The sequence below is a fragment of the Corvus cornix genome, chromosome 13 (genome assembly GCF_000738735.6).
Source record: "Corvus cornix cornix isolate S_Up_H32 chromosome 13, ASM73873v5, whole genome shotgun sequence".
NCBI lineage: Eukaryota > Metazoa > Chordata > Aves > Passeriformes > Corvidae > Corvus > Corvus cornix.
The window spans coordinates 5,653,170-5,790,336 of NC_046343.1; the positions used below are offsets into that span (position 1 = coordinate 5,653,170).

The following is a 137,167-nucleotide window of genomic DNA, read 5'->3' on the forward strand; positions in this document are numbered from 1 at the left end:
CTCCTGCTGCATGTTCTCCTGTCGTTTTTACTTTTCACAGACACCTGGCAAAAGAAAAACAACCCTGCACCTCACAGATATTTTAATAATTCATATTCAACTTCAGTCACTGCAAGTTTAATAAACAAGTACTTATTGGAATACAATCACTTCTTCTTAAAGCGGGCAGTTTTTAGGAATGAAATCACAATAATTACCTGTAAGAATATGTATGAATAACAAACATTCAGTCCTCCTGTTTTCATTGTTTCGCTCATTTGCATGAAAGGCTTCCCCACTGTTCCCCTTGCCTCTGTTTTAGCAAAGACTTTGCTTTTAATTGGACTGAATATTCAGCTGGGTTCAAACCCAAATTTGTATGTAAAAAAGCTACACGTAGCAACCAGCTCATTCTGGAATCCATTAAAAATAACAAGAGGGGTTGGAAAGAGATTATTTCAAGAGCTCTCTTTCATTCACAGGAAAACAGATTAATTGCACTTGCAGAGAAGCTCTCCCAGGCAAGGGAGATGCAGGTGATAATACTGAGTCCTCCTGGTTTTTCCTCTTGTCCACAAGGCAAAACCATGAGGATTTCTGAGCTAATTTCATCCCCGAAAACCAGCTTGCCATGCACTGAGAGCCTGCAATCAACACCACCTCTCTCTGCAGCCTCCTTCCTTCAGCCCTCCCTTGGGATGCATTGCAGGTCCCTGTGAAATTCAACCTGGCACTAAATGGAAGAAATGGAGAATACTGTACAAAACCAAAATAAACCAGATGTTGTTAAGTGGCAACTACAATAAAAACACCTGCAAGAGCCAGGAAAGCAGGTTGAAAAACTGACTGACATCCTCAGAGAAGGTAAGCTCAGCAGCCTCAGCTTTGTGCTGCAGCAGGGGGGTGACCACATCCTGACAACCCACCCTTGACCCAGTCACCCTCTCACAGGGCTCCAGTGAAATTTGGGCTCACCAAATAAAAATCAGCATGTTGCCCTAAGAGCAGAGCACAGTGCCAAACTGCAGTCTGCCACCTCAGCTGCCACCCCTCTGGGAGGACTCAGGCTCTGTTTTCATTCCAGAGGAGGTTTTTATTTCTTTCACTTAAAAAAATAGCTATTTTCATAAAAAGCATCTTTCCCGCACTCCTGCTCACAGCAAGAAAATGGAAAGTGATCCAGATTCTCCTTCTAGCACTTGACAGGGGAAATTTTCAGGATGAAAAAGAAACACTGCTTTAACAAGACAATTAATTGTTTTGGGGGACGTGTTGTGGAACACTTGAATGGAAGAGAACATGGGAGTAGGAAAATTTTGACTTTCTCAACAGGGAAAAATAATACCTTTGTAAATCAGAGGCACACACACCCTGAGGCTGTAGCTGAATTTTTGAAGGGCAAGTCCTCTACTAAGACTTTCCTCACTGGCTGCCCTGCAGTGACCTCATGCAGCAGCGCCTGTAGAAGCCTTGAAGTCTCCATCTCCAAAGGCACAGGCTCGGATGTGCCTCCTGAGGAGAATCCACATTTAACTCCAGGGCTACAAACAGAGGCCAGGTGAAGGAGCAGCATGTTCTCCTGTGTCAGGTAACACACAGCCTTTCAAGCTGCTCCTCAAAGCAGAACATCTTCCTTTGGACCACAGAGCCACAGGCAGCTCCAGCTTAGGGTACTGGAGAAAGGTTTGTGATCAGAAGGGCTCTGATTAGAAGCCAAATTAAACAGGGTAAATCTGTAGAGGTTTTGAGAATAAGTTTTATTGACTGCCACACACCCTTAAGTGCTGAAAGTCTGCTGATCCCAAAGGTCTGGGCTGCTAAATAAAAGTCACAGGAACCAAGGAGGTTTTCTTTGAAGTCTTGCTTCTAGTTGCTTATAACTCGCAGTTCTCAAACCAAATGAGCTGCCTTTTAGCTCTCTGTAGACAAAGATTTGCACTCACCCTCAGATTTGCACTACACCCAAGGAGCGCCCAGAGCTCAGGCACTCTCTGCACCATGCAGGTTCCTGTAGGAGTTCATCCCTGGAAAGAACAGTGGGGTCTTCTGGTGAAAGGCACTAAGTCCCACTTTTTCCTACAGATCGCACATCTCAAGTTTGTTGGTTTTTTTTAAGAGCAAACTAAAAGGAACTGAACATTAGTGTGGCTTAGTTCTGTGGCAGATAGCTGATAGAAATTAACAGAGCTCTGACCCATATTCCTAATTCACACCTCTTGCCAAGCCAGGAATGGGGGCTGAAACACAACCAGGAAGAATATAGTTAATATGAGCCTTGGCTTCAACAAGGTCAAGTACTCATCTTTCACCTTCATTTTGATAACCCTCACGCCAAAACCAGAAGAGGAAAGAGGCATTTATTTCATTGTCCCGGAGTTCATTCACTCTGTTTTATAAGAGCCTGTAACTTTGTGTCTTCTGCCAGCTCATTTTCCCTGGTGCACTGGCAGAGAAGCATGCTGGGCAAACACAAAAATCCCAACAAAAACACTGACCGTGTTTGGATCTAACCTACTTTGGGAATCTCTGGGATGCAGAGGAAGTTGAACTGGCTACCCAGTTCCAGCCGTGTAAGAGCGCCCTGGCTTCTTTTTAAGCTTTTTTTATGTACAGATCAAACAAACAGACTTCCAAGCGCTTTCATTTAATTTTGATGCCAAACTTTGATGTCTTCACCATTTACAGTAATCATTTTTATGTGCATTTAATATTATTTTTTTTATTTCAAAACGCTATACATAAAAAGACCAACTTCATTTAAAATATGCAGCATTTTTGCTATTTGAAAACTCTGCATTTTTAATTTGTTTCTTATCAGCAGAGTACTTCTGGGGCAAGGAGAACATCAAGTTTTTAATGCCTTACAGTTGATTTAAATTAATATTTTATGTTTTTATTCAAAAGAGCTGGCTAATAGAAGGGTGGTGACATTTTTTTCACACTCTTTCTCTGGCATGTGTTATATGCAAAGTAATGGTTATTTCTTAAATGTTTGGTGTTTTATTCCATGATGAGTACCCAAAAGATGACATTTCCACACAGCTTAATGCACTTGGATCACTGCTCAAATGCCCAAGCTGGGGAGGAGAGGGACCACAGCCTCTCAAGATTTATAATATATCAAACCATTGTTTTAGAGGCAAACACCTACCTTTGTTGCTTGAAAGCCCCATCCCCTCAAAATAACAAAGCAGGGAAGTGTTTCCCTCCCTGATTCTGTGTCACTGCTGAGCTCTTTTCGAAAAACATAAAAAGCCAGAGAGGTAAGAGTGAAACTTTTAATCAAAAGGGCCCTGAATGATTTCTATTGCATTTAATAACTGCTTCATCACAGTCTCTAGATGAAAGTGCTGTATTGGATTCCATAGCTGACAGGAGTGGTGAGGCAGAGGACAGTCTTCAATTGGGAAGCTGCACCCCTCTCCTTTTAAAATCGATGGAGGAGGAGAGTATCTGAAGTCACCTTTTCACTGCTGAATGCCTCCCCTCCCTTTACCCCATGTAAGAGGCTGATAGAAATCTGGTACCAACAGGATGGAGCTCAGAGAGGAGTCACTGGGGATGCAAACTCTCAGACTATCCCTGCTACAGCTACCACAGTCACAGACAGGATCTAGAAATGTCTGGAAAATGGGGGAACTTAGAGGAGGACTGTAATCACTCAGCCAAGTCCCACACAGCACAGGTTACTGCAGCGTTAGCACATTTTTACAGAAAAGAAAAAACAAAACATTATTGCCATTACCCATGAGGGCAAAGTACAGGGGAGAAAGTTTTCCTCTGTAGGGCAGATGAAGGAGGAGGAGAGCAGTGAGAAGAAATCATTAGTAAAATAATTGGCTGCCTGTTTTGCGCAGTTGCCACAAAATGTTTATGCTGTCAGTGCCATGAGGGTGTTGACTTGCCAAAGTCACAGCTGTGCCAAGGAACTGTCAACCACAGGGGCTGCTGTTGCTTTTTACCTTGTGGGTATATGAAGCACCCCTGGGTCATCACCCCTATTGCCCTGCTTTCCCAGGAACCGTATCAGAAAGATTTATTATCAGCCTCCTTCTGAAACCTAGGATTTTGGCCCCCATGATTGCTATCAGGAACAAATACAACATCTGAAAATATCACTGAAAAAATGAAGATAGGATGCTGTGTGATAAAGGATCTGAATTAAGTTTGTGGAGGTTTTTTTTAAGTGAGTAATAACTTGGAAGCTTCTGTGTCAGAGAACAAAAGACCTGTTGTTTTTTCTCCGCTGCAGATAGAAAGAAATGTTAACATCTTATGTTCAGGCAAAATGATACTGAGTTTATTCCAGGACTGTGCTGGAGTGGGGCAGAAACGTCACTTCATTAAAGCAGTTCTGTTTGCTTTTCCACCTCATTTTCCAACTAACTTTAACAAAACACAACTCGAAGAAGGAAGGATACCTTTGTTCTGTATCAAAGCAGACAGATGTAAAAAAGGACTCCTAAGATACCCAAAAGTGGTTAACTGAGCACATGCAGTCATTGCAAAAATTCCATCAAGAAGCCTCACTTATCAGCAAGAAATCATATTAAAGCAGGGCATGGTCTGGGAAGGAAAGAGATGTACCACACAGTAATTTATTCATATACTACAGGTGTAAAGAAAGCTTCTAAGAGCACAATCCTGAAAGCAGCTGCAGCTCCCTGCAAGTCTCTGCTGCTCTGGGGGTGGTGAGCACACAGCACAAGGCAGGATTTACCTCTCATGGCTATCTCAGCCCAAAGCCAAACTGTTAAATGAATAAAATCCCTGCCTACTAGATCAGGACATGAGAAGATTGCCTGCATTGCTGAGAGATTATCAAGTGACTAAATCTAGCATGTGATAGATAAAACAAATACCCATTAAAAATACAAATCTCTCAATACTAGGAAGAGAAATGCATTCCCAGCACAGACTCTGAAAGCCTTCAAAAAGACAGGCATATCCAGCATCAGAACAGATGGAGAAGATGAACAGTAATTTCTTTCCAAGCATCCATCCCCACAAAAGCAGTGAGTGCAGGCCCCCTAAAGAGACAGATAATAAGAGCAAAAGAAAAATGAAGAATATCTTTGAAACACCTCAGACTTGATGAGAACAGCTGGGAAATTCTGCTTTGAAGTGTGACATGCTAGAGACAAATGCAGACATTTCTGGCTACTCAGCCAATACTTTGGTTGGCATTGCCTTGACCTCAGAAATTTTCACTGACTTTTGTAGGTAAGAGGTGTAACTGCACCAGACTTCTGATTCTTGCTCTTGACTCCACTCAGCCCAAAGTAAATCCAAGCTTCAAATAATTTTGCCCATTCCCTTTCCTGACTTTGGAATCCACCTTCCCCTCCTAAGGGCACCTCAGTTCTGGTTGTTTCACACTAAAATTTCTCTAGATACAACTTGATCTAGAAGATGAAAATTGTCTTCCCTCATTCACCTGTCAAGAGAGAGGGTAGCAGCACGAGGCTTATTATTAATTATTTAATCAGCCATTCGTGGGGGTTTCTGGGCTTGTGCCAGCTCTACCTTCTGAGTTTTCAGACACACACAGTGTGAGGGGAAGGACTCCTGTGCACTCTCCCAAGCTGTTCCATTACACCTGATTTATAGCATGACACCTCTTGTTCTAGCCCATAACCTTGAGCTTTTAAACTACACAGGGGAAAATTTACTAACTACTGAGTTCATCTTAATGCACTATGGGGAATCTTAAGTGGGGAAAAAAGAAGGCAAGGAATTGGGCATCCAGAGGAGCTGGTTTTGAACAACAATCATGTACTGGCCTAGTGCAGTGCATCTCACTCTGCTTTCATTTAAATGAAGTTTTAATTTACATGGCCAGCATACAGTAAGGACCCATGTTTGTATTGCTCTGAAGGTGATAATCAATAGGAGAGTTGAACACACATTTCCCAGCTTATTAGCTGCACACATGGATGGAGTTTCCCACAACAGCATGTACAAATGCATTTACTCCACTCTTGGCTGGCATCAGAGTTTGATTAATAACAGAAGCCAGAAGACTAGTTTGTAACTTTTCTATTAGGATAGAAAATTGTCACCCACATAAACAATTTCCTAGCAGTAAAGGAGTCCTCATTAGCGTAAACAGAAAAGCACTGACAGCTGGAACATGGGTGCCACAAGTCCTCTACCACACAAAGCTTGATGGCTGCACTGCTGTGCAATACACAAAAGCAGCACCCACAGATGCAGCAGTTACTCAGATGCTCTGCCCCACGTTTTGTCTTTGTTTTCAAGTGTATTACACAGACTTTCAGGTTAATTTCCTCAGCTAATACTCTGGAGGTGAATGCCTAATTTGCCCAAGGTAAAGTTAGGCTCTCCTTGGCTCGTTCCGCTCAATGGCAGCCTGCCCTCCGTCCTAATGTACAACTTCCTTGAAACAAGCAGAGAGTGTTGATGCTACAGAGTAAACACAAAACAAGCTCTGCATTCACTGACTATTCCCAAGATGCTCCTTACTTCAGTCTAACTACTCAAAAGTCAGTTCCTGAAACTTTCCCCTTATTTTTGCCATGTAAGGCTCCAGCAAACAGCAACTTCTGTGATTATTTCTGCCATTACAATCTCTTACTTTGGTCAATTTTTAATTATTTTAAATTACATGGCTGAAGTGCTGCTGGATAGATGTCATTCAGCAATAAAGGCTTGTTCTTTGAAGAGCCTGAACTAGGAGGCTTTGTAGCTCATATGCTGGGGAATGTCACACTGTTTCTGTGGTTCATTGAGGACATTAGGAGTAACCTTATTTCTATTCAAAGCAGAATTCTGTTTGCAAATTACTTTCCAGCATCCCAGCAGTGGATTTTCATAGGGACTGGCAGAAAGCAGTGATTCCTATTGTTCCTTCACTCCAGTGACTGAAGGATTTCCCAAGCGACAGTGCAGTGCAAAGGAGACAGGACTGTCACACTGCTCCTGCTTGTGCCAACACAGAATGACAGGACTTGCACTGCACCACCTTGGTTGAGCCAAGTTCACAGGTACAGCAACACAGCTGAAGCACTGGGCAGAACACATCTGGCAGTGCCCAGGTACCAGCTGAGCCCTAATGCAACCCACCTCACCACAGCAATTCCCAGCACAGACCTGGCCAGAACCAGCGGCACCCAACTGTCCAGACACTGACTCACGCTCTCATTTATCTTCCATGTTTTAGAAGAGGCTGCTGATCATTTTATAACTACAGTCATGAGCCTTTCTTGCTCTACCTTTGATGAACCACCTCATAATAACTGCCCAGGAGTCTCAAAAAGGAAAAAAAAAACCAAACCACACAGGTCCATAAAAATATCAGGCTGCCTGACAAAAGTACTTCTACTTTCTCATTGGATACTTCAAAACATTTATGAACAAGCCCAACAGCAGGTTTGCAAGTTTTTCCTCAGTTAAATCTCACATTGCTGAGCAGAGCTCACAGTTCTGCTCTCTTCAGATTTCCCTTCACATGTACTTGCTCCTTTTCCCATTTCTGTACCACCAGCACAAACACACATCAGTGGTGAGTTTACAGTGCCCCCACATGTTACTCATGAAATCAGCACCAAGTAGAGGCCTCACTGCCTCTCCCTCCTGGTGACAGTTCATTTAAAGACATTCTTTTACAATAAATTATCTTCTGCTAAAAGCTTGTTGCAGTTAGCATGGAATTTTGTGTCTGAATCTGTATCAAATACCTGAGGTGCCAATGTACTAATTAACAAGAAAGCACAGTAGAATCAAACCTCTAAAATTTATATATATACAATTATATATAGAACTTGCCAGTATAAAGTTGTATATCACTAGGTCTTACTGAATTGGAAAAGGTTCAGGCTCCCAACACGCTGATGCACCTACCACAGAAACCACTCCAGACATCCTTACCATCCTACCAGGGAAAGGCAGGGACCAAGCCAGTTCCTCACCTCACCCAATCCCCCATCACTCCTGTTACAGCTGTGGAGCTTCCTCAGCCACCTCTTTAAAGATCAGCTCTGGGTTATGCACGTTTAAGACAGCAGAAAAGGCTATTAAGGAACAGAAGAATACTAAAACCATGCCAAAAAGGAATTTTCCCACTTACGGTCTTGAGGAAGAAAACAAGCATGACAAGCAACAACCTTGCTTTTTAACTGAGAAATTCTTAAAGCCCAGGTCTGTTTGTTTAAAGGAGTTTCAGGGCCACCTGCTACATCATAAAGAAGCTGGAAAATACATCAGTCACATTCTCACTTCCCTCCCTGTCTGCAGATTCATAACCAGAGTAATGATATCTCTAAGGACACAGCCTTCTCTGGAGGTCCAGAAAAGACCTGAAGCAAAATCTACAGCATGCAGGAGAAATAGGTACTGGAATAAAATTCCTAGAAACCAGGTTTTAGATATTTAGATGTTTCTAAGCATAATATATGTGAGTGCTTATTAAACTTGGATTATTTTGCAATTCTTTAGTCTTCTCCCAGATCACTGATCCCCAAAAAGATTATGAGCAATTCAAGTTTGCTACAATTTGTAAGAGATTCACTCTGACAGAGAGGAGTTTAAGGGCAGCTGGCAGAGCCCAGCACAGCTGTTTATCACAGTACAACAGAAACAGTTCTTCAAACACACATCAGGGACTACAGAGATAGAGAGTTTTATCAGAACACACCTTTCAGGCAAGTTACTAAATCGTGGCTTTACAGCAAGAAATGTGTTTGAAAGTGCACTGCAGAAAACCAGACTGCAAATACACCCCCATTAATGGTACTGAGCTCTCATCATGCTTGTTGTGTAACTTCACCATCCCCTCATAATCTTTAACATCATAAGACCCTTTCTTTGGTAGCCAAAAAGAAATCACTCTGTACCAACATTTTTTAAGACAATAAAAATAATTTGTTTCCTTATAGGAACTGTCCCTTTGCCATCATCCAAGTACTGATCAAAGTAAACACGTAAGAAAAGCTACCATGAGTTGGCGTGGCAGAAAGACCCAAATGAGGTAAACAATCTATCTCCCACTCTAATGTTCCCAGAATGGAAAAGAAAGGTCTAAATATCAGACATTTGCATTGACAAGCAGTTGCCCATTCACTTTTTATGCTGATGTTCATCAACTCTGGCCATCTGGATTTGAAAATTTGACTGGGTGAAATGAGATTCCCCCTATCAACCTCAGTCTTTTTCTCTTCAAAGAAGTAATGATAAAAATGTTTTCAGAGAACAGAAAGCCTGATTTGTATATGCAACAAGCAATTCCATATTCAATCCATGGAGTGTTTTACTTTCCTCAATGCTAAAAAAGCAATTTGTTTCCAGACAATGCAGAATTAGTTCACTCTTCACCAAAACAAGCTTTTCTCCATAATTTGCCTGTTACCCACACTGAGTTTCCAGAGAGAACAGCCTGAACTCCATGCCCATATCAGATTATTAATGCCAAGGGCAAAATCCAAAACAGTTTGACCATGCTGGAAGTTTTCACTGCCACTTCCTCTCTGACAAACTAAACATTGCCACCTACTGACTCCCAAAGCCTGAACTTCCACGGATTTCTTTTATTTTCCACTCCCAGACACAATGTCCAAGATGCACAACAAAGGCTGTTACAGCCCCGATAAACCAAAAATTGATGTCTAAAATTCTGAAATATTATTACTTGTTTTTGCCCACTGTTACTTGTTTTTTTCCAAATGCTGTAAACTACTTTAAGACGTCAAATTTTAGTTTGAGGCTTGATCTTGCAACATGACTGTCAAGCACACAGTTTTACAATAAAAGACCCACCATACATAACAGAGACACCAAGCTTTATCACAGTACCATATTTTCTAGATTTGGCAGTCCAGGGTCGAGCTTGAATAATGTGGTCCAAGTACCTCAGAAAAAGTAACAGCTGCAGCTCCAAGATTTTTCCATACCCACGACTTCACAAATAAGAAAAAACCCTATGATTGTTCTCACATCATCCAGCTCCAGCAGCACCAAAGATATAACTAAACCATGATTTTAATCATTCTTTTACACAATTACATTGCCCAACCAGAGATACCTATACAGCCACAAGAGTGTGTCACAGTGTATGAACAAGAGTTCTGTTTCGCAGCTGCTGCACATATTCCTTTGCTTGGTCAAAGCCAGTCCTTGGTGGCTCTGGGGGAGGAGGAGGACCTTCCACCAGCTTCACAAAGTAGTGGCACCTGTTGATTTTCATGATGCCAAACATGCCCTTGCCGTGGCACCGCACCCGCTTCACGTAGCGGCCTCTGCCCGTCAGCGACTCCGCTGAAGTGAAAAGGAGAGGGGAGAGAAGATTATTCAGTCAAGAACAAACTGCCACAGCTGCAATAAAACACCTGTCTTGCCAGTGTATTTTTCATGGCTGCTTCTAGAAAGTTAATTCTACTCAGGATTCTCCCCTCCATCTTTCTTCTGTTACATTGAGCAGATCACTGCTACAGAGAAACCCGTGAGCTGCACTTAACGCTCTTCAGGAGCACCAAAAAGGTGAATTTAGAAAGCAAGCACACCAAGATAAATATGTGGGGAAGGACAAATCACACTGAGCATTTACTAGATTATACAGCTCTTCTGAAGGTCGTATTCATTTCACTGCCTTTCAGTAGTTTGTCTCATGAATTCCTGTGAAGTCTTACAGACTTCATTTTCCCTCCTTTCTCCCTTTATTGCATTTATCACAGGTATTTTCATTATCTGCACATCCAGTCCTGCACTAGCAGCTCAGTCTTCTTGTGGCAGAGGCCTGGAAGGCTCCAAAAAATTCTAATCAAATCTGCTTTACCGTCCAGGTGACTTCTAGCTTATGAGGTCAGTTTGGTAAAATTTATACCATATTAGACAAAATGAGTATGTTTTTCTCAGTCCTAAAAACACCTATGAGGAAACACTTCTATAATATTTTTCTAGATTAAAAAGTGCTTTAGTTACAAGCTTAGCCTGCAAATCATCTATAGCAAAGTCTTTTTATTAATAAGTTTACAGTCAATACCCATTTACTTTTATACTGTTTCTGATGGAAGTTTAACTTTGATCCTGCAAATCTAATTGTACCAGCCACAGACAAAGCTCCCAGCATCTCTGACTGGCAACATTAAAAACTAGAAACAGTTTGCTTCTCGTTGGTCTTTCATACTCATGGCAAGCATCTTCCTCTTCAGGACCTTATGTTTGATAGGGAGCAGAAATTCTGCTCTCCATCTTAAAAATGCTGCAAACATGTGCCTTTCACATTTTGGTAAAGTTTAGCAGAAACTGTCCTCTATTCACTTCTGGTGATTTGAAGCATCAAAACTTTATTAAATATAAAACATTTTCATAGGGTAGGATAGAGTAGGATGACATTTTTCTAATGTACTAAATTTTAAAAATGTACCTATATGTAAATTTGATTTGAATTCCACATTGTGCTTTCTTACAGCCATTTCCTGTGCTTCTAGTAGAACCTGTAACAAAAAGAAAAGAAATGGAAATACTGAGGAGGAATTTAAGCAATGGTATTTCTTATCTCTAGATAACATGGAAGCAATTGAAAGTTTAAGTAAGTGATAGAAAAAGTATTTCATAGAGATAAAAAGACAAACATCTTTTAGGTAAGATGTTCCTTGCATAGAATGAAAAAGCCTCAGGACAATTCTATTACATTTTTGGGGAGATGGTTTCCACCAGCATTAGTCAGCCTTCCATCCATGGACCTTTGTGTAATTAGACATCAGACTAGAAATAAATTCCAAGGTGGGCAAAATGAACTTGGTCCATTCAATATTTTCAGCTAATACAGGACACCTCTTTGCCATGACTGTCAGAAATCAATGCTTCAGCCAAGAAAATGAGTAATTTGAGAATCCAAACTACGGTATTCAAAGCTTTTGTGCCTTTAGAGAACTCAGCAGCCTGCTTAAGAATATCCTTCATCTCACACAGTTTAAGAACCAAAGCACACAGATGTAGCAGCCATTAGTGACCAGGATTCTGCACCATTTACCATGAACTTAACACCAAGCACTGCTAGACAGGACACCCACATGGAACTTCTCATCATGACAAATTAAAACAGCCAGCACAAGTGAGCCCAACATATTCATAAGCCACAACAGTACATGATTGCAATGAAAATATGTTGCTAGAATGTGCTCCCAACAGGCTTACTTGAAACATAAAACCCCACAGAAGTAGAAACACCTCCAAACTTCTGGTGACAGGTATTGATTTTAAAGTTTTCTGGAAACCAGGAGTGTTAAAAAATACTTCTACTTACCTCTTTGATCACCTTTGCTCCCTTTTTGTCACTGAATTCCAACTGAGCGAGAGCCTGATCAATGGACATTCCTTTTATCTGCAATCAAAGTGTTAAAATTAACTTCTGCAATTACAAATATTTCCTTTCTCTTATTCAGAAGACATTCCTTATATTATACTGCTATTATAAAAGCAAAAATACTGTAGTTTCCTTAACTACCATTTCTTCAGTGTAATATCTTACAGCTAAACCAAACCACAGCCATTCCCTGCCCAGATCCATGCTCATCCCCAGGACTCTGTTATAAAGACATTGATTAAACTGTGATTGAATGAGGCTGTTAAGACAAATACAGTAATTAAATTTTGCATTCTAACAAGCCCAGTACAAAGTACTCTTGGCTTACCAGTTTTGCCAGATACCACATCTTATCTTTGCTGTATTTTATTTCCCTCCGACAGTGATATATTTCCTAGGGGCAAAAAAATAAAAAGTGAAAGGATGAATAATTTTGCTGTGAAAACAGAATGGAGCATCCATGTCTGATCCACAATCTATGTTCTTACTAGGAATAAAAAGGCATGGCTCTGCCTACTATGAGAACAGCATATCAAGCATAGCTTTGACATTTGAAACTAAAAGCACTAAAAAAAGGTGCTGGCACACAGGAGATTTTAATACAATCTTATGACACTTCGTTTATAAGCAGAAGTCCCTGAAAAGGATAATCAGAAGGTTTTTCACCATCTTTTCCTCTCATCCTCTCCACCTTTAGAAGCAAAGACTGACATGCCCATTCAGCCTTAAAAATATTACCCTGCTGTCAACTCAACCTACTGGCAGAGCAAATAAACAATATTACCAGAATGAACTTAATTAGCTCTTCAGAAGTGAAGAGGGTTTCAAGTTTGATTGGCACAAAAAGCTGCCTCCACAGACCCATTTAACATTATTACTAACAGGGACCAACACCAGCTAGTAGAATCTAACATCAATACAAGTTTGAAAGAGATGGCACTCTATGAACAGGTAAAATACTGATTTAATAAACGAGTCTGTCAATAGCTGCATTTTCACACACACTGCATCAGTCAGCACAGTCCACAGCAGGGATTTTTATGTCCTAGGCCATAATGTTCACAGGAAAAATCACTAAATGCCCATGGCCCACAAAATACATGCCTTAAAAAACCCTTTCCTTTTGAGATGTAAATACTTTTACTTTGCTGAGCAGTGTGTCTAACAGAAGCCACAACACATTAATTCCCAATGAAGAAAAATTATAACAATGGAATTTCAAAATATCAGTTGTTTGACAGTACAAATTCTACCCCCTTGTAGTTCAGAGACTTCTACAGAGGATGGGCCCCTTACAGCTTGAACCACACAAGGCTCCAATATAATTTAGAGATGGAAAACATTCGAAGTGATATTAACGTCTACAATACAGCCAAACTGAATAAAATCCTGAATAATGAGCAAATAAGCTTTCAAACTAGTGCCTTGTGCAGTCACCCTGTGCAGACAGTGACAGTCTGTTCAGAAATTGCCAAACATTCACAGGTAAGGCCATTCACAGGTGGATCCTTACAGCTGGTCTGCGAGGCTCTCCAGGCAGCTGTGGGGGGTAAACAATCCTGTTCTTTTTCTCCCATTTCCCAATTTTCTGCAGAGATGTGCTTGTGTGGATGCATGACAGAGGAAAAAGGCTACCAGATGCCAGCCACCTGCAAGACAAGACCACAGCCTCAGCTGCTGAACACAAGAGTTCTTTGTCCCTGCCCAGCCTATCTGGAAAATTGTGAATTTGCTGTCTTGATAAAGAACTGACACATTTGCCTACTCACAAAATGAAATTGTTAAAGTCCTTTATAGTTTATGCTGAAAGGCCTTTTTAATTCAACAAAAAGCCTCAGGCTTCCTAAAGCAAGCTATGAACACTGGCACATCATGAGATTCTACATTAAGTGTCCTCAGATTGCCACACAAAGTCACAGCCATCTCTGTTCTGATGTTCTCATGGGGCTCAGGACTGACACAAACCATTTATAACTTTTCCAAGGTACTTTCCATACTTAACTTTTACCAACAACATCTTTAGCAGTCAAAACTTCTAGCTTTTCAAGGGGCTGAGTATCTCAGAGCATCAGAGGTCAATAAACATTGTGAAATTTGAAAGGAGAGGTGTTCTAAAGTACTTCCAAAACACAATCAACTCAATACAAAAACCAGACAGCTGATAGCAAAAATTAGTTTTCAGGCATTTTGCTCACCTCAGATTCTGAAAAACCAAGCTACATTTTGCCCCCTGCTGCCTGGATAAAGCAGCACTGGGCAGCCACTCCTGACTACAACAAACAGATGAGTTCAAGACCAAATACTGTGGGTTTTACTAAGCCTTGAACGTCTTTGTGTGTGTGGCCAACCCGTGCAAAGCATCTTAAAAATGACAGGCAAACAGAGCATGCTGATTTCAAAAGGGCATTGTACGCCATTGTTCACATCCTAAAAGCAGAGATTAGCATAACACACATATTTCAATGTCATGGAATACTTTTTTCAGATATTTGCAGGGATACAGCTGGCAGTACCAGTGCACCTACAGCACAACTATGTGATTCCTCCAGAAAGAGGGGAAACTTCAGCAACTAAGAAAAGCAGTGACTGGGGACAGCACAGGTACCACATCACTGTGACCCGAACCATAAAGTCAGAGAAAATATGGATGTCCAACAGAAAGAAGTGAGGAGAGAGACGCTTCCATCATGGCACAAGCTCTAAATACACAGAAGGACACCACAGGGACAGAGGGTTACCTGTTCCCAGCTCCAGGGCTGGGTGAGAAGGCCAAACCAGGCAACACCAGGCACCCAGCCCCAGGTACCCCTGAGCAGGGCAGTGCCTGTCCCACTGCCCAGGGCAGCGAGGGATGGGTGACAAAGCCAGACTCACCTCTCTGGTCGTGCCCAGCTGAGGAGACCCCGCGCCCAGGCAGCTCCTGAAGAGAAGGAACAGTGAGCGAGGCATGAACAGAACCATAAAATCACTGAATGGTTTGGGCCGGAAGGGACCTTGAAGAACATCTAGTCCCACGCCCTGCCATGGACAGGGACACCTTCCTCTATCCCAGGTTGCTCCAAGCCCCATCCAGCCTGGCCTTGGACACTTCCAGGGATGGGGCAGCCACAGATGCTCTGGGCACCCTATGCCAGGGCCTCACCTCCGTCACAGGGAACAATTTTTTCGTAATATCTAATCCAAACCTACTCTCTGTCAGTTTGAAGCCATCCCCCCTTGTCCTGTCACTCCAGACCCTTGTAAATAGTCTCCTCCCGTCTTTCCTGTAGGCTCCCTTCAGGCATTGGAAGGCTACAACTTGGTCGTTGAAGCTTCTCTTCTCCAGGCTGAACAATCCCAATTCTCCCAGCCTTTCCTCATAAGTGAGCTGCTCCCTCCCTCCGATCAATTCGGTGGCCTCCTCTCAAGCGAGACCCCCCAAACCAGAGCCGCGTCCCCTCAGCCTCACCCGCGCCCAGCGCCCAGCGCGCCGCCATCTTCCCGGCCTCGCTTTGCGGCAGAGCCCCGGGCGGGAGCACGGACCGGGGCGCGGTTTGCGACAGTTTGCGGCGGCGTGCGCGGCGCTCGGCGGCAACGCCCGGGGCACGTGGGGCGGCGCGGGGGGACCCGGGGCGATGGCGGCGGGGAGCGGGACGGGAACGGGGACGGGAACGGGGATGGGCATGGGGGTGCGGGCACTGCCCGCCTCCCCCAACTGGTACAGCAGCCGCTGCAGCGACGCCAGCAGCGACGGCCGCCTCTTCGGCTTCGCGGCGAGGCACCGCGTCTGCCTTCTGGATGTCGCCGCCGCCGCGCCCGCGTTTTACGGTACCGTCACAACCTTCCCTCGCGTCCCTGTCCCCCGCGCTGTACAGCGGGGACGTGGGGCCTCCCCGCCACGGGGAGCCCAGGGAGGGCACATGGGAGGCGGCGGCGGGAGCCCCGGGATTTTGGGATCCGGGAGGTGTGGGAAGGCTCCGGGTGTCCCGTGACGATTTCTCGCTGTCGCGGCAGGGGAGCTCATCGGGCACACGGACAGGATCTCCGGGTTCGCCTTTTGCCCCTGCCCCGGGCAGAGCAGCCTCTGCGCCAGCAGCTCCGACGACGGAAGCGTCAAAATCTGGGACACCGGGACGCTGTCGCCGGTGCTGGAGTACAGCCTGCACCAGGTACAGCCGGGCACGGCGAGGCAGAGGCAGAGCGGGGCACTCGCGGGCGGGGGTGCGGTGTTTTAGAGCTCGCACTCAAAGCACGGTGAGGCTGCTTTGCCCGAAAGTGAATTTCAAGCCCGGTGGAATTAAATCCGTTGGATTTTGCTGGCCGGCTCTTTGTTCTTAGCCTGCAGCGCTGTTGTATCACCTTAATGAGCTGCTGGTTACCATCAAAGCCGCAGTGAACCAGCGTGCTCGTGGTTTGGACTCATTGCCGCCTAAGCCAGCTCGCTTAAAATGATCTCAGCAAGTTACTGTTGCCCACAGGACAGACTGAATGTATATTTGAAGAAGTTACTGTGGCTCAGGATTCCCCATCAGCAGCTACATCCGTCCTAAAAGAACTCAGGAACAAACAGAACTGGTGCTGGGGAGTGCTCACAGATTATTTTCTGCCTGTTATCCTAGGCTAGATAGTAGTAAGCCAGCTTTAAACGTTTTCAATCCTTTTTTTCAGAATGCAATCTCGGCGCTGCATTGGTCACCTCTTGTGAAAGATCTGATTGTGTCTGGTGATGAGAAAGGAGTCATTGTTTGTTACTGGCACAACAGAAATGACAGCCAGCAGTTCTTCCCAGAGCCTCGGACAGTTTTCTGCCTCACCTGTTCTCCTCATCATGAAAACCTGGTGGCCATTGGGTAAATGCTCATTAGTAAATATTCGTTATGTTTTGTTTTCCACTCTTCTTCTGCAAGAATTTATTGGGACGTTTTGCTACATGGTTGAAAGACTAACTTTAAGAGGTCTTGGTGGCTGTTCTTTTACTTTAGGAGTAAAACAAATTAGAAATAACATCTAGATGTGGTAAACCTGCAAAGGCAAAGAAATCTGTAACAGAGTAATGGTACAGGTTGTCTTCTCTGTGATAGGGTGATAGTGACCTGGAAAGAGTTTGTAAATCACCTCAGATAGTATTCCACAAGCATCCAAGAATCTCTTCATTTGTTTAAATCTCTGCTTTCAGCTACAAGGATGGCATGGTGGTTGTAATTGATATCAGCAGGAAGAGAGAAGTTGTGCACCGGCTGAGAGGCCACGAGGATGAAATACATTGCCTGGCCTGGTGCCCTGTGCCTGGGGAAGAAAGGTTACCTGCTTGGCAGGATGAGCTCCAGGGTATGTAGACATGATTAGCAGTTTGTGGAGTAGTTTTTAGTTCATGTAAATGTCCTTCCAGAGGACTGAATTCCTTACAGAAGGCTAGTAAGTAGCTAAGCAACTGATAAGTTCAATATCAGAAAATATGTTCCGATACAAATCAAGGTAATATTCAGCTCATTTTTATAAAGCTTTGAATTTGAAAGCATAATAACATGATTTCAATGGTATTCAGCAGCTCCTTCAGAGGAAGGCAAGGTTCCAAATGGGGAGCTGACACAGGACACAGCCACGAAGAAAGGTTGTTACCTGGCCTCTGGAAGCAAGGATCAAACCATACGAATATGGAGCTGTACCAGAGGCAGGAGTAAGTAAGATATAAACAGTAACAAGGTGTGGAACAGCTCTTGAACTGCAGCCTTGGTGTGCTTAAAGCATGGGGAATGTACTTCAAGCTGCAGATTCACAGAACTCCTCTGTCTGTCTGAGATTTTTGATGTGTCAGGTCCAGTGATCCCTCTTGGTTCTGCAGGTATGATGACTCTGAAGCTGCCACCCACCAAGAGGAGAGGTGGAGCCGTGGATCCGGCGGTCAAGGAGCGCATTTGGCTGACTGTGCACTGGCCTGCTGGCCATCCCACTGAGATTGTGTCCAGTGGCTTTGGGTAAGTGGGCCACTCAGCAGCCTGGGGACCAGCAGCAGCTGCATTCGTTTGTTGATACTGAAGGAAGTACTGAATAGAAGACAGCTCCTTCCTTTCCAGTGTAACAGCAGAAAACAGGCCAAGAGTTCAGACTTCGAGAAAGTTACTGTTTGTCCCATAATTTGTCCAAGAATCTGACTGAGTATTGACTGCTAATAGCACTAATTGTGGTTTATGCCCATCTACTGGGAAAAAATGTCAGTTTTCAGGTGGTGTTTGTGTGTGTAGCTTTGTACAGGCATTGGATGTCTGCAGAGCTCTGTTACTCCTGACTTGTAGGGTATTTGTGATATAGTCTGTAAAGAGCCTGTGTTGTTCTTCTGAAGTGAAGAATTTAAATAAATTTCAATTTTGCAGAGGAGAACTGCTCCTTTGGAATTTGACCCAGCCTGGCAAACGCAAATGGACTCTTCTGGGATCTTCAGAAGGACAAAACCACTCCCGAATTGTGTTCAATCTCAGTTCTGTGAAGCACCAAGACAAAGAGCTCCTTTTTTCTATTTCAATGGACAGAGATGTAAGAACCATTTAAAAATTAACATAGAAATGCCTGTACTATGCAGTTTGAGGGAGTGAGAGTAACCCTTTTAGGGCCACAGTTTTTCTCTTGAAGTGGGTTAATTGCAGCAATTTATAACATTTGTTCTGAGCACAGGTTGTGTATGTTTCTGTCAGTTTATAAGCTCAACCTCTTACCATGGTGGAGTGAATGTTTATGATGCTCTGGACTTGCATAGTACGGTTTAATGAAAGGTGTTTTCCACTTCATTTCCTCTATGTTTCCCTTTTAAAAGGCCTGGTTTTCCTTCTTAAAATCATTTAATTGTACAAAGTAATGCATCTATTTTTTTATGGGGTTTTTTTGCAATCTTTGGGGTTTTACAGGCAGCAGAGTGTCTCCTGTTCTGAAATTGGAAGAGCAACTTAGTAAAATGTATTCATTGTGTCCATTCCAGTCTTGCAGCTACTGCAGCCCTGTCTGTGACGTGGAATCCTCTGGGATCACATCCTGTCAAGCCTTGCATTCGACCTTTTGATTCTTCATTGCACTTCTGCTTTGTTCTTTCTTGTCCTATCAGTCACTGTATTTGACCACTCCTTGCTCCTTAAATATTCTTCAGGTGAAATGCTGGGATCTGTCAACTCTGGATTGCAGCTGGACCATGCCTTCCCTTGGAGGATTTGTCTACAGCCTTGCCTTCTCCCCTGTGGACACAGGCTGTCTTGCCATCGGGGTTGGAGACAGCATGATCCGCGTGTGGAATACTTTGTCCATGAACAATATTTATGATGTCAAAACCTTCTGGCAAAGCATAAAGTCTAAGGTTACAGCAGTAAGTGTGCTTTGGATTCCTGTTTTTTCCCCCTTATCTCTTCTTTTCACTGAATTTTTTTCAAGTATGTTTTTCTCACTCTGAAGGTTTTTCCCAACTAAAATGAGATAAAGCCAAGTTGTTCATTTTATACTCAATTCTTTCTGTATACAATACATTTTAGAATCTGGCAACAAATTTTTAGACCTATTTACAATCCTAGAAGCTTGCATTTACATCTAGTGGAAATAAGCTGAAGTCCAGCTGGCTGTTATGTTACTTTTTCACTTTTATCCTCCATGATTCTTCCTTGCTTCATCCGTGGTTACCCTTGCTGTGCTAGGAAGTTTGACAGATACAAAAACCAGTACAACCAACACAGGTCTCTTCAGCTGGGGTTTAACCAGTGGTTGGTCAAAAGTTACTGCCTGGTAAAAGAGCTGGTAGCTATTTCTGTTTTGTAATGTAGGTATTAAATAGCATTTTAATGATTTTAGTCCCTTTCATCTTATCCTATCAAAAATGGAAGGGGGAGAGCCTTTGATACTCAGAGCAGAGTGATCAAATCAAGTGGCTGTGGTTGGAAGGGTGCGTATAGGGCATGGTCCTTCTTCATCAGTTTCTGCATTTTCCTTTTGTTTATTGTTTAGCAATAAAGTGTAACTTAGGCCATTATGTGTCTCTTTCTATTTTTCTCACAGTTATCCTGGCATCCAACTAAGGAAGGCTCCTTGGCTTTTGGAACAGATGATGGAAAAGTTGGCATATTTGACACCTTGTCCAGCAGGTAAAAAAGCAGCTTTCAAATTCATTAGTGTCAGATCCTGCTGGTGTGTTACCATACAGGGGTGTGGTGTGGTCTTTCCTGAGAGATACCTTTGCTGTTAGATGAGTAGGATTTAATTAAAATTAGTCGAGCAGTTGGATTTTTTCATCTGCATTATATCTGAGCTTCTGTGGTAAACTTGCCATAAGTTAAAATTGCATGACCCGAGATCACCTGTGGGGGGACATCAGTTCAGGAAGACTTTATCCAGAAAGACATTTTCAGGGAAGGAGGAGCAGCAAGGAGGAGAAGGTCACCAGCACAATTGGGTTACAATTTTAGTAGTGTCCTACAGCAGATGTTAAAGAAAGCTTGGTTGAGCCATGGCTTTAGAATATTAAAGCACCTGGTGTCTCAAGTATGTTGCTTTGATTCTATCTTTTTTTAATTTCTGTTTGGTGAAATGTGACTGCCCCTGCTTCCTTATCTTCCTGCCCAGTGCTAAGAATAAGCCACCTCAGATCTCCAGTACTTACCACAAGAAGACTGTGTACACATTAGCCTGGGGGCCTCCAACTCCTCCTCTGACTTCTGGTGAGTCTTCCAACACCTTGTGGCAAAATAAAACACCCATGCAGAGCACAGGGATGCCATGAAGCTGCTATTCCCTCCCTTCTTTGGAGCCCCATTTGCTTGGTGGCAATCCTTTAGAGCAGCTAAGAATGTGTTCTGCTTGAGGAACTCGTAACAGTTTTGCAAGGGTACAAACTCCTGTAGTTTGTGAATTCTGGTACCTTCAGGAAATAGGTGAGAGTAGTGCTCCACACCTCTGGGCTTGCTTCAGGGTGGTACAGACCAGGAACTTCACAGGCTTCCTGCAGCAATTGTATCAAATCAAATACGCCTTCCAGAGTTTCTGTCGTTTGAACTTCAGCTCTTCTCACACAACTTGGATTTTTTTTCTTTTAAGGACCAACATTTAAAGGAAATTTTAGTGTTTGCAGTGATTGTGCTATGAGGGATCTGTTGGTAGAAATGAGAGCTCCTTTCAGAGGGTTGTACTGTGAGAATTTCCTGCTGCTGGACTGCAGGCCAGTTGGATACTGCTTTTTAAAGCTGTGAATTGTGTATATGTATATATATACATACACACACACACACACAGAAGGATGTATATTGCTTTTTGAAATAATGTTTTGATTTATAGTGGGAGGGATTAGTTCTGTGAAGACTGATGAAGAACAGAGTATAATTAGCTCTTTTTCTCTGTTGGATAGGAGAAGAAAGTGAACAGCCCTCTGTAACTTTGTACAGTTGTGCTGGAGAAGGAATTGTTTTTCAACACAATCCCTGGAAGCTTAATGGAGAAGCAAATGACATCAACAAAGTCATCCGAGACACCAATTCAATCAAAGTGAGTATGAATTTGAGGGGGTTTTACGGATTCATAGTAACCATGCCAGAGTTTCCATGGCCTTGTAGTTGTAAGTTTCTGATTTTGCCTTTGTGATGTCTATAACAAAAAACTTGAACCCCTCAGTCTCCACAGATGAACTTCAGAGACACTAGCTGACTCAAACTATTTAAACAGTTCATATATTTGTGTCTGAAGAGGGTGGTTGGTATTTTTTTTCTCTCAGTGTCAACATGGCACATCTTTTTCTGGCATCAGTTGCTTAATTTTCTACACTATAATTTGCTTAACTGGGAAAGGTAAATTGGAGGATAGAGTTTGGTTTTAAAGCTGTGTGTGGCTGCTTAAAGTAGTAGGTTCATACAGAGCTTTCCAGCTCCAAAGCACTTGAAGTGATAACCTGAATCATGTCCTAGCTTTCACCACGTGGTGGGCATGCATAAGTTATTTACCTCAATTCCTTTAGTTCCCTTGCTTCAACCATGAACCTTTTAAGACAAATTTTTCATTAAAAACAATCATGATTTTGCAGGAGGCTGTTTCCATTTATACTGCAGCCAGTGCAGAGTGGTTGGTGATCACTGAGTATCTTCTCAAGTGTGATCAGTCATTTCCTAGTTGAAAGTATAAAATAAGTGGAGTGGGTTGGATCTTCAGTTCTTTTAAGTCAGTTGAAGTTAGTCAAAGGGTATTGATTTGTATCAGCTGGGTTTTGGCTTCTTTCTTGAGTGAAGACTCGTTGGGAGTTAAGAGAGTAATGTTACAGGCATTGAAATGATCATATTTAGGCATCTAAATTGTAAATTGTAAGTACTTTTTGTCTGAATTAGAATGAATAGGGATAATTACAAGTAAACTTTGGTTTCTTTTGAAATGCGATAGAATTTGGTTGCAATGTCTGGTGCTTTCCAAGGAGTGTAAGGAGATGAAACATCCAGGTCCTACTGGAATCCAGACAAAACTTCAAAATATTTCCCAGAACTGATAGAAACAATCATTGGTTCTTGCATCAGTTCTTTCAGTCTTAATTGCTCAGGTTTATGTCACTGTTACAAAAGCAATGGACACTTCTATGATTTCCATTTTGCAGACTAATTGCAGCTCTGTCCAGTTGCCAGCCTTGTTCTGTTGAATGTATATGAGAGAGATTTAAGAGGTTTTGGCAATAATTGTGTCTTCTTTCTGCAGCACAAGCTGCCTGCACGTACAGAGATCAGCTGGAAACCAGATGGCAAACTCCTGGCTCTTGGCAATGAGGATGGGTATGTTCCATTTGTAGGTTAAGGTGGTGTCTGTGCTGATCTTGACTGGAGTCACTGTGGTGAAGCAAAAGCACTTTTTGTTGCCCTGGTTTGTATCTGTTATTCCACTGCTGATGTATTTGAATCATCATAATTCAGCATTCCCTGCTGTTATTTGTTGTACCTGCTCTTGGCATGGAGGATCCTCATTATCACATTAAATTCTTTTTCAAGGATCCACTCATGGTTGAAATGCACTTTTGCTGGGTTTGAGTTGAATCCAGAAAGCACAAACTCAGTGACTCTTAATTCACGTGCTCCAATTCTGCTCATGCAAGATAACAAAAAAGTTTTCCCATTTTCTCCAACTACTGGAATTCTTACACTGTTGTTCTTATATTTCAGCTCAATTGAAATATTTCAGGCACCAAACTTGAAGCTGCTCTGCACTATCCAGCAGCATCACAAGCTGATCAATGCCATTCGTTGGCACCATGAGCACGGGACCCAGCCAGAGCTGAGTTACCTGATAGCTTCAGGCTCCATCAATGCCACCATTTATGTGCATAATCTGAAGAATGTTGTAGGTAACAGTTTGCAGATTATAGTCCAAGTCTTGGCATCTTTTTTTTTTTTTATTTCTGTTTTGTCTTTCTGGCCATACTTAATAATTTTCTTTTTTCTTTCAGAGAACTCTTCAGAAAGTCCTTTGACAATAACAGAGCCTTTTCGAACTCTGGCTGGGCACACAGCTAAAATCACAAGTCTTTCTTGGAGCCCCCACCATGAGGGAAGATTGGTGTCTGCTTGCTATGATGGCACTGCACAGGTATTGTCCAAAGCATCTCAGAATTGTATTTCAAATCATCCATTCCACAGCTGACTAAAGAGCAAAACTTGTTTTTGTGACATAAACTTTTGAAGTACTGCAAATTTACCTTTGGTAACCATCTGCTGGTTCTGGATACCTGATATCCAGATTATTTTGTGATTTGTGAATTGATTTTTAAGTCCAGTCATTAAGGTTTTCGTATTAGCACTTTCGGATCCTTAGAAAAGGAAGACATTGTGCAGCTGTATCAGTGCAAGCAAAGGAAGCCCTACATTTTCTCCATTTGCATGTTGGTATTTGAAATACCCCTGCAAAATCCCAATAGAGAAGTTCCTGCATGTGCACATCATGAGAAAATGCAGAGTATTAGGTGAAGAAGAGACTTTCTGAGTAAGTGGATTTCTGTCTTGTTGCCAAGGTGTGGGATGTGATGAAGGAGGAGCCACTCTGCAACTACCGAGGGCACCAGGGCCGCCTGCTGAGTGTCCAGTGGTCACCACTGGATTCAGATTGTGTTTATACAGGAGCAGATGATTTTTCTGTTCACAAGTGGCACATCTCCAAGCAGGAACATACACGGCCTCCTCAGGGTGAGTGTATTGAAACAGAAGACCTTTCCTGAAGGTGATGTTGGAGCTAAGAAATGGAGGGTTGCCTTGTTGAAATTATGCAAGTTCTTGTGCTGAATTCCAAATCTGCTTCCTCTTCAGGAATAAACTGTGTCTAGGTTTACATTGAGTTTTATCCTTACTTGGAAAGTGTTGATCTTGAGATACAGGCAGCTAATTCACTAAAATTGCCACCTTTTACAGGCAAAAAGAGTGTAGAATTAGAGAAGAAAAGAAGTATGCAGCCAAAAGTCAAAGCCAAGAAGAAGAAAAAGCCAACAGGCAAGAGTCCAGGCAAGCAGGATGCAAATGATGCCATGAATGGAGATGACAGCATGAAGGAAATGTTGCTGGAGGAAAATGGAGTGTCAGACCATGAAGGAGAAAAAGAAGCTCAGGAGGCAGAGTTGGCTGATAAAGTCTCTGTGACTGGTAATAATCAAATCATCTTAGTTCAATGTTTCCAGACTGTTCAGCCCTCAGAGCATCACCAAGTTTAATTTTCATGCAGATTTTCTCATTGTATGGTTTTATTGAAATTGTCCACTTGAAGGAAAAAGGCTCTGGAATGCCTTTTGTAATTTCCCAAACTAGTTTGGGGCTAGTTGTCTTTAGATAACAAGATTCTGGCCTCATGAACAGTTACCATGTTTGGCTTGAAACAGTGTCATTTTTGATCAGCAGTGATAAATCTTATAATATTGGTGCATCTTCATTGGTGTCTTTTGACATCTCATTTAGCCTTCTGACAGTTCTCTGTTTTCTTGATGTTTCCTTTCCCTAAAAAGCTGTTAAGTTCTATGGCAAAGCAAAGCTTGGTTTCTGTGTGTTTCAAAATTAGTGTACCAGAATGTGAATATGTGAATTATTCTGTGTGCATTTCCATTCATTGCTTTTCCTTTTTTAAATCACTTGGCTCCACAGTGTCCAGGGATACATCTTCATCTGCATGTGATTATTCTTCATTCAGCTCACCAAAGCCTTTTGTGACCCAGAAAGCTGCTCCCGTGAAAAAGGATCCACCTAAAGAGAAGCCAGGTTAGTATGTTTCAGGGATTTTTTACAGTCCTGTATCAAGGCAGAGTTCCCCATTCTGGACTTGTTTGGCTGGAGCTTCTCTTCGTAATGTGACACCAAATAAATGCCAGAGAAAGAAGAGGGTGCTTTTAAAATATGTTGAGGAGCTCTGCTGTAACTGCAGCAGCAGTGACTAAAATGTGTCTGATCTTTCAGCTCCTGATGCCTCTCTAAAGAAGAAGAAGCCTCGTTCTATTCTGCCCTTCAGCACATTAATGGATCACAGATCAAAAGATGACTTGCATCAGGACTGCTTGAAGCTGGCTGCATGTCTGAAAACTAAAGGTATCAGTATAAAACTTAAAATACCGAGAGGGTAGGTGCTCTCAAGTACTCAGAATAAGTGTCCAGGGACTTGACTTCAACCACAGGACATTATTTTTCTTAAATCCTCACCTTTATCAAAGAGTGTGACTAGTTGTGGTATCAAACTTACATCTAAGTACTGAGTGTTGACCAGCAAATTGTTAAATCTGCTATACAGGAAAGAAAGTAGAAAACAGAAGTACTTGCCAACAGTTGAGTGGTACGGTGACTTGGCACATTCCAGTTCCCAGTTTTGTATTAAATCCTAAATATTCATTCTTCTTATCTGGTTTAGATAATAATGAAGATGTGTCCCCTGACCTCAAGGATTGCATCCACTTGGGGCTGTTCACAGACAGGGATTCTCTGCACAAGATGATTGATATGGAAGGTAAGTGGCATAAAGAGTGTGTCCACTCTAACTTGTATTCAAGTAGAAAATAAATTGGGAAAAATGCTTGAGTTTTCTTTACTGTGGATTACAGTCTAGGATTAAGAATGCAGCTCTGTGTGAGAAGAAGATACATCTTTTTCCCAGATAGTTTTTACATCTTTCAGTTGCAAACCTGCCATACCTTAAGCTTGAGTTATTTCACTTCTCCCAAGCTATTTTACTGTGACAAACGATGCTGTTGCACTCATGCTGATGGGAAGTGTGTTTGCTTCCAACAGGAAAGCACCACTTGGAGAATGGGCACGCAGAGCTCTTCCAGCAGCTCATGCTATGGAAAGGAGACTTGAAGGGTGTTCTCCAGGCAGCTGCTGAGAGGGGGGAGCTGACAGACCAGCTCGTAGCCATGTCACCCATGGGTATGTTTGCTCTTGCATCACATAAGCTGGTGGAATTGGCTGCCAAAGGTCCCCTCATTCTGGTGGTTCTGGACAGAAGCTCAAGAATTGGTTCTTTGTAATATGATTAGCATTCCTTACAGCTTGCTGCTGGTTTAAATATCCTTGTAAGTTATTTTACTGGCAGTGAAGTCCTGCAGTCATGTTCAAGGCCTAATTTTGCCCCACTTCATTGACTTGTGTTAGGATGGTTAAGAAATAAGAAACTACTCTGGGGCAGAGAAGAGGTACATATTGAAGAAACAACTGATGGTATCCCACAGGAATTCTTCCACTTATAAAACTGTCTCCAATGGTGTTGCCTTCTCTTTTACAGCTGGATACCAGGCCTGGGTTTGGACAGTGGAAGCCTTTGCCAAGCAGCTGTGTTTCCAGGAGCAATACGTGAAGGCTGCCTCCCATCTCCTGTCCATCCATAAAGTCTATGAGGCTATTGAGCTCCTGAAAGTGAACAATTTTTACAGGTTGCTGTATATTTATGTTTATCTTGGTTTTCTTGTGGGGTGGATTTGTCATTTTGGTTCACTCTTTGCACACAGATTAACTTTTCTGTCTGGTTTCCCTTATGTGCATTAGGGAAGCGATTGTAATGGCTAAGGCCAGGCTGCGTCCAGAAGATCCAATTCTGAAGGATCTCTACACCAGCTGGGCAGCTCTGCTAGAGAAAGATGGTCATTATTCCATGGCTGCCAAGTGGTGAGTGTTACTGGGGAGAAGACAGAGTTGGTTCTATGCCTACAACAAAGAAAGTTCTTGGGTTTGTAGCAGTTGAAATCTGTTAACTGGTCCGGTCATTGGTTGTATAAGGTGCTTTCTGAGCCTGATCTCACTAAATTTCCTCTAATATAGGTAGGAAAAGAAGCTCCAGAGAGCAGTTCAGAGCAAAAGATCCAAATGTCATATTACAGTAGAGCCATCTCTTTCCACAGACATTACTGGAAGTTTTTGAAAACTAGTCTAGCAAGACTAAGATTAGGTTGTCTACAAAAAGACTATGTGAGATTTCCAACCTTTCCACTGGAAACATGCAGTGCAGCAGTTCATCTTGAGTTTCTTGAAGCCTCATCTAATATCCTGGTCATTGGGTTATCCTGCTCCAACTGGAGTGTTTATCCTTTGTGACTACCAAAATTACTAATACCACTTGAAATATTTTGGCTGGAGTAGTGTCCTCTGCTTGATGCTGATTTCAGTTCTGGCATTTTTGTGGATAATCACAGTTGTGAAAGGATTTGCATGAAACCCAGACAAATGCAGTAGGGACAAACAGCTGCATATAACCTTTGTCTATTGAATCTGTTTTGTTTTATTGCTCATCCAAGCCATGTGTGGTATGCAGACCACCAGAAATTTCAGTCCCTGACTTTAAGGCTGTGTGACTTCCCCTTGGTAGCTTTGCATCAGATTGTTCACCATATGTCTATAGTAAACTTTGATAAGAAAAAGTGGTGAGAGCTCTGAGAACCTGTGGAAAATCCACAATCATCTTCATTTGCATATTTGTGATACTGTGTTGCAACACAATTTAAAAACTATTTTAGTACCAATCAATTTGTTTTGCTTTTATCTTTTTCAGTTATCTGGGGGCTTCCTCACCCTATGATGCGGTTAAAGTGTTGTCAAAGAAGGGGGATGTGACATCCCTTAAAACTGCTGCTGAGCTTGCTCTGATATCTGGGGAGGAGGAGTTGTCAGCAACTTTGTCTTTGAGATGTGCCCAAGACCTGCTGTTATCCAGGAACTGGGTGGGAGCTCAGGAAGTCCTTCAGCAACATAAAACTTTATTTGTGAGTCTGGTCCTTGCCACTTTCTTCAGTGTTGTCTCTCTCTAGATTAACTTAACTTGGCACCACTTCCCATACCTGAAGAGTCCACAAGTGGTCCTTTGAGCTGGTTTTGCCTCAAAATATTTTTCTGGGAGTATATTGCAATGACCCTGTGGAAAAGCGTGCACCTTTGCAGAGGGCCATGGTGGGGTGGTATGTAGGCTCTGCTTCTTAGTTACATGAGAGGTGGTTGAGAAAGTGGGATTCATTTTTAAGTGTAATACTGATCATGAGAAGAAAGAGGTAAAGCATTTGCTGTTTACATTAAAGGAACAAATGAGCCAACTCTAAGTCCAGCTGCTGGAGGTTTGAATTTGAAATCTCTTGTGGACTCAGAAGCAGGTGGCTACCTTGGCTTGCTCTGACGTTCCCGTCTGACTTCCCTTAGGCTCTGTCACCAAGAAGCTGCTACCAGCCATGATGTTCTTAAGTCACTCTACCTGCTGTGGTCAGCAAGGGATTGTTTTTCTTGTTGCAACAGCTCAGTGGTTTGTTTTTTTTCCTCCTTGTCAAAGGGACAAAGCCTTGTTTTCTGCCTGAACGAACTGCTCTGCAGGTGCCTCAGTGAAAGGAATCCCTGTGAGCGAAAGAGCCCCGTGCCCCCCTGTTACCACAACTGGGAGCTGAACAGACAGGCCTCGTTTTTTGACATGGTGACAGAAGTGTGGCAGAATGTGCTGGGCATGGACACCACTGAACGAGCCACATGTGCACAGGAGCAGCTGCACAGGATTGAGCATCCTCCTTCAACCAGCAACACACACCCAAAACAGGTAAATGGATTTCAGTCTGTGCAGGCATGAAGCCTTACTGTGGCATAGGCAGTAAACCCAGCCACTTTGTGGTGTTGCACCAGCCATTCCCAGGGAACTGATGTCTGCACCCTGCTGCAGCATGGGGTTACAGTCTGGGAGAGATGATCAGCAGCTGGGACAGCTTTGTGTAGCCACCAGTTAGTTTCTGCATTTGTTTGTGTGCAGGGTAGGAACTGACATAGGGTGTTGGGAGTCAGCCTGAGGTCACTGAGATGTGCTGGCTGGGAATTACTGACAGAGCTGAGGAGTCTCAGCACTGATTCGGGGGTTGTAGTGGACTGTTAGGGAGGCAGGGCTGCTTGTTGTCAAAAATCCTGGTGTTCACAAGGTCTGTCCATAGACCAGTGCTCCTGCAGCTCCTCTGTGTGACCACAGTGAATCACCGCTCCTGCTTCTCATCTGCTTAGCAGGACACAGGCAAGCACAGTGGCTGATTTTGCAGCTCAAAGTGATGTAGAAATGCTCTATCTCCTGCATGAAGGAGACTGTGTAAATTGCATTGTCATTAAAATTGCTTTTGGTCAAGTCATGTGCTCCTGGGCTCTTCCATGATGGTCATAAGCTCACACTTTGCAGTATAACTTTTAACTGTGCTCTCTGATGCTTCCTGTAGGTGCTTTTCCATATCTCCCATGACCTGGCCCTTGCAGCCCTGAGCTGTCACTTGGGTACGTGGGATGAGGCAGTGAAAAATATTCTTGGAGCTGTGACCCGCAGTTTTGATGCTGGGAATTTCACTCTGATGCAGGAGATTTGCAGTATCATCCTTCCTGAGGGTAAGTGTCCTTGTGTCTCTTCTGCTGGCACTGACAGGGCTCTTCCTTGCCAACACAGCTGTGTCCATTAATGTTCCTAAGCTAAATAATGTTTGGAAGCAGCAAGACATACACATATGTGTGGAATTTGGCTAGTGAAAAGGCCACTGGGCGATGAAAATTCCTGACTGTGGAAGGAAGCTCAGCTATGTCCACCTGGTGTGAGTGATGTAGGAAACTTGAGTGAATTCTCTTCTGTGAGGGAGATGGGGAACATTAGAATGCTGTGTTCATTTCGTAGCTACACATACTCCAACCTGTCCTCCATTCTCTTTAGAGTATGCAGTGCATTTAGTTTGTGGCTCTTGATTATGTGAGTCTTGTGTTTTGCAGCTTGGGACCAAGGAAATTTGCTGTAGCTGATGAGAACATTTTAGCTAGAACAGAGTATTGTGTTCACAAAGATGCCAAAGATGTTTTTGCTTTCATACTTAGTGTACTGCTCTGCCAGTATCTGAGTAAATCCCTGATTGGGGTTTCCAGGGTTTCCTGGTTCATTTACCAGATCTGCTCTTTGTCTTTGGAAAGTTCTATGAACTATTTGTAATCCTTTTCTCATTATTAGGCTGTGATGACCTGAGACACAAACTGGACAGCACAAAGTCTCAGAGCATGGATGCCTGCAGGAGTTTGGAGGGCTTCGTGGCTTACAGACTGCTCTATGACCTGTGGTGGAACCCACCCAAAGACTGCCTTGGCCTGCAGAAGGCTGTGTTGGGTCCTGTGCTGTGTCCCAGTGAGCAGACAGCTCCTGAGAAGAGTTGTGTTTCAGGTGACCCATCCCCTGAGGAAACGGTTCGAACTGCAGCTGAGATGGGTGAAAACCTCTGCAGTACAACTGACGTTCACAAGTGTGAGACACAAAGTGACTCAGGAACTGACTCGACTGATCTGGTAGACAGACAGTCAAAACTGAAGGGTTGCCAAGTGCTCCTTTCAGAAGAGATGGCTGCCTTGCAGAACACCCAGAGAGACATAGCTGAGGTCCAGGAGACTTTAGCAGAAATGATCCGGCAGCATCAGCAGCAGAGGAACAATCTCCAGGAAAACACAAATGGAAACACGCAGGGAAGCAACCTGGAACAGAGTTCAGAGACTGAATCAGACAAACGATGCTCTGACAGCAACCAGATGAATTGGTAAGATTCAGCACATAAATGAGTGGATTAAAAAGTGCTGCTTGTTTGTGTGTTTGTGCAGGAAATTTCTTGTTTAGCCTAGACTAGCTCTAACCTCAATCTCATCCCCCAGGGGCACTTGAATATACAGCTCAGAAATCTTGCATTTCCCTTGGGGTGAACCACCATGTGCATAAACTCAGCTGAACAGTTTTGTGATGCATGAGGTGTTGTTACAGTGAATAAACAAGGCAGCTTGAAAGAGGGAGGATAATGAAAAGGCCAAGCATGACCTAAGAGTTCTGTTTCTTTGTTGAACATTGATTTGGGACTTTGGCAAGAACAAGCTCGAGCATAAAACACTTGGCCAGTTCTCTCCTGTGCTCCTTGTCCAGGAGGGAGGCTACACAGGCAACTAACAAAACAGTTACTCATGACACCTGCTCTTCTCTTGACAGCAAAGATGAAGTAAAGCAACCGATTACGCTCCCTGAGCTCACAAAGCAGCTTCTGAAAGCAAAGCAGAAATTAGCTGAATTCCCAGACAATTTAAAGGTAAGTTTTCAGAAGAGCCACTGCAGTTCTGAAAAAAGACAGTCATTCTGTAAGGGCAGCATCATCACAGAATCCTTTTTGTACAGAAAGGAACAGTGATGTTCCTTGTGATCCTGTGGCAGTTTTGAGAGAGAACTGACACATGGCATCAGGGTGGTATTTTTCTTTCAAGCATAATTTTCCCCATGCAGTCGGAAAGCATAGCTAAAGTTCCTGTGTGGGAGAACTCAATGAGACATCCTGTATGGATCATCCCATGCATTTTAAGAGTAATCCCTTGCTACTTATGTATGAAAAAATTTATAAACAATGAAATCAAAACTTTAAGCTATAAAATGGCCTTTATAGATTAGGAGCTGTAGACAGTACACACCACATGCTTGAAAATATGTCACCGTGGTGACTGGGCAAGAGGAGGCAAACCTGGATAAATGTGAGGAGAAAATGCATCTCACTCCTGACTGTTCTGAGGATGCTACAAAGCAGTGTCTTTAGAGAGCTGGCTGATTATGTGGAACAACTGTAATATAAACTCTAGACATCGCCTCATGTTCCTTTTTTTGCAGGTCTTCCCCTTCCCTGACGTGCTGGAGTGCTGCCTTGTACTCCTTCACCTTGGATCCCAGTGTCCTTCTGAGCTGCAGGAAGAGGCTCTCGCTCTCCTTAGGAAACACGGTAGTGCTGGGATTTACAAAAAGGCTGGCAGGAGCTTCTTGACATGACATGGAGACCAAACTGTCTCCCTTGAGCTGCCTCCAGCTGCTTAACACCAAGGCTGTTCTTTCTTCAAGTGAAGGCTTCTTTTGATGGCTGTGGCTGTTACTGATACAAAACGTCAGGTTTATACACATCCACTTGTGCTCATCCACTGATACTATTTAAGGAGACTGTTAGAAAATTGAAAAGCAGTAGAGTGTGGGCTTGAACTGTTATAATGGATTTTTGTATAGTTTTTTATTTGTTGGACATTATGCTAATGAAAGCTCTTGCTCTTTACGTGCAAGAGAAAGTTTTGAGCAGCTGTATAGTCTTTCAGCAGAGGAGGAAGAGTGAGCTGCCCTCAGGAAAATCAATGGTTTCTGTAAGCAAACTGACCCTTAGGCCAGTATTGTTCTTTAAGCATTGTGAGTTTATTTTCTCTCCTTTAAATAAAGTCTTCTACCACCATGAATTGGTATTAAATTTGATGTACAGAAATTAGTTCTCTAGACCAGTGCTATTCTAGACAGTGCCAAAACCAATCCTGGATTTTGCAGTCTTGAACATGCAGTATTTTGACCAGTCTTGCAGCTTACTTAAATGCTTTGTGTGGCTTGTTAGAAAAAGTAACTTTTCCCATTAAAAACACAAGGCTGCATAAGTGTCAGTGAACACAGCATCTGTCTTAGTCATTTTTAAAGGCAAGGTTTTAAATGCAGCAAAGAAAGTTGATGGGAGAGCATGCATCATGAATTTAGAAAGTTTCAAGTAAAGATTATTGCTTAAGAGTGTTTAAAAGGAGGAGTGATGGATTTTTTAGATCAAAAACTATTCCAGATTCTTCCAGCCAAAATGCAGACTTAATCCTGACAGAATTCCTGCTTCAAGCTGAGTAAAGCCTGAGAACAACTTCAAGAGCAGCAGGTGAAAGCCAGGGGTTAGACTGAAACAATCCTGCTGTAGATGTGTTAATCAGTAAAGTGTTGCCACCAATTTGAATTTGCTAAATTCTGTACGAAGCACCCGAAAACCAGGCGGGGGAGCCAGTGCTTAACCAAACTGCCTTCCTGCACTTACAGCAGGAGCCACTGGAGTTTAGGTGGAGCAGGAAAACTTCACACACAAGTTTGTCCCTTTAAGTGGCCACTCTGCACTGCAGGAATACTGCACCATACTGTGAGCTGTGCTGAGAGACCAGCAGGGAGAGAATACAACTCTCCAGAGCTCTTCAGCTCAGCTTTCCTCAGCTACTGTACAATAAGCTCAAAAGACATTTTACTAAGAACTACCCCAGTAGCACATCATAAACAGTAAAAGAAACAAACTTGAGCATCTTTACGCATGTATCTCCCAAATTCAGACTCCAAAGCCTCAACTGTGGAAATTTTAGTGCTTGATGGAAAATCCGAAACAAAGCCTGGTTTAAAAAAATTTATTTTACAAAAAATAAAAACTAGTCTTTACAAACATTTCAAATACCAGCTCTAAACCTCAACTTTTAATAGTGGATTAAGTTTGTTCAAAATGCCAGTCTTAAAAATTTTTGACATGTCCAAAAGGGTTTGTTCTTTTAAGAAATGTCATTACAGAGCTGTTGAAAAAAAAAATACTATAGAATGTTTTTCAAAGTCAGAATCCCAAGTTCTTCATCCTCTTAACTACTTTTCAGGTGATTATAATGAAAAGAAACAGCTGTTTTATCTGTTAAGCATGCCATAAAATTAGGGGCTGGAGAGGCAGGGGGGAACAAATATTTTTCCATCTGCTGACCTAGTTGTGTTGCAGGAGAAGAATAAAATTTGTAGGTTTAAGTTGAAGAAAACTGAAGTCAGAGTATTGGTCCAATCCCCTGTCAAAGGTGAACTTGTGGGCCTCTGAATGTATTTCCAGAACAGCTCCTTAATACCCGCAAGAACAAAGCTGAGGCTTAGTATGGGTCAAACCTGTAACATAGAGAATTAGAAACTAAGGAGTGCTGATCAAATCAGCTCCATTACTCTCCATTCCCTCTGTTGTTAAAGCAAATCTCTGAGTATTTTTAGCTGCAAGGATCATTTTTAATGTCATCTGTTCCCAAACTTCTGCAGTGATCAAAGGGAGCAATTTCCACAGAGAGAGATAAAATAAGCAACACATGAGGTGAAGCTGTCACCCTCACAACATGCAGAAGTTTTAAAATAAGCTTTATAAAACACAAATTACAAATTTGTGTGTATGTCTGTGTCCATTTTCACTGCATTTCCCAACCCATAGCTCTACCCAGTATTCTACCGGTAAATCTTCCTTGCAGATTCTGTACAGTATAAAGAGGAAAAAACAGAGGTATACACAGTAGATTCTGTCCTTTGCCCTTGGTATTAAAAATATGGCAAACCACAAATGCTGGCATTAGGAATTCAGTCAACTCTTCTGGGTTTCAAAGGAAAATGCAGCTCTTCAGCAAAACTGCAGGCTTGGTGCAACCTGTGCACTGAAGATGCTTTTTGTTTGAGATACTGTTTAGGGAAAATGGCTGAGGACAGCAGCTGCCAATATGGTAAACATGTTCTGCTGAGGGGCACCGCTCATCACGGGTGCATGTTGTTGATAATGGCCAAAATGCTCATTTTCTCTTGGGCTGAGTCCACATCTTCATTTTGTTTCTGAGCCACTCCTGTGCCAAGGCCATACAGTCGTCCACAATACTTTGCATCATCAATTGTATCCTCAAAAAATAACTGCAGATTTAAAAAAAAAGAAGAGAAACAGGTATTGTTTAATTGTGCCTCTAAATCAGAAAACATCCAGTGTTAATTAACAGCTCATTTAAATCAGCCACCTCCAAGATGGAGTGTGTAAATTAAAGTAAGCACATGAAAGGTAAGTAAACAGAACAAGTCTGTGCCAGTATCAGCAATTCCTATTCCTGACAGTTTGAAGTGTAACGGCCACAAGGCTCAAAAATCCCAAACCAAAACAAACACCACATTGTACATGTTGACATTTATGGATAGGAAGTGGAGAAGGAGGAACACTGCAGTACCTCTTTCATTCTGAAGAACGCCATTCCTGTGAGAAGAGAGTCTGATCCTGCCTGGTGCTGTCGTCCAATTCGCTGCAAATCCAGCTGATCTGCCACTTCCTGAAGGCCACCCTGCAAAGAGAACAGAAGAGATTTTATTTTGGCAGATCCATCTCTTGCCAAAATTGCCACGTTTCTCCAAAACATGAGGGCAAACAGGCTGTGATGAACCAGTGCAGATCCCAGCAGTACACATACTCCAGCTGTGAGCAAAACACAGTGGGAAATGGTGTTCAAGAGTCCATAAATAACTCTTTGGAAATTTAGGTGCCTTCCTTTCCTGTTGCAGATACTTGAGATAACTGTGGGTACATTCATAGGTTACACATGCTGGGCCTTTCCCTCCCTTTACTCAAGGCTGTGATTCAGTAGATAAATTACCTTCAACCCTCTTACCAGTTAATCAAGTCAGAGTATTTCATGTAAAAGAAATAGCCTTGCATAGGAAGCATAAATACGCTGAATTATAATTAGCCTCTGATACACAAACCAGAAGGCTGTGGCAATGTCCCCTTTATAATAAACACTTGGTAAGTCTGAAACTGGGGAGGGCAGCATCCATTAGACACAAACTGTGTCTCAGGTGCTTCTGTGTCAGTACTGGCTTTTATACAAATTCCAGTTCTAAGACAACATCTGCAGGAGTTCTGCCACTTGTATTCCTGTACATTTACAGTGTTGATGCCCATCACCTGCATGCTGGGGAGATACCTTAAGGTTTTTGCAGCTCTTCATTAAGTACTTCACATCATAGATAGATGGGAAGAAAAGATTTAAGATATGGAAAAATTCATGTTCCTCTTCTGGTAACCTGGAATCTGTCAACAACTTCACCATGTAGCCAAAGTCATAACCACTGAAAACAAAACCATAGAGAAACCAGGTAAGCAGGCAGCACCTATAACCCAATCAGTCCTGTATCTCCTTTTCCAATATCATTTTACTTGCTGTGCCTTTCAAGCCTTAACATTTTCTGACAATCATAAAATTCTAGATCCCAGCCAGAACACATCCTGATTTTCTATGTCAATGTAGGATTTTGGGATGCTCCCCAAGTGCCTTCACTGGCCTTTTGTGGAACAGCTAAGCCATTGGGAAGGATACACGTTTCTTCCCAACTCTGTACATTTCTGCAGCTAAGGGCAATACAGAAAAGCAGGAAACCCTGCAAGTATCTGTTGAGGGAGAAGGAGGTGGTGCCAAGTCCTTTCATTTGTGATAGTATCAAGGACCAGAGGCTTCCTAATCAAGTTGGTTGAAATGCTACAAGAAAGATGTCTTAACCACACAGATGGAAGTTCAGAGCACCACCAACACTGGAAGGAAAAAGAAACAAAATCCTTACTTTACAATGCATTTACTAAGTGTAGAAATCACATTTCAACTTGTTAGTAGCTTCTTCAAGAGAGGGAGACTGTAACAGCAAAAGGATTCGCAAGCAGTCAGAAAGTCAGACTATGAAGTGTCCTTACTTCTTAAACTTGGCCTTTGTATCTTGGTGTTTATTTTAAGAACTACAGGACTGCTAATTTTTCTCCTTAAAATCTGTCAATTTCCATGGAAAATGCAGAGAATTAAGAAGAGATTTAACAGGGTCAGTGACCATCCTGGACCCACCTGTGGAAGGACAGCCATTTCACACTGTCACTGAGAACAACCCCAGATGTCATCAGCAACTCAGCAAAATGCAGGGTATCGATCCCTTCTTCTTCATGCTTCTGGAACTGCAGCCCAGAGCTGGCAAGGAGGTCTATGGAATCCTGAGAGTACATGTCTTCCCTGAAGGGAAAAAAAGCAGGTTTGCACTCAGGGTGCTGCCAAGACAAGCTCATTTTAGAAAAATTCTCCCCACACTGTATGTCAAGAATTGGACTAACCAGTAGGATACCTGTGGGTTCCACTCTGTCTCTCTAGAATTCAAACTGACTCAGTTTTAATACCACTACAGCAGCCTCCTACATCCGTAACAAGCTGTGATCACAACTAGTTAACAATTCCATTGCTAGTGCAAATTCCAAAGATTCCACCTCCATAGGACTGAAACTGAGAGTTTTGAACAATGTCGCTTCTGCAAGGCGAAGGGAAGCACCACAGATGAGGGCCCAGAGAAAAGGGGAGTTTTCCCAAACGGGAAGATGTGCAACTCTGAAGCACTGACCATCATTCCTGTCTACATTTTTCCATTTCACTCCACAGCAGGTACCACCTCATCAGCACCTCCACTTCCATCTCTGGGAGTAAACAGAATTGCATCATCCTTGACTAAGGAAGGAGGACAAGAATGATGCGCTCGGTGGAGAGCTGAGCAGGAACCTGACTTCTTTACTGGTTTGTGTCATTTGAGGGGGAGGAAACACACAGAGCAAAGTTCTATCAATATGATAACTCATTTAATGAAATGATTACACAGCAAAAACCACCTCACTCTGATTTCTATACTTTTAAGAAGCTCACAAATTTGTGGAGTAAATAGTGAAATTTTTGGGTTCAAGAACTGGATGATCTGCACATAGTAGCTACAAATTTTTGTAATGCTTTCCAATGAGAGTTTCATAAAAATAGATTGATTTCCTCTACATGTGTGGTTTTGCCAGATAAACCCTTTCTTTATTTCCAGACAGCTCTAGTGGTAATTATGCTGAGTTTATCTTTATAATTACAGGGGAAGGGATAATGAAACTTGGTTCAGCTGCAACCCAGAATATTACAGTATGGAGGAGACAAGAATGGCCACACTCCATTTAATGGTCACACTCATTCTCCTGAACAGATGTGATGATTACACCAACTTAAGCATGCATCTGTAAAGAGGTCTTTTTCTTTTTGATGAGACCAGCACATCCATTTATTTTTAGCAGAAAGAGATGGAGTGTGCATATATATATATATATATATATGAAGTTTCAAACATTGTTCCAGAAAAAAAAGGCACATAAAATTATCAAGAGAAAGGGTAATAAGGATAGAATTTTAGCACGGCTTTGAACTCCAGGACCATTGTTAACTCCTGGCACTCCAAAATAGGTTCCCATATAATCTGTATTAGAATCTAAATTCTTATTACTCAGAACCAGCCAGCAATGAGGAGCACATGGACACTGGTATTCACCAAAGGAAAGCATCACTCCAGCAGAAGGGAACAGGAAATCATTCCCTAGCTCAAAGACTCACGTAAGGTTGAATTTGAAGTTGAACTGCCAGGTATTGATGCCAGAAGGATATTCCCCTTTCTCGTTTGTGAAAGTCAGGCCCAGCTGGATAATTTTCAGCAGGTCAACGTTACAGCGAAGGAGCTGGTACTGATAATCTATGGAGCTGCGGAATTCACCGATCGGCCTGACAACAACTCCGGGAAACTCCGTGTCCTAGGAGAGAAGGGAAAATTGATTTCACCGTGGATTCTATTAGGAGTCATTACTAGCACTCTGTTAGGAGGATAGTCCAGACAGTGAAAACCTTCACTGCTTCTGAGGAACAGTCAATGCCTACATTAACAAAAACTACTGCCAGTCAAAACACATGTTAATAACAGCAGCCATCTATTAGATGAAAAGCCTCCTACTTAGCCAGTGATTGTCTGCTGTCTTTGCTGAAAACTAACCTGCCACGCTATTTTTACCCTCAGATTAGGTCACTTAATTTCTACTGACTATACACAAAATCTTTCACAACGAACCCAGTGTTGTGCACCTGACACAATCTCTTCCTTGCCCAAGAGGTATTTCTGTCCACTCCTACTGCACAGCCACTAAAGCTGGTCCTAAGCACACTTTCAGTGAGATTATAAAGAAGCAAGAAGTTAATTTCCCATTGACAAATGTTAACAAAAAAATCATATTCACTTCCAAAGCTGAAATTGACACCAAAATCCTACACACTCTGCAGAGGCATCTGTCTTTATGCCACACTTTTAATAAGGACTTTTCCTAGCTTGAGTTTCAGTGTTCCTAAGCAAAACTGACAGAACTTACAGTATCACAGCTAAAACCAGTTCTTTATCTAACACACTGGGTGCTGCCAAGCAGATACAGACTTGTAAGAGCAGGAGGAGATTCCTCCCACCTGGGGGAGATTATGCTCTTCTTAAACAAAGCTTTCTGAACACTGTCTTATCTATAGCCAGAATACTTTTCTTCCCTAAGAATCAACATAAGCACTCATTAAAAGGGAGGCAGCCCAGCTGGCTGGCAGTCACTTGCAGGCCTTTTGACCTCCAGTCCCATGGCATCTTCCATAGCCAAATGGAGAAACATGTACACAGGACAAACACACCAGTGGAAAAATAGGGATTTAAACCCAATTGTGACTTGTTTCATTTTCCTGTTGCACAAAGTAATACACAATGAATAGGTAAATATTAAATAAATTCATGTTTTTAAGTTGGTCTCCCACTTCCCCATCTTTCAATCAACCCATACTCAGCATTGTATGTTTGTATTAAATTCTGGAAAGCTACTGAACAGCTTTTTATTTTTTCACCTCTTCTAGTTCAGTTTGACTGGGGGTAGGGAGAAATACTTTCACCTTCTCACTCAATAATCACCTTTGTCTGCAACCCAAAAAAATCCCTTGACTAAGGCAATTAGGTCAAGTATAAAACATTTACCATGGCAATGTAGCTGTAACTCAGAACAATCTCCCGAATTTTCCTCATTTCTTCCTCCAGGTTGTTGGCCCATACTTCACAGATAACCTGGCTGTTCTCTGCAAGGGCTGCTGGCATCTTGCAGGGACCAGAAGAAAGGCAGCTGATGCTGACCTCAAATGATAGCGTAGAATCACGAGCTGTGCAATCTTATCAGTGTGCTGCTGTAAAGAGATAAATAAATAATGCTTTAAGTGAAGGAAGTGACATGTGAATAAATGCTCTGTAGGAGTCAGCCACACATCCACCTTCAAATAACCCATTTAAAGCTTACACCAAGTTCTTTCTTGATCACTTTCTGTAAACATGCTGAATGAAATCTAGAGCATTTGTTCACAATATAAGAGCAGATGCACAGTTAACAGTCCAGTTATTTATGCAAAGAATCATTATCCCTATCTTCCTTTTCCTGGCATAAGCTTTGAAACTTCGGGCACAAGATGCACAGGCAACGAATGCCCATCTTTAATCCTCAGCTACTGCTCCATCCCTGGAAGTGTTGAGGGCCAGGCTGGATGGAGCTCTGAGCAACCTGGTCTAGTGGAAGGTGTCCCTGCCCACAGCAGGGGGGGTGGAATAAGATGATCTTGAAGGCCTCCTTCAATCCAAACCACTCTCTGATTCTATGATGAAGACAATTGTTTAAACACAGTAACAGAACGCATTAGAGAGAACCCTCAGTGGCACGAGTTTCAATGTGTATGAATACCTAAAGGGCGGGTGCCAGGCTCATCTTGGTGATGCCAAACAATAGGACAAGAGATAATGGGCAGAAACTGATGCACAGAAAGTTTCAGGGGAAACCCTGAACACGAGGAAGAACATGACCAAAAACCGTGCAGTGACCGGGAACGGACTGCCCAGAAAGGTTTAGGAGTCTGCCTCAATGAAGACATTCCAGAACTGTCTGGACACAATCTTGTGCTATACGCTCCGGGATGACCCTGCTCGAGCAGGGAGGTTGGACCAGGTGACCCACTGTGGTCCCGTCTAACCTGCCCCATGCCGGGATTTTATGGTTCTCTGACGTAACTCGAGACACTCCGCACCGGGGTGTTTCAGCTGAAACCACCGGCAGTGTCCGAAGTGCTACAGCCCGGCTGAGCCCCCGGCTGGTGCCCACTTCCCGCAGTAACACCGGCGAACCGCCCCCAGGCGCCTGCAAGGGAGCTCCAGCCCAGCCCACGGCCGGGCCCTGCGCCACCAGTTACCCGGAGGGACCGAACGCACCGCCACAGCCCGGCGCGGCCCGGGGTCACCTCAGGGTCCCCTCACAGCCTGGGGGCGGCCGGACACGGTTCATCGCGGCCGGGAAGCGGAAAGGCCGCTGTCCCCGCCGCCGCCCCAGCCCCTCACTGCCTGCCCCGGTGGCTGTCCCGGTGCCTGCCCGCCCGCCCGCCCGCCCGTCCCAGTCCCCGGTACCTCCCGGCAGCCTCGGCCGGGACGCGCCGCTCTCGCCCCGCGCAGCCGCGATGGCTCCGAGTCCCCCCCGCCGCGAGGGGCGGCGCTTCCGGGTCTCGCGCCGCTTTGGCTCTCGCGAGAGACAGCGAGAGACGGCGGAGCCGGCGGCGCGCGCGACGGGACGGGGGAGGGGGAGGGTCCGTTACTGCGCGTGGCCGTGGTGCCCGTACTGCGCATGTGTCCGGCTCCGGCTGACTCGTGATTCTCCTCCTCCCTCCCCCCCGCAGTGCCGCTAATGGGCTCGCCCGGGCCCCCTGCGCTGCAAACGGCGGGCGAGTCCAAAGTCCGCGGGCGGGGGGTAGGGATGAGGGAGCTGGATGCCTCCGCTCCGTGAGGGAACCGGCGCCATAACGCCCACCGGGGCTGGGCTAGGCTCCCAGCATGGGGAGCCCCCAGCAACCCGATCCCTTGGGACACGGGCGGCCCCGGGCCCTGGCTGAGCGTCCCCGAAAGAAGCAGAGGCCACCCCTCCCTCACCAAGGGGAGGTGAGGGGGTCCCCGGGTCGGGGTTAGGCCCGAGCCCCCCCGGGCTCCCAGGCCACGGGCGCGCAGGGTGGGAGTGGGATGAGGGTTTGTTTCCCAACGGGGATTTTCTAAAGCCCAGAGAGCAAACCATTGCTGTCCTAGCACGCGTTGCTCCTATGGTGTAGTGGGTATGAAGCTCATTAATTGAGCAAGTTCTGCTTCTTCCTGCAGGAGCTTAGAAGTCATTTAAGTTCCTACTACACCTGCAGACTTTTAGTCTGGCTTCTCCTGTTCCAGGAATGGAATTTAAATTACGTTAGCAACAGAAGGTTGTAGCTGGTAAAGCAGCTACTGCTTGTGGAACACGGCTGCCAACACTTGCTTTGCTGGCTGATGCTGATGGCAGATAGGCAGTTCATTTGGAAGCTTGTCTACTAATTAAGCTTAGATAGTATTTCCTTTGTTTTAGACTGCCTTCCTTCTGGACAGGGTTGCATCTGTTGTAAAATACGTGTGTGCCTATATCTATATATGTTCTGGCACTGGGTTATCTGCCCACCATATGGGAGTCTTTCCTCTCCCTGAATCTCAGCTACTTGCCCAGCGTTTTGATCAAAGTATCTGGAAAACCAGATATTGGTATCTTTCACATGTCAGACATCGTTCAGTGTCTCAGGTTTAATGTTCATGCCTCAGCAGAAATGTTACCTTTCGAAAAGAAGAGCGTTTTTCACGTGCTGCTCTGTCAAGTGACCTTGCTGCTGTCAGCATCTTAGTATGTCCCATTATTGAGCATTATTTTGATTCAGAGTTTATCTTCAGAGATGATGGAGAGTTACCGTTTTGCCTTAGCTCTGCAGTCTCTAGGGTTGCATTATTTATGCAGCATGCAGTATGCTACACTGCCAGAAAGTAATCACCTTTCTTCCTGTGGTCAGTTGAGTCTGGGATTCTCTACAAGGAAATCTATATTGTTAGCAGGTAAATTTATCAGGCTGGATTACAGCACCCTGTAAATATAAGGTCAAGTTTTTATTTCCCGAAAGAGTTCAGAGTAATTTTTCTTACTCGTAAACCCAGTGCTTGAAGGGATGTTGAATCTAGGGAAAAAGGGAGGATGCATCTCTTCAGGCCATTGTAAATATCTGTGCCTTGGTACTGTAATAAAAATGTGTTGCAGGCAATAACCACCTGTGCTAAATTACATTTGTAGTGTTTAAAAATTCGTGTGTGAAAAAAAAAAAGCTGTTCAAGGATGTTTGCAAGCACTGGTGGGAAGAGCTGGAGATGCATTTTCCTTGATGAGATCAGAATTCGTTTTTTTCAAACACGACATGGCTAATAAAGATTCAGAATAGCTGGAAAAGGCACCCTGCTCCTTAAAAAGTCCCATCATTTCTGTATGTGGAAGTTACCAATTTTGCCTCCAACTCCAGCACTCCAAAGCAGGTCTTGAAGAGTCCTCACATCTACACATGAATGTAGAGCTGCATTATAAAGTGGAGTAAAGGCCTTTAGCTCAACACTTTCACACTGGGCAGCTTGAGCTGCATGTCCTGTTGTGCCTTTCCTTTAGAGTTTAGTCACACCACCACAGGAAAACTTAACTTGTGGGAATCCTGAAACGTGAACTTTTGTTGTCCTCACCCTTCCATTGTTCCGTAAAAGTAACCACTGCAGTGCTAGGTCGTGGCACACATGCCCTGGCAGGTGGTGAGAAATCTGATTCAGAATGCAGGGAATTAGGCAATGGGTGATGTGTGCCAAGTTCAGATGCCTCTTCAGCCTTAGAGGAACTGTCAGTATGGGCTTGTACAACACTCTGAAAGATTCTTCATAGATTTTCCCCTGATGTTCCTTTTGAATAGTGAAACAACTAGTGGCTATTACAAAAACTGTGGGGAGTGAACAAAGTTATTTTATGAAGTGTCTGATCAAAAAGCTTTTTTGCTGAGAAGAAATCAGACTTTTTGCATGGCTCAGTAAAGATTGCACCAGCATTGGAGTGTCTGTGGTGGAGACATCAGCAGAGGGCACAGAGCAGCCAGAAGCAGCTGTTAGATGAGTGATAACCTGTGCTAGGCACAAAACTGCAGCAGAAGACAAATGGCATTTACAACCCTATGACTAATGTGCTGAGCTGTCCCTATGGGTATGAATATTTCAGAGATTACCCATGTTGGAATTGAACCGTGGTTAAAAAGGAACACTGAGGTCCAAAATTCACTGTCTTACCACCTACTTTTGGCTGTTGGATGAACAGCCCTCCCCCTGCAAGCTTAAATCCAAAGATGAGCTGAGGACATTATCCTTATGGCACCCCTCTCTTGAGATGCTCATTTCCACTTCCTCCTCTGCACGTGAGTAAATAGTTTGAAGGAATCACATTCCTCCCTGTTGAGTCTGCTCTGTGTGATAAATACCAATTGGTAGCAACTGCTAAGAATGACAACTTCTGTCCCTACCAGGGAATAGTTGGAATTAGGTAAGAGAAAGTGTCGATGGAAACAGTAACAGAGGGTTAAATCCTGTTCACTCTTGCAGAGCTCTCTGCAGTTGCAGCTCTCCTGGCATGAGGTGTTACTGAGAAGGAGCTTGTGTTACTTCACCTGTGAAGGGCAAACAAGGCTAACTGTGAGGCAGAGGTGATATTCCCTGTCTTTCCTCTTGTGGAAAAATAAATCTGGGGAGTTATGATAGTAACACCCTCAGTTCTCAGAGCTTAGTTCGTAATAGGGAACTATTTATGGGGTAAGTAACAGATTGGGGCCACATTTGCATAATAAAGACTAATGTTACTGTAAATTACATCTTGCTCTCTGCAATACTATAATTACACTCTTTATGGTCTGTAAACATTATGTTTAAAGACAGCTGAGCCCAAGCACATGCTAACCTGTATGTATCTTCAGCTTACCCATGGAAGCAAAGTCTGTAACTGGTTGAGAGCACTGTGTAGCAACAGAGTTGGTGTAATTTTTAGACTTACTACAACAGCATGAAAGCTGGACTGCTGTTTTTTTGCCAAATTCCACAGTGACCCCTAATTGCTTTTAACAAATACACCTTTGACCCATTCAGTTGCACTGGCAGTAGCTATTTTGTGCTCCAGCCATGAGTTAGTGAATTATAAAAAATGCTTATCTTTAGGGGCATTGGTGGCTTTTCTGTTATCAGGTATAACGATGAAAAATTTACCTGCAGAGATTTATTCCACGTGCTTAACTGAGTAACAGTGTGCACATACCCACGGGGAACACTGCCAGCACTAACAGTGACATGGCACTGGCTTCACATGACTTGTCTGGGAGGGGACAGGCAGCACCGGCTTGGAAGCACACCCCCGTCACCCTTCCCTAAACCCTCATAAAGTTTCGAGAGCAGTAGTGAAAAGTGAGGAGTTGAGCTCTGGGCTCTGAATAGACACAAAGGACCTCTCCTAGGCTACCATCAGCAGGAGGTGAGCAAAGAACAGGCAGCCAGAGTTCAAGGGTATAGCAGCTTGAAAAGATATGATAGAAACTTTGAGGAAGTCATTTAAAGGCAATGTCATGTGTCTGTGTGAAGTCCTTTGTCAGCTTTTCTAGGAGCAGTGGTTGCCCTAAGATCCGTGCAGTGCTTGGTAGGACATCAAACACCACGTCTGGTCCTGTGTCTGTCCACATAGAGTGGCTGATATGCAGCTGTTCAGGTGACCAGGTAAGTGGTCCTGTGTTTTTTGTTCACTATGTTCTGTACTTTCATGGATAGTCACAGCCTTTTTTCTCCCAGGAGCAGTTTTCCACTGTCTGTGCCCTATAAAGGTTGATTTCAGTGAAGTAAGATCTACAACAGAAGCTTCAGGCAGGAAGGCAAAAGGAATCCCAAGGAGCTGTCGTGGGCAGCCAGTCCATCACAGCAGATGGAGCTGCTACTGAGCTGCACCTGCCATGCAGGTCTGTGGCTGGTGGCAGAAGGAGGTGGTGCAATGGGTACAGTACAGGGAAAGGGCACCCGTGCTGCCTCAGCTTGGGGCTGTCTGGGCACCAGAAATATAAGAGAACATCAGGCATGGGGCATAAATAATAATTCACATGTTATAAAAAATGTAAAAAATGCATCAGGGATTTTTTCAGATTATACTCAGATTATGTTGAGCATTTTGAAACATGACGTAGACAAGCTAGCTTTTTTTGGTACCTGAAGTGGAAAATTCAGTGAAAACAAGATCTGTGACTTAATGAACAGTTTTTGGGCAAATGAAGTTATACATGGAAATAATAATATAAGAAAATGCATTATAATCCTTGTTTGACTAGTGTATGTTCCCCCTTTAATGTCAAGAGACTGATTGGAAAAGCAATTATTTTACTTTATGGTTGAGAATTTGCTTTGGAGCAAATTTCAATTAACTAATTGGAAATAACTGGAAAGGAACTTCTTTTTTTTTAAGCAGCACTAGTTCTAGCTGATATTTGGAAATAGCTACAGGCAGCTAAGAGCTTCAGTGGTTGATTCGGGGCTGTAAAACATGCCAACATGAGAGCAGTGCCAAGCAGCTGAATGGCTTTTTTGTTTGCTGAAACAGCCATGGTTACATGAATGGTTTTTTAATGTATTTGCTGTATTCTGAATCAGGAGAGACATTATGCAATAAAAAAAGAGTAGGTAATGAGATGTTGGGGAAAACCTACTCTATCCAAATTTATCTGGGTTTAATGTAAGTAATGTAAAATCTTATCCTGAAAAGTGGCTTAATAAAGGCAGTGTTCTGAAACAGAGGGTAAGCAGATGTGGAAGCTCTGTTTTGAACGGGAAATCTTTGCCCAAGCCAGCCTTCTGTCATAAATTGATTATTTAAAAAAGAGTACTAGAAATGTGATCGTGATTTTAACTCTTTCCTAAATGCACAGAATATGTGACTCAATCAAGTAATAGCTCCTTCTCCTTCTAAAAACTCAAAGCAGAGTCACATTTTCTACAGTGCTCTGCTCTCTAGCTCTTCACATGCAAAGTTTCAGCAGGTTTGAGTCAGCACTGCTGGATACAGGAACCTCTGGAGCATCAGCCTTCCAGCTCAGTGAGTTTCCCCTTTTACACCTGCCTCACCTAGATCTAATGTTGTCTGCTACAAAGTCATCAGAGCAGAATTGGGGTCTCCTCTCCTAATCTCTTTAACCACGGAAAACTATGGCCAGCACTATTTACTCTACTATCTGAGCAGAATAATTGGATATTGCTCTTTTCAGCTCCCTGCTGAGTGGTTGTAAAGATAGGGATGTGCACAGGGAAAATAATAGGAGTTATAACCAAAAAAATTCCAAGTGGAAAAAAATTACAGTGAAGGTTGTCAAATACTGGAACAGATTTCCCAGAGAAGCTGTGAAGTCTCCCTCTGTGCAGACAGTCAACTGTTCAAGGCTCTGAACAACCTGTTAAGGAAGCTGGAATGGAGCAAAGCCTCAAAGGAATGGATTGTTTGAGCCTGACATATTTCAAGCATTAGTAGTGTTTTCTTGGAGACAGTGGGCACACCTGCCCCAAGGGGACTTGTGTGACAAGATGGGCATGTAGTGGATGTTACGTAACGGACGTGATTAGAAGGTCTTTTAAAAATTAATATAAGATCCATTTAAATTTGACCTGTGGCATGTTATTTATGCTGTTCTGTTTAGGCTAGAGGCTATTTTTAGTTGTTTCTTATGGGTATTCTTCATCAGATATGTTGGAGTTCAACTGTATTTTATCAATAAAGATGTGGTTGGCAAACAATATAAGAGGAAAAGAAAATCCCGCAGACTGGCTCTGGTAGCTGACAAAGTCCAGTAGTGAGGAGCTCCATATCTGGGGAAGGACAAGAAGCCCTGGGACACTGCAGGTTCCCTAGCACATCCTCATTTTAAGCAATAGCACCTTAGGGCACCTCTCACGCTACTTTTTTTTGCCAAGGGAGACAAACTAAACTTGGATTTGGTTTCTAAGACGGCTACCGAAAGTTAGCATTTCCCATAGGAGTACTTCCAACCATAGTGTTGAAATTCGGGGTTGGGAGTTGGCCTCAGGGTTTCAAGTTTCAAATCCCTTTCCTCCTTATTTTTCTTTTTTCCTCCTCAGAACTGTCTAACATCAGTTTCTTCCACTAAAGTGTGTGGTGTGGTGGGCTGGCCTTGCTCTTTTGTGTCTGTGAGTAAGCAGGAAGAAGGTGTCTAATTCATCTGTCTCGTGCCCTTTAACTTGCATACTAATATATAACGTAACAGAGCTGGAAACACTTGTAAATAAACACAGTTGTATTTGTAAGAACATACCCAGAAGGCTGTAATTTCAAATCTAAACTATAACCTCCTGACTAATACAGGACTTCTTCTTGGCAGTTTATTCCTCCTCTCTGAAACACTGCAAGAAGAGTACTCCCAAGAGGCTTCCCTCCATCATCAAGGTAATAGAATATCATCTTCCTAATGAGTAATTTTCCAACTATTTGTACCCTACACAGGGACCTTTGAACCTTCTCTGTGCTTGCCTTTGTACTTTAGGTAACAGTTTGCCTGTGCTTGAATGTTCGGCTGATTAGGAAAAGCAAAATGGATTAAATTCTGCAATCCTCAGTAATCTGGCCGTCATATTATTAGAAGTTGTGTGTTTGTTCTTAAAGACCATGTGAAACCAAGAAAACATTAAGGAATGTTTCGTTAACTTTTGCTAATTATATTTGACGATAAGAGTGCAGAAATATAAAAACAGCTACGCAATAATCCCTAGGACAGCCAGAACATGGCCTGAAATACAGAACCCTTCATGGCCATGGCCAGCAGTGAAGCCTCAGCAGCTACTTAAATCTTGGGTTTGGTTTATTTTTTTAATTTTTTTATAACAAAATCATCAACAATGGTCAAGCCAGAGCCAAATGCAGGGAGATTTATTATGAGATGGCCACGTGCCCATTTAGGACCTTAACCCTCTAAGTGACCGTAGCAGGACTTGAAGCAAAGATGATTTTGTTACTTACCATATTCTTAAACTGTAACTTAGAGTTTGAGCAAAGGCTGTGGGGCTCTACTGTGTTAATTCTCTGTGGCACAAACTCACTTTGTTTTCATCCCTGTTCATTTAATTGCATGTTGTCATTATGGAAGAACATATGTCCCACATTATCATTTCCTTACAGCCTGGGAAGGGCTGGAGTAGCTACTGAGTGCTGCAGTGTATTCCTGGGCCAGATCAAGGGAGGAAGTCTTACCACAACACACCAGTGACACAATCAAAAATCTTTGGTTTTGGTTGTTCTCCCATTTTTCTTTGTTATCCTTGCATCCCTGTTAATCTTCTGGGATACTACTAACTCCTCAGGAAATAAGGGCATTTTTCTTCTCAAGAACTTAGCTTTGCTTGATGGCCAACACATGAAGGATGGAGCAGGACAGGACAGGGCACAGAGAGTAAATGTTTTACACTTTTACCACTGAGCTGCAAGTGGAGGGGATTTGGTGTTGTCAGCATCATATTCTGCCACTCTCCAGCTGTACAAAGTTCACTTACTTAGATCACCTTTTATTTCAGATGGAAAGAGACTCTGGATATTCCTCCGCTGCTGAGCTGCAGAAGCAGGTAAAGGCTCAAGGTCATCTTTTAAAGGAAGCGTTATGCAGATGCTTTGGAAGGCTGGAGATGTGTTGAATCATCTTCTAAGAGAAGTGACAGACATCCTCATTCCAAACATTTTAGTGCAATTAGGAGCTCACCTCTTATCACTAAAGCAACATTTCCCCAGCATTTTTCCCTTCCAGTGGACTGCAGCTACAGCAGCAAGTGGGGAAGGGCCTGTTATCTTTGCTTGCATGGCAAGAACCCACCACAGTCCCCCATAACCAGAAGCTGTGCCACCTCATTGGGCCTGGTCCTCAGAGTGGTCCTGCTAAACACTTACTTCCCAGCTGATGTGCCCCAGTCTCTTTAGCTTGCCAGCAGCAGCCCTGTCCTGCACTTAAGGAATTTGCCAACTTCTACAAGCACTTTAAGAACAAGAACTAGCAATTTAAGAGCAAGAACTCAAGCAATCCATGAATTAGTTTGGAAACTACTGTGCCATAGCTGTTGGCATGAGAAGAAGCAGGGTGTTAAGCACTTGGACTTGATGAACAAGATTTTTTTTTCTATGTAAACTTCTCTGCTTCTACTGCTCGTGTAATTATACTGTGTGGGATTCATATAATCACTTCATCACATGCAATAAAAACACAGGCTTAAAACAAGACATATCCTAGCCAAAGGGCTTTTAAAATAGATGAAGTGCTGAGCTTTAGCTCCTCTCTGTCCTGTCTCAAAGCACAACATGCACAGTGTCTGTGAGTATTATGAGTTACTAATGTTTGAAACTCTTGAGCTGGAGGATGCTAAAGCAACTGAAACTTTATTTGGTCTAACTGAAATATCTGACACTTGTAAGACAGAATTTTTGTTTGGTATGCTCTCTCATCATCCCAGGAGAAAAAGGATTTATAGGATACAAGTCTGTTAAAAAGCTCAAAGCTTTTCATAGCTTCTGTAACCTTTTTTTCTAAGGACTATGTAAGTGATGGTCCAGGGTCTAAAGGTTAAGAAAGTCTTACATCAGCATACATAGGGCATAATATGGATGCAACTGAAAGAGTGGAATTGCTAAGAGAGCAAATCTCTGGTCCAGGATCCAGCAGGCACTATCTGATGCTGGAGGAGAGGCTTTTGCCAGCCTGGCATTTGCACTTCAGTACACCCAGTGATAACAGTGGCAGCTGATTGCACTGCTCTCAAATAAATCCAGAGGGTTCACAAACATCAAACTGTAGGGCAAGAGTCATGGCAAGTTACTTCGTCCCTGGCTGCTTTTTCGATTAAAAAAAAAGAGAGAGAGAAGGAGGTGATAGGAGGAAATGATTGGTTGGTTGTTTTAATAGTGAATGTTTCAGTGCTAATGAGCGAAGTTCTGTCCTGGGACAAATAAATATTGCTCATAAGTCCTGGGCCACGTTTAATGTACTGTAACTGTTACAGAATCTAAAAGCCATGTAAAGAGGATTCCTTTATATTGCATTACCCTAAACCACCTGCATTTGGCATTTCTCACAGCTGCCTCTCTTGTTTGTCCTCTCTGACAGGAGGTGAGCAGGACAGCAGCTATGAATCACACTGTTTTTACTACAGTGTGTTTGTGCAGCACGACACCACAGTTAAAAAACAGGAAGGACAGAGGAATGAAGAAGACAATAGCTGGTTAATTATACTGTATCATTTTTGAATTGCATTGATTTTTTAAAAAACATTTATATTGCAGATAAATATAATTCATATTCACTCATGAAAACCAAATTAATTGCACTCCAGAACCAATTCCAACTTGGACTACTCTAAAAGACAGATACTTAGTTATAAATTTGTTGTATATTTGCTAAACAACTTCATTTTGAATATTTAAATATTCAAATATATTGAATACTGCTTTTTGAACGTACTTATTCCTGTTAACCAGGTCATCTGAACACAGCAGTTCTTGACTGCTGTGGGGAGAAAACACTGCATCTTGGGAGGGAGAAAATACTGAGGGAGGAAGGTGCTGAGATGGAGCAACATTCCTTATCGGCAGGTGTTCCTTTCCCACAGGTCTGAGTTATCCAGAAGCCCCTTGAGTTATAGCCCTCCAGGTACTGAGCAGCATGCCAAATAAAAAAAAAGAGGGAAAAAATCAGTGGTCCTTTCTCTCCCTTTGGTTATTCCAGAGAAATTCCACATCAGCCATGCATCAGGTCTCTGTAAGCATGGCAGATGGATGTGTGTGTACTCCCCCCTCCATTACACACAGTATCCCACAACAGCTTTGTTATTGTGTTCTTCAGAGTGTGTGAAGCAAAACAGGCCATCACAAGACTGCCTTCGTCATTTCAAATACCAAAAATGCCAGGGCAGGACACAGCAGCACGTGCTTACTCTTGTTGCTTCTCACAGGGAGAGAAGCTCTGGGATGCCTTGAAGATCAGTGCCTATGTCTTCAGTACAGGCCTGCTCATGTTCACTGCCTTAGTGAACTCTGTTTCTTGGTAAGAATGTTCAAACAAAACAGCTTGAGGAGAAACTTTTCTGTGGAAAGGGGGAAAGGCGGATGGAAAGATGGGCAACCAAGAACTGTTATTCCCACAGGTTTATGCAGAATATAACTTTAGGCAATTTCTGGCAAACAGCATGGCTGGAGTTCTACAACTATATGGAAGGAGATGAGTGGACAATCTTCCTCTTTGGTGAGTTTTAACAATGCTCCTCAGGAGAAACCATCTATGTATTACATATAAAAGGGGGACATGGACAAGGTTCCTGAACTCACTAATCCTCCCACTGACAAGCACTGGCTTGGAAGCCACCCACAGCTGATGTGGTGCAGCTGTTCTGCTTTTGGATGGGGTCATCATCAGAACCCTGTACAGATTAAAAATCTGATCTTTTTGCTGCTGCTCAAGTGGCTTCCCTGTGAAGACACTTTGCTCCTGTGAGAACCGAATGACTCAGTAGAACTAATTACTAAAAATGTAAGTAAAATCAGTGAATTTTACTCTTGCTGTAGTACTTACAAAACTCTCTTCTGTGATTAACAGCTGGTGAACAGAATTGGTAGGGACCTTGCAAGGTGCTAGAGATCAACTCAACTTTATCCTACTTGCGTTTAAAAGAAACAGAGACCTCCCAGCCACCTAGAAAAGCCTTTTCTTAGCTTCAGTTATGTCAAGTTTCAACCTCTGAGACATTTGTCTGCTCTAATCTCCTTCCCATTCTTTAATCTTACCCGAGTGTCACAACTCACCCATATTCCATTTTTAAGCATCTTGGGGCAGGGGATGTGCACTTGGCACATCTGGGTCCCAGCAAGGTCCTCTGGGTACTATGCCAGTGTATTTTGTTCCTGATTCAGCCATTGCTCTCAATTCATTCACACATCTCTGCCCTTTCCTCACGCCACAGGGGCTGCATTGGTGCCTGCACTTGCTTTCTGGGGCTTCAATGGAATCCTTCTGGTGGCTGATATAACAGGAAAGCCAACTTTCATTACTCGCTATCGCATTCAGCTGGGCAAGAATGATCCTGTAAGTACTTCTCACTCTGCCTTTTCTGCTGGCTAAACACTTCCTGCAGTCTCTTAGGCCAGGAATGGGGAGAAGAACCTGTTCTGCTTTTCTCTTGCAACCAGATAGGATTCCAGGAGGATCAAGCCAAGTCTTGTATACCCACTGCAGGGAGGAAGGCAGATCCCGTAATGAGGCTACTGATCAGATCTGCATTGACTGCTTGTTAAAGAGCTGATCCCAAAACTAACTGCCTACAAATCTTAAAGCTTTTCATCCTTCCAACTGAAACTGCATCACTTCTTTCTTAGCCTCAAGTCCTGACTTCTCTTTTGCAGGTGGACACAAAGAAACTGTGGAAAGCCATCTACACGGCGCTGGGTAATCAGTTCTTTATCTCCTTTCCCATGCTTGTGCCCATGTTCTACATCATGAAATCGTGGGGCAACACCTTCAGCGAGGAATTACCAACCTTCCAGTGGTTTCTTGTGGAGCTAAGCATTTTTACTGTAGTAGAGGAAATTCTCTTCTATTATACACACAGGTGAGCTGAGCAGAGGAACAGGACTCTCGATTTTCCTCCATGCCTTTAAGCTTATGCTCATATCCTACAACAGCAATAATCCTCGTCCCTCTGTTCCACCAATCTTGTATTTATGTGGGAAATCTTACAGGTCCTGAAATCCCCCCTCACAACATGAGGCCTTGGTGCTGCCAGTAAACAAAAATGTGTAGAATTTTAAAGGCGGAACAGCTTAAAACTGGAAGAAACATGCAGTTTTGCACAGAAGCTGTAACCCAGCATTCTTTGAAAAGAACAAGACTGGCTGTCCTGAAAGAAAATATCTCAGGGATCAGTGACTGATCTCCGTTCCCTTGTACAGCACCTACAAATCAGGGCCTGGCTCCCAACAGTGCAGGATTTCCAAGCACTGACACCAACATTGGAGGACAGAACTAAAGCAAGGAAGACGGAAGCCTGTGCAGAAGCAAGCACAGTACACTCAGAAATATGTAGGTTTCCCTTTAGGACAAATGCACCCAAAAAATGTAAATGCCATTTTTTACAAAGGACCTGCAGAAGTGAAAATTGTGATTCTTTGACAGTTTCCAGCAGAAAAAGTCAAAACGGTGAAAATACAAAGTGAGTCTTCCCCTAAGTAGTACTCCCAGATCTGAATAAATAAGTAATTCAGGGACTTTGATTTATGGGATTTATCTGGACTGTGTTTAACATCAGCCACCGGACACATTAATTAAGGGCCCAATACAAAGAGAGCAAAGGAAGCAAGGAGTCCTACACTCTCACTGCCAGCTGCTCTGAAATCTTTATGTTAGAGGAGACACGAGCAAGTCACCTGCAGAAATTCTGTGTTCTGTTACTCCTTTCTTGCAGAGCTTAAAACCTGCCTTTCTCTGTTTGCTCTACCTAGGCTTGTTCACCACCCAGTCCTGTATAAGTACATTCACAAGAAGCACCACGAGTGGACAGCCCCCATCGGTGTGGTCTCCATTTATGCTCACCCAATAGAACACATAGTAAGTGGATTCTCCCATGGTCACCCTCCAGTTGCTGTGTGGAGTGTGATTTCCATGGGATGAGGTGGAATGGTAAGAGAAGAGAAGCAAATGTGCCCTTAGAGGCTTCTTCCTTAGGAAGAGGAAGCTGAGCTGCATTGCCAAGAAGCTCGGATCTAGGAGGGTTGCAGTAATTGTTTATACTGGACTCCAGTAGCTTTAAAAGCACAGATCCAAGGGCCTCCACTAGATAAGAAACTGACTGGACAGGGCTTCCATGAGCCCCAAGAGGCCTGGGAGCACAGACAGTGTTTTTAGCAAGAGATCTGACACACAGTCTGAGTAGTTGTGTGGACTCAGAATTCTGTCAGGATTTTTGTGCTGGTGGCTGGGATCAGTATTTGCAAGGCGCGTATCCCAACACTCCTCCAGCTGAGACTTCTCAGGAAAACACATACTTCAAAAGATTCCACTTACAAATTCTATCTCCTGTTACCAATAGTCCTGGGCCGCAACACCAGCTCTGAGGGTCTCCCCAGCTGACAGTCTTTGGGCAGTATCATGATTGAGGAGCCCAGCTGAGCCATGCTGGTGCAGGCAGCTGGGTCTGGGCAGCCAGAGCCATTTGTGCCCCGGGCAGGAAGTGATGCAGCTGGGTTTTTCACATTGCCGTGTGTGTCTGCAGGCCATGCCCTTTCACAGTGAGGTTTCCCAGGAGCAGCTTCAGCATTATTCCAAGGTGAACCTGAAATTTACACCTCAGATTCCAGGGTGATTTACTGGAATCATGTTGCCCTCACACCCATGGTTTGGTGTCATGTCTAACTTCTACTGCATGCTTGGGGAGCTTGGGCTATGACAATGGTTTGCAGTTAGTAGAACTCTCTTATCTCTATTACTACTTTTGGGATTATTGCCTAACTTTAGTAAGGTGTTTGCAGAGGGATCTTCCCTTTACACTGCACAAAACAAGTGTGATGGATCACCAGGTGACAAAATTCAGCTCCTAGAGAAGAGTCTGCTGGTTGTGGACCCATTAATGAGGTAGTTTCTTCTCATTTCCAGATCTCCAACACTCTGCCTGTCATGACTGGCCCGATGATCATGGGATCTCATATTGTTTCAATCTCAGCATGGTTCTCCCTCGCTCTGGTAACAACAAGCATTTCTCACTGTGGCTACCACCTGCCCTTCCTGCCATCTCCAGAGTTCCATGACTTCCACCACCTCAAGTACGTCTGGGCACTGCTCAGCTTCCCATTCTCCTTCCTCTCCTGCCTGTGTCCTGGCACCGACAGGAAAAGCTCCTTTCTGAGGGTCAAGTGGGTCTGCCGAAGTCATGCACCAGCAGAGCAGCTCTGCAGTTCACCTGAGAGCAGGCTGAGTGCTGCCAGTTCTTACAGCAGTTAAATGGAGATTGGGATTTCAAGGGATTCCAGCCCTGTTAAGGACAGTTCTCTGCAAGGCTCTTCCTAGAAGTTTAGAAGACGCTTCATGGGATCTAAAGACAGAGCAAGGGCAAGTCACACAGTGAAATAAGCAAGCCTGCCTGTCTGTCCCTCTCCCATACACTGGGATTAGTAACACTGATCAGATTACACTTTGCCCAGCCAATCACCATTAACCCTTCCTGACAGATTCTCAGCCTGTTGTGCTGGAGAGAGAGCAGTTGCAGCAGGTTGTTCGAGGATACATACCCAAGCAGTGGAGAAACATTCCCATCTCCCAGTGGGCACTACATTCAGACATACTCCCCAGAAAAGTCTGCCCCTCCTGCAGAACCAGCCCAGGGAACAGTTCAGTCACCACACGCCAGGACACAGATCACTGCAGAGCCGAAACACTCTGAGTGGAACAGCTGTACCAGCTGGAAGCACATCTGCTCCATATCCCAGGACAGCCAGGTCTTGAGAACACATGGGCATGGTAATGTGGGTGTCCGGTGCTCCCACAGCTCTGAGCTGCCCAGGAGAAACACAGCTGCTGCTCAGTGCCACCACTTCTGGGCAGTGATGGCACCGGAGAGAAGCTGCAAAAGGTTCACCCAGGCTTCGACAGAGCTGCCAGGGAGCCTGTTGCAGGGACAAGAAATCACATGGAGAGATTATCAGGGCTCAGAAAGGAAAGAGGACGATAGGTAAGGTAACCTCAGTAACTTCCAGTGATGTTTATCTCTGGTTCCCAGGTTCAACCAGTGCTATGGAGTGCTGGGAGTGCTGGATTTTCTGCACGGCACGGACAGAGTGTTCAGACAAACCAAAGCCTTCGAGAGACACAAGGTCCTGCTCGGCCTCACGCCGCTCTCCGAAAGCATCCCTGAGCTACCCAAGAAAGCTGAGTGAACCAGCCCAGCAGCTCCTGCCCAGCCTGATGATGAGCAGAGTGAGAGACAGTGATTTATGCCAAATAGTATTTTAATTGAGAAACAAGTTCTTGTCCACATATAACAAAATGTGAAGCTGAAGTTAAATATGCTGCTTGAAATGACTGCACTTTTGCTGCCATTATTTTCTACCCAAGACACACACACAAAAACCCCTGCTCTAGAAATCTTTTTTAAACTAAATTTAATGGTTTGTTCCTCTGTTAACTTGCACTGGCCTTGGTTCCAGCTGCCTGTGTATGAGCCAGGTGTGTTCTGGGCCACATGGCTCGGGGTTCTCGTTACCAAGGTTTTAGCACCAGACTCCCCAGCTGATGATTTGGCCTCTCTTATCACCACTCACTCTATAGAAACATCCAAGTCACTCCATCTACACATGATACAATTAAAACCAGTTTTTGTGACTCACAGCACCTGGGATCCAGGACGCAACCCTGTGGAAAATCACGGGGGCCACAGCTTTAGAAACACTGCACATGCAACAAGGGCCTGACTTCCCATGAACAGTTGTTCTGCACAGGAAGTCAGTACAGGGCTGAACTGGGGCTGCCACAGCCTCATCACTGCTCCACAGACAGCTGCAAACAAAGGGAGTTTCCCCTCGTGGGACATGGAAGCAGAGCTGGGAGCTGATGTGCTCCAGGGTCACCTCCTCCTGCTGCACCTCCCCTTGCTCTGAGAGACAACCAAAACTCTGAGAAATTACAGAAAGATTTTCTAAGGAAAGCAGAGTCCCTGCTGCCCTGAGCTGTGTGGAGATGAATGAAACCTTCTAAGAGAAGAACAATATGCACATCCCCAAGTACCCACAGACCATCCGAAACACACTGTGAATTTTCTCAAGGATCTCAAGTCTCAATCCTGCCTGGGGCCCTGGAACAAAAACATCCCATCTCTCCCCAGTGCTAGAGCAGCCCCTCGAGGAACAGGTACACAGGGCTGACCTGTGCTGCACTGACCAGTGGTCAGCCCAGCTCCACCCTTGGAACCAAAGTCACTTCCCCTGCTCCTCTCCAGTCCCTACAGCTGCACCAGGATTAACTCACCCCAGTCACCCACCCGCAGTTCCCTGGGGAGGGCAAGTCAGCAGAACAGAAAACCCAGGCACCACTGTCTTTTGAAGTTTTTATTTTTATACATTTTTTTTGTATTAAAAAGGAAAAAGCATAATTACCACAAATTACAAAGGACTAAAGCATTACTAGAATAATGAATCACATCAGCCTAGAAAGCAGATACTCTGAATAATATTAATGTTATAATACAAGCTCTCATTCAAGTATTTTACATTTTTCTCTTTTCCTTTTATATGCGATGATGATCCTAGCACATGGGTCAAAGATTATGTACTATCGACAGAGATGGATCATGTACAGCGGGCCATATTAACAAGATTTTCCTCCCAAGTGATACATGGTCTGTGATGAGTCATTTTAAGTTTGTCTCTACTATAAATGCAGCTGAAGAAGGTTGCACACACTCTCTAGTTTTGGGAAACAGAAGGCTGAGGTTGGACACACAGGGTTTGAGAAGGGTCAGCACATCGAACCATCACCCCTTTAGCTCCAGGCGAGCGAGCAGAAGGCTGCACTCGCTGGGATGCAGCTCAGTGGGTGTTTCTGAGCCACAGATCCAAAGGTTTCCAACCTCAATGGGACCAGGACAGGCTGGGGGGAAGATGGGGAGCAGGGCTGCACCAGGGAGGCCTGAAGGACCAAGTGGTGCCAAGCACCCCCTCCCACAAGGGGCACCACAGGCACAAGCCACCCTGGTGTAGGGCTGACACCTGGGGAGAGAGCAGGCTGACAGTGTGGGGAGCTGGAGGGTCCCCAGCACGCTCCACAGGGGCCGGCTGGCACCCAGGGCACTCCCTGCTCCTCTGGAGCTTCCCAAGGGGATGTGCTTGTCACAGATACATCGGTCCTATGTTCAAGTGTCTGCAGAAAGTGAAACTGTAAACTACTGGAAATGCTGCCCTCCAGCCACCTGCTCCACGCCACCGAGATGAACGTTTGCTTAGGAAAAAAAAAAGAAAGAAAGAAATTCTTTTATCTGTTACCTGTACTGGAAACTTTAAAAAAAGTCAGTGAGGCATTTAACATCAAGTGTAGCAACCCTCTCAAGAAGAGCCCAGTATCCATTTCAAACAGTGACAAGTGACATAACCAGCCTCAGAGGAGACAGGAGACAATAAGCATTGCAAACACAACTTGCTACATTTACAGTTTTCCTTTTTTTTTTCCTTTTGATAAAGTAACTGGAAAGGCATTAACAGCTAGAAGGCCCCCTCTGCACTGCCATGGAACATGGCAGGACACTGAGGTTAAACACATCAGTTTGTTACAGTACAACGACCAGTCCCGAGCAGGTGCCAAAACTCGAGGGACCCCAAGGGCTACAGTGAGAAGGCGCCATCAGGGGTGCCAGGGGGGCAGCAGAAGAGAGATGGATAGGCAAAAACAGAGCAGCAGCATCATTACATTTTTTAGGTTTTTTTTTTGTTTTTGTTTTTTGTTGGGTTTTTTTTCCACAAATGAGCATGGCAAAGCAACAAAGCCTCCTCAGAAACACACCTTCTACCTCCATTCTGACCCCACACCACAGCTCTGTACCTGTTGCAGCCACCTGCACTCCAAAGACAAGTTGACCTCAGCAAGGAGCCCCTAAGCTCCAGCAGCCTGGAGGACCTCCTAAGAAAAGGGGCAGGATGGGGAATGGTGCCCCAAGTCAGCCTCCCTCAGCCTTTCAAAAGCAGCTGGAGCTCCCCCCAGGCTGTGCCAGTGGCTGGACGCCAGCACCGCACAGCCCTCGCGGGCTGTGGGACAATCAGCGCTCACAGGAGCACGTGTGCAACCACTCAGTCCTCTGAAATCAAAAAAAGCACAACACACAGTGGAGGTGAAGCATCCAAACTAAAAGCAAGGCCTAACTCCCTCCTCTACAGAAGGGCAAGAGCTTCCTCAAATGCAAACTGCCTCTGGACAGCTGTCCCTTCATCCAGTGGGGACATGAGCTGCATGTGATGCCTCCTGCGTGCAGCGGCAGCCTTGCTGCAGCCACTCCTGACCCAGCCGGGCATGGACCAGGCACCTGGAGAGCTCCCTGCCCTCCACCAGCACCCACCCCAGCACAGAGCGGGAGGGAACAGCTCTGTGTTCCCTTCCCTGGAGGAAGACAGATGTGAGCAAGCAGCAGCTGCCTCAGGCTGTCATGTCCATCTTTGCTCTGTCCTGCCCACTGCTGTCCCATGGACAGCAAAACAAGGCACACAGTCCACAAACCTGGAGGGCACTGGGACCGCTGGGATCGCTCTTCTGACCCACCTTCCCCTGGGTGCACACATTAATGACAAACCACTGACTTGGCAGAGGGGGAAGGGAAAACACTTCCATGCTAAGACTAGAGCCTCAGGATCAGAAATTAAAAATTACTCAAAATCAATCAGTATTTTGGGAAATTCTCTGGGAAATGTCCTACCTCTTCTACCACCCAAGCAATTTCACAGTCTGCACCACAAGCAACAACTCCATAGCAGCAGCCCATCCCTCCCCATCTCCTATTAATTTGTTGCTAAAATGCAGACAATTGGCTTCAAGAAAGAACAAGCACGAGAAAGGAGCACAGACACAGCAGCAAGGATCACCTGTGGCACATCCAGACCTGCCTGCACTCTCAAACAACCAGCAACACATCTACAACGTCCTTGATCGACTCTCCAGCCTCCTCCTTCCCACATCAGGGACAAACCCGCCTATATCCGTAACCTCAGAGATCTGACTCCAGCTCACGAGAGGGGGAAATCCAGAGATAACAGTCACGGCCGCAGCACTGTACAAGTGTTACTTTTGCCCATCTTGCCCAGTTCCCACCCCACAACCCCAGAGCACTGCTGCCATAACGGAGTTCACAGCCTCAGATGGGCTTTGCCTGCTGCAGCAATCAGGCCTGCGAGCGGTACCAGCTGCAGGGTGACATGGCAGGGGTGGACAAACCAGGGCAGGATCACACCACCAGGAGATGGCCAAGCGGCAGCTCCCCAGCCTCTCAAACCCAGCTGTGCTTTCAATTTTAGCAGCAGTTCGTGAAGCCACTCCACTTGGACCAGCCCACCTGCCCCCACCAAGGCAGCATCCTGGAAGCAGTGTCAGTTTGGGAAGTGATGACTTCAGCCAGGGCCCCACAAGCACCCCCAGCCACTGCTGATGGACAGCTTGTCCATGCTCCCCCTCTTGCTCCTGCTTTCAGTTCCTCGCTGCTCTCACTCACCCACTCTGCAGCCGCACAGGGACAGCCCTGGAGAGATGATGACTCCTCCCAGCTATGAGATGCAGCTCTGGCTCAACTGGATCCCTTGGGAAAACACTGTCCAGTACCAGCTTGTGACTTTGCAGAGAGGGCAACGCAATGAGCTGCACCTTTGGAGTGGTGCAGCACGTGCCCACTCCACACTGCACAGAAGAGCACAGCTCTGGAGCTCACAGGGATGGAGCCCCAGAGCCAGAGCCAAGCCAGGGATCCCAGGGACCCATCAGAAGGAGCACAGTAGCAGCAAAGCAAGTGGGTCTGGCTGGAAAGGAACATGACTTTCCAGTGCTACCTCTGGAGCAGCTCCAGAGGTAGCACTGGACATCTCAGAGATATCATGTCTGACACATACCCCTCACAAAGGATCCAGCTCACAGCCTGGGGAGGGTTTGCCTGCCAAAGCCCACCTGGTGCTGGATATAAGGATCTATCAAGTAAATGCCACAGCAGCTCTGCAGTCACCCCCTGCCTCAGCCAAGTAAGGAGCTACACGGTGTCATCTCAGCCCTTGGAAATGCACAGGGACTGTGCCCTGAGTGGGAGACTCCAGGCAGCCGCCTGCCACAATACAACACACAAGGAAACCCAGGTGAGAGCTCTCCTGTGCCAAGCAGGGCTCCTGCCTGCCCTGCACAAGTCCCAGCAGCAGCCCCGAGCCAGTGACTGCTGTGGGGCAGGTTTCCCAGGGCTGCCTCACTCCCTGTCAGGCTACAGCAGAAGCAGCCCTCGCTCACAGCCAGGACCAGTCCCCCCAGCTGCTGTGACAATCTCCCTGCTCACTCCCCAACCACGCTGGAAGCACAGACAGGAGCAGACCACCTCCCGCCCAGGGAGGGCCGGGGGCGCGAGCAAGGCCATGACAGGAACAGTCGCTGTCGTGGGGACAAGGCTGCCATGGTACAAACACGGCGGAGCAGCTGCGAGTACTGCGTGAGCACGAGTCTTGGATGTGACTGCCCTCAGCACCTTCCCCAGGAGACTCAGGCCTGGCAGGGAGGCATCCAAGAGAGCTGCGGGGTCAGAGGAAAGGCCGCAGGGAAGATCAGCTCGGCAGCAATGCCGTGAGGAGTCTCTGGGCCTGGGGGGAGCCAAGAGCCCAGTGCACCCCAGGGTGCAGGAAGCCAACAAGCCTCCCCGGTCCAGCTCCACCATAAGGCAACTTTTTTTTGTGTGTTTTTGGGGTTTTTTGTTTGTTTTTTTTTTTTTTCTTTTTTTTCTTCAATAATATTTCCAAGGAAGAAAGCAAAGGGAGATGTGTCTTTTTAAAGAGTTTTTCTGTTGTTGTTGTAGAGGGGGTTGTGGGTTTGTTTTTTTTTTTTTTGTCATTTTTTTTCCAAGGGAAAAGGAAGAGAAAAGCTCCTTTTGCAAAGTCCTGTCTTTGCATGCGATGGGCATTCCTGGGGCAGCGGGTGCACCGTCTAATGCAGGCTCGAGTCCAGGTGCCTGCCAGCCTCCCAACCAGCCATCCTCACAGGAAGGAGTCAGAACAAGCCTATCCTTGGCAAAGGTCCTTTGGTTGACTTCCAAATTGTCCGTGGTGAAAGGGAGAGGTGGACAGAGGGAGAGCCAGACCCTCAGGAAGGTGAAGACGTCAGGGAGAAGGGAGCGGGAGAACGAACAGGGCGATGCTCCTGTCGCGGAGGTCGGTGTCGGAGAGGCACCGCCGTACGTGGAATGGGAGACGCCAGCCGGGTCATGGAGATCAGAGGCTCCGCAGCATCGTCACACGCTGTGGCTTCGGTCCCCCACTGGGGAACCTCGCTCCTCCGAGCTTCCTGAGCGGCTGCCCCGTGATCCAAGGGGGGACACAGAGGGGATTCATTGGGGCCACACAGAGCACACTTGTTTTGGTAAATCCAGACGAACTTCTAGCAATAATTTAAAACTTGATATATATATATAATAATAAAAAAATCTCCCCTTTCCAACCCAGCCAGAACACATTTTTTTGAAGAGACACTAAGACATGAGTGTGTGCACAGGAGGAGAGGGAAGGGAAAGCGTGGGTCTGCTGGGAGTGGGTCTGGCTCTGGTCAGGGTAGTAACAGCAAAATGGTGTTTTGGATGCAGATCGTCTTTGCTTTCCAGCCACAAGAGAAGAAAATCGTGTGCGTTGAAGTTTCTCCCAAGCAGCCTATTCCTGGGAACCCACCTTCCAGCTCCCTTCCTGTCCCACCCCCTCATGTCTGCCCTTCTCCGAGCCATTCCCCACCAACCCAACCCACCCCACCCCCCGGCAGGAAGCAGATGCTGCAGCCTCTCTACTTCCCCACTGTCTGCGACTCTGCAGCTGATGGGGCAGGGGATTGCTGGCTCAGGTTTTTGGCATCCTCTTGTGCAGGCTGGCTGGGTGAGGCGTGGGCTTGGCTGGATGGGCACTGGCTGACCGTTTTGCTGGAAGACTGGGATGGGTAGCGCTTCCTGCCATCTCCCCCTGATGTCGTGGGGTATCTCTTGTGTCCACCTTCCTCCCCCATGGGTGGCTGGAAGAGAAGCACCCCAGTATGAGCACAGCCTCCTCCAAATTCCCGTCCCTTGGGATCAGGAAGAAAGCCCTCCTACAAGCCTCCAATTGCAACTTCCCTCCCTGGCCCACAAGGAACACACACATTCACCCCAAGCACTCAGTTACCCTTCTGTCCAAATTTCCCGCTGTCAGATTTGACAAAAAGACTGACTGACTTCCAAATTGACCACAATGGTGACAACTTGCTCATAGTCACCTGCTTCCCACACAGGGGCACAATCCAGAAGCTTGGGAGCCAAACCTCCCCACAAAGCTGGCTCTACTCAAACCATCAATGCTCCCTTTCCTCACCTCACCAGGGAGGACAGGCTCACCCAGCTCCTTATCCCACACCAAGTGGATTTGCCATATTCCAATCCCGCCGTTTGTTCCCAGCCTGGCTGCAATGACTGGGAGTGACAGTAGGTGTCACTGCCCCCCCTCCTGCCACCGCCTGGGGACCCCCAAAATCCTCCTTCCTCAGAGCGCTGTTTGCAGGGGCCATCCAGGAATGGTGCAGGAATTGTGTCTACTCACATCTACTCGGAAGTCCTCGAGGCGCTTGAACTTGCTGAGGTATTCTTGCAGTTTGCTGTTAATATCCAGATTTTTGGCTTTGGAATATTTTAAGAAGGCCCAGAACTTTTCCAGCCCATAGAGCTGCCCTGGAGAGAATAAAAAAAAAAATCCAGATGTCAGCAGGACAAAAAAACAAACAAGACACTTTTCCTCCAGGCTTCCCCACAAACCCTGCTGTCCTGCTGGTGAGCACAGCCTCGGCAAGATGGAGAACCTGGATGGAAGCAACCTACATCAGTCCTGGGCAGCCCCCTTGACTTGGGATGTCCCCAGGCTCCGCTGACTTGGTGGTGGCAAGGCTCAGCCACTGCGGGGCCTTGAGAAATCCCACAGGAAATGGTGCCACTAGAGGAAGGCTTTGGGAGAGCTGCAGCATCCCACTGCCCTCCTCCAGCCCCCAGCAATCTTCAGGATGGTGAGGATCTACTCAACCCTCTCCTGAGAAATGAGCAACAGGACATCTCAGTCCCCAATGCACAGCACTATGTGGCTTCCCCAAAATGATGAGAAGAGGCTCAGGAGCACCATGCAGCTGAGCTACACCACTGCCAATCTTAAGAGAAGCCGAAGGAGGCACCTACCAGCTTCATAATCCTTGATGGTCTCTTCTTGGAAGTCCTTAAATATGTCTGGCCGGAATTTCTTCTCCAGCCCATAGCTGTAGTATCTGAAAAGGCACTCCAGACCGTACCTGGGAAGGGAGCAGCATGTGGAGCTCAGACACTGGTGCACACAACACAGGGCAGCAGCAGGTGACTGAAGGCAACCCCCAGACCCACCTTCAAGCAAGGCAGAGGCACTGCCTTAATCTGCTGTGAGCATTGTAAAAGGCCAAACCCTTAGAAAAGGCCACTCTGTCACTCCTCTCTTACCTGTATCCCTCCTTCCCATCCTCCACAGCCAGTTGCTTGAACTCCTCATACATTTTCTTGTTGAAGTGATCTCGGAGGAAGAAGGACCAGAACCGGAAAAGTGTGTTCATCTCCTGGGACTGACCAATGCCCAGTCGTTTCCGCTCTGTTTGGGGAAGAGGAGATGATTACAAGGCCAATCCTCTCCCACAGAGTCAGGGACTCACAGGCAGGAGGGCCCTGTGGCACTGTGATGACACCCAGCCCCAGCACTGGACACCTTGAGCACAGCCCACGCTCCCCACAAACCATGGGGACACAGCAGCTGCCAGCAGGGCTGTCCTGTAGGACCCTGCCTGTGTCCATCCCTGCCATGCTCCTGTCCCAAACACAGCAGCGCAGGGACACCCTGTCCCACCCCTCAGTGCAGTGTCCCTACCGTTAAGGCAGCGCCGCCGGTACTTGTGGTAGACGTGTTGTGTGAAGCCGTTCTCCTTGAGCAGCTCGTGCGAAGGATGCTGGAACTTGGGCAGGGACTGCGGGGTGCAGCCGTAGCTCCCGACAGCCGGGGTCCCCTCCGAGGGGCTGGAGCTGAGCGTGAGAGACTCCTGTCAACACCCTTCCTCGGCATCACCCAGCAGAGCAGGGTCACACTCTACCCCACCTGTTGGTCCCACCCACGCCATCACTACCCTGGGTTTGGGACATGAGCCATGGAGCAGCCTACTAGGAAGGGAACCAGTGTTTCTAATCAAGTCTCATTTTGCTCTTCTGCAAGGCTACAGATTTTCCCCAAGCCTTTCCAGGAAGGGCAGGTTTGATCCCTGTCCTTTCTGCAGCCACCTAACAGGAGACATCCCCTGCAAGACCAGATGCTGCCTTTCCCCTTCCTTCCCACACTCCCTCCCTTTCCCGTTTCTGCCTCCTCCATGATCCCACACGCTTGTCTGTGGTACCTGATGGAGGCAGTCCGGGGCCTGTGCTCCCGAGAGTCCATAACCCAGCCCACGTGGCACTCCATCGGAGGGTTCGAACTGTGCCTCGTCTTCCTCTTACGTGGAGTCTGCAAGACACAGTGCATCACAGATGTGTTCCTTTCCTCCCTAGGCCCCAGCTGGGAGACCCCAGCTCCCATTCCCCAGCCCAGCCTGGTCCCACCTTGGCATCTATCGTCCTGCCCTCTTTCACCACTGGGTAGAACCGGGGCGTCTGTGTCGGGTCCTTGAGCTGCGGCGTGCGCGGGGTGCGGGGGGTCCTGGCGTTGCGGTAGTTGGGTGATTCTGGGACAGTCGTGGGCAAAGAGCGGGCAATGGTGGAAGGCTCAGGGACTCCGAAGAGCTTGTTGGCCAAAGCGTCTGTAGGTACTGCAGGGAGAAACCCCCGCCCCGTGTCAGGCTGGGCTCTGGGCACCAGAGCATCACTACCATCAGGCAGCTGGGAAGCAGCAGGGGCAGGAATGCAGGGACACATCCCCTCTCCCACATAAGCAGCTTCAAATCCAGTTTGGCTAGAAAGCACAAATCCTAGCAGCAGATGCAAAGACTGAGCTCCCCACAAGGTATCTGCTTCCTAGTGGTTAACAGCAGCAACAAATCCCTGTCCCCAAGGACACGGCCCTGGTGTCACACAGGCAAACAAGGCCCAGCAGGCAGCTGCCTCCCAAGTACTCAGAGAGGGTCCAAGAGGAAAGCCAAATCCACGGAAGTACATCAGAGTCTGCCAAGGTTTCCTCACTCCACTGGGACAAAGACTGTGAGTTCTAGATCCCCAAAGTATTCAGCTGGAAGAGCATCATTAATCTGGGAAAGATCCAACTCAGAATATTCTGTGAACTAGATAATCCACCACACCTGTGACCCCAGTTCCATCTCCCTAGCTGCCACCCAACCTCCAAGAACCTCTCACCATGAGGAGCAGGGACAAATTTAGTACCACCCATTCATGCCCCATCTCTTACCTTGCTGGAACCTGGGGGGACCAGGAGGGACTTCCTGGTTTGGATCCACAGGGGGCTCTGGGGTCAGGGTGTCAAACTGCTCCCTGCTGATCATATTCACCTTCTTGAAGTTCTCCACCTCTTGCTGCATTGGAGGAGGAAGATGGTGAAGAAACCACTCACCCCATCACAACCATGGCTCTGCTTGTGCAACAGCCACAACGCTGGGTCCTTAGTGCAGTCCCAGGGTCTGGGTGCCCAGAGGGCACCTGCTGCACAGGGGCAGGAAGGGGAGATGCAGCAGACACAAAACTGGGCACTGCATAGGCCAGGTCTGAGCCATTGCTGCTCCCAAGCTTTCAGGGATCCCACAATGCAGCCTCACTAACCAGCACCTGCTTCTTTCAGGCTTTTACCACCCAGGTCAGAGCCAGTGCAGTAACGTTCAAGATGAGCTCAGTGACCTATTTATGGCCAGGACCCCCCTGCCACCATCTTGGGTCCTTAGAGCCCCCCTCCCCAAATCTTCACAGCCACACTGGCAGCAGGGCACAACACTCCCATGGATCTGAAGGACCCACACCCCCAACACACTGTCCCTGTCACCCTCAGCTTCTGTCACCCCAGAGAGCACTGCTTCAGCAATGGGCCAGGTACCAGACATAGAAGCACTGAGCCCATCCCATCTCACAGCCATGATTTCTGTCACTGAGTGAGTCTAGGCAAGTCCCCAAAAGTGAGAGTCACCAAGCTGGGACCCATACATTTCAAAACAGCAGGTGGGCTTTCTATAAAAAGCCCATGTCCGTGCAAACTGACACCAAAATGGAGAAGAGCACAGGCCAAGACCAGCCCAGCCACCTATGAATTTGTTCCCAACACGTGTAGTCTCCAACAGCCTGCACCACAAAGCGCAGGGCACTACGGGCAGTGCAGAGACACCCAGTTCCCCTCACAGATCTGGGACTGCCAGCCAAGATCCTGGCAGACAGCAGAACAATGGACCCCACGTTCCAGGTCACCTCACTACTGGCACTTTGTTTACCTGGCTGCAGCCTCACGTCTGGTTACAGGGCTGTGTTTATCGCTGCTATGGCTGAGCATGATGCTGGGAGCCAAGAATCCCAAACATTGCAAGAGGACTAATCCCAGCTTAGTTCTACTCCACAAGTAGCCTGCAACCCGCTGCCCTGCCCTTTTCACTCCAGCCCAGCAGCCACTGCTGCAGTGAGGCTCTCCACAGCCCACACGGATCCCTCCCATCCTTGCATCAGCCACTCTCACCTTGATCTGTGAATACTCCGGCTCAAACTGCTCTGTCCACAGGTCCTGCTCATAGTAGTAGAGCCCATCGTTGATCACCTTGGCCAGCTCTGAGCTCATTTTAGCCCTGGAAGTGTGGTTGCCAGTCCGGTCCCCCCCAGGATGCCGGCGCAGGTACGGAGGGGTCTGCGTCACGATGAGGATCTTGTTCACGTCGCGGTCGTCGATCTCGTAGTCCGAGTCTTCGTCTGACCAGTCGGTGAAGGTGTTCTTGCGGCCGTCCATCTGCTCCATCTCCTCATCGAAGAGGAAGTCGAGCTCCTCGGGTTCATCTTGGTCCTTTTGCTTCTGCTGCTGTGGTGTCTTTGACTCCTCTGGTTTCTGCAGGTAGGGGGGGCAAGGGGGACACAGGGTGAAGACCACACACCGCCATGAGACCCAGCTCTTGCCCCTTGTTTCTTTACCCCAGCCCATCTGGGGAGAACACCTCATTTACACCACTGAGGAGTAGCTCCAAAGGGGCTCAGATGGAAATGGGACAGACTGGGACATCACTCCCAACAGATCCTACTTGACTGAAGCCTGCCTATGCATGATCCAAGTCACCCCAACCACTGGGAGACTCCCACTCCAACAGGTCCTACATCACTTACCCTGGGCCTGGCTGGGGAAGGTCGGGGTCTCTTCTTCACTTCAATCCATGTCTCTGAATCCAGGTCTGGCAGGCTTGTGGACAGGCCCTTGGGCATTGTCTTCAGGTTACTGACCTCCTCTGTTTTGGTAGGGACTGGGCTGGCAGGACGTGGGGAGCCTGGAGCGGACTCTGGAGCCAACAAGAGCCACAAGGTGCTTTAGAGGGAGGGAGGGAACCCAGGGGGTGTGTGTAGCTACGAACTACCCAACCATTCTGGAAGCATGGCACAGCCTGTAGGGCTAACTGGCATCCAGTGGCCAAGGCTTACCAGCACAGTGCCCACAAGTGCTGGAGTGGGAATCTCCAGTTAAGGCTGTGATGCCAGGGGTGGCCACAGAGCTTTGCAGGTAACATCTTCCCAGACACACAAAGCCCTAAAGCAGGTGCTCTGCTGCTCTCTGGGAAACCTTCCCAAGAGAGTCTGGAGCCAGAACTTCTCCTGTCAAAACTCTTAAAACAGCACCAAGAAGATCCTTACCTTGGGTTCTCAGGCCCAGCCCTGGGCTCCTGCCAGCCCCCGTGGGATGGGGTGACAAGAGCATGGGAAGCCCACGAAGGACAGAAGACCCTTCTGCAGCACTTGGTTGACAGCTCCACACCTGCTGCCCAATTTGTGCCCAGTATCTCCTCAACCAGTAAAGAAAGGCTGGATTCACAAGTGCCCTCTGCTCTGCCCAGCAGCTGTAGACTATTTCCAGGCAAGTCAAGAGACTTTCAGCAGGACTGACCCTCCCTGAATCCCTTCAGCCTCAACTGAGGAAAAGCCATACTCGGTGTCTCACACCACCCGCATGTCTAGAGGCATCAGCATTCTGGGGCTCCAAGGACAGAGCCCACACCAGCTCCCACCACCAAGGAGAAAGCCAACGGCAGAGCCCTGCCCTGGGGATCACTCCTGACTCTCAGGGTCTCAGTCGTGCTGCAGTCCCAGCACTGCATCCCACACCTCCCTCCACATTCCCCCAGGGCTCACCAGTCTCTTTCTGGAAGCTCTGCCGGGGCACAAACTCAGGGCAATTGATGAACTGTGAGAAGTCTGTCTGTGTGTAGTCTGCCATAGGGGGGCCAGGCAGAGCCCATTTTTCTGGCTGCTCTTTTCTCCTGATCTTCTCATCCACGATTTCCACCACCTTGCTGTCCTTCAGAGCCTGGAACCAAGCAATACTTGGTTAACTTAGGGCTTTGTTTTGGCATATTGAGGGCCTCAGCCCAAGTCATTCCTCCCTGGAAGCAGTAATAGGAGGCAGGAGCAAGTCAGGGACAAGAGAAGGCTCCACTTGCACCTCATCCACAGCAAACAGGCATCAATCACACAGGGGTGGTGAGAAGCAGAACAAGGAGGAAAGGTCACCTTTCCTTGCCCTCACCTTGATGATGAGGCTGATGTCGGTGGTCAGCGCCTGCACCCGGTGGAAGCTGGCGATCAGCGTGATGGGCAGGAAGCCATCCGAGTCCATCTTGCGGCGCAGGAAGAAGTCTCGCTCCAGGTTGTCCACGCTGAAGTAATATTCTCTGTATGGACAATGTGTCAGTGAGAGGAAGCTCCAAGCCACCATCCTCTGGGCACCCCCATGGAAATAACCCACACACACACTGAGGGGAGCAAGCCTGGGGAGCCCAGGCGTGCTGGTGCTGGAAGCGAGGAAGGGACTCGGCACACCTTGGCTCTAACCCTTCCCGTGGGATTGGCTGCACAGTCCCCACCACCCAACACTGGGACAAGGACAGGAGGCGGTGCTCACATCTGCCTCTTGATGTAGTCCTTGAGCAGCTCCTGGTCCACGCTGTAGAGCTCAGCACTGCTGATGTTGTCAAAGTAGTAGGTGATGTTGCTGGCGTACTTCTGGGTGCGGGAGCCGTCGGAGCCCTCGAATTTCCGGTATCCGTACTGATAGTCAAAGTGCCCTGGGGACACCAGGAACGGTCAGCACAGAGCCCCTGGGATTTGCTGCACAGGCTGCACTGCCAGATGAGGCTGGACTCCTACACAAACAGTTCCCTCTTCCTAAGGGCCCCCTGGAAGCCGGCAGTGGGGCACCCACGTCCCTCATCCTCCTGCTCTCTGCCTTTGCCACAGAAGAGCCCAGGAACCCTCTTACCCAGGAGCAACTGGGCAGCCCAGCTGACACACAAAGGCCCTACACTGAAGCTGCATCAGGGCTAGCACAGACACTGCCCAGTCAAATGCTAGGGTACATGCTCTTCCTTATCCAAGCCACGACTCCTGCTTGGCTCTCCACATGGCATAAAGCCTTTACAGACTATCAACAGGCTTCAACTCCTGCTCACAGAGGTATTGCAATGAGCAGAAAACAGGAAAAAGAGCTTGGCCTGAGTAGCAGGAAGACATTTGCTTTTATAAAAACACTAATAAGAATTATTTGCTTTGTTAAAAGCAGCTCAAGTTACCATCTGGAATGACCTGCCACAATATCCCCCTGTATCCCTGGAGTGCTCTGCCCTCCCCAGCCCACATTAGAGCCCCAGGTCTCTCAGGCACACAGACACAGAGCCCTGCACACTGCGTCACTCTCCCTGCAGTCACAAGAGCACACACACAGTGATCACCTCCTCTGCCACGGCCACGGCCCCTGCCCCGGCCGCGGCCTCGGCCCCGGAAGGTGCCTCGCACGGCCCCTCCCTCGCTCTTCACACTGGAGGTCTCGTCGTGGTCCTGCCAGCTGCGCTCGTGCTTGTTGTCAGGGTGCCAGCCTGCAGCACATGGGAAGGAGAGGCAGGAGGGGTATTAGGGCACAACAGCACCTCCCTGAAGCAAGCCCGCTGCACCCAGAGCCCTCTGAATGCAGGAAAGTTGCCCCCTGGTCACCGGGGCTTGCTCTGCCCCGCAGGCAGGCCAGGAGCGGGTGCCCAGCCCGAGCCCCCACCTTTGAGCTCGCTGCGGTTGTTGGAGGGGTGCCTGTGCTGCTCGTTTTGCCGGTTGTTCCGAGAGGCCGTTTTGTCCCTAGGTACCTCTGACTTCATGTCTATCTGCAAAGGGACCCACTTGTGTTTGTTGCCTGCAAAAGGACAGGGTTTGGGTGTGACACAGGTTCAGAGAGCATCTGCTTCCTCTCCCGCAGCCCCCTCTTGCCACGCAGCCCCCACGCGTGGGGGAAAGAAAGCAGCAGGGCCTTTTGGACAGGCCCTGTCCTCTGACATCCCTCCAGACCTTGCTGGGTGCAGAAAAGCTCTGACGAGGACTCTGAGACACGGAGGGACATGATTCAGAACTTGCCTGTGGCAATTATCACAGCACTTGTCCTTCTTCTGCCCTTTTCTGCCTGCCCAGGCTCAGGCCAGACTGAGCCCACGTGTCAACCACAGCTGATACAACCCACAATGAGGGGCTGTTCTGCACCACCATGGAACACACAGGAGGGCAGGCTCCTGCCCTGCCCCTCCTTGGGCCCTGCTCCATCTGCTCCCACCAAAATGACACCTGAAGCCTGCAAACACCTTTCCCCACAGCTGTCCCAAGTGCTGGGATCGTGTCCTGCAGCAAGGCCCCCAGGGAAGGCAGAGGATGCTTCCACCTGCCTGTGGGTTGTGAAGGGGGAGACAAGCTGAGCCCAGGGGACAGTCCCCATCAGCTCCTGCCTTACCTTTCTTCTTCTGGGCTGACTTCTGGTTGTCATCGTCACCATTCTTCTCCTCCCCAGACTCATCAGATCTGGTTTTCAGGCTCTCTTTGCCATCACTCCCGTCCCCCTTTTCCTGCTCTTTCATGTCTTTCTTGACAGGTAGCTTCCGAAGGGATGGTGCTTTGTGTGGCTGCTGGGGACACATCAGTGCAGGAAAGATGTGAGAGGTGAGAGAAGTGAGGAGCTGGAGGCAGACCCCAGCTGCCCCAGCAGGAACAGGAAGACCTTGCCCTAGGCTGGGTGCATCCCTGGTCTGTACCTCCCAGAGCTGTCCTGCTCCTAGGGAAGGGCTCGTGGCTGAGCAGGGCAAAGATGCTGGGAAGTGCTTGAGCTGAGACATCAAGATGGGCTGACAGGGAGACTTTGTGCTCATGGACGGGGTCGTCCTATAAGGAACCAGACTGTCCCAGTGGCAAAAGGGTGAGTGACCACCTTGCCCTGACAGACAGCCAGGAGCTGGCAGAGCAGTACCCAAAAATAGAAAGGTTACAATGACACCCATGTCCTCAGCAGGAAGGAAAGGCCAAGCCCCTCAGGCATATCAAACCTTTCTCGTGCATTTTCAGTTCCTCCCACCAAACTCCTGACTTTGGCCCAGCCCCTTGCTGCACAAAGCAGCCCTGAGAAGAGCAGGTTTGGGAGTTGCCCTACCTGCTTCAGCCAACCCAGAGTTTAGACTGGGCTCCAGCTTCCCAGAATAGCACTGAGGGAGGGAGTCCACATGGGCAGCCCTAAAAGGAAATTCCCTGCACGCTATTCCTGGCTGCCTCCGCACTGACACTCAGCACCCCAAACGGCCTGGCTCAGCCAGTGCTTCCAGAGAGACAGGGAGGTCTGCAAGGGCCTTATCCTGCTCATCACAATGGTTCTGTGCTCTCACCTGGACACTCTTGTGGGCTATTTCTCCAGGTGTTGGCCAATTTGTGGCATCACCGAAGTCACCAACCTTGTACCAAAGAGAAAGGTCCTGTTAGTGCACAAAGCTGCAGGTGCTGTTCCCTGCAGCAGGGAAGAATCCTTTCCACCCACCACTGTCCCACAAACAGCTGTCGCCAGGAAGCTGGAGGGGGACACTCACACTGCACATGCACAGTCCCTCTCCCCACCCAAGCAGGGTCCCTGAACTAATCCCAAGTAACTGCAGACAAGTTTATGTCCATCAGATATGGTAATGAGGCTGCCACGAGTCCTGCAAGCTCCCAGCCTCTCACCAAACATTCTCCCCCAGCAGCAAGTTGCCCAGGGTAATTCACTCAATCACAGGCACCATCCCTTGGACAGGGAAAGCACTCAGCTTCCAGCATTCTAAATCCACCTCAAGCAACCACATCCCACTGAAGAAGCTCTTCCACCTAGCGGCAGTCACAGCCAGGCACAGCCCCACTGGAGTGCCCAGCTACAACCACCACGTGCTGCCAACAAAGTAAGGGAATGGTCTCGTGGCGGGGGAGAAAATTCAAGCAGGTGTTGAGGACTCCCTCATTCCAGTCACCCCATGGTCACACAGGGGAACATCAACTACTTCTCTGCTGAATAAATGACCTGGTCACTACTATTATATCTACCTCTTTCAGGTTTCAGAGAATCTGCAGGACAGAGGAAAGAAGCCAAACAGCTGCCCAGGTACCAAATGAATCATGGCTGGGCACTGAGTTTATGTGGGCACAGGGGCTCCTCCTTGCCCTTGTGGGATTGTTATTTCCAAATTAATGTGGAGTCAAATTAATTTTTTATCCCTCAGGAGATCACATCTTTACATGCAGGTGCCATGCTCCTCTGCCCAGGAGGCAAGTTTCCTGGGAAAACCAATTCCAGTGCAGGGCCATGCCTGTTTCACAGAGAGAAGCATCTTTCATCCCCAGGGCCCTCCTCTCTCCAAAATGGAACAGAGGAGAAAAGTCCTATCAAGTTGCAGATACATCTCCACTGGCTGCTGGGAGCCAACACCAACAACCCATGGCCCGAGCTGTGCCCCAGAAGGAACTGTCCCTCCATCACCACTGACTGCCTGGAACAAACTGCCCTGGTTCCTCCAGAGGAGTTGCTTTGTCTGACATCAATTCCTGTGGCTCTCTGTGTGCCAGTGAGGAACAGACTGCACAGGGAAGGACAGAGCTGCGGACACACCACTGTCACCACCCTGTCTGCACTGCAAAGCTGGGCACAGGCTGAGCCCACAAGGAATTTGGGATGTCCTCACAGTGGCATGAGATGTTTCCCACATCCCGGACTCCTCCAGGTGCCTCCCTGTTAGAGGGGAGGTGAGAAGGTCTCCCCTGACCTAGCTGGGCAGAAAGCCAGTCAAAGCAACATGCAAGACCCCTAAAATGCTGAAGAGGATATAGAGAACAAGGCCAGCACACTAGCCCCTCCACAACCAAGCTTGTGAAGGGAGAGCTCTCCAGACCTTCAAGAGGCTCATGCAGCACTGACAACTGCACCGGAAATAGGGGGCCATTGAGAGGACAGCAGCACAGCCTTACCTTGCTTCCTTTCCTCTGTCTTGGGTTGGCAGCCCTCACCACTTTCGCTGGAGTTGTAAGTTCTGCAAGAGAAGGACAACAAAAGTGTTAAAACACAGCTGAGGGCTGTGGGTGGGAGTGTTGGCTCTGGAGAGAAGTGGGTAGGAAGCAAAGCAGCTCCCCCTTTATCAAAGGAGGGCTAAGAGGAAAAGGTGAGCAGAGAACACAGCTAGCTCCTGACTTGAGTCTCAGAACAGCCCCATTAAGATCAGAAAACTGCTGACCAATCCAGGTGGGTCAGAGATGGACTTTTAACCCTAACCTGCTGCAGGAAGGCACTCCCTGCCTTAGCTCTGCCCTCCCCTCTTGGCCTTGCCAGCCAGGGAGGAAGGGGGACAAGGAGCTCAGCTCATTCTGCAAAGTACCCACAGAACAGCAAAACAAACATGCCCTTGAAGAGCCAAGGCCCATCATGGCACCATGAGGCCGGTGCTGCCCAGGGAACAGAGCAGGGCTCCAACAGAGGGATGCAAAAGTCTCTGGCTGCTGAATCCTGGTTTGAACTCAGGCATCCCAGCAGGGACAGCAAGTTCACAAGAGGAAATGTACAGAGAGAATGAGCCAGATACATCAAGTGCCTAAATCCTGCTACAGCTGAAAGTATTTAGGCACTGAAGCACCTCTGGGGTGTTTTAACACATCAGAGTGAGACCGTTGGGGTTCACACCACCGAAGACCTCACAGCAAGCCAAGATCTCAACCTCACCATGGCCCATCTTGGGTCCTGCTCACACACCACCTCCTCACAAGCAGAAATAGGAACTCAATTTGCTTTCTCCCTCAGGTTTGGCTGCGAGGTCTCCCCATCAGGCTCACACACGGCACGCAGAGTCCAAGCAACAGAGCAGCACGACTCTACCAAACACAAACCAGCCCCACAAGGACCACGAGGAGGGTCTCCTCCAGGACACTGGTGCTCCACAGGGGGAGGAGAGCCTGCTGGGCCTTGCCCCAAGGGACAGCCTGTGCCAGGTGCCAGGCTCCAGCAGTGAGGATTTCTGCTGACTCACTGGCTTTGTTTAGAAGAAAAGCAGCCCTGACTGGGGTAGGGAGAGAGGATCAGCAGAGGCTATCTGGGGATGCCCCGGGAAACACCCTGAGTAGCCTACTCAGCTCTGCTCAAAGCTGCCTTTGATCTCCTGCGCAAGGCTGGACAACTTTGCCTGGATGATCAAAACCGGTCCCCTTCTGAGCCTCAAAACCAGTGATTCATCCTGGCCTTGCTCAGAGCAGGAGGCTTTGAAGTGTCAATAAGGCAGAGTCAGACACGGCAGGACAGAACCATGTGCACTCCCCTTCCCCAATTCCTTTCTCTAAGGCTCCCACATAGGGATTTCAACTGCAGAAGAGTCCAAGCTCTCAGCTGGGTCCCTGAACCCTCCCTTTTTCCCCCAGGACCTCCCCAACCCACCTGCAGTGCCTCCCTTCATGAGCAGCGGCAGTCCCACGTGTGCCTCATTTATTCCATGTGCACTTCATTGAGAATCCTGGCTCCACGGCACAAAGCTTGCCACAAGCCTTTTAAACTTCCCTGCTAGTGTAGGAAGAGCCAGCGCTTTCAAAACAGTCCCCAAAATCCTCCACTCAACGCCCACAGATGTCACCAACTAAATATAGCTTCAAAAGGCACCAGGAGCTACAGCACAAACCCACAGCCAGCCCGGTTTTCCACAGATACAGAGCACCCCTGCCTGCTCCCACAGCACTGATGGGACTGGCACAGCCTCATCAGGCTCCAATCTCGGGGCTGGGGGACAGCAGGGCTCTCTCTCTCTCCCTGCAAGGATCCCATCCAGGCGCCTGCTCCCACCACAGAAATGGCATCCAGCCCTTTCCTCCAGCTGCTTCAGCTCAGGAGCCCTCAAGGCCATAGATGTTCTTGTGCTTTTTTTTTGGGGAACCAGTCAAAGAGAAGGGGCCCTCACAAGTACCCGTGAAAGAGGATGAAGGGGCACAGGCTGCAGGGGCGGGTGCTGCAGACTCCATCATCTCTGCGGGGGAGGGAGGAGATTGTTTGAAACAAGTTCTGCCGCTTTCCTTATCTGCAAGATATGAACAGGGATCCCTTATCTCGCTGAGGTGCTGAGAAGACTAATTAGCATTTGCAGAGCACTGCGGAAGACAAAACACAAAGCAAAGGACTGCTGCCCGGCAGCGAGGGAGGAAGGGAGGCTGCTCCGGGCTGTGGCTGCGGGCAGCTCTGGCCAGCTTGGAGCATGGATGGAGCTGAGATCCAGCAATTCACGGTGGAGACCGAGAGGGTGTGACTGCGCTGGTGGACACATGGTCAGACACACCATCTGCTGAGTCAAGACCACGGTATGCACAGGCCACGCATGGCTGGCACCCTCCAGGGCACAGTGACATAATCAAGGGCACCAGCAACATGTCTTGTGGTCCTCAGCTGAAAAGACCCACTGCAGGAAAACCTCACTGCATCCGCCTGAGACATGGAGAGCAAGTCAGTGCTGCTCATCCCACACAGGAGCTCAGGACAGGCAGGGAGGGATACTGCCTTGGTTCACAGCCGAGCCTTTAAAAGCTGCTGACAGATGTCTCAGACCCCTGGGCGTCTCACAACCCTCCTTTTGCATCTGTTTGGTGGCAGTAAGTAATTTCAGTTGCACTAGCAGTGCCTGACCACCTCCCGAAAAACAGGGCCTCTCTGTGTGAGGGGACAGACAGAACAGCTGCAGCAGGAGCCAGAGTTTCAGTGGTGTGAGGCTGGCACGGGGACAGCGGGCAGGGAAGCAAGGAGCAGCTTTGCCTGCAGCCACAGGGCAGATGCTGGCACAGCCAAGAACAGAAAAGCAGGTCTTGAGTTTTGATCTGCTGCCTGCAGCCAGAACCTGATCGTTTGCCTAGCCGTGGGGTTGCCCAGCCACGAGGAGACTACATCTTAGCAACCAAGGGGATGAGGCACAGGTGGCAGCACCCACAGCAGCCCCAGTGCTGCTATCACAGTCAAACCCTTCCCGTGGCTGTGCCACAGCCACAGCACTCGCCAACACACCTGACAAACACCAAGGGCAAGGCTGTGCAGACACCTCGTGCCTTCCTTCAGCCCACACCTGTCTGGGGCACAGAGCCATCGAGGTGGAAGGCTCACAGGGGCATCCAGGTGAGCACATGCCTCTTATCTGGAAGAGGAGCCCATGCACAAGGACCAGACAGCCAGAGCGACAGCAGATCCACAGCTAAATGTCCCTCCACCCCAACAGGGACATGTGACATAGGACCACTGAGCTCAGCCAAGGAAACATATTTACTGCCTTATCCGGGAAAATGAAACCAAACACCCAGCAGTCTCGTTTCCTGCCTTTTCTTGCATCCAATGACATTTATAATGGAATTTTAGAGAAGGTAAATGAAGAGAGGGAATAAATCTGAAGTGCTGGGCAGAGACCTGGCATTATTGGAGAAATACCTGTACCTATAGCAAGAACGCTGTAATGCCTGCTCCAGGTGTACCACTCATGTGCAGTGCAGACCAGGGCTCAGAGAACCCCAGCAGCAGCTAGGACAGCCTCAGGGGGCAGCCCAGGCTCCCAGCAGGAGTGCAGAGCCCTCAGCTCTGGCACACTGTCCCTGACACAGCACCCCCTCCTTACCCAGCAGCCAGGTTGACAGAAAGGAGCCATCCTTTCATCCTTGCTCCCTGCTCCACAGCCTGGCACCTACGAGAAACTGCTGATAAAGGTGGTTCCAAGCCAAGAGCCCGGACTTTGTGCTGAAGAGGCTGAGGCAGGGGCGCATGCTCTGTGATGCGGGTCCTGATGGAGCTGGAAGAGCCAGACCAGTATCCCCAGTTTCCCCAGAGCCCTGGCAGGAGCTTGACGCTGCCGCGTGGGACAGACAGCCACGTGCCCGGCAGTCCACCAGGATCCACTTCACTCTTCTGTCTCCAAACAAACCTCCCTCCTTCCCACACTCCACGGGACACTCTTGGCACATGTGAAGACTGTAAGTCACAACCAACACAATGCTCCTTCGAGGTTTTTAGGTGAGAAAGAGCAAATGCAGCTTGGGCAAGGGTGAGCTGAGAAAAACATCTGAGAAAAAGGGAAAAGGGTGAACTGAGAAAAATGTTTCTGCCTGGGATTAGCTGTTCTCCCTGGAGAGAGGTAGCTCCTTCGGAATCATTCTGTGAGGGCAGGGGAGTCCCTCCTGGGGTACTGACACAACCTGCAAAGAAATTCCCTTAAGACAGACCCAGCAGGCAGCTAGCCACAGCCAAGCCTGCCAGGACCCCACCATGGCTGCAAGAATCCCCTTCCGGGCCTAGAAGAAGACTTAGGGAGCCAACAGAGAACAGCTCCAAAGGTGCATCCCCACCATGCCAACATGGGAAACTCAGGGCACCAACCCTGTCCCTGTCCTTGCTCCAGGCCTCAAGCAATCTCTCTCTCAGGGTGGCCTAATCTGCACAGCAGCAGAGGCACGACATGGATTCAGAGACTCTCCTGTGGCACTCCTCACTGTCCATGCACTCCATGCAGGACATGGGAGTCTGAGCCTGACCAAGCCATCAGAGGACACAGCTGGTGAGCTTCATGTCCACCAACAGCACACAGAGACATTTGCAGGACGAGTCCTGCAGGCCAGATGTGACCTGCAAGCCAACAACAGTCCCCGCTCCCACCAGCAGCCTGTCTCCTGCAGGCAGTGACAAAGCTCTTTTCTTTCTGAGTCCATCCCAAGAGGACCCCCTGAACTTAACTTAAAGGCAGAGAAGCCTTGAGGGATGGGCAAATGCCCCTTTTGTGCCCCTTTTGTGGGTGCTGCACCCGTTTCTGCATCAGTAAGAAGCTGTGGTGGGCAACACACCCTTGCTGTAAAGGGGCTGGGAAGAAGCAGCAGCAGATGGGAGGGGACCTCAGGCTCCCCAGGGAGCCATCTGGTAGCACCCCTGTGTGCAGAGAGGCGCAGATACCCCCAGACACCAGCAGATCCACCTCTGCCCTGCCTCCCAAGGAGCTGCTCCCAGCACGGCCTCAGCCATGTGCCAGAGCTAATGCCAGACTGAGATGGGAAACACTTGTCGCTGCAGCTCCACACACGGGCGGAAAAGCCTGGGATTTATAGCACTGACTGCTTGGCATGCTCACATTTTGCTGAAGGCATCACAAGGCACACAAAGCCAGAAAGGTTCAGGACAGGCTCAGCCCGCAGACTGCACCTCCTCTAGGTTTGCAATGTTTTACAGCTCTACCTCCCACCAAATCACAGCCACAGGCGTGTGAGTGCATGGAGGAGGAAACGAGGGAGCACTGGATGGAGTTCTCCAACAGCTTTAAATGAGATGTTATCACAAGGAATCTTCCAGCACAAAGGGGTTGGTGTCTCCACAACAGGGGCTCCCACCTGCTCCTGGGGACTGTGGAGAACCACAGTCAGCCTCATCATTTGCAGCATGAGGTCTCACAGCTCCCAGCTGGCAGCATTTGGCCTTGCTTACAAAGGTAAGAGGAATATCTGCAACACCTCAGCAATATCAGAAGTTTCCTGTACATGCAAGAAAAACTGCAGTAGTATGGCCAAGGTCAGGATCAAGCAGAAGACTGGATCCTTCAGGTGAATGGTTGAGCAGTATTCAGGCTTGTAAATGATGTGGAAAGCCTGGAGCAGGAGATAAGCTGCAGGTACCACAGCTCAAAGCCTTCCAAGCAATTTTCCACAGCTCCTCAGCAGAAGCTCCACTGTACAAGCCCTACTGTAACAGCAAAGGAAGCAAGGAGCTGCCTACACCTCTCTGCAATGCAAGCTCTGCAACTGCTGCAGAGATCACTCGCTAAAAATAACTTCAAAAAGGGCATCTGACAGCCCCACAGAGAGCATGAGAACACTCCCACCTGGGTGCCCTAGGCAGCTCCAAGAGCTCAGGAGTTTGCCCTGGAAAAGCACAGGGAGGGAGGCTGGGGTACAGGCAGGTAGAGCGAGGACAGCGCTGTCACAGGCTGAGTGTGGGCATCCGAGTTATAATCCCAGCTCTCCAAGCCCTCACATCCCTCAGCTGATAGTCCTGAAAGCCCTGGAACAGGAGGAGCAGCTCAAGACATGTGCAGAGCCCATATCTGCTGACAGCACAAACGGGCAGCACAGATCCTCACAGCAAGCAGGGGCTCCAGGCAGATCACAGCCCTTCTCAGGGAGCTGAGGAACAGCACTGCTCCTTTAAACACACAAAGCTGCTACAAGCTCTACACATGTGCGTTATCTGCAGGGTCTGACTTTTATTTCCAGAGCAAATGAGGGGCAGGAAGGGTCTGGACTTACCAAAAATGCACTATCATCTTCCCTGCAGCCTCTCAGTCCAAGACAGAAATGCTCCAACTTGTGACCAAGCTACACTCCAGGAGGAGCGGGTTAGGAAACGCCAACAGGCATTTCTAACATTAACAGTGTCAGTGAGGGCACCCTGGATTCTTCCTGGCACAGACAGCTACTATTAAAGGTAGCAAATGAACTCCCTCTTAAGGGCAAGTGACATCTTTCCACCGCCTTTTCAAGCAAACCTCTTTCCTGAGGAGGATTTCTAGGAAACTCCTGACACACAGCCCATGCTCACAGCGCTGCACACGATCCCTGAGATGCCAGGCACACACGGAATGAGACAGCACATGAACCACCCCCCAACCACTTTTCTACAAAAAAAAAAAAAAAAAAAAAGGAATCCTAAACTAAGGGCTCTCCAGGGGAAGCCAGTGGTTCCCAGAAACCAAGAAGCATCGCACAGGGGATACAGCCAAGGTCATCCAGCTGACAAGACTTCAGAAACTCAAAATGAGGAAGCTGGGCTGGCTCAGGCCCCCGCAGCTGCTGAGCCGCCCTGTTGTCTCTGAGCAGGGAAAATGCACTCACCACCCCTGCAGGAGAGGCTACTCCAGCATCAGTGCCTGACCCAGCACGTCTGGTGCAGACACATCTCCAGCTGGCAGAGCATGTCACCAGCAATTCCTCTGCCAGCATGGAAGACAGAAAAGCCTTCAAGGACACCTGTGAACACTGGGTCAGGTTAAATGGTTCAGGGAGAGGGGCTGGAAAAGCCGGCCGCGCTCCAGGGAAAACACTCCAGGGAAAACGCCGCGTCAGTCTGGGCCCCTGAGAAAAGGCTCGAGTTGATCCAGCTGCCGCTCCAGGCACGAGGCACAGCCTGCTGGGAAGGACACCTCAGCGCTGGGACAGGAGGGCACCTGAGGCAAGGCTGCAGGGGCCCAGGGTATGCAAGTGAGCCAAATCGTGGAGGAGATGGAGGGTCAGGCCCTCCTTCAAGCCAGCTCACAGACCAGTTGATAGTTCGCGACCTAAAAAATAAAATCAGTCACGGGGGAGAGGGAGGGCTGACATGAACAGGAACTACAAGACAGCAAAGACAGACACCAGACTCATAACTCCCTATAAAACAGAAAAAATCCCACCCCACTCACCTCTGGGGACAACTGATTTGCAAATTAAAAGGGGGTGTCCACCCTCCAGGAGGGATCAGGAGCAGTTCCCTCAGCTCCCGTAGCTCTGCCAGGCTCTAATGAAAAGCTAGTTAACAGTTAATTATTACCCATTCAGACACACGATCCCCTACTCTGACTGCCGGCTGGGAGGGATAAGACAGTCACGTGATGCAAAAATCCCGACCTTATGAAAGCACGGGCAACTATATTTAGTTGGAAAAACGATGACCTAGCGAGCCTGTTCCTCCCTGGCCCCCCCCTCAGAGGAGCAGACCTGCCACCTCCCGAGATCTTACCTCCACGGCACCCTGGAAGATCCTCATCCAGCAGGAGTTGTAATACTTCAAACAGGGACACCTGGCACGGGAGCAAGCCCTGTGTGCATCTCCAGGTTATCCCGGGTGGAGGGGCCAGACCAGCACATAGTCCAGGCTGGGGGGACCCTCCCTCTCCATCCTCAGTGCTCTGGAATGGGTCACCTTGTCAGCAGCAAAAGCTGATAAGCAGCAAGAGCAACAAACAGGGGCCTAGCCCAAGGTCCTGGACCTTATCTTGAAAGCAGGAGGCACACTGGGAACCTGACCAGTGTGACCAGCACAGGAGAGGCATTCAGCAGCAATGCTCCCAGCTGCTGGCTTCTCCATGCCAGAGCTGGTGACAGGAGTTTGCCTCCCTGGATCACTCTACTCCTCTCAGAGTACCTGGGTGACCAAGACAGACACCGGCGTGCTGAGAATGGAGTGGGAGCCAAGGCAGCACCACTGCAGAGAGATGGCCCCAGAAACAAAATCCAAGAGCATCACCTGCTCCCTCTGCAGTGAAAGAGCGTCAAAGCAGAAGAAAAACAAAAAGCCTTAGGACCAGACATCATTAATCTGTTGTCATCAGCAGAAGGGTGCTCTCTGCCTGCATCCCGCTGCGGCTGATGAGACAGCACAACCGGCGGCGCCCGTGGCACGAGCGAGAGGAGGTCACTGCATCGCTGCCGAACCCAGGGCACCGTGCTGACACGATCCCTTTAATGGCCGTCAGCCTCTTCTGCAGCTGCATCTGGGGACTTGGAAGCTGACAAAACCCTTCCTGGGAAGCATCTGGTACGTCTCACTGTAAATATTTAACAACAAAGAGACAGGAATCGAGAGCCAAGCGCCTGCACAGAGACCCTCCAGCTCCAAGCGTTCGCACTGTCTAGGAGGAGACTGTGCAGCTCCCACTGTGCCAGTGGAGGGGGAGAGGGGTTGTACAAGGCAAAAGTACAAACTCTGCACAAAATATGCCTCTGGAAAACCTGTCATCTCAAAGAGAATGGGTTTCCAGAGAGGAGACGGTGACATAATTTAAATAACATCATTCCGAGTTCCTCCCACTGTGATTCCTGTACCTGACCAGCAACTTTTGCAGCAGCATCCCTGCAAGGCCAGAGTGTCCCCTGAGCAGTGGCCACTTGCTAAGTGACCACTTAACCTCACCCTCAGCCTACACAGCTGCAAACTTGCCTCCCTGACTGCATAGAACAAGAAGAGACTGAGCAGCAGCTCGGCTTGTGAGGCCAAGGAAGACAAGGCCAGCACCATGCAGAAATCCAGCCCCATCTCCTGGGGCAGGAGAAAGCAACAGGGATTTGGTGGTAGGAGCAGGTGCAGCAAACTTTCCCAGGAATTTAGGGAGGTCAGACCTAGGTCACCCACTAATCAAGGTGTCTCCATAAATGCGCTGAAGAAATCTTACAGTCCCGTAACCACCTGGATTAAACTAAGCACAGGTATGGGGGCTTCCTCCTGTTGGTGAATCCAGAGTATTAAAACCATGACAAGGTACTCAAATATCCCTGTGATCTTTGAGTGCAAGCAGAAGGGCTTCTTTTTGTGTTACTTCAGGATTACTGTACCTCAGCTGAGCTGATTTCAGGGCATGCTTTCCAAGCACAAGATACACCATCCTCACTTATGCCCCCCAGCTTAAGTGAGATGCAGTGACATTCTGGGTTATTTATAAATCACTCTGATATAGCAGCTTCCTTCCTGGGTTCGCAATCACATGAATCCTGATGCATAAACCACTCTCTAACAAAGCTAATTCCTGTGCTACAGGTGGCTACCTCCCATGTCAATACAGAGCATAAAAAGAGTACAACACCCTAATCCAACTAAGTTTTCCCAAAGGAGTCAGGAATACCCAATTACAAAAGAGTGCAACATAGCACTTTCCTAATTAAAAGATCTATCTCCCCTCCTTTTCTTTCTAAAGGATTAAAAACCACTTCCTTGCAGTGGTAGCATCACCCTCATCTCTTTACGGAAAACTTCACAGCATTTAATTCAAAGGGGCATTTATAAACTCAAGAAAGATATCTCAGACACTGCTGACAATTGTATAAAATGATCAGGTCAGGGTGCAGCAGATGAAAAAAGTCATCAGGAGTGGTGAAACCAAGACAGAGCATCACTTGCTGCTCTGTTGAACATCAGCACATCCACAACTGCACCCTGCAGTCAGCTCTGGTCTCTGGAATTCAACAAGGGCACAGAGCTGTTACAGCTGCTCAAAGAAAAGCAATTAAACCACCCAGAGGCAGCTCCTCCAGAGGCGAGACTAAAAAGGCTGGGATCCTCCACCATGGAGAGGCGGAGGGCTGGCTGCAGCACACAGCAGGCCAGGAGGGCACAGGCACAGCACACTAAGCTAGCAGGAGATCCATTTGAAGTGGCAAAAGTATTCCCTTCCAGAGCACGCAGCAAATTTCACATAGTAGCAAGTCCTGGGAGCTGAACAGCATCGGTCACCTGGCAGAGGAGTTTGGTGTTCACACCAAAGTTGTCCGCAGACATCCAGCTACAAATGCGCCCCCCCAGTCCTCCTCAACAGCAGAAGTGGGAATGTCAAAGTGCATCCCTCTGCCTACCAAGCCCAACCCTGCATCTCTCAAGGGTGTTGAAGTCTCCCAACTTTCCATCTGAACTCCGGATCACATGGTTTGAAGTGGCTTCTTCTGAAAAGCACCCTACAGCTGCTGAATCCTGGTTGTGGGATGTGGGAGAGGAGAGGACAGAGGAACTGCTGTGCCAGACAGAAGGAAAGTGAGGCCTCTCTCCAACAACTGCTTTATTTGCAAACACTATTAGGTAACTGGGATGCAAACACTGCTGCCCTTCCACCTCCATAGCGCTTGCACGTGACATGGGGATGATCCAGGCTGAGGGCAGGACACCACTGGCATCCATATGCTAACAAGCAGGAACATGCTCTGGGGCACACTACAGCTACTGAGCCTACAAAATGGCAGATTTTTGGCTCAGGCGCCCCACCTATGCAATTCCCAACCCTGATACTGCAACTCAGCATCTTCCATCACTCTGCTAACCATTTCCTTGGGAGAAGAACAGACTTCTCACCCGGAGGGAAAACCAGCCATAGAAACCCACCTGACTTTTTAGGATTAACCTTAAAAAATAGACCAGACACGGGTGTGGGAGTTCTGGTGACCAAAGCAAATCAACTCATTCAGTAACCTCAGCAATGAAAAGGAGGTGAGGGAGTCAAACCCAACAACCTCAGGAGTGCACAACAGCTCTGGTAGCAGGAGCAGTGCTACTCTGCCTTCGCCTGCTGCCTTCACACTTCAATGTGTTTTGAGATACCAGAGCTTCCAGATAAGCTTAGTGCATGGGAAGAAAAAGCAAGGCACCAGCTTTAAGCCTTTTCTGAGAAAGACCGCACAGTGTCTTGTGCGGCCACCATTTAGAGGAATCCTGTTTAAGCTTTAACTTATCTCCTAAAAAACATACAGAATTGTAAGAAAGCCCCCAGCTCTGTAGGTAATGTCTTCTGCAACACTACTGACATGTAACAAACACTCTCTGAAGCACTATCATCTGCTGCAGACATACACTCATGCCCCACCCTGGAGACAGCTGTGCAAGGTCCCCAAACAGCTGGAGAACAGAGGATGGAGCTGTGCCAAACAAAGGACATCTCTGAGTTTGCAGCACAGGCAGACAAAACCCAATACCCAAAGAAGACAGATCTTCAGCAGGGTGAAGAAAAGCCTCCTATTAACTCAACAGATGGGAATATACCTTTGCTGCTTCAAAACCTTAATATTTCACTCTCACATGTTGAGAAAGCAACAGAATTATGAGAAATTTACAACTGTGGAATCAAAGCCTTAATCCAGTGCATCTAGTTGTATACCACGGCCTTGTTAGCTGGCTAGAGCTCTGGAAACACATCCACAAATTCCATCCCTCTGATCAGCTCAGGAACTTAAATTACAGTGCCTCCAATGTTACACCAGACCACCTTTTTTTTTACTGAAATCAGCTTTAAGGCAACAGAGCTGATTTCCATACTTCCAACACCTCCACCATCAACAGCAATTTACCCTCACACTATCCATGAACTGGTGAAATGGGATCCCATGCAAAGCCAAAGATGGGCATCAGAGGTGGACACAGTGACATGCCTAGGGTGACACAAGGCCACATCAGGCACTGACTTCCATTCCCAGTGCCTTTGCTATAGGACATCCCCACATGGCACCACAGCTCTGAGACAACAGGCTCCCACTGAATGATCTTGGTATCACTGGTTAAAACACAAACCTTTCCTTCAGTCTTGGCACTTCCACAACACCAACCTGGATGAGGAGCTTCTGACAATTTGGGAAAGGCATGAATTGAGATCATCAGTATCTGCTTTGGAAAACTAATTCCTTTCCTGATTTGAAACCTCCATCCAGAGCAACCTCCCTCCCAGCAAGGCTGCACACACCACTGGGGCCAGGAAGTCTTTTCTCTGCACTGATGGCAACACAGTGAGTTGTCTTGGTTGTCCTTAACAGCAATACTCAACAGCAACACACAGACTACAAGCCATGGGGGAGGTCTGTGTCTTCCCGAAGTATTGCAAATTCAAATATATAACCTCGGGTTCACAGGCACGTCCATCTGTATACAGGTAACATATAAACAACAACAATCTGAGCTACATTTGCATCTTGACACATCAGTGTTTTCAATTATGTGTGATGACCAAGACCTACAAGTTCCCAAACTCTTTCACCCCGGACATCCAAATTTGCTATGCTACAATGTACGGGAGGAAAGAACCTTCCAGCAGTTTAGTCATCACTACATGAAAGCATAAAAGATCTCCCTGCTATACAGGAATGGCCAAATATTAAAGGTCTGTACTTTCTTTACGAAGTTGTTTTGCTTTGGTTTTTTGGGGGTTTTTGTTGATTTGGAGTTTTTTTGTTACATTAATGTCCATTGCATATTCTTGTACCAGTCTTTTAAGTCTGGTTAGCGCTGACTCTGAAGGAAGAGAAGTGCAGGGAAGGCAAGGGAGAAGGAGGTTTCAAGAGCTCCATTTTTATTTAATACATACCAGACTGGCCGTCAGTTGGAAATATATCTGTAAAAGAAAAAAAAAAAAAAGATCAGCATTGGTTACAGCTGGAGTGCAAATCACATTTAAAAGGTCTCATCTCTCGATTTGTTTGCTTTAGCTAAACAGAGGAAGTATTTTCTTAGTATCTCAAGTTAAACATCAATCCAGCTTGGAACCCACCACAATTCAACCACTTGTTGTGAGAAAGATTTTGAAGGAGTCTGTGTTTACCTGAATGCGTTGCTCTCATAAATAACCTTCTGTATTGGCTTCTAGCAGACAGCAGTGAGCAATAAAAAAGGTTGTTGAGATGTACAGAGATCCACACAATGAGCTTGGTGGCACCCCACACTCTCCCTGAGCAGCAATATCAGATGGAAATCTACAGAGAACATCTAACAGGGAGCACAGCTGGAAGCCAAGGCAAGAGCCAAGTAAGCATTCTCCTGATGGTCCTTGGTTTTTGCAGCCACAAGGGACATCAGCAGCTGTGCCTGGCTCTAACACAGCACCTACACCAGACATACACACACTCATCACCAAATGGACACCCAGGGCCTTGGCACAACACCCATCACACCAGGAGAACCCCTTCCCAGCTCAGGAGGCTCTGTCAGCAGGCACAGCCAGCTGCACAGGACAGATGGAGTCTGGAGGGTTCAAACCCCAAAACAGATTATTCAACCTCCCCAGCCCCCCAAGCTCTTTCCACTTAGAGGTACAGGCCCTTCTCTTGGAAAGCCTTATGTATCGCTGGGAAGATATTTACTTAAGTAGCTGTGAAGGACCTGACTTTTCATCTGAGGAGCACACAGGACAGTGTGTGTGGAAAAACCCTGTTGATAACAGCTCCCCCAGAAGATATGAAAACAGTACTTTTGAGAGAGCAATACATTATGTTTTCTTCAAGGATCCTGAAAGATGAGGGGGAAGGAAGGCTGCCAGCAAGGCAAGGGCCTCCTGGGACAGGGGCAGACCCCTGGCTCCTGCTTATCAGCTACCCAAAACACACATTCAGCTGGAAAATCACAAGAGTTGCAGCAAGGACTACCTCTGAGGCGGGGCAATGCTCTCTGGCCTGGGTTCAGCTCATGCAGAAACAGCAAAAACACCCCTCTGCCAAAATAACTTCTCTTCCTTTGACTTGCACCATGTTCAATGCATCCTCAGGCAGGGATGCTTTCATCCCACATAAGAACGGGAAGAGCCAAGCGGAGCAAAAATACCCAGAAGTTAAATCAAGACTCCCTCCATCCCTATTACAGTTATGGTCTGTGGCCATTTGAAGGCATGATATCAAGGACAGCCCAGCACATCCAGAACAGTCTCCAAGCACCAGTTTGGATCCTTTGCAAGGTGGATGTTCTACTGCAATCCTCCACCAGCCCATGTCCCAAATGCATTTAAACATCTTATATTTCTGTGATGGCCACTGATGAGTTCAGGCTTCTACATCAGCAAGCTGAAACACCCTGTACTTCACAGAATCATAAAATGGTTAAGGTTGGAAAAGACCTTTAACATCTCAAACGAGATACAATTTATTTCCCGACTTGGGCTTCTCTGCAAAGGAACAAGGTGGTAACACTGGCATCCCACCTGTTTGGATCAGCCAGCGGTACCAGATGTTACCAAAAACCAAAATAAATAACAACAACACAATGGTTGATAAAATAAATTCCTTTGTGCCAGCCAGGAATTCAGCAAAGCCCGGCTTTGGCAAACATTCCCCTTGCTGTGCCCTGAGGGGTGCAGTTGTCCAGTCTGCATTCCTGCTAGGCTGTCCAGCCGACTCTTCATCAAACACACACCACAGAACCAAGCCACTCACAATAGGCTCTGGACACCACAAGTGCCACCAAATCAGGCAGCAGCTGCAGGTGACCCCTCAGCAACATCTCCTATCAGACATGTCACCACCACAACTCCAAACTTGCATTCTCTCAAGGTCTCCTCTCAGCTCACCGCTGTATTCCCCACTGCCCTGTCCTGCTCTAGATGTGCAGCAAGGCTCTCCTGGCTCCTCCTGAGCTCAGCCACAACTCTAGAGCAGCTTTGCCACTACACTTACTAGAAAAGCAATGACTCTACTCAGTGGCTGAGGTCCGTAGAAAGCAAGGACCACATGTGATGGCCAAGGGCAGATACAGCTCACATTCACCTCAAGGGGTTTGCCAGGGCAACTCCTGTTAAGGAAGGACACTTGCATCCAGTGCTCAGCCCCCTTGTCTGGGAGAGGCTGAGCATGTCCAACTCATCACACCTACTACTAATACAGATTTGACTCCAAGCTCTCCAGAGCAGACACTGAGAACACTCGGCTTGCAGGCAGCTTTTCCCGGAGCTGAGAGCAAGCACAGAGCAATCAGTCTGCAGGACTTGCTCTGAAAAACGGTGCTGCTGGGAGGACACATCTGAGGCAGGGCTAGTCAGGGACCGGCAAGCACAACGACCCTTTGGGACACCTTCTTCCCCCACAAGCACAAGTAACTTAAATTAAAAATTAGCCTGCCAATTAAGGGCAGCACCTCAGGTGCCCAAGAGAAGTCTAAATCAGGCAGTGCTTTCTTTTCCCAAGAAAGTCATGGTAGGGAAGGAGGCAGAAACATATGTGGCCAATGGGTAAAGCCGTGGACTGCTCTCCAAGGAGCCCATCTCCTACACTGCAGGACTGAGGCTGCCTGCCCAGCTCAGCTGCTCCTTTTTCAGCTCTCCCAAGGCTAAAACTCAAACACAAAGGACCCAGGCACAGAGACTGGGATGGGATTTTGCTCCAAGTCCCAACACAGAAAGGTGAAGCCAGCAAACCAGCCCCACCAATTCCTCCCACCACACACACCTGCTACCTTGCAAGGCACCCTGATGCCAGGTATCCCAACACTGGCCAGATGCTGCAGGACAGTGCTTCACAGCAGCTCTTCATCATCCCATCAGCCACCTGCTCAGCAGCAGGTAATCCCTACATGGGACCCAGGCAGCTCTGCCCCTGCCTGCACAACACCCTCCCAGCCATGCCCAGCCTGCCCTCCAGGCAGCTCAGTGGGAAGGAGCACAAAATAACAGTATCACAATGCAAATGAGCAGACCCACGAAATTTGGACCCTATGGTCTCACATTTCCTTCCCCTTCTTGCATGCAGACACTTTTGTTTCCCAGCATGTGCTCAAAATCAAAAACTGGTGTCTGAACAAAGGGACTGTAGTCACCACAGGAGCCAGTGATCTCTTCACTGCAGCACCAGTCTCTGCAGAGCCAGGTACTTCCCAAGCCCCTGACCATTCTCTTCAGCCCTGCAGAGTATCCATACAGCCTACAACAGATCAGCAGAAAACACATTCTGTGAATCTTCCTATTATCAGGAAGGGGCGGGTGGGGGAGGGGGGTTGGAGGAAGGAGTGAGGAGGATGAGGTCAGGGGTGTGCATGGCAGCTGGCAGGATGTTGGGACAGAGCCTTTCAGGACCATCACGTGAAGGTGCAGATGTGGTACAGGGGTGCTTGCTCTGAGCACCAATACCCAGAGTTGCTGCACACTGAGCCCAGGAGATATAACTAAATTGAGGGCAGTTGTCCTTAATTTAGGTGGTGCTGGGGGTGGATCTCAATTTCAATTTCTGCCTGATGGTATTTTTACACAAAGGAGAAGACCGTATGCTAAAATGGGGCATTTAAAGAGAAAAGCTGATGCATCCACACACATACCCCCTCCCCAGGGGCTATCTGGCTACTGCTGCTATTCAGGTATCTGGGACAGGTCCAGAAAAGTCACCCCATTTATGAGCCCCCATCTCCCCTCCGCTGCTCTCTGCGGAAGCATGCGCCAACCATGCTCCTCCACCAGCCACGCTTCACAGTGCTGAATCCAAACGCCTGCACAGGAAGCCTGTCTTCTCCCAGCTCAGGAGCTACAGCTGGGAAGGGACCTCCACCACCCACTCCAGCCACCCTTTTCCAGTACAGACACTGCTTCCTCCTGGCAGAGGCTGGGAGGCAGCGGCTGAAGAGCAGCTCACTATCCCTGACGCAAGAGAAACACTGACTCGTTATTACAGCAACCTGCAGCCATAACTGCCGAGGGGCCGCGTGGCCGCAGGCCAAGCACCAGCGGGAACCAGCTCCCTGCTAGCCCCCACCTCCCATTACTCTTCTGCTCTCCAAACAGGGGGAAAAACAACCTCAGAGTGCTTTATGTCACCTGCCAGTCACCAAAGCGCACTGACTGGTACCAGCACACCAGTGTGCTGGGTGAGCGCTGTGCCTCTGCACGCACAGGTACAAGCGCAGAGATGACAGCCAGTTCCTCAGCTGCTCCCAGTGGGACATGGGGCTCATCCACACTGCCACAGGAAGACACCAGCTGATTTATTCTGGCTTTCGACCCATGAAGTTGCAACCAAATCATCCTCCACATTTTGCAGACAAAAGACTCGGACGTCAGCAAAAAAAATGACCTCTCCAAGGTCACACGGGGACTCGGCAGCAGAGACGTGACCAGAACTTCACGACAATGGCTCGAAAGCTGCAAGGCAGCACTGACTGCCCAGGAGAGGGACCGGGGAAGGAAGTGCTGGCGGATGGCAGGATCGATTGGTATCTCTCCTCCTAACCTGACCTGCTGCCTGGCAGGGACGATCCAGGCAGGGAAAAGGTCCAAATTACATAGTTTAGCATGTAGTGCAAAGAGACCAGAGCTGCTTGAATCTCTTCTCCAGCTCCATGCAACACTTCAGTTCAAACCTCTGTCACCTGGCTCCCCCTCGGAGGCCAAGGCAGTGTCTGCACAGGTTCCCGAGACAGTTACCGGCCTCTTCAAAGCAGCGCTCAGGAGAAGGGGGTGAGGTCTGCTAGGGAAAAGTAGCAAAGCAAGAAACCCTAAACCCGAAGATTAGCATGGCCAATTATATCCCTCCCTAGATCTTGTTTGTTTCCTGTTCCCTTCCTTTGTTACCTGCTGAGCAGGATCAGGGAGGGTTCAGCTCTCAGTCACCCAGATCGTCCCAACCCTCTCCAGCTGCCAGATGCATGCAAACACCTCCCATGCCTCTCAACTTACTATAATATCTTTACCCCCTTGAAGAGAAGCTGAAGCATGAGACAGATGGATCAATCCTAACATGATGCTGGCTAGGTCCCAAGACACCACTAAGGTCTGTGCAAGAAGAACAAAAAAAAGCTACGTAAGGGTTTATCCCAAATCAGTTCCTCTGCAAGGGTATCCAGACCACCAGTACCTGGTAAGGGGTTTTCTGTTCTCTGTCCAGAGGAGAGGTTAGATTTGTTCTCAGACACCCCCATCACCTGCACTGGCTCAAGAGCTGCAGCCACTGTGAGCTCTGACATCAATTTCCCACAAACCACACAGAAACAAATGCTTGAAATAGGTTTTCAGTGTATGAACAGCTGTGGGTTCAGTGAAGTTCAGCTGTGGCGCTCGTGATATCTTCATGTACTTGAAAAGTAGTGAAGACTTCCAACATCACAGAGTTTCAAGAGGAACAACCCTGGGGAAAACATCACCTACTCCAAAGTCAGAGCGTTATCTGAGGTAACTCCCTAACTTCACACCACACACTAAATGAGTACCTCAGTGCTGACGTTCAGTCTCCTCCAGACCGAAGGGGAGCAGTGCAGACCCAGCAGGGCTGTGCCACCAGCTGAACACACAGTCGCCAGAAGGACCAGCACCGTGCCCAGCAAAAACACCTTTCAGAGATCCATATGGAAGAGGGTCCAGGTCTCTTCTCCCAACACCAGAGATGCCAATGGGGTTCTGGAGAACCTGACCAGAAGAACGAAAGCTCTCCAAACAGACAGTCCTGTGAATCCAATGCTCACATATGCACAGGCACACAAGGAATAACTGGAAGGTCACAGGCTGTTGTTTCTCCCATCCACTTATCAGTGTTCAAACTGGAGAGAACAAACACTGGGTGTTCTCTCCCATTAACCCCTTCCTCTCATCTCCAAAATGGAGAAGCAGCGAAGTGCTGCTGCTCCACAGCACGAATCCCCACATTCCTGATCACGAACCCAAGAAGGGGCTTCAAAGAAAGTCCAAGGCAACTTAAAGGTGCTCAATTACTGTTCCCATAGGGCAGCTGGTGACCCAGCTCTCTGCCTCACATCCTTTAATCACCAGTAAGCATGGAGTGACACCACTGGAGGCCTTAGGCCTTCTAAGAGAACAACCCTACGTGAGTCTGGGCCCAAAGATCACAATCACCCTCCCCAAATTGCTCTTTAAGCCACTGGATATTGAACAGGCAGTAAAATTTCTGGCACGATCAAGCAAAATATACATGTCTTAAAGACTCTTGTTGAAATACAGGAGCCATTTTGGTGTGGCCCACAAGCCAGCTGAGTCCCACACTATGGAAACTGATATAGGATGGTGTTTCCCTCTGACAAGGTTGTTGCACTCAGCACTGCAACACACTTTTCTGCTTGCACATCAAAGGCAGACCCAAACTCCAGAGAAGCTTTGCCCAAGGACAGCTTAATAAGCAACGGGCAGGACAGATCTATCCCCCCACAAAGGAGAATCCATTAATGCACCCAGAAATCCAGTCTCTCCATGAAAGAGGATCCCGCGCCACCTCCTCAAATGCACCAGTATCATGGTAATGCCCCATAACATCAGACGAAGATGCCATAAACCCCTATGAAAAGCCCAAAAACTGAACATTGCAAGGCTCTTCACACCTTTGGGCTGCAGGCAGAGGGCCAAGCAGGGGGCTGTAGGATACACAAGGCAGCACAGTGAAGACAACATAATTAAATCTCTTAACTGAATTACAAATCATCAGACTCAGAGTCTGAGGCATTGCCTCCCTCTGGTCCAGGCTAACTGCTTGATTTTAATCAAACACTCAGCCATTCCAATCACCTTCTAAACTCCATCCTTGCTTGATTCCACTCTCTGCTGACAATTAGATCAACTCAGATTTCACCTCCAACTGAAGCTAAGAGGGTTATCTCGCTGTAATCTGCCATGTCTCCTCTCACAATTGTTTTTACAGGTTTAATTTTAAAATTTAAAACCATGGCTCATTTACAGCAAAGTCCTCCTGGCAGAGCATGCAAATATCACATTTAACATTCCACAGTTAAAAAAAAAAAAAAACAACAAAAAAACCAAAAAACCAGAAACAGTGAGCTTAGAGAGCTCACTTGAGACTGGGAAGCCAAAAGAAAACAGTCCCCTTTTTGTTCAGCTCAGCTCAAGACCCTCTGCAGTGGCAGAGGATTTCTGAGCACTCAGAAGATGCATGAGATCATAGTCGGTATTCCCCCGAGCTCCCAAGGTTGAGCTGGGAGTTGGGAAGTGAAATTCAGTATGATTACAGACAGTGAAGTCTCATGCTTTGTCATCTGAGCACATGGTGGAGAGACCTCCGTGATTCGCTCTTCTGTCTTGCTGGGTGGAACCTCATGCATAAACATCCCATCACTTCTGTTTCAGTCACAGTAAAAACCTCCCAACAGCATTTTTGGGATGTGTTTATCCACATTTCAGTATCTGCTGCTACAGACACATCATTTCTCAACATCACACATACTGGTGTCACTCCTTACACTTAATTCTTCATGCTGTTTTTCCCTCTACTCTCCCTCTTGCAAAGCCCTGCAGCTGACCTGCCAACATGAGCCCACCTGGAGGTAACACAGCTACGGTAAAGTGCTTCAGTCACTCCTTTAGGTGTCTCTTTTTGTGCCACATGAGGCCAAGAGCATTGCTATTTGTTATTGTGGTTGTCTTCATCTTCAGTAGGCTTGTTCTGTGAGGTCAGGAGAGCTGACACAGACTTTTTGACTACTTGGAAGTGTAACCTTTCCAGTTACAGCAAAGGCATAAAAATTGCAGTGAGAATATGAAGGGTCTTGCAGGAATAAATTCAAGTGCTTCTTTTGCAACATTTAATAAAAAAAAAAAAAGGAAGATGTGACCTTGGAGAATCTAAAGAAATTAGTATCTTGTAGTTCAAGTGAACATTGGCTTATCAAACATTTGAGTGTTGCTTACTAACTATTTTATTCTGTCACTAGCTTCCTCATCTGAAAGCATGCAAACCAGATAGTTTGCTAGCTAAGAGCTGCTAAAATAATCACTCGTTTATATCACTGACCAGAAGCTTTCAAAAGCACACACAAAGAAAAAGAAAATAAAAAAAGCTGTGTGATTTAGTGTGGAGGCTGACTACAGATCATAAATAATCTGCCTAAAGACAGTGCTCAGTATTTAGCAACATACCCACCTCTGGCAGCACCTCTGAGTTACCAGGCAGGTAAAACACCAATCTCCCCACACACCTTTTCTCTTACTTTCCCATCAAAAAAACTCTACCCTTCCCTCATTTTTGTGGTTTTTCCAATTTCATACTTGTTTCCCCGCATTATTTAGCCAGGGAAAAAACTCACCTCTTCTGGTTTTTTTCAGACTTCTTAAAAGCTACCTTATCTAGCCCTGAAAACCCCCTGCTCTTTCCATGCATTCACGCTGCAGGTGAGTCAAAGAAGTCAAAAACGACTACCAGGAAAGGAGAAGATGTAAGAGCCCCCCGCGCCCGCCCGTGGCCGCGGCTCGCTCCGGCGCAGCCGTGCCCTGCAGACTGCAGAGTCACTCTGCAGGAGCTCGGCACACGCCGCCGCTCAGCTGGAAAAACGTGCTCAGCAGTGTGCCCGGGACAGGCTCTGCTTCCTCCCATCCCGCCGCCCCCGAGCTGCGCCCCCATACCTGGGGCCGGGAAGAGCGGAGCAGCGCCCGTGTCCCACTGGCCGGACCCCACCTCGGGCTCGCCAGCCCCTCCCGACCAGCAGGAAGGGCACACAGCACATTTCCGCCCCCTGTCCAGCTTCCCAAGCTCGCTTTAACTCTGCTTCGTATGTCAAGGACACGTGAGGTTCACAAGCCCCAGCCGAGACCCCATTTCTCCCGGTTGTCCCCCAGCTGTCACAGTCACCAAGAGATCTCTGCAGAGCCTGCCAAAGTGACACTGAGGAGCACCATAGATGCTTCTCCTCCAACATCTTCCTGGTGGGGCAGGGATGCCTCTCCTGGGCCCCGTCAGAGGCCAGGGCTGCTCTGGGGAGCAAGTTGGGAGAGGAGAGAAGCACCTGCTACAGCAGCAGGTTGCAGACCTGTTCCCAGCCACTTCAAGGGGTGTTCAGCAGGAAGCAAACGTGCATCCCCAGGAGCACAGGTCAGGGCAGGCTGTGCCCACCCGCACGTTCTGAGTGTCACACGTATTCTGGAGGAACCAGAGCCATGTTTTCTAGATCAACAGAACAAAGGGCATTTGTGTCACCTCTGAGTGTCACCAGAGCCAGAGTGAGCAGGATCAAGACCTCAGTCACACCAACAACCAGCCCCATTGACCATTTCTAAAGTAAATTAAGGTTTCCACCTGGCCTGTTGTGACACAGCACCAACCCAGCCAGGGCCACCATGGTCACCTCCAACACATCATCTGCAGCAGAGAACTCTACCAAACCTTATGGTTTGTCACCACATAGAGGAACAGGGTGACTTGAACCCACAAAATAAAAATAAAATCACAACCACTGTAGAGCACTGAACCGTGCTGGGTGTTCCCATACAATGCTGAAACACATGGAAGCGTCAAGGCAATCTTCTGTTCCTAAGTCAGCTTTGCTCCCCAAGGACAGTGAAGGTAACCCACTGATAAAGCAGGTATTAGATGAGCCAGTTCCCAGCCCTTCCTCCCTCTCTGCACGTCTCAGCAGAACATCCCCCAGCACACGTAGCTTTAATGCCGCAGGAAGAGCTCTTGATCCTGGCAATACCCACAGTGAGTGCCACACCGAAGTTGGGCCAGATGACTTGCTAAGGATGGTTCCAGCAGCTCACCTAGCACCATCAGCCTGGTGCAATACTCAAACCAGCAGAGGCACAACACATCACACACCAGTTTGCTCAGGAAAGGCAATCCACCCACAAAGCCCCCACAAAGTGCAGCACAAATGAGTGCTCTGATAGAGGAAAGTTCAGTTAAGAGGATCTTCTGGGAACCTCCAATTACAGGATGAGCTTTCTGTAGAAACATGTTGACACTTGACCACAGTTTCCACAACCTTTCCCAAAAACAAAAGTTTATCTTGCACAGCATTAGAATTGCCATCAGCAAGCCTAATTCCATCAAACACCTCATGCCAGTTTTTGCTCCACAGCTGCAGGACATTCATGTGCACACCCACCTCTCCTTTCTGCCAAGCAATCCAGACTGACCCTGACCCAAAACTTTCCCCACAAAGAAATCTGGTAATTGATTTATTCAAGGCCAAGTTCAGTTCCCATTTGTTCTGGTCACCCATTAGTGTTACCTAAATACACAAGTAGCTGTAAGTTATCCCAGCACTGCATTAACTTCTTTGAAGCCCTTCTTTTTCCCCTCTCCTCTGACCTCAAGTCATGCAGCTGAATCATTTGATACAAGATATTCAGATTAGCCAGTTATTTCAATGCAAGGAGGTAAGTCTCCCAGCTCCATTCAGACCTCACTAACAAGGACCTGGACCTGCAGAACAAGTGGAACCGAAGTGAGAAAAGGAACAAATGCAGAGCTGGCCATGCCAGAGACCACAGAGTGGATCCAGAAATCCACCCACAGCTTTAGCCAACCCCAGGAGACAACTTCTCGGCCATAAAAAGCTCCACCTAGACGGCACTATCACCATGGGAGAGCTCAGTAGGTATCACTAAGGTTGCATCACCTCTTTCCCCAAGCTCCCTGTGTACACAGCAAGCCAGGGATTTGACAGAGCCAGCAGTGCAGAGACTCAGGCCCCTGGCAGGAAGTCAGCAAAGGGTCCAATGCCAAGATGACCAGAGGAAAAGTTAACATATTAAAGACCGTAATGTAAATGTGTGTTGCAGCTGGGAATGAACAAAGCTTACCAGTCCCAACTGGACCTACAGTAAGAGCACATGTAATAACTGTTAGGGTTAAAACGTTCAGCCTGGTCTGAACAGCAAGCACAGCTTTCTACTAAAATGCCCATTCCTTATTTTGCCAAAAAAGCACAACCACAGAGATGGTGTTGGAGATTCACTATAGTCTCAAGTATTTAAAGAGCAACCTAACTCTATCCAAGTCGGCATTTGGCATTGCCCTGAGGATAATTTCACACTGTTTGAGCACAGCAAAAAGATCAGGTGTCATAATTTGGAAGGGAGAGCAGAGCATTGCAGCCCCAGTGCCCCCATTCCCAGTCCTGCTTTCTGGACTCAATTTGTCTTCACATCTGAACCAAGTCCTTCTGCTGCCCAACCCAGTGATCCCTGATGCAATGCTGGTGGAAACCTCCATGGCACCACGAGCAATATAAAGTTTAAAAGAAGAGTTGTGAGGCTAAGGAGATGGTTGGAGAGAATCCTTCAGCGATGCCTCAGACCCGGCAATCTGGAACAGGAGGTCGCAGCAGAAGCAGGCGCTGAAGCCCAGCAACCAGGCCCAGTGAGTCAGCTCCCAGGAGCTGCGCTGCATTCCCCAGCCTTCTCTCCCCGAAACAAACAGTGCAGAACAGGGCAAAGGTCCAGCACAAAGCTGAAGGGCAAAGGTATGCGGGGGAGGGAAAACACTAAGCCTCACGTTTTTTTGAGCAAAAAGTTCCAGTTACCCTCATCCTCCTCAACAAGATGGGAAGAGTTACTCAAACGTGAGTTGAGGGATCGGAACAAAACAGTATTTCGGAGAGGAAGCTTGGGGTGGTGGGGGGAGGCCTCCTGCTGCGATAGCAGCTCTGTTGCAACAGCCAGAACAGCTCCACAATTACGTGCCACGACAGAGTGAGAATTGCCCAACACTTTGGAAATAGGTGTGTGCAGGACTACCAAACTGGATACCTGAGCAAGCAGATGTGCGTGTCTACTCTGAACGTGAAGAAATGCCAATGTAAAACAAGCTTCCCATCCATCTTATCTCCTGCACTGGAGGCTGGTTTCAAGGAAGGCCCTATGGGGAGTTAGTCAGCGAGGGCTGAGATGCTAATGAATCTTCCCCTGCCTTGTCCTCAGTACCGGTAGCCAAGTCAGCCTCCGCTCAGGCATAAAGCAACGTGCACTCTCTCTGAACAATAGTCAGCTCACCCCTGGTGCTTGCTGCTAGCAACTAAGGTGTGCCTTCTGGAAAGTACTGCTTATCCACCCAGCACGTTTGCCGAACAGCACGCAGGAAACTCTACTCAAGAAATCAAAGCATCTCCTGCATCTCCACTAGGAAATGCACCGCTTTCCCTGGCCAAGCACTTGCAAGGAGAATGAAAAAAGTTAGCACATGCAAAGCTCAGCGACTGCAGTGCCAGTCATTAAAACCTGCGCGTTCTTACTTCCAAGATGTAAATGGCTTTAAAAATAAAGAAGTGCCAAGTGCCTTGATGCAACATTTCTTGAAATACATCCAGCAGGTTTTCAAAACGGGGTGCTGTTAACACCTGTCCACACCAATGCTTGCATCAGCACCAGCCCTAGTGCAGGGCACAGCAGACGAGTACAACATGTTCCAGAAGGTCGAGCTGTTTTAACTGTAAGCCACACTTCTCATCTACAGAAGAATTGGAGAAAACACTTTGAATTTGGTTTATAGCCAGTAGTGCAAAGCTGGTTTTGCCAGAAAATGTTTTCTTCTCTACCGCAGACACACACACACCACCATCATGTGTCAGTCAGGTTGCTGGCTGCACTTATTTACATGATAAGAAGGGAACATGTAATAACAAGGGCATGGTCACACAGACCTTGCTACTAGATCATTAGAGAGTAAAAATGAGGCATCATTACAGCTCTGCAGCGACCCTCACAAGCAGTCAGCAGCGTCAAGTACAAGCCTTGCCACACAGGACAGGACCATGTGTATCTCAGGACTCAAAGGATCCCCCCCTCTGCTCTTTGCACCCTGACTCTGAAACACACATGAATAAAAAGGTAACGTGCATCTTGTCAAGACACCACAAAAATTTTCTGGTGTGCCACTCCAGCTGAGCCTCGGCCTCTGCTCACAGCATCAGCAATATCACTGCTGTCTAACTCAACCTAATGGTTGCCCCACTTACTGCCAAGCCGTTGCGCTTTTGGGAGGTTAAGAAGCAAGGAGAAGCTTTGCTTTAAGAGCCCTCCTTCCTGAAAAAGCAGAAATGTTTGCTCAAACATCCTATTATATCACAGGCTTCACTGCCAACTTCGAGCATAAAAATACTGCAGCAGGTAGGCAAGGCACAAGCTTCTGAAGGTAAATCCTAATCCATGAAAAAAGGACCCTGTTCTTCAGTCCCTGTGTCAGGCCCCCAATGCACTCAACGTGCCCAGCCATGGTGAGTGTTCAAAACAACCTGGTGTTCTGACCACCTGGAGGTGGACTTAAGCTCTTCCCTATCCATATTCCAACACACACAGCAGAAACTCAGCAAGATCTGTGGCTCTGTTATCCCTGAGCTCAATGCTTTTGCTTTATTCTAAGCACCAATTCCAACACAGACCATTACAGGATGCGTGAACACCTAAGGAGAAGGTCTTGTCCATTAAATCTGCTCTATGGCTCTATAATTAATATAATCATTATAAAAAAAACTAGGGCTTTCAAAGCCTGTAAAACAAGTCATAGAGGGATCCCTTTATCTTTACAGAGCTGTCTTCACTACACTGTCTGGTCTCCTCGCTACCTCTGGCAGATCAGGGCTGGAAACATTTCCCATGTACCTCCAGCACAGAAGCACTGCACTGGGAACACAGCTGGATTACGAGCCAAGGCTTTGTAAGCTCTGCTGAGAAACCAAAGACTTCCAGCAGTGACTTTCCACAGTTTAGAAGTTCTCAATCCACTGCAGGCATAGAAAAGAGTTGCTTTCCTTCGGTGATCGTCCTGGAGGTCACAACATGACAACTCACCTCACCAGCTGATTCTTTCACACACATTCACGTTCCAGATCTTTTTTGGTAAGTGTCTGCCAAAACAAATCCTCCACCCAATGAAATGAAGACACAACATGAGCCTGCAAACTCTAAAAGAAGGTACTTGGGTGCAGGGCTGCCAAGCAAGGTCAGCTGCCAGCCTGCCTCTCGTGGGAGCTCACCAGCCATGTTTATTTTACACATTTTCTCTTCTGCTAATGAACAGGCAGCAAAAGAAACAATGGCTCAAGAGAGGAGAGCCAGGTAGCAGCACTGGGGGCATTGCTGGAACCAGTTGCTCCTGCCAAGAGTCCCAGAACACACCACTAACAAATTCCATTTTTTAAACACCTTTGGGAATATAGAGACAACTGTGCTGGGCCCAAGATCAATTCTGAGTGTTGCAGCATTACTCCCTTACCCTGCAACTGTGTGGACACGCTAATGACACACTCTCACTCTCTCCCTCAAAAAATCATCCCAGGAGTTGCAAGGGCCCCCTGCTTGTGCTGGGCAGCTGCCTCGTTGCTGCTGACTCTGACAAATCATGCACCTTTGCGACTGACAGGCCTGGTAATGAATCTGGACACCCCTTACACAAGAGACTCAAAGAGGAACGTTTAATCTCGCAACTTTGCATTTTTTGGTTTATTTCTCAGGATCATTATCTCAGAAGCCATCACAATAGAGTGCAACCTTCACACAAAGGAGCGATGTGACCAGTTTTGTGTCATAACGCACGAGGCGAACGCAGACAGCGACACTGTCCTGGATTTCCTTAAGCTTTGCTTATGTCCATGACTACAATGACAAACCACCAAACAATCCGAACAGAGACTTCTACCTGGCACGATTAACTTGTCCTCTATACTTTCCATTAAGATGACAGCTTTCCAGGTGGAAATTGCAGAGCTGTCCGTCTCCCAAAGATCAATAACTCTGATGAATCATCATGCTAGGCAGTAACAGTTCCTACAAAACACTAGCACATACAGTAATTGGGAATCTGATGTCACATCTGGCAGTGTGATCTCAGAGTTAACAGAGTCAGGTAGAAAAAGATTAAGTCTTTCCCAAACAAGACGCTTAGTGAAAACTTCTGTGTTTTCCTCCTACTCCCGATTCACTTGAAGCAGATACGAGGGGAGCACAGCACCCATCCCGACAGGCGAGGAAATGGTGTTCTGCAGTTTCAGCCTTTGCTGACGACAGCAGCGTGTTACAAGCGCGATTTGGACAGCGCAGCCCCTCCGCTTCCCTTTTCGGGGACCCCCGTTCCCCAGCCGTGCCCCTAACGCAGGGCAGCGACCGCGCTGGGCAGAGCCGCGCTCGGCCGCGGCCCCCGGCCCCGCCGCCGCCATGAGTCGGCAGAGAAAGGCGGCGCGGCCTGCGCGGGGGAGCCGCGGCCGCGCACACGTGGGCAGCGCAGGCCGCGGCCCGGGGAAGGGCCCCCGCGGGGGCGACGGGACCGCGCTCCCGGGGGAGCCGCACGCCGGGAACCGACCACGTTGCCGGCGCTGCTTGCGGCGGAATGCCGGGAGCGGGAGGGGCGGGGGAGGGGGGGGCCGCGTGTCCGCCGCCGGGCCCGCCCGCCGCCGCCGGGCCCCCGGCGCCCTCCGCTCCCCGCCGCCGCATGGCCGGGCCGCGCTGCCCTCCCCGCCTCGTGGCCGCGGCCGGCGCCGCCGCTCCCCCCCGCTCCCAGCGCGCCCCCCGCCCCGCCGCGGCCCCGCAGGCCGCGGGCGCGGCCCCACGCCGTGTGTGCCGCATGGGGCGGCCGCCCGGGGCGCGGTCGCCGGCGCACCCGGCCCCCCCCGCTCCGCTCCCAACGACCTCCGAGCACCCACCGGGAGGCGACTGCCCGTTCACGGCCGGCGCGTTCTTCGTCCAGGGGTTCACCTTGGGCGGCGGGGCCTCGATGAACTCCCGGCGCCCCGCGCCGCCCGCTTCGCCGCCGTCCTCCGCCTCGCCGCCGGCCCTCAGCAGGCTCTCCTTCTCCTGGTTGTTGCTCTCCTCCTTCTGCTGCTTGGCGCTGGGCGGCCTCGGCGCCGCCGGCCCGCCGTCGGGGCCCATGGGCGGCTCGCCCTTCTCCCGGCCGCCGTCCTGCGGCGGCTTCAGCACCAGGGCGCGCTCCTCGGCGGGCAGCAGCGGGGCCGTGCCGGGCAGCAGCGCCTCCACCTGCGTCGCCATCTGCGCGCCCCCGAGCCCCGCCGGGAACCCCCCGACCCCGGTGCCGCCGCAATATGGAGCCGCGCGGGGACCACGCGACTGCCGCGGGGGCGCGCACCGCCCGCCCGTGCGCGCCGCCGGCGAGGGGAGGGGCCGCGCGGGGCGCGCCCCCGCGGGGCGGCCGGCGGCGCGCACGGGCCTGATGCAACGCCCGGCTGAGCTGGGGGGGGGCTTAAAGGGCACCGGCCCCTTCCCCGACTTGCCGGCCTCACTGTCCAGCCGGGAGATGCCGGGCTCAGGCCAGGGGTGCGCTGCCGGCTCGGGGACTCCGGGGACGAACGCACCGGTGGAGCCCCGGAGTCCCGAGCCGGCTTCGACAGTCTCCCCGGCCGGGGATAACGGATAACCTGGTTGGAAAGTGCAGAAAGGGACTTGGTGCGTGTCCCGGGGAACACAGAATCACAGAAACGGTCTGGTTGGGCCATCTGGTCCCACCTCCTTGTGTAAACAGGGTCGTCCCAGAGCACATGGCACAGGGTTGTATCCAGACGGTTCTTGAATATCTCCATTGAGGGAGACTCCACAGCCTCTCTGGTTTCTGTTCCAGTGAGGGTCACTGCACAGTAAAGAAGTTCTTCCTTATATTCCAGGTGGAACTTCCCGTGCATCAATTTTTGCCCATTGCCTGTGTCCTATTGCTCAACACCACTGAGAAGAGCCCTGCTCCATCTCCTTGGCACCCCCCCTTCAGATATTTATACACATTGATGGGGGAGAGACCACCTCTTGTCTCCTGTGCCCAGAAAAACCTTCGTTTGAGGAGGTTAAAATACATAATTGATCTCTAGCTGATAGAATGTCACATGCTCATCACCATCATTAATGTTTCTGGTATTTGTCCTCAGTTCTTGCAGCCAGCAAGACAGTGGCTGCAGACTGTGTGTGTATGTGCACGTAAATTATACACGTTTAAAAGGCAACCTGCATTGCTGTTACCATTTAGCACAACCTGCCTAATTCACAGCAGCCCTTACTTGATGCCTTTTTTATTCAATGCAAGCCTCTCCCAGCCTCTTCCCTCATCACAGCAACCACGCGACTCTGCTTCTGCCCGGAAAGGTTCATCTGGAAGTCCCAGCATGTCCCGCAGCCCCAGGGACACATCTATGCAATCCCTGCAGGAGACCCGTCAGCATGACAAGGCACTGAAGACGTAGCCCCCAGCTGCTGATGCGTGGAGAAGGATGAAAAGCTGATTTCACTGTTGGAAGGAAAGAAGAAAGTGAGAAACAAACGTGAGCTCAGCACAACATTTGGAAGGGCAACAGCGTCAGGGCTCTGGTGGATCCATAGAGGGAGTCCCAGGCTGTCAGGGATGCTCCACTGAGACCATCTCGGCTCTCTGCATCCCTTGGTACCCAACCTCTTGGCAAAGAGAGTACCCTCCTGTGCCACAGCCTCAGGAATCATGAGCAGTTATCCCAAATCATTCAAGAACTTGGCCAGTAAAATTCCAAAAGGAAGTTTAAATATAACTCCAGTGAGCTGTCTGCTGGCCTGGCTGCCTGGCTGGCTCAGTACCTCAACTGCAGTAACCCAGGCCACACCCTGTGCTCTGTATGGCCCAGTCCGTGATGTGCCAGGCGTCCCTGCGCTCCTCATGAGTGTGACTTGGGAGCTGCACAACCCCCAGCCAGTCTCCCACCTACACCCTCTCTAGGAGCAGCTCCTTGGGTGGGGAGCACAGTGGGGTGAGGAAGGTGGCTGCAGCCAGGGGAGCTGCAGCCCAGTGGTGTCCCTCACCTGTCCCCCAGCCAGTGTGCAGCATTCCAGTTCGGTCCCTTTGGGACGCTGCTCTGCTGCCACGTGAGCGGGAAGGAGCCCGCGGTGGCCAAGAGCCAAACTGGCTCCAGAGCTGCCAGGCAGGAGGGAGCTGGGCGAGTCTCACCCTCATGCTGTGCCCAGCCAGGCCAAACCCCGGCAGGGTTTCAGTGCTAGAAAATAAATGCACAAGCGAGGGGGGAGAGAGGGAAGTGTCCATGCAAGCTTCCTGCATCAGCCGTAGGGAACATCACCTTGGCAGGTCAGCTCTCAAACACCCCATCCTTCATGGGAAGGGAAGCTGAGTGTGCACCACCTCCAGCTGGTGTAAACACACCGGCCATGTCTCTCCCCTTGGTCTCCTCACCTCTGTTGGACCCATCTTCCCCTGCTCTGCCCAGCATCCACGGCACTTGGATATTCTGCTCCTCCCTCCAGGGGCTTGCTGAGAAGCAGCCAAGGAGTCTCCACATTTCTGCAGGAAGTAATCCATCTCTGCTTTCCCCAAATTCAATGAAAGCACCTGACCAGCATCCCCAGTCCTGCTTCTCCACCTCATCCTTCACCCCAGATGTGTCCCTGTGCCTGCCCAGACCACATCAAGCAGCTCTGGGTGCTGCCTCCCAGCCCTGTGCTGGCCCTGCGCAGGCTCCGAGGAAGCAGTCTCCAGGGAAACTCCTCTGCTGAGCAGTGATTTGGGCAGGAGCTCCCCACCTCCCTTGCTCCGTGTACAACAGCTTATTTATTTCTCCCCGACTGAAGCGTGGCTTGCATATTTATCACAGACAGCCGGCTGCTTTGGTGCTGGCCTGCAGGTTTAAAGATGCTTTGATGGTAGCCATTAATGTCTCTGAGCATCTCTGGGTCTTGCTTGGCTGGAATATCCCCAGCTTAATTTCTGCTGGTCTGGCAAGCTCACCTAGGGTCCCAACCTTCCCTTTGGGAACAGCTTTAGTTCAGTGGCGTGGAGCAAGGCTGTGCATGGCAAGGAGCACAAAGCAGCCAATGTGACTGATACGCTCCTTAACTTCACCATCCTGTTTGGCTGGTAGTTCAGCCCCTTTCTCAGGTTCTACTTTCCTAATTTTGTCCAGCGCTGTGGCAACGAGGTCACCGTTAAAAGTGTTTCCTGCAGTTTCACCTTTGCTCTAGTCTGGTGCCAAATGCCGATCAGCGTCTGCAGCACACTCCTGATCACACCTCTTCTCCCTGCATCCAGGGGCTGTGCAGACCTCGCAGTCAGCTCAGATTTGAAGTGTGCTTCCCAAGGGAATTTTCTCTGCCCAGCACCTCCAGACCAGTTTGCCTGCTGCCAGTGCTGGTCACGCTGTTCCCTGGTGAGATGCCCAAGCTTTACACGTGGATGGCAGAATATTAAGGCTCAGGCATCTTTAATGCTTTGCAAAAGAGAAAGAGGATTTTGCCAAGGCAAGTCCAAGCTTCCTATCCTGAGTCATATGCTTTAACTTATTTATGTGGTTGTTATTGCTCCATGAACCCTGCCAGGCAAAAACATTGTCAGGGACAATGCACACAAGGCTGGGCTGACTTTCCTCCAGCAGCCCTGCAGTGTTGCCCTCCAACAAACCCCGCTGCCCCTGAGGGGTGTCAAAGTCCTGCTCCCAAAGGACTTGCAAATGCAGCCTGACCATCCAACTGCTGGTGCCCATAGGGAAAAGCTTTTCAAAGAACACCCAGAGCTCATTCCTAGAAGGGAAACATCTTCTCTTTGAGAGGGTGGTATGCTGGTGCAGAACCATTATCAGGACTCCGGGCCAGCATTTACAACTCTGAGACTGAAATGGGAATTTTCAATTTCAGGAAACCTGACTGTTTCCCATTGAAAAATACTCAGCTTGCCCTGAAGTTGCTCATCAGGATAATCTGACCCAACCTTTTCAGTCTGGGTGAGATTCTTTCCCACAAGGCAGTGGAAACCCAAATTCCAGTCCCGGTTTGCTGTCCCACTGGTGAGTGGGGCTGAGGGCAGGCTGCCAGCAAATCCCTGACACCGTGCCATGGCAAGTGCCTCCCAACCCCAGCAGACACCTATTAGTGGCACATTGTGGCCACCACAAAGGACTCGAGTACTTTTAAAATAAAACACCCAAACCTTTTATTCTACTACTCAAAATACTCACATTTCAAGCTGCTTTAGCTCAGAACCAGAAGAAAGTGCCCATTCCTGCATGTTTCTGCCAGAGAGACTTCCAACGTCCCATTGTTTAACCCAGATTTTAGCCTCTCCTTGCTCTGTGTTTTTAACCCCAGAGCTCCCACCCCTGATCTGGAGTGAGGGACCGTGTACTAAAGCACAACACGCAGCCTCTTCTCCACTTCTGCTGCCAGGGCCCAGGGGTGAGAACACACTGAGTGCTCCCAGACAGTCCCACAAGCTTTTTTCTATCTGCAGCCATGTGATGCACAGAGATGGAAGACACTCCCTGGCTCTGAGATTAATTCACTTTTGCACCATTCTAGCAAAGCATATGAAAGATCAGCATGAAGAGTGAGCACATTCCCACCAATAAGTAATTTTCAACCTGCATAATAAAACAGCAGACGCTAACGAGTTCCATTACATGCCCATTAAAAAGTGCTTTCACTTAGCAGGACTCCACAGCCCAGGGGCTGGGGCTCAGTGGTTTGATGCCAAAGCCACTGTGCTCTCAGGGCACTCGTGCCATGCATGGGGTAGGAACCAACTCCTGGAGTCGCCAGCCCCTCGCTGCTTCCACCCATCCTCTGCACACTGGGAAGTGGTGCTGCAGATGTGTTCATGCCTGAGAGTGCACCCCATGGGTTTTCCTGGTGTTAGGAAGTTAGATTGAAATGTGAGCAAATATCCTGTAATTAAAAGTCTGAAGTCTGCCATGGAGTTTTTGCATGTTTTTAATAAGCGGATTGGAGGGAGGGATATCGAATGATACATAACTGCTTCTACCATCCCAACTCTTCCCTCCAAAAGCCACAGTTCTTGTAGGACTCCCCCAAAGCCAATAAATAACCTTGACTGCTTGAGAAAAATTCCCCCATTTCCTAGTTATTGATGACATGGGCTTTTGAAAGCAATATGTCCTCTAGAGCACAATTTCTCACTTTGTATATTTTGCTGGAGATATATTAGCCCAAGGTTTCTTATGTCCCCTAAACTACTTCCATTTCCAGGAGCTCGTGAAAACATGACATAAGCTGACCACTGAGCCTGATATTTTCTCTGAAGGATATTTACCCTCCATGCCACCCCTCTACCATCAGGAATTTCAGCAGAAATATTTCAGACACTTCTACAAAGAGAAAGGAGATATAAGACCTCTACATCCTTGTTCAAGATGCCTTAAACTCTGCTTGCTTCAGATGCGATGTCCTGCATCCTTCCCAGGTCCCAACCACCTACAGCAGTGCTGGAGGTCCCTGACTCAGCTCGCCCAAGGATGTGCCATTCCTATGGAGAAACAAAGCATGCTGGCAATGTGCTGTGATTCCCAGGAATTTGTGTTTCCCTGCCATCAGCTCCTTGCACCAGCACTGGCCAGGGTCATACATCTTTCTGCCTTGTGCTTGATGTGCAGGGAGGCACCAGCCAGCAGCTACTCTGCAGAGCTCAATTAATTCAAGCAGTGGCAGCTTGTGCAGGTGCCCTAAAAGCTCCCAAAGACTCAAGGTGAGAATCAATAAGATTGATGGGTGGAATTGCTGGGATATTTTCCTCTAAGCACCTAAGGATAATTAACAGCCAAAATGCTTGGAGTCAACCACCAAAGTTATGAAATACTAAATCAGAGGCAGCTCCCAGCAGCTTCGCTTGCTCCCTTTGCAGGTTGTACATTTGTGATGAAGCCATCAGCCATGCATGGCCGCAAATTCTCTCTTTTCCCGTGGGACTTCTGCTCCTTTCAGGGGCTGGCAGTTATTTAAATACTGTTTTACCCCTCTGCAGTCAAAGCAAAGCCCTGGGCTTTGCCATTCAAATCCTGGCCTGACCCACAGCACAAGGATTTCACTGCCAGGTGTTTCCCTGGCAGGCAGCACGCTGGGATCTGTGCGTTGCACCAGTAGGTACAGATCCAATGGGTGCTGTTCTCCTCCTCGGATAGCCAGGGGACTGAAAACTGGTGAGAAGTTAAAATCATTTTGCTCTTTTGTGTGCAAGAGTTCAGACTTCTGCTCCCCCACTTTTGAGGGCACTGGGCATCCTACCCCAAATGCTTTCCTTCCCACTTTTGCAGCCACATTGACTCTGGTGCCAGGCACAAGCAGCCAGCAGCCTGGACTCCAACAGGCGTCCTGGGGGTACCAGAGGAGGTGGAACCAGGCAGGAACCCCATCAAGAGCCAGTCTGCAGTGGTGGGGCTGAGCTGCCTGCCCAGCTGTCCCACACAGAGTTCAGGTCTCCTCCTGTGACCCGCAGCAGAGGGTCAGCACACACCCACTCCCTGTCCAGCCGGTCCTGGCTGCCTGCCCTGAGCACCAGCCATCACACCATGAGTGACAAAGGACCCCAGGAGGGTACAGCACATCTCTGTGTCCAAAAGCTGCACCGTGCACATAAGCAAAGGGGCTGGAGCAGGGCCAGCTCCATGCCTGACTCCACCTGACCCCCAGGCATGACTAAATGAGCCTCCTTTAATTTTGGGATGTGCTGTGTGGGCCTGTTGTGCTCCTGGTATCACGAAGTTCTTCCTCCACTGCATATGTTTCTGCTCCCATTCCATTGCAGGGAAGCTTCAGTTTTCAGGTTTTCCTGCCTTTCCTCCCCACGCTGTGACTTGGGAGGGCTCCATCCTGCACAGATGCTCCCTGTGCAGCCAGCACAGCTCTCCCGTGCACCCAGCACCCAGGGAGCATGGAGGGGACATGGCTCCATGCTCTGAGCATCCCCTCCCCTCGGGCTCTGCCTCGAGCCAGGCCCTCCGGCTGTGACTCCCACTCAGCCTTGCCAGCTTTGTGTTTGCTTTCCCAAATATTTTGCTGGTGCAAAGGAAACATCAGCCTGCTGAATCATGAGCTAAGCCACCTCCACCTTCGAGCTGAAGCCCATGAAGTGGGAGAGACGATAAATTAGAAGCAAAGCAACGCCAAAGCGTAGAGCAACATACACCAGTCCTCTTCGCCCCCTGGCAGTCTGCCCTGGTGCCACCAAGTGAAGCTGGGGACAGTCCCCGTAGCCAGGATGCTGGCATTGCCACTGCACCCACCACAGCCTCCTGATAACACCCTGTCAGCAGCTAATCAGCGAGTCAGAGGTAAAAGGGCTTCAGCAAAGTGCAGTGCCAGCACCCAGCCGTGGCCACTGCTGTACAAGCATGGCCTGTGGGACACAGGCAGGGGGATTAAGAGATCTGTGTCAGCAGTGGGCTTGTGTACACAAACACGGCAGCTAAAAGGGCTCGTGTCCATGCTTTGTCCCCAGGGAGGTCAGTGGGGATGGAAAAGGGTCGTGGAGGGCTGGACATGCAGTGTCTGTGTCAGTCCTCTCAGCCAGAGGAGGAACAGGGCTGGGGATGGCAGAGTGAGATTGGCCTCAGGCAAGGGGACTGTACCCCAGCTCCCCTCCCCGCAGAGACCCAGCCTGGGGATGGCAGATAATGCTGTAGTGCCTGGAAGGTTGCAAGGAACTCCCTGGCTCTGTAGTGGCCCTCAGGAGGGCTGGAGAACCTCACCTGGTTCTGGAGATGGGAGCAAAGGAAAGGAATTGTTCCACCAGTGGTTTTAAAAAGCCCGGAGCTGTTGCTGTAGGAAAGAGTCATCGAGGTCAGCAGCTGCAATGGCATTAACCAGAGTATCTCTAAGTAACCCCAGGATATAGCTTGTCTGCTTTCCCAGCTCCAGGGGGCAAGCAAGACTATGGGATGCTCATGGACATGCTCCTGTAAAGCTTCCAGGAAGATCTTGAATCCATAGACCACAGAGAGCCAGTGGACCAGGAGCCCAGGCTTCAAGATACTGTATTTTATGAATTTATATATTTCCCCTTGCCTCTTCTGTCCCTGTGCTTCCCAATGAGCTCCTGAGGTCCTTGACAGCCGAACAAGCAACAAGGGGAAAAGAGACTAACCTCAGGGACCTGAAATATCCTCTGCCTCCAATGCTGTCAGGGGAAATTAATGTGGGATGAGAAGTTTAATTGCAAATCTGGGGATGCAGTGGCCATGTTCTGCATCAATGAATTCATTTCTACAATTACATCAAGCAATATCAATTACATCCAGTGATTGAGGAAGTCCTGAGGATGTTAGGTGATGGAGATTGATGCAGGAGTGACAACGACTGACCAGCTCCAGCCACATTTGGTGAAAGAATCTCAGGCCAGAAGTGCAGAATTTGCAGGTGGATTTTGTTATATTTTGGCTGCCCAGTTTGGCGGTGATACAAGAGCTTTCCCTTGTCTGGTGAGAGGAACAGTGCTGACCTGTAAGGGAGTCTGTCCTCCTGCCAGGCTTGTTGTTAGACTTTGAAGTCAAATCATGAGCGAAATAAATGTGAAGTCGTGAGCAGTCAGAGCCAGGATTTCTCGCCTGTGTTTCAGTCTGTTCAATTTTCATGCTTCTCAGCTAACACTGTTTGTTCCTAAACACATTTTCATCCGACAGCAAGCAAGGCCAGGACTTCAGAGTGGAAACAACAGGAGCCAGAGAGGAGTTTATCCTCTTCAGAGAGAGACATTGTTCAGGTTGTCTCCATCCTCAGAAAAAGAACAAGGAGAAAAGCACATATTGCCCCTCTCCAGCCTACCAAGTTACTTAAGCTCCTGTTCCCACAGTGAAATCTTGCCTCTGTTTCAGTACAGCCAGCACAAGGTCAGCACAGTTCCACCTCAAGGTGGTCTTTCCAGCTTTCCAGAAACCCTTGACAGCAATTTCTGTCCTAAACCAAGATCACCCTGTAAGTCTGCCCAGCAGGAGAGACATCTTTACTCTTGGAACGGGATTTTTTTGAGCTTGCTTCCAGTCTACAGCCTTATCTTATTATTTTGTAATTCCTCTCCTAAAGATGCAAAACCAAAGCTCGTGCCAAACCAAAACATCCCTGCAGTTTATCCGAGCAGGGAGGAGCATGTGATGGTGGCCCAGAGCCTGGAGCAGGATGGCAGCTGGAGCCTGGAGAGCAGCTAGGGATGGTTAATGCTAGTGGGCCACAAGACCTCCCCAGGACGACACGACACAAAACCCACATTAGTGGCTGCTTTTGACTTTCTCTCCTGCCTGGTGGGATGGGGACACCAGAGAGGGGAAACCCCAGGGCAGTGTCCCTGCACACACATCCCTCCCTCCCTGCACCTGCCAAATCCAGCCCCATTCCTCCTCCCAGCAGGTCCTGAGGTGGTTTTGCCTGAACACTCCCTGTGGCAGGCAGGAGCCATCCTGCTCCGCGTGGCACTGCTGTTCCTGTGCCAGCACTGGCCGTCTCTGCAGCTGTACTGTCTAAGCTGTTAATTTAATAATTAACTTTAGCGAGCCTCATTAAGGCACCTCCTGCCTTTCTCCACATGGTGATGGCGTGTTATGGTCACTGATAATCCCAGCCAAGGCCGGGGCACTGAGCTGCTGCTGCTGTGAGGCACTGGGGCATGCTGTCTGCTTCATCCTCAAACACAGACATGTCCTCCCAGGGTCCTCAGCATTTCTCCTCCTCCCCACACTCTCTGGGGGCTAAACACTTCCATGTTGTCCCCTTTCCAAGCAGGGGGTCCACTGACAGATGCAGTGCAATTGCTTTTTGAGGACTGTTTGGGATGGCAGTGGAAGATGAATCCATGGAGTTCCCCAAGTGCTGCTGTTTGGGATGCTTTGCCTACTGAAGCTGTTCTCTTTGTAATCCCTCTAGTGTCCTGCTTACTTGTGTGGTAGCCCAAACACCAGGAAAACTCCCAGGAAATTGCAGTGAGGTTGGCTGCTCACATTTAAACTTTTTCTAACACACTTTTGTCCCATCTTGAAGGTCTGCTGGCTACTGGAGGGCAATCCTGCCCATTCATCCCACTCCCAGGGACAGGACAGGGTTTGGAGGCAGCTCCTGAGCTGCACCTGTCCCAGGAGCAGCTGCTGGTGTTTGGGGGTTTGCAATGCCAGCACCAGAGCAATCAGGATCTGTCCTTCCCTGGAAGAACCAGTTCCCCAGGTAGCAGCAAATGGGACTTTCCCTTGGGCAGAGGCCAGGGACCCTGTCCTGCTCAGCAGGGCTCTGCAGATAGGCAGGCTGCAAGGCGTGCAGTTCACATGAGGAGGGGAGATAGCACAGCCGGGCTCCGAGCACTCGGAGAGGCCAGAGGGATGGAGTGAGCCAGCAGGGCTTTGCCCATGATAAAAGCTTCAGCACCCCTGTGTGTAATCAGGAGAGGGCAGCCCCAGCTCTTAACTGCATCTGTGGTGAGCCAGGCTGGGTGGGGTGACACAGGCAGCCAGGATGGCAGTGCCGGAGATAACTCGGTGTGCCAGGAGACAGAGCCGGCAAGGGAGAGAGGGGCTGCCTCTGACAGGGAGGATTTCCCACCGTGGCAGGTGCCAGTGCAGCCCAAGAAGTTGTGCAGCTGTGAAGTTGTGAAGCTGGGCTTCCCTGCATGGTCAGTCCTTTGGGAACTGGCAGTGCCATTCTCGTGCCCTCTCCCTCACCCTGGGCCTCTGCAGTGGAAATTCCCCCATCCCTGCTTCCAGGGAGAGGTGATCCAGGGAGTAAAAGGGAGATATTTGAGGTTGGCTCAGCACCATCTGAGGCTGCAGATCCTCCATCACCAGCATCCCCATCCCCAACCACCTCCTGTCCTGCTCAGAAGCACATACAAGCTCAGAGACTCTCTCCTTGCTTGCAGCAGTTTTCATGTGCCTCTGTGGCCACATTTGGGCTTCCTAAAATCATATGGCTCCAAATCAGGACCTGGTCCCAGCTTTGCAGCCCACACCATGACTCTCAGGACAGCTTGATCCCATTCCTGTGCCCACGCTCCTGGCAGGAGCTGCTCCACCAGCCAGGGATCTGTGCTCTCAAAACAGAGTTTTTTCCTCTCCCTGTTTTTAATTTATTCCTTTTTTGACCAAGCAGGGTGTTAGAGGAGCATGGCAGTCTGGGGAGGATGCTCCCAGCTCCCTGGCAGGGGTTACAGTTCCTTCCCCCTCTATTTCTTTGAGGATAGCACAGCCCCAAGCCTCCATCCAGCTGATGTTGCAGCTCTGGGCACTTGCCAGCCCTGCCCCGTGACTCAACAAAACCACCTGACCCTGTAAACAGGCACCCCAGAGCACCCCAAGGATGAAGGGGGGTGTCCTTGGCCCCCTCCCAGCATTGCACCGGAGCCAAGTGAGAGCTTTGGTTGGTGCCTTGGCCAGCCATGCTCTGCCGTGGGTTCTGGCTGAGCTCCCAGCAGGTGGTAGGTGCCATGGAAAACCCACTGAAAACCTGTTTATGGCTCCCGCAGCCTTGTGCTGTGCTTTTTTTTTCTGTTTTGTTTTCCAGAGAGTATTTGGAGGTGAGAGGAGGTTCCCCCTCTCCCTGGTCCCCGGGGCTCTCTCTTGAGAGGCATTAGAAAATCGGTGCAGTGGGAATTGCTTATCCTTTCCGGGAGGCATGAGACCCCAGGATGGTGCAGGCACAGAGATGTTTGAACTGTCACCGTGCCCAGCAGGGCCCTGCCAAGGTCACGGTGGAAGCTTTGGAGTGGTTGAGGATGGGGAGCAGCACAGAGCCAGCTTCAATTTGCCTGGGGGCTTCCCCTTTCCTGCTGGGAAAGGAGCCAGGGCACGGCACAGTCAGCAGAGGAGCTCCTCGCGCCGCAAGGAAAATCGGCTTGGAAGGAAAAACTGCTGCTGGCTCGTTCCAGGACGGACCGGGGAGCGGGGGAGCCCCGGGATCAGGGAAGTCCGGGGATGAGGGGAGCCCCGGGAGCGCAGCGCAGCCCCGGCTCGGCTCTGCTGCCATCTGCCGCCGGCAGCCCGGCCCGGGGGGAGCCCGGAACGCTGCTCAGCCCTTCTTCCAAAAACCGTGAAAACAAACCCTTTCTCTCTTTCCAAAGGGAAACACTTGTCCTGCGGGAACAAAGGATTTGCTTGAAAAGTAGCTGCCCGGGGCAGGAAAGCAGAAAGCCTCCTCCTGCCTGGCTTCATCCCAGAAATACATCCCAGGAACACGCTGGGACGTTTGCAAGGTGTCCTCAGCACAGTACGGGTTGATACGCCCTGGCTCTGGCTGGGGCATCCCCGAGATAAGATCTCAGCTCCCAGAGCCGGCATCCCGCGGCTCCGGTGCCAGGCCAAGCAGCAGCGCTCTGCCAGAGCCTGCGTGTGCAGAGAGATGCAAATACCCGCTTGTGCAACAAATAAATCCCATTTTCCAAGGGTTCCCAAAAGAGGCGATTTTTTGTTTCTGCGTCCTCTGCTCTCAGGGCCAGTGAGCGCCAATTCCTCCCCCTCATTTCCCCAAATTTCAGCTCTACAGACAACACAGCTGCTTCCAACCCCAGCTACACCTGGAGGGCTGGGTTGGCAGAATCCCGAGGTGAAAAAGCCCAGAGGTTCCGTGCTCTTTGCAAATTTGGAGATAGTTTAAGGTAACAGTTCCTAAACCCTGCTGCTCCCTGCGGTGCCTAGCAATCCTCAGGGATGGGAGAGCCAAACTCCCCAAACAGCAAGAGCCCAGCTGGGAGAATGCGCTTACAGGGCTGTGGGTTAAGTCACCCCACGACGCCCTTCGCCCAGAGTCCTGTCTCTGAGCCCCGCTGCCCCTTTGGGTCCCGCTGAGCCGGGAGAAGAGTCCCAGGAGTGCCAAATATCTCCGTGTCCCACCGCCAGCAGCCAGATTTGAGGCTCCTGCCGCGGGATCGGAGGTTTCCAGTCGGTTACGCCGAGTGTCCAGGGGGTGGCACATGTGGACTGCGGCTCCACTCCGGGCTTGGCCCGATTCCGCTCTCCTGGGTCCCGTCCTGGGGATGCTGCCGGCCAGGTGACGGTCACCTGTGAGAGGGAAATCCCTATAGCACGGTGAACGCACGCATCCTGCATCGCTCCTTTGAGTTGTTCCCACTGCGGGTGCGCAGGGAGGCAGATGGAGCTGCAGACAGGCCGGGATAACCCTCTTGGCCATCAGCTCCCGTCACGAACGGGTCTGGCACTGCCCTGTGCTGCTCTGCAGAGCCCTCTCCGGGGATCCTGCCTCCCCACCATTCCCTGAGCAGGGATGCACTATGGGATGCACTTGCTGCCAGCCTGCCTGCGCTCCCTGTGCCATGGGAGCTGTCCCCATCCTGCCCAACACAGCACTTTGAGATGCCAGGATCATGTTCCAAGTGAGGCAGGGCATTCATCAGGTCTCCAAGGGTATGGCCAGCACTGAGCAGCTGCCTGAAAACATGCCCAGGTGGCAGTGCCAGAGTGGCAGCACACATCCTCCATTCTGGGCTGGATACTCCCCTCCTGCCTGCCATGAGGGTCCCAGGAGTGCTTCCTGCTAAACTGAAGGTGGACATGGATCACAACACTTCAAGCTGGAGCATCCATGCCTGGATGCCTCCCACAGGTTGGCTTGTGGACTGGGCAGGGATGGCCATTGTGTCTTCTAAGGAAACTGTTATGGCTGCAAAACCAGGATCTTTTCCCTTAAAAGTCCCTTGATCTTTCCTCCAAACATCAAATCACTCTGCTTGCTCAGGGACCACTCACCTGCCAGGAGAATGTTACAGCTGCTCTTGGATGTGTTCAGCAAGGCATCACAGCATTAGCTGTGCACTCTAGCTCAAACATTCATCCAGCTCCCAGGGCTACCATCTCTCCTCTCTGAAGTCCTGGTGGTGATTAATCATCTGGGGGAAAGCGTGTGGCACGGTGCCATTTGTGGGTGTTGGCATTGCCCAGGTGGGACATCTCGCTGCTGTCAGCCTGCAGTGGGTGTGATCCAGCACTTGGCACTGGAGGGAAGGGGCTGGGCTGGGGTGCAGGACACGCAGGTTGGACTAAAAGGAAGGGGCGACGGCTCAGGTAAAAAGTTTATGAACGCATTGGACTGTGGAGTTTGAGCGAGCTGCTGCCTCTCGTGGTAAGTGCAAAAAGCTTCCAAAGGATCATTATCAATAGACATTAGCCCATGGGATGGAAACCGCATGGGGGGAAGCCCTGTAATGCCAGGGACATGCGCCGGTCCCAGGGAAGCTTGCACGCTTGCACCCCTGCACAGCAGCGCCTTGCACTGCAGGAGGGAGTGCCTCCCCGTCCCTGGCTGGGCAGGATGGGAGGCTTGGCAGCCACAATGGCACAGCTGATGACTGTCCCACGACCATGGAATGAACCATCCCATCTCTCTTTGCACACACACTGCTGCCAAGTGGCCGCCCGGCCGCACGGGATCTGGTGTGGGGGCACTGGGGAGAGCAGCCCGGAGGAGGGTGACGGGCACGAGTGGGAGCCCCGAGGCTGGGACAGGCTGAGGGAGTGCATGAAGGGTCCTGTGCTGGCTGGAGGAGCCAGATGTCAGGTCTCGTCCGTCTCCGAGGCTCGGGCTCCTCCGTGATTAACTGCTGGGCTGCGCTGCAGAGGAGCCGCGCGGCCGCTGCGTTTGATGTATGGAGCAGGAGGCGGCGAGGGATTTTCCTCCCCTTCTGGGGTTAATCCTTCCCTGCCTATCGCAGCCCTTTGATTGCAAAGCCCTGCAGATAAACCTCCTTAGTCACCAGCAGACTGCGACAGAAAGGATGCGGGCAGGAGCGTGAGCTGGGGAGATCCAGGATTTGGGAGCTTTCCTGCTGCAGACGGTAACTGTGGAGTGCGTGTGCTCCTTGCAGCCTGCGAAAGGGGAGGAAAGTGCTTTTCTTTTGATTAATCTTGATTAATTCTGCTTTTTTAACCAGAGATCCAAAGTCACATGAAAAGAGCCACAAAACCCCAAACGAGCACCGCTCCCCACCGTCTCTGTTTGAACGAAACCTTTCCAAAGTCGGAGCGCTTCAACAAATCAGGAACACACCCGTGAACATGCGGTTTGGGATATGGCAATAGCCACACCACTCTGCCGCTAGCCCCAGCCAGTTTTCATCACGCACAGGCAGCCATAAAAGCCAGCCTGGAACAAACGGGGTTGTTTTTGCAGGAGTGGTCGAGTTTTGGATTTTAATAAGCCTCAGCTTCCACATAATTTTTCTCTTTAAAATGCCAAAAGGCACCAGCCCAAAACAAGGCTTAGAAAATAGCTTGAAAATTCCTGTAAAATATCTTGTAAGTGTCTAAAAGCTGCCGAGCTTTGCTCTCCTGGGCTTAGAAATGCCACCTCCAGAGCAGAGCCACAGGGTGAGGGAGGGTCTGGGGAGATCTCTCTGGTCCCTGTCCCACTGCAGGGCAGGAGCTGCTGAGGGGACATTGAGTGGTTCAGGCTGTGCTGTGACAGAGGAGTGAATGGTTTGGGTCAAGCCTGTCCAGCCAATTAGGAGACAGAGCTGCTGGAATGGGGACAGCCAGGGATGCAGGACAAGGATGTCCTCGGTGCATGATGCCACTGTGTGTCCCCTGCCTGACCACCAAGCTCAGGGAATTAAAGCCCTTCTAAGCCCCACACTTGCACCTGACTGCCCTCCCACAGCCTTGTCCAGCTTGGTTTTACCCATCACATAACCTGACACAGGCTTGACTGTCCTATGGTGCCTGAATCATTTGTCTTAATACCTGACCTGTGAGCTTTCTCATTGCAAACTAAGTTGATTACATTTTGTCCCAACTTCAGCAGACCCTGAGATCAACTGGTCACTGTTGTCTCAGAGGTCCTGGGAGACTCTTATCATGTCCCTCTCCATTTCCAGCTTTCTAGAGAAAACAAAGCCCATCTCTTTGGTCAGGTTGGACTACCCACTTTGTCATTCCTGCTGCTGCACTGACTCCTCTGAGTGTCTACACCCCTCCCTGAGCTGGCAGCCCTGAGCTCTTGGGGTTCACGTTGATCAGTGTTCAAAGTAGGGACCCCAATGCCCTGAGTCACTTGCTTTGCCTACGTACTCGAGTGCACACGTGAGTTGAGGCCAAATGCAGCTCCTCAACCCTTCAAGCCTTGAAGTCGAGGCAGGACATCCCCCTGCATCACATCTGGAACTGGAGGGACCAAGCTGCCCACATGCTCCAGGCTGAGGGGTCCTCAGACCCTCACCACCAAATGCACACTCACATCTGCATGAACATCTGCACGCCCAGAGCCACGTGCTGCCTGTCCAGCTTTTCAGTCGAGGATTCTCCAAGCCAAAGGTGGAGTGAGCTATCCCAGACTAGAGGATGCTGTGCTTCTTGACTTTATTATTCCCAGCAAACGACACCCCAAATCCCTCTCATTTGAGGTCAGAAGCTTTCCAGCTGCCCAGACTTCAATGCTGGGAACATAACATTTTTCACCCACCCCTCTGCCAATCATCCTCCCCTTCCCCCACTCTAGGATTTAAAGAAAGATCCACAGGACAAACAGCTCAGAGCCGGCATCCGAGCAATTAGAAAAGTGCTTTCTGCCAGCTGCTAGACTGCTCGTCACCAGTCTGATGGGTAGACTAAACAGCAAGGACCTGGGCTGATCCCCCCTGCGCTGCTCTGGCCTGGAAATGGGGGGGGATCAGGAGAGCGCAATGGTTTGCATCAAAACTGGCAGCAGCGTTCTAGAGGAGAAGGCCAAGGGAATCCTGTGGCTGCTTAAGGGAGGCGGGTGGGAGGAGGTGGAGAGAGGGCTGAAGGGACTCTGGAGGATGGAGCCCAGGCTGTGGGAAGTGGGGAGCCCCTGGATTGGAGTCACTTTCCTCCCTTGCTGCAGTCCAGCTTTGCATCACCCCTCTTCTGTTGCCAAACCTGTGTCCAAGCCCAGCATGACAAGCCTGGGGCTTCAAAGGTGATTTTTTTTTCCCCTTCAAATTTTTCCCTTTCAGCCCAAACTCTCTTCTTCCTCTTGCTCTACAGACAGACAACACAGACAGTTTTCCCCAGGGGCTGGGGGACTCATCTGGAGGAGCTGGCGCCATTATCTGGGAGTCATTCCCTTATCTGGCAGCCGATTTTGGCTCTGGAGAGTCAGCACCTCTCAGGTGAGGAAGGCTGGGACAGCAGCTGCCCATGCTGTGCAGTCAGGGGGGGTTATCAGTCTGGCCACCCCCTCACCTGGCCAAGCCCCATCAGATAGCAGCTCTCAGACACCCCTGGGGTGACAGGGTGGAAATGGGACATTGCATCTGGGGAGCTCTGGGAAATGCCTGCTGCTTCCTTAAAATAAGGAAAGGAAAAAGCATAATTTGGGCTCGGGTCCCTCTTCCCACCAGTTCACAGCAGTGTGTGATTGTGCCAAAGCAAATGCAACGGCAGTGGCGCTGGAGAGAGCTGCGGCTTTTATTGCTCTTATCTCCCAGCTTCTGGAAGATCCCTCTGCCTGCGTGGGGGTCTGGGCAGGGACACGGTGCACACGCCACAGGGAGAGCAGCTGCCCCCTAAATCAAATTGCCATGATTTACACAGAGGCTCACAGGTTAGGTAACTGCAGTAAACAGAATAAACAGACCTCCCTCTGGATTTATGGACTGGCAAAAGGACCTTTAACCACAAAAGAAATGTGCTTTCCAGCCCTCTTCTATCACCAGATCCCAACCAAAGGCTTAAATGCTTATGTGAAGCCCACAGAGCTCAGGATTTGGTCTGGATTCAAACTATTCCTCCATCTTCCCTGCTACCCGGATAAGTCATCTCACAGTTCATCTCCCGTTCAGCTCCCAGCTGACACACGCACGTGTGGTGCCAGAGGAGCCAGAGGGAGCAGGGACAGGATTTTTCTGTTTGGGGCTTAGAATAAGTGACTCTTAAATGCACAGGCAGGCAAAGGTGTGCAAGTGCTCTGCAAAGGGGTTACTTTCTCCTGGAGCTTCCCATTCCTCCCCAGTAACTACCCCTGGTCAAGTGAGGAGCTTCGTCTGCTATTGCCGAGCTAAACCTTCCCAGCACAAGAGCTGCTGTCTAAAGAGAAATTAAGGGTGTTTTTTATATTTTCTTGGAGTAAAAGAGGTGTTAGATTTTGATGTGTTCTCAAATATCTCATGAGTTTCCCCCTGTAGACGTGGAAACTTGTATAATGATGCTATTACTAATGTTTCATGCCAAATCAAAGAGTGCAAAATGCCTGAGGAGTCCTTTGTTAGCGACCTTGAGACCATTATTTTTAATGTGGCACCCCCGAAAAGAAAGCAGCTGGAGAAGAGGAGCCTGTCCATCCCCAGACAGTCACAGCTCATGCCTGGGGAGCTGGTCCCACCAGTGGCAGGAGCACATTAGGGAGTGCCAGAGGTTAGAGTAAAACCAGAAACCAGGATGAAAAATTTTGGAAAGTTTGGCATTAATAGGACTTCTTGCTTTCTTATACTCCTCAGCTGAGTCAGCCAATGCATCAGCCACACAGAGCAGCCCACATGGCTACCAAGGAAGTTCTCAGAGCCCAGACTTACCCCTTCCCTTCATAGCCAGAGAGGGAAAAACATTCAGGAAAGTACTGCTTTCCCTCCATCTTGCACATCTTTATTTAATTCCATTGAAAGCAAGCACACATTTTTGAAATGGAACAATTTAAATCCATGAATTGTTCTGAATCCAGGAGAATTGCCAAACTTTCTGTTTTAATACATTTTCAAATTGCCTTTTCCTCCTGTCTTGGGGAGCCAAGATATGGCTATTTAATTATAAGCACAAGCTCCATTTAAGAAACCCTCGTAATGAGGCTGGCGTGGAAAGGCATCCAATTTTTCCATTGTCTGACTGAGGGGCTGGAATTAGTGTGTTTTATCCCAGGTTTGCATTTGGCAGGGCTCAGTGAGAGATGCTGTGGGGAATGGACTAGAGGCAATCTCCGTGCTCTGGGCTCTTCGTTATCCTGCCTGTTAGAGGGAACCAGATCCAGACTCTTTCCAGGGGAAGAGGGTTTGGGCTGGCTGAATTCTGCAGCTCACACCTGAGAGCAGAGGCATTGAGTCCTCCATGGCACAGGTTGGGAGAAAGGGAGTGGGAAAGAAATACAAAAGGGAGGGAGGTTTGGGTCAAAGGCAGGCAAAGAAAACTTGTGGTAAGGGAGAGAAGCAAGAACAGCATTGCAAAGAAACTACAACATGGGCCTTGTGGTAGCTGCACAAAAATGTTTCCTTTGGCTTGCTTTGAGTCGGGAACAAGAGCTGGCCCATGGAGAGAGCAGTTCCAGGTATGTTTGCAGCAGCTCAGCTCTGAAAATCACTGCAAAAGCCTCCCTGAAGGCTGGGGAGACCCACATGTGATGCACCATCATTTCAAAGCTGGGATGCCCTAAACCCAGGGTAGGGACCCCTCAATGCTGGAGCCCACCCTCCTGAAGGGATCAGGGTGTGCAGAGCCCACTCAGACCTGCTCCCAACCCAGGAAGCCTAATTTAAACAAAAGCATCTCCCTGGCACAGCAAGTAAGGACCATCTGCTTGCCGGTCTCCCTACGGCATAAGGCTGCTGCTAACAGATGTGGTGTCACCCCAGCAGCATGGTGGCAGTCCCCCCATCACCTGTCAAAGCCACCCACTGCCCTCATCCCATCGAGGGGACCAGGGTGGGCTGCAGAGCCACCCTGGAAGTGATGGAGCAGGGTGGGAGCATCCCCTCCCCACTGCTCCTCAACCAGGCTGCGGATTTGGATATGCACTGCCCACCCTGCTCCGTGGGCAAGGGGATATGGACAGGACCCTGACTGATGTGGTACCAACACCCCCTGTCAGGGCTGGTGGAGGGCCCAGCATCCCGTGCCGGCTCTCCATCCCAGGAACTCGCATTCCTCCAGGCTCAGGGAGCGCTGGGCCGGCTCTGGCTCCCAGTAAGCAGCCGGCCATGGTGGAGCCAAGCTCATCCTCATCCATCATCCTTATCAGGCGGCGCTGGCAGCCCGGCGGTCCCTGGCAGCGGGGCTGCACGGACGGCAGGCCGGAGCCATCGCCGAGAGACAGGCGGGAGCATCGCGGCGATAAGCACTCACAAACAAAAACAACAACTCCCCTCCTCGGGACTTCAAAGCGCCGAGCTGAAATTTATGTGGTCACAGAGACTGCGTGGGTGCTGGGAGGGTGCGGGCAGTCCAGGGTGGGGACATGGGCAGGACGTGGGGAGGGGACCGCGCTTTGCCTGCAGGAGCTGTGGATGTGACAAATGGAATGTAAAGGGAACGCAGGCAAGGAGCAGAGCAGGTTACCCTGCACTGAGATGGGCACAAGTGGTAAAAGCAGCTCAGCCCCAGACGGGGTTCTGCTCCATGGCCTTGGGCTCTCTGTGCCTGCAGGCTCCCAAACCATCCCATAAAAATGTACTGCAAGTGATTTGCCAGGAGTGATGAGGGACAATTGCTTGTCACAGGCATAAAGTAGCTTTGGAGACCGGCTCGAGGGCTGTCAGGAGGGAGATTTAGGGCTGTTCCCAGGGAACACTCAACAGCCACACTCCACCTGCGTCTGAGAGGTCCCACGAGCGTTACTCCCGCTTGCATTAACAGGGATTTTATTCCTCCGATGGTCCCGATGAAATCCGTGAGACCTCTTGTGGCACGGGCCGAAACTCCACGCGCATCCATCAGGCATCACACCAGGGCATCCCGCGGTGGTGTCCCCACCCCTCCCGCGCTGCCACCGCACCCTTGGGGACGGCGTCTGGGCAGCACCAGAGGGACGTTTTTCAGGACTGACTGGCAAAAGAATTGTGTTGTGCTTAGTGCAGGGGTGAAAGCATCGCACACCTGAGATGGTGTCTGGATGATCCACTGCTGCAAGCTCCAGGGAAAGAGACCCTGACAGGAGATCCGAGAGGTGTTAAAGCCAGGCTGTGGTCTTGGGGAGGACAGCAATGTGGAGTGGAGGGATGATGTACAGCGCATGTCCACTCACAAACACTTCTGCATACACATATGTTCAGACACTTATTAACTTCCAGCTGTACATACACATACCTGAATTTACAAGTGTCATAATGCTATTAAAACAAAAAGACACAGAGTGTTGCTGGCAATTGGCTCTTGTCCTAGGATTCACTTTCATTGAGCTTTGTCTCTATCCCAAGTCATGGTGAAAAATTAATGATCGTTAACTTTTTATAAAGTCTCTTGAATTTATATAATCATTATTTATCAAGGACTCTCTATTTGTCGACAAAATGACTCAGAATTAGAATTTTAATCACAATTTTATTTACTTTAATTTCCCCCAAATTTCAAAGGTTGTTCTCTTTCCTTTTTCTCCTCCTTCCTCATTTTCAGCGAATGAGAGGAGACTTAAAGAACAAGGGGATCCCCATCTATTTCACTTGAGTTGAATTTAATTGAAGTGGAACAATTGCTTATCATTTGATCTAGTTCATCACAAATTAGAGCTATTCGATGAAGAAGTGTTTATTTCCCTCTGTATTTTGTGGAGTAAAAGCCCTTTTCCTCAGCTGCCTCCACAGGTGGTCCGGAGGAAAGCTCCCATCAAATACCCTTCGACAAAAGGCATCCGGATGCTGGAAGACTCCCATTCCCTGCCTCATCTCCTCCATCAGGACACCCCTTCTGCCATTCCCTTCCTCCCATGACCAAGGTCTGGGCTTCTCTTGTCACACTGCCACCTCTCCAGAGCCTTCCACTTTGCTCCCAGCAATGACATCACACACCAGCCCCACATATGGGCATCAACCACAATGCACCAGGATCATGGGCACCAACAACCACCACTGCACACCAGGATCACGGACATGACCAACCACCGTGAACTGGGATCATGGACATGACCAACCACCATGAACCAGGATCACGGATATGATGAACCACCATAAACCAGGATCATGGATGTAACCAACCCCATGAACCAGGGTCATGACCAACCACAATGTCCAATCACCACCCAGCAGGGCTCAGTGCCGTTACCTTTTCTAGCAGCTGTAGTGATGTCGCAGGTACCTGTCACAGCCTGATTGGCTGTCAGATGCTGGAGGAGTGGTCTTCCTGCTCCACCACCCCTTAAAGGGACAAAACGCCCCGGCCCAGGAGGGATGGTCCCTGCTGGGGACAGCCTGGCAGCATCCTGCTCTTTCCCTGCCAGGAGAGCCTGCCTGCACATATACATACTTACATACATTATGATATCTTGTTTTAATTACATTAGAGCAAATGACTCCTTCCCCTATGGTTTATATCAGTGCTTTAGGTTTGTAATTTATCTTGGCACAGTCTAGACTGGAGCCACTTTGAAGCTGTTTCAAACAGGATGAGAACAAACAATTTTTCCAAAGTGGCTGGATTAAGAAAACTGGCAGCCATTCATCTTTGGGGGAAGGCTTGTGGCAGTGCCATGCCCCTGCTGGAGTCCTGCCAGCCTCCTGCTCCCTGCCCTGAAGGGACGGAGAGGTCCTAACCCTGCAGACAGTGGGAGATGGCACCATCAGCTACTTTGTGCAGGGGGGCTGACAAAGGGCACCATCAGGGGGGTCTGCGCAAGGAAGAGCTGATTTATTGCTAGTTGTTCACACTGAGTTTATCCCCAAGTGTTAGAGGTGAGGATGGCTGAGCAGATGGTGCTGCAGCAAGAGATGCAGCATCCAGCATCGGGAGCATCAGCTGCAGGTGCAGGCGATGGTCTCCCCATCCCAGTCCCTGAGCATGGCTCCTTCACACATTCATCGACACCTGCACAGAGCTTTTCCTATAAACCTCATTGACATCCTTACTACAGGAAATCTCTCCTTATTTTCTTCAGATAAAAGTAATCCTGAAAATGTCTTGACTAACTTCTGCAGTTTCCCCAAGATATTTTTTGTCTTTAAATGAATAAACCAACACCTAACTCCTTCACTAATTGGGAATGGTGGTTTTCTTCTAGATCACTGTCTTCAGACACCCCAAAATTTGAAGGGCTCATTTTAGGACAAGTGCAGTAAAGGGAATATATCTCCTTAAACCTTGCACTGGGATTATATGGATGCCCTTCCATGGGCAGGGTGAGGGTCCCAGGGGGTCCTCAGGGTCACCCAGACCTAATAGTGTCCTTGAGCCCTGCCAGAGATGGCTCTTCATCACCTAGGACATGCCAGGCTCCACAGCTGCCCTGCACTGCCACAAAGCCAGCTCTGCACAGCAGCAGAGCTCGCATGGAAACACACGTGTTTTCTATATTTTTCCACCCAAATGCTGGGGGTTTAACTGTTCTAGCAGCACTGTTTGCTCAGTGAAAGCTGCCAGGGTTTATGACAGATCCTTCCTCCTTAAGGCTTTGAAATAAGGCTGTAAACATGCTCGCCAGGCTGAAGTGTTACCTGTAAAGGGGGTTGCTCCCCTCGTGATGTGCCTATTGGCTCCAATTAGCACTGGCAGGAGTCAACCGCAAAAAGAAGGCAGAGCTTATTCTGGGAGTGAACTGATTTATTTGCAGCATTTTCAAAGCAAGATGAATGTGGCCATTTTTTACTTTTTCTGTTCTTTATGAAGCTACCCATTTGCAACAGAGAAAAAACCCCAAACCTTCAGCTATCCCCTAAATAGGTGGAAGCAGGAGGATGCTGTCTGCTTTCCCCAAGAAGGAAATTCAGCTTTGTTTAATAAGGGTGGGATAAGATTACCTGGTGTTTTACTGGCCGTTACCAGAGTGGGGGACAGGGAATCCTGCCCAGCCATGCTCAGAGCAGGGGACAAGCTTCCTGACACACCAGGAGGTCAGGAGCCAGGGCAAAGGAGCTGGGTTTCCTCAAGATGCCACCAAGGTACCATGAAAGTTCACTTGGGCAGGTGCTGGAGGAGGTCAGCCCAGATAGATTTTAGATGCATCTCATCCAACCATCCTGTCACAGAGTTACTGTGTGGAAAATCTGTGGTAGCCCCATGAGGAGACAAATCTCCTCGTGCAGGAGAGACAGGGAGTGGGATAGATGAGCCTCCCCATGGGGATTTCTGCTCCCATGACAGTGTCCTCAGTGAGAAGCAATGGAAGGGAAAATCTGAGCCCATGGGCTCAGCCATCCTCCCACCCCACAACACCACATCCCACCACTGCTTCAGGTTTGCTTGGGTTCATTGCCCCACCAGCATACCCAGGCACCCACCTTCACCCTTCAGGATCCTTTCACCTCCATTACTCCACAGCTCAAAGTTCCCTTCTGTGTCAAAGCAGCTGCTTTCTGTCACAGTGCTGTTGGGAAGGAGCTGGGCAAGGAGGTGTTTAAATGTGTGGGAGTTACAGCCACGGCACCTCTGCTACCGATGGCACCTCTGCTCCCCCGGCAAGAGCCGAGAGTCACGGCCGTAACTCGGTGCTGAAGCTGCCTGGGTGAGGTGACAGCTGACAATGGGGTTTATGGGCTTAGGAGGGGACTTGGTTAGTGGTAAACTCAGGGATCCTGGATGGCAGGAAATGCTGGGAGCTTGTTGTGATCGTTAAAGGAGGGGAGCAATGAAGTCGGGAAAGGTGGGCGTGCTACCAAATGCTGCTCGCTGTGCCGTGTTCCTGCAGGTCCCTGTGTCACCATGGTGGGTGGCAGCTCCTTTCCTTGCTGGGGCTCAGGGTCCTCCAAGAGGAGCATGCCCTTGGCCCCCTTTCTCATGCTCACCAGTGAAGGGAAAGGGTGGAGCACTGCTGGAAAATTAAAGAGGATAAAATCATGACTCCTTTGGGTCTGCCCAGGGATAACCTGTGCCTAAGTTTCCCTGCAAAACCTGCTTGTGACACACTGCTGCTCTCAAGACAGAGGGACAGCTGGAGCTCAGCTCTGCCTCTTGGGACGAAACAGGTGAGCCCGAGCCCCGGCACCCCAAAACTGACAGCAGGAGCATCAGCACCCCAGTGCTGACAGCAGGCGAGGGCCAAGGCCCTGCTTTGGAGCTGGGCTCTGCTCAGCAGCTGAATCAGCAAATAATTAGCAGCCCCAGAGCCGGGGGATTAACATCCCTCTCCTCTCCAGCCGTCCAGTCCGGCTTAACCCTTTCATCTGAGTGTCTCCGAAGTCCTGAAGCTTTGGGGTCTCCCAGGGGGAGATGCTGCCGTGGGGATGGCGCCTCTGGGGGGGTGCCCAGCGTGTCACAGGCGGTGTCCCCTTGCCAGGTCGGTGTCCCCGTGGCAGCAGCAGCCGGGGAGCTGGCGCAGGGTCGGGGCGAGCCGTCAGTCCCGTGGCTGGCGGCTCGTTTGTTCACCTCCGGGCAGCCCGATGACAGCACTTCCCTTTACTACCAGCTGCAAAAACCTGGCAGCTGATTTAGGAGAGCTCCCGGGGCCCAAAATGTAAACCGTTTTTCACCAGGAATGTATAAGCAAGCCATAAAATAAGGGATTTGAGTCTGGTCACATGGGACAGGCCTCCCATAAAATTGAAGCATTGATCTGTATTTTAGTGAGCAGCTTCGAAACTGCCCAGATGATTGAAGACCTGAGTTTTAACAAACTCTGTAATCTCCCACCATACATCTGAAGTGGCATGTTTGAAGTCCGAGGAGGAGTTATTTATATTATTTGTATAATACACGGTGAAAGGACATTAGCCACAGCTCGAGCACCAGTGGTGGGTATTGCTGCTGGGCAGAGGGGAGCAGCTCTGTGAGGCGTCGCTCCTTGTCGGGCTGCTCCACATGTGGGCACGTGTGTGACAGCTGAGGTGGCCTGTCACCAAAGGATCTGGCCATGCTGCTGCACACCAATGCCATCCTGGGTGCCCTGTGCCCTCTGCAGCTGCTGGGCTGGGCATCCTGATGGGCATCATGTCTTTTCTGGCATGTGTCACTCCCTTCTCAATGTCTGTCACTCCCTTCTTGATGTCCATCACCTCCTTCCCAGCAAGTGTCACCTGTTCTTGGCATGTGTCACACACTCCACAGCATCTGTGTCACCACCATCCTGGCTTGTGTGACCTCCTTCCCAGTGAGTGTCAGCCCCATCCTGGTATGTGTCACCCCTTTTGCAGTGTGCCACATCTTCCTGGCATGCATCACACCTTTCCCAGCATATGTCACCCATTTCCAGCCTGTCACCCCCTTTCCAGGATGGATCACCCTGTTCCCAGTGTGTGTCCCTGCTGTGGATGCTGTCCAGGCTCCACTGCTCATGGAGTTCCCTCTTCTTGGCAAAGTCATGCAGGGAAAAACCCCATTTCCACCCTTTCCTTTTCATGGCCCAAACTGCCCTTGCCCGTCAGCAACAAAAAAAAAACTGTTGGAGAAGTATATATTCACTATAAAAAGTGTAAATTTGGAGGTAAGCAAAATTATTCATAAATTCTAATCAAACTCCTCTCAGCTCAGGCAAGGCTGGATGCCTGGAGTATGGGCTGAGAAGGCCCAAGTGCCATTTAAAAATATGACTTGGTTTCCTATGTCTGGGAGAAGTTTCCTCTGTGCCCTAAGTGCACATTCTGTGATTTGAAGGGACTCAGCAAAAAAATGGTTAAATCTGGAAAGTGTCTCCTCCAAAACCAAACCAAACCAGTATAATTTGGATCACGTAAGCACATTGCAACCTTTAAATGAAGCTTCTTGGTAGCTTTCCCGTACCAAAATCACTGATTTCCCCACTCTATATTTTTGGGGAGAGCTGTGAAACCCAAAGCAGTCAGTAAGTGTGTGGGAAAGGGAAGCTCTCAGTTTTGGTGGCAGTTCCCAAAATGCTGAGCTCAGTGAAACGTCATCTGCTTCCCCACTGTGCTGGAAGAACACCCCCAAGGGTGATGCAGAGACACCCAAAATCCAATTTTTCTCTTTCCTGTTTCTCTCTCCTGGATTATCACTAATCACAACAATTAGTGATGTTATCATCCAAGTAACCAACAGCCCCTGGAAACCCTACAAGCCCCCATCATGCGAGCCACAGCTGGGGCAGGCGCCACAGCTTGAGCTCAGCCCCAGTTTCCCACTGTGGGCTTCGGGGGTAGGTGGAAATCTGTGCAATATTCAGCCTCTAGAGAGTATTTTGTGGAGGCCAGAGCTGTGCTCCTGTGGCCTTGGCAGGACGATGGGAGGCTGTGATTACTAAATCCCTTGCCCGCTTAAGGCAGGCTCGGTGCTCCAGCCCACAGCGAGGCATATTTGAAATGCTTCGGGCCAGATTCGGACTCCTGTGCTGCTCAGGCTTCCAAATGGTTTCCCAGGAAAAAATCCTCTCCAAAATAACCCCTGGCTGTAGCACTGTATGGGGATCCTTGGGGTGGGTGCTGCTATGCCCATGGGAGCGGGGACAGGGGGACAGGGAATGCTTTGTCTCATGGAGGCAGCCCCAAACAGAAAGAGCCAGGTGAGGCAGCCAGGGCTGGCTGCTCCCAGGGCTTTGGCACCCTCATAGTGGGGTCCAGGCACAGAGGGGCCATGGGGGGGTCACCATGACCCTCGTGGGGAGCATTTCTTCTCCTCTGAGCAATGCCCCAGGAAAGGGAGCCAGTTAACTCCGTGCCACTTTAAACAGGGATTAAGCACACAAGCCTGATAAGGGACTAGGAGGGTCATTCCTCACTCCCTCCCCAGTCAGCAGGAGGGGCTGGGGCTGCTGGTGATGGGGCTGAGCAGTGGGGTGGGCGGGGTGTGTAGCCTCTGTTTGGGGAGAAGGTGGCAGAGCAAAGCCACAATGAGTGCCCCGTGTTTCATCACACAGGGAAATTATTAGGGCGGAGTTCTGGCAGGGGCAGAGTGCCACTTTAACAGCAGTGACTTTAACAAGCATGTGTGTGTTTGCAAGATGCCTGTTAAGTTCCCTTATCCCAGGGAAAATGCTCCAGTTACCTGTTTGGCTTTCATGGACTGGGAAGAACTGGAAAGGACCAAGCCCATTGCTTCATCCATCCTGATGAGCAAAATTCCTTGCAGTCACTCGCTGCTTGGCCAGAGTTAAGCCTCAACCTGCATCTTGCAGGGAAATAAGACACATCAGCTCTGGGTATGACCTCTTCTGCAGGAAGGTACAGCCCAATCTTGTCCAGCCAGCTTGTCCTGCCCTCCCTGCATCCCTGCAGCTGGCTGAGGGGCAGCTTTTACACCAAAACTGCCAGAGTCCTGAAGTTCTGTTTTCTGCATGAGAAATCAGCTTTTCTTAAAAAAAAAAAGCCAACCAAATATTTGAAAAGATTTAAGTGTGATCACTTAAAAAGGGGTGTGTGTGCATGTAAATAATTTTAAGTCAGTCTCAAGAGCTTTGCTTGCCTGACTCATGATCAGGGTTTTTTTATATATCACATCAGAAAGTACTGTAAAACATACTTTCAAAGCCTCAGAGGACCTTGGCCTCCTTGGAGTATTCAAAAGCATCAATTACACGAGCATTATGGGCAGGATAGTTTGTACGAACCCTGTTAAAAAGTCAACCTGAGACTTGTGCCTCTAAATCCCCTCACTGCCCCCAGGGCTGGAACTGATTTTTGCCCGGGCTTCGGCACTAGGAAATGTTTCAGTTTAAAAAACGTTGAAAAACATTAAAACCAGGCCGTATGCACTTATTATTGAGAAAATCCCACACAGATGGACTGCATTGAACCACGAGCAATTATTTTCTGCCGTTCTCGTGGTTAATGAGATGATCAGAAGTCCCCGGCGGCCTTCCTCTGCCTGCAGTCCTGTGCATCAACCTCCTCTTCTGCAGCCTGGGGCTGCACAGCTCTGGCACCAGCCCCTGCCAGCCTGGGGCTCCCTGCCAGCGGGCTGAGAAGGCAGCGTAGGCAGATTCTTGGTTTTCAGCAGCGGTAAAACCCAGAACACAGGGGGTTTTTTGGTCCTGAACGTGTTTGGGTGTGCCTGTGCATCAGGGACCCACGCGCTGGCAGGAGTTGGTGCCCTGTGGCAAACCCACGGCTGAGCGGGAGCTGCAGGGCTTTGGCACGGCACGGGTGGCCGAGACAAGAAAAAAAACCCCTTTATTTCCCTTTTCCTAAATCAGGTTTGGTGCTATGCTGCCAGCGAGGACGTGTTTGCCATGCTTGCTGAGCACACCCCGCTTTTGCTGAGCTCGGGGTGCGGCAGCGATGGATGGAGAGCCCTGGCCGTGGTTGTTTACATCCCCCGGTGCCTCCGCGCCGCCGGAGCCCTGCGCACCCGGAGTGATGCACACTCACTGCTCTGGCATGAGCAGAGCCCAAGGTGGCTGAGCTCTGCGCCCTTATCAGCGCCAGAGCCCTAATTACTGTCCGAACCTCTAACACCGCAGGCTCGGCCGGTACCTCGCGGCCCCGGTTCCCGCAGACAGAAGCTGTTATTGTCCAGATGAGGGGTTTGAAGTCTTGCAAACACAAACCTACCCTCAAAGGGAATTTCTTTCGCTGACACTTCCCAAGACAAAGAAACATTTCTGCTTGGGTTTTTGCAGATGGATCTGGCTTTTTTTTTTTTTCCCCCCCGCCCCTCTGGATATTTGCTGGGCTGCCTGCGTCTGCTTTCAGTAAGGAAGGGATACAGGCAGGGGTCAGGACCACCACCCCCGTGTGGGGCAGGAGGGCAAACCCCACTGCCAGAGGGGCTGCAGCCTGTTTTTCTGGAGGGCTGGGCCCCATTTTAGTGGGACTCCATGGTGGGATCCATCCCACGGCTCTGGGGCTGTGAGCCCTGCCACTGTGGGGATGCCATGGGCTTGGGGTGGCAAGCATAAGAGCAGGGCTGGCAGCAGGCAGCTGCCAGTCAGGACAGTGAGGAGCTGCTCCAGGCTGCTTTTCACAAGGTATGGAGTTGAAAGTGACACTTCCCCTGGTGCCATCACACAGGCACAGGCTGGATGTGGCCCCAGACAGCCACTTGCCAGCCCTCTCCCAAAATTCTGTTTATAACTGGGAAATGTCTGGATCCTTTCTTTGTACCATCCACCTGCTTCCAGCAGGATGGGACACTGCCTGCTCTGGCTGAGGTTGGTTGAGCAAAACAGTGAAGGGAAATCTGCAATGGGAGTTAATCAAATTGTGCCCTGTTAGTGGCACACGAGGTGAGAGCTCAGAGCAAAGCTCCTGCTGCCCGTGCTGGGCTAGAGCAGGCTCTCATACACCAGTGGAATCAGCGATTTAAAGGAGTAATGTGATCAGATGTAGCCAGTTATTATAACGGCCTTGGTGACTTTAATGAGGTCCTGCACAGACTGGATTACCATGGTCACTCATCCATAGTTCATTAGAACCTGCGAAAGGGGATCCACAAGAAGTCATGAAATACGATCTCCTAATCTCCCCTAAGTAGGAGAAGCCCAGCTATAAAAAAAATGCCTTTTAAAAATACCCGTGGAGTGAATAAATCTCCGTTGTGCTAAAAGGCAACGACAGCGGACCCGTGAGAAGGGGATCTGCTCGTGGGATGTGTTTTCCATGCGCGCAGTTAGAGAGGCTTCGCACAAGGAGTGGCATGCCTGGGTGGAGGAACAGGAGACTTTCTAATGGTTTTTCTGGGATTCCTGGGGAAAACAAATAAATAAATAATGGCTGGGAGGAGCAATGAGACAGGCAGACCTGCTGTCCCCATGGGCAGCAGTGGGCAGAAAGCCTAGAGGAGGAAGGTCTGCCCATCTTGGAGGGATGCCCAGTTTCTGGTGTCTCTTACTGTTCCAAATGCCCTCACCCAGTTTGGGGCTGGATACATCATTTATGGGCAGTAAATGGCAGCCAGCTGGCACCTGCTCCTCTCAGGCTGTTCCCAACCAATCCCTTTCCCAGGAAAGGTGGGCTTGGCATTACCCCAGGTATCTGCCCACCAGGACAGCTTATTGGGATGAGGATGCTACTCTGAGCATAACACATCACCTCATGCCATCAGGTCATGTGTGCAAATTCCTGAGACTCACCTCAACTGGAATGTCTGGATCCTCTCTGTGGGGTGACATGGTGGCTGAGGGCTATTTTGGGGCAAGGAAGAACAAGGTATCCCCTGAGACCTGGAGGAAGAGGGATGGAGCAGCTGGGACAGAGCTGTTCCAAGAGCTGGCAGTGATTTCAACAGCTGGTTCTGTCGAGATGAGCTGTGTCCAGTCCCACTCTATGGGCAATGGAAAGTGGAACATCCCTATGAATGGAAGAGAAAGCAGAGCTCCAGAAAGTATGGGACCACATCCACAATCCCTGCATTATGGTGCAGGCAGCTCTCTTAACTGGGAAACTCACATCTCTCCATGGGCAACGGAGCTGGCATGGCAGCAGGGCTGCCAGTGTGGAGGGATGCCCATACAGGACTTCCCAAGCAGGACATGCAAAGAGAAACCTTGAGAAAGTTCCCTGTCCACCATAAACTATGCTGGCCCTTATCAGGGAGAGCATTCAGTAAGCGATTAAGTGAAGACTTTATTAATACTGCTGCAGCTGGGACTGCTCAGGGGCTTAACCTGAAGCATGTGCTCCTCTGGCTGAGGGTCTTAATGCACTTAGTGAACATCTGGATACGGCCCGCCCCTTCCAGACCTTTCTTCTCTCCACGGGCAGTCGGGTTATCTGGAGGGGAAGGAAGCCTGAAAGCTGACTCTGTCCTCCAGGGCCGCTTTCATTCCTCAGTAAGCCCAAGGGACAACTTGGCAGTAAGGAGCGTCGCGTAAAGGAATGTCCCGTGATGGACGGCGCTTAATGGGACACCTCCACATGCACCCCTGGCCACGGGTGCAAACCCTGAACTGTTCCCAGCAGCCTCCTGGTGTGGAGAGGTGATGGTGAGGCTGAAGGATGCCCACACTCACCCTCCCAGCGGGGTGGATGCTTTCCCTGCAGACACCTCTGCACAGGCACTGGTACCTCTGGACGCGCAGGCTCTGCAGACTCCAAACGCCGAGAAATGTTTGACAGAGCAGCATACATATTCCAAACATTGTTTGATTCATGTTTTAAAGTCTCACTTGCAAGCATACTTCCCCAGCTCAGGCATCAATCACTGCAAATATGTTCTTATAAACAAAGCAACACAGACTGACTGTCTCTTCCACCCTTACCATACGCAGGTCACCGGGCAGCACCCCGGGGAGAGGCGCTTCCCGGCGCATCTGAGCCCCCCTCGGAGGACACCAGCACAGGTAGCTGGGGAAAAGCAATGGGAAACCTGTCCCCAGTGGCACGGTACCATCCAAGGATATGTATCCCAAAGGAAGGCAGTTGAGTCCATTGCTGTGCCAGGAATGACTCGCTCCTGCTGCACAAGGGTGGCTGTCCTCAAGGTTACAGCTGTGCCTTCATCTCCTCATCTCACTCCATGCCCCACCAAACACACATCCCTGCGAGATGAGATCTCCCCAGGCAGGGACAGGGGAGATGAAGTTCCTGAAAGACAGGATGAAGTATTTCCCAGCACATGGGCTGCACACATATATGGATAATGAGAGCAGAAGCATAATTTCATTTTATGTTTTAACCCTGAATGCCTGATTATCACATCTAATGGCTCAAGAGACCCCCCCCTCCTCAGCATTAGGGACCTGCTGTGTGTGGTGTGGGCATGGGGGTGTCATAGCTGGCTGCTCCCCACTGTTGCTGCACAGTCACCACCAGAGTTTCCCTGTCCCTGCTGCCTGCAGGGACCCAGGGAGGTGCTGGGTCGTGGTTGTAGCTGCTTCCTCCACTACTGTGGACATCCCAGACCCTACAAGCCTCAGCCCTTGCTACCACACAGCAGGGACCCCAAAGTACATGGACCTCTGGGGCTGCCCCTGCCATCAACCAGGCACCCCAAGAATCTGGACAAAAGCGGTGAGACATGACAGGGACAGTGGAAAAAAATGTCTGCCCCAGACTCACAGGTTTGGACGCTTTTTAAAGTAAACTCCCTTTCTTTAGGACACTCCAGCAAAGTTCAGGATCCTGTTGGTAGGTGACTCTTGCACTTCTCAGTTCTCTGTTTAGGAAAAATAAATAGGAAAGAATCCAGAGGCGGTGCTTTCTCCCCGCTCCGCAAGATGGATCAGTGCTTGCCACTGCAGGAAAACTGTCCCACCGTGATCCAACCCAGTGCTTTGTCCTGAAATGCTCTGCCATGGCTGAATACATGACTCCTCTGGAGCAGGGTGACACATTCCAGCCCCAGACAGTGACACTAACAGATGCAATCAGCCTGCAAGGTTTAATGGGAACATGGTGCTGGTGGAGACGGCAGTGGGAAATTTATGAGGA

General features: G+C 48.9%; 5 protein-coding genes and 1 long non-coding RNA gene across 17 annotated transcripts; 2 read left to right on the forward strand and 4 right to left on the reverse strand.

Annotated features, from left to right (window-relative positions):
* Positions 1-2,607: 2,607 nt before the first annotated feature.
* Positions 2,608-15,812, reverse strand: MRPL22 (mitochondrial ribosomal protein L22). The gene is made up of 7 exons (XM_010399713.4): positions 15,750-15,812; positions 15,176-15,221; positions 13,815-13,950; positions 12,630-12,695; positions 12,242-12,319; positions 11,360-11,429; positions 2,608-10,251 (listed from the first exon to the last, which is right to left on the reverse strand). The coding sequence occupies exons 1-7, from the start codon at positions 15,775-15,777 to the stop codon at positions 10,040-10,042; spliced, it is 636 nt and encodes a 211-aa protein (XP_010398015.2). The 5' UTR covers positions 15,778-15,812; the 3' UTR covers positions 2,608-10,039.
* A 122-nt stretch (positions 15,813-15,934) lies between these two features.
* GEMIN5 (gem nuclear organelle associated protein 5) lies at positions 15,935-33,000 on the forward strand. Of its 2 annotated transcripts, none has more exons than XM_039559589.1 (28): positions 15,935-16,108; positions 16,295-16,449; positions 16,949-17,130; positions 17,457-17,608; positions 17,826-17,957; positions 18,123-18,255; positions 18,652-18,811; positions 19,416-19,628; positions 20,309-20,394; positions 20,873-20,967; positions 21,651-21,787; positions 22,976-23,049; positions 23,434-23,615; positions 23,718-23,857; positions 24,279-24,450; positions 24,673-24,900; positions 25,393-25,506; positions 25,702-25,830; positions 26,147-26,242; positions 26,524-26,661; positions 27,017-27,164; positions 27,277-27,396; positions 28,277-28,487; positions 29,042-29,299; positions 29,955-30,117; positions 30,722-31,295; positions 31,733-31,829; positions 32,396-33,000. In XM_039559589.1, exons 1-28 carry the CDS (start codon positions 15,958-15,960, stop codon positions 32,549-32,551), a joined length of 4,596 nt encoding a protein of 1,531 aa, XP_039415523.1. In that variant the 5' UTR covers positions 15,935-15,957; the 3' UTR covers positions 32,552-33,000. The 2 variants fall into 2 exon arrangements, with proteins under 2 accessions (XP_039415523.1, XP_039415524.1); XM_039559590.1 differs by having other exon boundaries at positions 17,829-17,957.
* A 945-nt stretch (positions 33,001-33,945) lies between these two features.
* Positions 33,946-41,750, reverse strand: CNOT8 (CCR4-NOT transcription complex subunit 8). 2 transcript variants are annotated; one of them, XM_039559591.1, is made up of 7 exons: positions 41,657-41,750; positions 40,196-40,398; positions 38,761-38,954; positions 37,207-37,368; positions 36,301-36,445; positions 35,551-35,661; positions 33,946-35,245 (listed from the first exon to the last, which is right to left on the reverse strand). In XM_039559591.1, the coding sequence occupies exons 2-7, from the start codon at positions 40,310-40,312 to the stop codon at positions 35,096-35,098; spliced, it is 879 nt and encodes a 292-aa protein (XP_039415525.1). In that variant the 5' UTR covers positions 40,313-40,398; positions 41,657-41,750; the 3' UTR covers positions 33,946-35,095. The 2 variants fall into 2 exon arrangements, with proteins under 2 accessions (XP_039415525.1, XP_039415526.1); XM_039559592.1 differs by having other exon boundaries at positions 40,196-40,395; positions 41,657-41,731.
* A 250-nt stretch (positions 41,751-42,000) lies between these two features.
* Positions 42,001-58,536, forward strand: FAXDC2 (fatty acid hydroxylase domain containing 2). Of its 9 annotated transcripts, none has more exons than XM_010399717.3 (12): positions 42,001-42,181; positions 45,739-45,859; positions 47,104-47,219; positions 48,514-48,578; positions 49,700-49,747; positions 52,118-52,209; positions 52,310-52,407; positions 53,123-53,244; positions 53,562-53,767; positions 54,657-54,762; positions 55,807-55,973; positions 56,927-58,536. In XM_010399717.3, exons 3-12 carry the CDS (start codon positions 47,147-47,149, stop codon positions 57,081-57,083), a joined length of 1,134 nt encoding a protein of 377 aa, XP_010398019.1. In that variant the 5' UTR covers positions 42,001-42,181; positions 45,739-45,859; positions 47,104-47,146; the 3' UTR covers positions 57,084-58,536. The 9 variants fall into 9 exon arrangements, with proteins under 9 accessions (XP_010398019.1, XP_010398022.1, XP_010398021.1 ...); XM_010399720.3 differs by having other exon boundaries at positions 45,728-45,859; positions 56,927-57,095; XM_010399719.3 differs by having other exon boundaries at positions 47,107-47,219; positions 56,927-57,095.
* A 4,182-nt stretch (positions 58,537-62,718) lies between these two features.
* Positions 62,719-104,422, reverse strand: LARP1 (La ribonucleoprotein 1, translational regulator). Of its 2 annotated transcripts, none has more exons than XM_039559690.1 (20): positions 104,007-104,422; positions 88,258-88,284; positions 75,383-75,444; positions 73,780-73,845; positions 72,861-73,029; positions 72,144-72,275; positions 71,827-71,970; positions 71,001-71,163; positions 70,626-70,770; positions 70,232-70,406; positions 69,218-69,387; positions 68,586-68,945; positions 67,323-67,446; positions 66,524-66,729; positions 66,322-66,428; positions 65,805-65,956; positions 65,387-65,531; positions 65,096-65,205; positions 64,473-64,600; positions 62,719-63,912 (listed from the first exon to the last, which is right to left on the reverse strand). In XM_039559690.1, exons 1-20 carry the CDS (start codon positions 104,347-104,349, stop codon positions 63,691-63,693), a joined length of 3,150 nt encoding a protein of 1,049 aa, XP_039415624.1. In that variant the 5' UTR covers positions 104,350-104,422; the 3' UTR covers positions 62,719-63,690. The 2 variants fall into 2 exon arrangements, with proteins under 2 accessions (XP_039415624.1, XP_039415623.1); XM_039559689.1 differs by having other exon boundaries at positions 72,861-73,032.
* A 936-nt stretch (positions 104,423-105,358) lies between these two features.
* Positions 105,359-106,786, reverse strand: LOC109144608. The gene is made up of 2 exons (XR_002045475.1): positions 106,517-106,786; positions 105,359-105,589 (listed from the first exon to the last, which is right to left on the reverse strand). It is a non-coding gene; the product is annotated as an uncharacterized LOC109144608 (long non-coding RNA).
* Positions 106,787-137,167: the final 30,381 nt, after the last annotated feature.

What these genes read in the sequence shown, in the direction of transcription:
- FAXDC2 (XM_010399717.3), top strand. Translation starts at nt 47,147, where the DNA reads ATGCAAAGTTTCAGCAGGTTTGAGTCAGCACTGCTGGATACAGGAACC. An exon ending in AGCTGGGCAAGAATGATCCT is followed by an intron (nt 53,245 to 53,561) that starts GTAAGTACTTCT and finishes TCTCTTTTGCAG; the next exon opens with GTGGACACAAAGAAACTGTG. An exon ending in CTCACCCAATAGAACACATA is followed by an intron (nt 54,763 to 55,806) that starts GTAAGTGGATTC and finishes TCTCATTTCCAG; the next exon opens with ATCTCCAACACTCTGCCTGT.
- MRPL22 (XM_010399713.4), bottom strand. Translation starts at nt 15,777, where the DNA reads ATGGCGGCGCGCTGGGCGCTGGGCGCGG. An exon ending in GAGAGCCTCGCAGACCAGCT is followed by an intron (nt 12,696 to 13,814) that starts GTAAGGATCCAC and finishes TTTTGCCCCTAG; the next exon opens with GAAATATATCACTGTCGGAG. An exon ending in GAGCAAAGGTGATCAAAGAG is followed by an intron (nt 11,430 to 12,241) that starts GTAAGTAGAAGT and finishes TTTTTGTTACAG; the next exon opens with GTTCTACTAGAAGCACAGGA.
- LARP1 (XM_039559689.1), bottom strand. Translation starts at nt 104,349, where the DNA reads ATGGCGACGCAGGTGGAGGCGCTGCTGCCCGGCACGGCCCCGCTGCTG. An exon ending in TAGCCCACAAGAGTGTCCAG is followed by an intron (nt 73,033 to 73,779) that starts GTGAGAGCACAG and finishes ATGTGTCCCCAG; the next exon opens with CAGCCACACAAAGCACCATC. An exon ending in TCGAGGACTTCCGAGTAGAT is followed by an intron (nt 63,913 to 64,472) that starts GTGAGTAGACAC and finishes CTTCTCTTCCAG; the next exon opens with CCACCCATGGGGGAGGAAGG.
- GEMIN5 (XM_039559589.1), top strand. Translation starts at nt 15,958, where the DNA reads ATGGGCATGGGGGTGCGGGCACTGCCCGCCTCCCCCAACTGGTACAGC. An exon ending in GAAAACCTGGTGGCCATTGG is followed by an intron (nt 17,131 to 17,456) that starts GTAAATGCTCAT and finishes CTCTGCTTTCAG; the next exon opens with CTACAAGGATGGCATGGTGG. An exon ending in TAATCTGAAGAATGTTGTAG is followed by an intron (nt 23,616 to 23,717) that starts GTAACAGTTTGC and finishes TTTTTCTTTCAG; the next exon opens with AGAACTCTTCAGAAAGTCCT.
- CNOT8 (XM_039559591.1), bottom strand. Translation starts at nt 40,312, where the DNA reads ATGCCAGCAGCCCTTGCAGAGAACAGCCAGGTTATCTGTGAAGTATGG. An exon ending in AGAGCTGCAAAAACCTTAAG is followed by an intron (nt 35,662 to 36,300) that starts GTATCTCCCCAG and finishes TTCTCTTTGCAG; the next exon opens with GGTGGCCTTCAGGAAGTGGC. An exon ending in CGTTCTTCAGAATGAAAGAG is followed by an intron (nt 35,246 to 35,550) that starts GTACTGCAGTGT and finishes TTAAATCTGCAG; the next exon opens with TTATTTTTTGAGGATACAAT.